This window comes from Microchirus variegatus (genome assembly GCF_963457635.1).
Source record: "Microchirus variegatus genome assembly, chromosome: 2".
Classification (NCBI taxonomy): Eukaryota; Metazoa; Chordata; class Actinopteri; order Pleuronectiformes; family Soleidae; genus Microchirus; species Microchirus variegatus.
Window position 1 is genome coordinate 21,857,290 of NC_139803.1, and position 119,853 is coordinate 21,977,142.

A 119,853-nucleotide genomic window follows, 5' to 3' on the forward strand; every position below is an offset into this window, starting at 1 on the left:
ACCACTAACCCTACCTACATTCGGCCGTGCGACACCTGTTGGTGAAGGCAGTGTTCTCGCTCCCTCTCCCAGCATCTGTTGCTTCTCCCACTCTACAGCCGCCGACTGTCACCATGCTTGGGGACCACTCCTGTGTGACCTGTATGGCCTCCCTGCAGCCGGAGGACGGTCATGATAGGTGCCCTCCGTGCCTTGGCCTCGGACACCTGAGGGAGGGGCTGTCGGAGGATCCGTGCATGAACTGCAGCTTCATGCCCAGGGCAGTGCGGGTTGCCAGACTGGCTGAGGTTGAACACCTGCTGGGTCATGCTCCGGAACCGGACCAGCTGACCCCAGCCCAGCGACTGCCACCAGCACAGCCTAACCGACCTAAGCGTCGGGCTGCAGAGGCTGTGGGCGCCTCCTCTGGGAAGAGGGCTAAGGAGTCTAGGCTGGCCTCCAAGGTGGACCAGTTGACAGAGGAGTTAAACCAGATGAAGACCCTCTTCCTAGCCATCCAGTCTGGGACCAGTGCAGCGGACGCGGATGTTCCCGCTCCCCACACAATGTTCGAACCAGATGAGGACGTGCTCTCTGTGGCAGCTTCAGCCACCGAGTTCACAGACTATGGGGCAGACCTGGTTCCCCAGGATGCTGCCTCTCATGCCTCTGGGGGGAGCTCCTGTTCCTCAGCTCGCAGTCGCGGTGCTGGGTCAGGGGATGACTCCATGGGTGCCATCATTCGCATGGCCCTTGCCCGCCTGCAGGTGGATATCCCGCAGGCTCAACCGGCTCCCGCCAGTGCCTTTTTCAGGCGTGAACCAGCCCCTACCACCTTTACTGTGCCTCCGTCGGATGAATACCTGAGGGAGCTGCATGCATGCTGGAGAGATACCAGAGCGCACTCCCATGCAACAGCCGATGCCCGGGCCCTGGCAGCCATGCAGGACGCAGCCAAGTTCGGCTTGGCCCACATGCCTGCGGTCGAGCCAGCTATAGCGGCTCTCATCGTTTCACCCGATGAGGCTCTGAGACCGGACGCCAGATGCCCACGTCCCCAGTGTCGGGCTACAGATGACCTGCTCTCTAGGGCCTACGAAGCAGCAGCACGCATGGGACGCATTAGCAATTCCCTGTCCCATCTGATGCTGGCTCTCTCAGCATCCCTCCAGGAGGCTACGCTGGACTCTTCCATCCACAGCCTTAGCGATGCTTCTCTACAGGCGTTTGCCCTGGTGTCCAGAGAGCTGGGGCGCCTAATGTCCACACTAGTTCAGGCTCGCCGCCAGGTGTGGCTGGCACAGTCACCTCTCACTGAGGCGTGCCGGAGAACCCTCCGCAGCATCCCGGTGGAACCTGGTGAGGTCTTTGGGTCAGCTGCCGTACAGGCGCTCGAGCGTACAGTTCAGGCCAGGCAGACTCGACAGCAGCTCTCTGGGCTTCACAGAAGTATGCCTCCTCCAGACAGGCCTAGGGTCTCTCCAGCTCCCCCCAGGCGCCACTCCCATCCACAGACTCTACCCAGTGGCTACCCCAGGTCTCGGCGACCGGTTCAACAGCCAGCTCAACGAGGGCCTCAGGCATTTCGAGCCCCCGAACGATTGCCCTCTAGATATCCGCAGACCTTCGACGCTGCCCGTCGTCCCCCCAGGGCCCCTAGAGGCCGGGGGACCAGGCGCTGAGAGTCTGGGGCCGGTCGTCGGCAGTTTTTTCCAGCAGCAGCTCAGCTACTGGGCTGCTTCCACCTCGGACCCCTGGGTGATTTCTACCCTAACCTACGGGTACAAACTTCAGTTCCGACGCCGGCCCCCAAACCATGGCCGGGTCAAGATGACAATCATAGGCGACCCGGCAAAAGCCCGTGCCCTCAAACAGGAGTTGTCCGCCCTCCTGAACAAGGGTGCCATCGAACCAGTAGACCCCCTGTCATCGGGGGGTTTCTACTCGACCTACTTTCTAGTGGAGAAGAAAGATGGTGGACTCCGCCCTGTCCTCGACCTAAGGGGACTCAACAGGTTTCTGAAGGTCCTGAGGTTCCATATGCTCAGTACCGCAGAGGTTCTGCGTACTGTGGCCAGAGGGGAATGGTTTACCTCAATAGACCTGAAGGATGCATACTTTCATGTCCCCATAGCACCACATCACAGGCAATTCCTGCGGTTTGCTTTTCAGGGTTGCCATTATCAGTTCAAGGTGCTCCCGTTCGGCCTCTCCCTTTCGCCACGGGTGTTCACCAGATGTGTGGCAGCAGCCCTCTCAGCCCTGCAGTCGCAGGGCATGAAGATCCTGCCATATCTGGACGACTGGCTGGTCTGTGCACCATCCCGGTCTCAGGTGACCAGAGACACGGCGACTCTCCTCTCACATGTGGCCCAGCTCGGGCTCAGAGTGAACTTCACGAAGAGCTGCCTGGTTCCCTCACAGAGAACACTTTTCCTGGGGATGACCCTGGATGCCGTTGCCATGAGGGCCTATCCATCACCTCGGCGTGTAGACGATGTCCTCCGCCTCCTTCTCCTCTTTCAGAAGGGCCGCTGCTTGCGCTACGTCCAATATATGCGCCTCTTAGGCATGCTGACCGCTGCTGCCACTGTGGTTCCCCTAGGGTTGCTGTCACTACGCCCCCTTCAGAGGTGGCTGAACAGTTTCCATTTAGACGCCAAGCGACACCGACACAGGATACTCAGGCCGTCACGGCGCTTTCTCATCGCTCTGGCCCCATGGAGGGAAAGATCATTTCTCCTCCAGGGCATGCCCATGGGCTCCATCGCATCCCGTCGAGAGACTGTCACAACAGATGCCTCCCTCACAGGGTGGGGCGCTGTGTGGCAGAACAGGACAGCTCGAGGCCTGTGGAACGCACAGGACCGCTTGGAACATATCAATGTCCTGGAGCTACGGGCAGTGCACATGGCGCTGCAGTTTTTTCTCCCATTCCTAGGAAGGAGGCATGTGCTGGTGCGGTCAGACAACGTCTCAACCGTCTCCCACATAAACCACCAGGGAGGAACCAGGTCCGCACGGTTGCTGCAGGTGTCCCAGGACCTCCTGTCGTGGGCGGCCCCCCGCCTAGCCAGCGTAAGGGCAATGTATCTGCCGGGGGAACTGAACTGGGCCGCAGACTCCCTGTCACGCCGCAAGCCTCCACCAGGGGAGTGGCGGCTTCACCCAGAGGTGGTGCTCAATATATGGGACACGTTCGGCAGGGCAGAGGTGGATCTCTTTGCCACGGAAGAGTCGACCCACTGCCCCCTCTGGTTCTCACTGACGGAGGAAACCAGCCCTCTGGGTCAGGACGCTCTCGGCCACGATTGGCCAGAGAGTCTACTCTATGCTTTTCCACCAGTGCCTCTGATCCTTCAAATTTTGCAGAGGGTCCTCCAGCAGGGCCACAGGCTGCTACTGGTGGCCCCCTTCTGGCCAGGGAGGGCATGGTTTCCTCTGCTGCACAGGCTCTGCCACGGCTCACCGTGGCGTCTCCCCGACAGGTTGGATCTCCTGTCTCAGCTCGGGGGCCAGGTCTGGCATCCCGAACCTCATCGCCTCCAGCTCTGGGTTTGGCCACTGCAGGGCCCGACCCGCTGCTGGCAGAGTGTCCAGAAACCGTCCAACACACCATACTAAATGCGAGGGCGCCTTCTACCCGAGCACAGTACGAGAATAGGTGGAAACTGTTTTCTGCCTGGTGTTCAGACAGGGGTGAAGACCCTGTGCACTGTCCAATTACAAGAATTCTCGAGTTCCTACAGTCACTCCTGGACAGCGGACGGTCCCCTGCTACTCTGAGGGTCTACGTGGCGGCCATTTCCTCTAGACACACTCAAATCGGTGACAACACCGTGGGGTGCCACAGACCTGTGTCCCTCTTCCTAAAGGGAGCCCTGAGATTACAACCTCCAAGGGCAAAGAGAATCCCAGCCTGGGATCTGCCCCTGGTGCTGGATGCCCTGTGCCTGCCCCCCTTTGAGCCCCTGGCGCAGGCGGACTTGAAGTGGGTGTCTACTAAGACTGCCTTTCTCCTTGCTATCACTTCAGCAAAGCGTGTCGGGGAGCTACATGCTCTCTCTGTGAGCGACTTGTGTCTGAGGTGGAACCCAGATGGCTCAGGGGTCACTCTGTGGCCGAATACGGCTTTTCTTCCTAAGGTTCTGTCAGCGTCAAACCTTAACCGACCTATTCACCTGGCGCAGTTTATTCCCCCAGCAGGGGAGGAAAGGTCAGGACTTCTGTGTCCTGTCAGGGCCTTAAGAATCTATATAGATCTGACCACAGGCATAAGAAGTTCAGAACAGCTGTTCCTCTGTTACGGAGGCCCTAAGAAAGGCCATGCTCTTTCCAAACAGCGACTCTCGCATTGGATCGTGGATGTCATCACCCGGGCGTATAAAAACAGCGGTCGCCCCCTGCCAGCTGGGGTGAGGTGCCACTCTACGAGGGCCGTTGTTACATCATGGGCGGCGATGCGCAGCGTGCCCCTGGGAGACATCTGTGATGCGGCATCGTGGGCATCACCAACTACCTTCTCCAGATTCTATCGGGTGAATGTGGCCACCCCCCACCCACTGGGTGTGGCCCTGCTGCCCGCCTCTAACGTTCCCTCCCACTGAGGTACGTACTGGCATTCCTCGTGACTCTGTTGTTATGGTCATCCAGTGCTAAAGCACCGCCTCTGGCGGTCAGTAAGGATGAAATAGAACGAGAGTTACTTATGTAACTACGGTTCTATGAATCCTGGATGACCGCCAGAGCGTTCTGTCACTCAGAATCCTCGTGGTTTCGAGAGAAGATTCTACAGGAACAGATCCTCTGATGTCACCGGAAGATATAGGCTAGCCGGCGTCATCAGGGGTCATGGGTGACTTTGTTGGTATAAACACTCGACCTGCGCATGCGCAAGATGGATACATTCAGTGCTAAAGCACCGCCTCTGGCGGTCATCCAGGATTCATAGAACCGTAGTTACATACGTAACTCTCGATTTACTGTGAACCAAATGTGACACAAGTGCAATTAACAGTAAAAGAAGCAGTGTTTATATGTATTTGTAGCGTAACGTACTTTATTTCTACAGTATAGCCCTTTACAACTACCCACAAGTGCTTTACAAAATAAAAGCATAACAGACACACGGTGTTAAAAACAGAAGGTTAAAAAAAAAAAAAATTCACAAAACATTTTTAAAAAAAATAAAAGAATAAAAAGTGAACTAAAATAATAAATTCTGAATGTATGAGTGGCAGCCATCTTGTAATCCCATCAAATCCAACTTTACAATAGGACAACAGCAAAACAATACAATAAACAGTAACCGTATGAGTGGCAGCCATCTTGTAATGTCGGGGTTGATGGGTTAAGAAATTGGAAATCTAACTTGAGAGGTCATTCCTTCAACAGAGATGACCCTCAGCTTGTACATTATGACATCTGACCACAACTGGAACTCAGGGTTAGGGGTAGGGATGGGACGATAGCACTTTTTTTGTGTCAAATACCGATACCTAAAGCAAAACCTTGAGTATCTACCCATACGGATGTTATTCCGATACCGCCATTTTAGTCCATTTATGAACGCATTTTTAAAGACATAATTCTCCAACTGTGTAACAAATATTGCTGTCCCAAAAAGAAGAAATAAACAGCCCAAACATGACTCAGCTAAAAAAAAGTTTTTTTAGTTTACCTTTTTTTCTTCTTTTTTTTTTTTTTTTACAGTGTTTTGCATAGTGAAGCATGTGATATATAGGAATTTTGGATTGTACCAAATTGTTATGTACTGATACTGACTGATACCAATTCCCATCCTAAGTTTTTTGTGTTTTTCACTATAAAGTCACACTTTAATTCATCAAAAGAGTTGCAAAATGAATAGAAAATGTACCATTAGAACACCGGAAATGGGCCTCTATACACCTTTATACATATTCTATTAAAAAACAGACGTTTACAGCTAGAATAGTCGTTTACCACATTAACAATGTATAGAGAGTATTTCTAGTAGTTTTCCTTAAAAAATAAGGACATTTCTAAGTGAGCCCAAACGTTTGAAGGGTAGTGTAGATGTGACATAAACACAGCTTATTCTAAACTTTCCTATACTGTACATTCGCATAATAAAGTTTGGATATGCAGATATAAGAATCTGAAATTCCAAAAACGTGCCGTGGAAAACGTGCCAAGTTCACCCTGGGGAGAAGAGATTGAAGTCACCAGCATATTTTTATTTTTTTTTTACGACGGGAAGGCTTATTGAGACTATCAGTTGTGTGGCTGTTATCAGCCTCGTGGGATGTTACTCATTAACCCACCTGTCGGGACCGAAACTCCACCAGGGACATATCAGTGAAAACAGTCCTGTGGTGTGAAAGAGGTGATCGAGTGGGGAAACGCAAACATGGAAGCGGGTACAAGTCTCCCAAACGTGGATCTCTTGAGTGAAGACAATTTCCATGGTTTTCTTTTTTTAAACGCAGGCGTCTCTCCATTGTCAGGTGTTAACACCAGTGACTCATCAGTGTCATTTCAATCAGCTTCAGTGAGTTTCAGTCACAAGGGCCAACGTTCATTGACGGCCCACTTGTTTTAACACGACAGAGAGATATTAATGTGTAATCACCATAAACAAAGGGAACACACACACTCTCTGAACACTGTGTATTACATCCTGCATAAATGTCACTGTACTTTGAAGTTACTGGATAATCCAGTGGAACAGCACTTCATTGTGTGTCACAACACATCACAGGAGGCGGTAAATTTTCTCACACAATTAAAGTGGATTTAATGTGCACATAAGATTTCTGCCTAATGCTATGATTACGCCTCATTTTTATTTTGCGGGACCTGACGAGACAAAGAGAAAACCAAGATTCTGGACTTTTCATTCTCTGCAAAGAAAAACGTTAACATATGAAAAAAAAGGCGTTTGGTGACTACACTCTTAGAAATAAGGGTTCCAAAAGTGTTCTTCTACAAGAGCTGAGGTTCTACCTGGAACCATTTGCGTCTGGAAAAACCCTTTCCCGAAGAAAGGGGTTTTTCAAGGGTTCTTGGTAACACTAATGGTTCCAGTAAGAACCATTTTCTTCCAGAGAACCCTTTAAAACCCCTTTCCCGAATAAAGGGTTTTAAAAGGGTTCTTGGTGGAACCCTCCAAAAGGGTTCTAGGTAGAACCTTTATAAATAGGTTCTACCTGGAGCCAAAAAGGTTTCTCTATGAGGACAAGCCGAAGAACCTTATATGGTTCTACTTAGCACTTTTATTTCTAAGAGTGTACTCACAAATGTTTTAGTTTGTTTCCATGCTTTCGCTTGTACAAAATGTATTTAAAGTCCTAAAGTCCTTTATCTCTCATGCAACATTTTAAAAACCTTCACCTTCAATTAAAATATTCCCCAAAACTGCTATAGTATACATGCTAATGTCTTGTATGACAATGTTTACACTCGCCTTTCAACGTAAAAGTTGTAAATGACTTCACTGGGTAAACCTAAATGACTTACTTTTTTTTAGTTCAATTACTTTAAAATAGCTATAAATAAAGTGGTTTAATTCACACTAAATAAGCACGTCGTCTCAGCATTTCTTACTAACTTTAATTATTTTAAATTTAAATAACAAATTGTCACCCAACTCAAATTTTTTTTAAATTAGTTAATTTCATTCAAACTAAATGAAAATTTTGAAATACGTTGAATTAAAAATGGTGTACACTTTAAAATCTACTTCAGTCGGTAACACCTTAATTGAAGAGTAAATGCAAACTAAGTATAACTTACCTGCTTTAGTTTGCATTAACTTGGGTGTAATATTTCTGTTTGTCAACCATGTTGTTTTGTTGTTGACGACAAAGTTCTGTGTCATATTTTGTTGATCATGCGGATGCAGGAAACCACTTTAAATGGCTTTAAAAATTTAATTATTTGGTCAAAGTTGTGTTTTAAATTGTTTTATAAACTCAGGAACACGTGTCATACTATACATCGTGAAGTAAACAAGAAAAATAATCTTTTTTAATTAAAGTCCGGCACATATGATGGTCTTAAAGTCTTCCTTTTAATAACTCATCCAGCATAGACAGACTAACCTCTATTTTTTGTTATCTGTATCTTCCATGAAGTGCAGTAACAGAGTTTTTCCTTGAAAGCACATGAACACACACACGGTTGCAGTCGCCGCCTCCACAGATATCATAAAAATCTGATTTTGTCTATATAGACGAACCCAATTCATCAATCATCTCATCTGAAAACACACAAACTCATCAGTTTGTTCAGTGAGCTGTAAAAACAAACGTTGCAAACAGCGCAGCCGTAAAAGCGAGGGCTTTATGGATGAGAGATGGAGCTTTGCTTTAATGAAGAGATGGAACAATTACGGTTTCTACCAGTATTTGGAATTAAAAAAGGGTGATAAAGTATTGTATTGACACAAAGACTTAAAAATCCCATTCAAAACCATGAGAAAGTGCACATAGAACCCTAGGAACGTTTTATTTGTTCCTATCAGGATGTTTCAGTCTTCTCTGGTCTTCCCTTGGAAACAAAAAACAACTCTTTTCATAACAGTACGTGAGCTTCTGTCATTTCTTATCGCGGTTGATAAGATTTCTTAGCACTGTTGTGTGATTCTAATTATCTCGTGATAGCTTTCATTCGCAGTGCACTCTCATTTCCTGACGTCATTTTTCTTGCGCCTATGAAAATGACATTTTAATACCAGCTGTTCAAGAATATAACCATTATTTATTTATTTAATTGTGTTTATGTGTTTCACAACTTTTTCTGGAGTCGTCACCGTTGATTTCCTGTGAACAGTCAGTTCAGCTCTGTTGCCATCGATGTCTGGAAAGCTTATTCTTGACCTTTACGGGTTTATTGGTGCACTGACCTCTTCACCTCTGCAGAGAGAGTCGATGGCTTTTGTCTGTGAAATGTGGGTGAGGTGAGATTTTGTCTGATTATTATTATTATTATTATTGTTATCATCATTATCAGTGAGGTGAACTCAGTCTGGCCTGGATTTGGCAACATTGACCCCAGCAGCTATCAGCAGGATTTTTCATGGAGACACAAACAAAGACACTTCAACCTGGAGCTGCAGGCAACACAGTGATTATAATAACTAGGACTGCACGCTAGAGCTGCAGCTAACCATTATTTACGTAAGGGATTAATCTGTCGATTACTTTCTCGATTAATCATTTGGTCCAGAAAATGTCAGAAAATGTAAAAGAAAAAAAAAACTTCTACTGGAAATTACGATTTTGTTTTGTCTACAAACCAAAATGATTCAGTTTGACTGATTTCTTTGTTATGTGGAGCAAAGAAACAAAGAAAATATTCACATTTAAGAAGCTGAAAGTTTTAATAATGAAATAAGCTTCAAACCGATTAATCGATTATCAAAATAGTTGACGATTAATTTAGCAATCGATTAATAATTGATTGTTTCAGCTATCACACTAGTGTCCCTACAAAAGTGTCCCCCACTTTTGTTGTTAGATCAGGGTTTTTTTTAAATGCCAGTGTGACAAAAAGTGCTTGGACGAGTTCGCTCATTTACCTCGGGTGCAAATCACAAAGTGGATGTCAAAATAGCCGACTTCCTGTTGAGTTGAGACCATGATTACGGTCGACTTTTTTGTTTGTCTTGTTCTATAACAGAGATGCAAGCACTGCGTATGCCACTTTGCCCATGTGCACTGTGAGAAATGCAGAGTGCATCTTTGTCTGAACAACTGTTTTCAAGTCTACCATCACTCAAAATAAAAAGGTTGTGAACCGCAAAATTAGTAAAAAAAATAACTGAAATGTTATGTCTCTCAGACTTCCACCCTGCCACTTCCATTGCTGCATTGTTTTTTGTTGGATTTATTGAATTTGTTGATTTGTTTGTGTATTTTCTTTTTAAAGGGCCCATATTGTGCAAAATCAACTTTTTAATCATTTTAGTACTGATATTTGGGACTCAGGGGGCCATACCAGTCCCCAAAATGTGAAAAAACAAGACTCAGTCATGTTTTAGTGGTTCCACTTAGTGTAAGTTTAGGCGATAAAACACGTTATGTTTAAACCTCCCGCGGAGTTACGACATAGCGAGCATTTCACCGTGAATGTTGGCCAAAAAAGTATATTTGAGCATTGTGACCCGCTGTATCAAATATGATACATTAAAACTCCTATGTGGAAATTGATATTTTAAAAAATAAATAATAATAATAACAATAATGTTTGTTCAGAAGGACCAATAAAGGCTCCAGTTTCAAAGAATTTGAATTTTCTGTCAATTATTTAATGGTTTGGGCTGCACAGGGTTAAATTAAAAAACAGTCAAGTGCTGACAACTTTCCAAATATTATAAAGTGGCAGGTGTGGCGCTGACCTTGTTTCTGATTCATTTAATGTTATATTCATTGGCAAAAAGTGCTTTTCCTTCAAAATGAAGGACATTTCTAAGTGACCCCAAACTTTTGAACGGTAGTGTATGAAAAAAAAAGGAAATACTCCAACGTAAGAATCACATAAGAAAGACCAACAATGGACTCAGTGTAAAAATGATATTTATATGAACAGGTTAAGGCCGATTAATGTGATATTTTGTGGTATTTTGAATTGGGAAATGATTTGAATAAAACCGTGTGTAATAAACACACACACAGTCGCAGTGTCATCAAGAGCAACACGCGAGCGACCATTGGACCCTGAACCGATAAACACCTGTTCAGTTTCAGGGGTGTAAAATGCAAAAAAAAAAAAAAAAAAAAAAAATGTGTGTGTTTATCTGTTTTCTGGCGTAAACACTGACCTTGTCAGGACCATGGAGACCAAACCCTGGTCCTAATGAGGCAGGACCTCATTTCAGAGGAACTGATCAAGTTTAGGGTTAAGATTCCATTTGTGGTCGGGTTAAAGGTTAGTGTTTGGCTTTAACTAAGTATTGTTTCAGGTTAGAGATAATGCTTTGTGTTGGCCGTCCTGTTGACTGGAAATCAATCCAGTGTCCTAAGACGGATAGCTGTGCACTCGTGTGTGTGTGTGTGTGGGTGTGTGTGTGTGTGTGTGTGTGTGTGTGTGTGTGTGTGTGTGTGTGTGTGTGTGTGTGTGTGTGTGTGTGTGTTTGGGGGTGGAGAGAAAGCCAAAGTCATATAAATGATTATACATATCTACAGAGCTGCACACATCTCACAGACGTCTCATACACACTCTCACTCTCTCTCACTGTCTCTGTCTCTGTCTCACACACACACACACACACACACACACACACACTCTGACAATTTTGACTTTCATCTTCATCCATCAAGTTGTTGTTGTTGACTTCTCCAACTTGAGAAGAAGAACAAATCTGGATACACTTTTGCTCCACTGCTGGACCAAGGAGAGTGAATGGATCCGATCGTGGAAGTGGTGGCTTTGGTCTTGGGCTTCATCGGGTGGGTGTTGGTGGGGGTGACGCTGCCCAACCGTTACTGGAGAACCTCCACGGTGGACGGGAATGTCATCACCACCTCCACCATCTATGAGAACCTGTGGATGTCATGTGCGACGGATTCCACGGGCGTTCATAACTGCAGGGAGTTCCCTTCGCTGCTCGCTTTAAATGGTACGATGACAGAGAACGCCGTTATTTCATTTCAAATTTTAATATTAATATATATTTTTATTAGAGATGAAATGAACTGGGAAAGGTGGTCTGACTCTGAGTTTATTTCCACACCATCTCCAGGTTACATCCAGGCGTCTCGTGCCTTGATGATCACAGCAGTAGTGTTGGGCACCTTTGGACTGGTGGCAGCCCTGATAGGAATTCAGTGTTCCAAGGCAGCAGGAGAAAATCCAGTTCTCAAAGGGAGGATCGCTGGCACTGCTGGAGTCTTATTCATACTGCAAGGTCATTATTTATCAATCAAATACAAAGGAGAGAAGAAAAGAGGACAGTTTAGTTCACAAAGGGTGAACTCTGGCCCTCTAGTGGGATGTGAGGTTACTGCAGGGGGGTTATATATCTTTTAAATTTATAACAACAACAATTAAATTTCTTATTTTCAGTTTCTTAATTAGTCTTGAAATAACTCTTAAAAGTATAATTAAACATTTTATTTGCAAGGTGCACATTTATCTATACTTTATTACCCTTTTTTAAAAACGATTTAAAACTAGTTTCCCCAGTGTTTTGGTCCCACTGTTCAGTTCAAACGCATGCTATGTTTCCATTTAAACTTTAAGATATAAAAAAGTATAAATAGCAGGGGTTGATGAAGCGTATGTCCTAAATAAGCGGCACATTTTTGAAATTTGCCTCAAAAACATGGAGCTGTGAGGTGACGACGTAACAGGAAATACTGAGTCAGCATTCCCGACAGCAAAGTAAATCCAACGGAATACTGACTAAAGTCAACAAGCGGATTACAAAGTAACCAAAACTTAACACTAATACTTATATTAACTTACCTGTTCCATGGGAATCGTTGCCTATTTATATATTTCTGACGTAAAATGAACATATTTTACAGTATATGTATGTGCAGTTTAAGGCCATGACAACGGGCACTGACATTTTTAAGTGTAGGAATGGCTGCAGACAATAAATAATGAGCAATTTTTGCTGCATATTTATGTGTAAAACTCCATTAAACACTGTTAAGGCATACATGTTTTTCTGTCGACAGGGTTGTGCACTATGGTGTCAGTGTCCTGGTACGCCTTCAATATCACTCAGGAATTCTTTGACCCATATTATCCTGGGACAAGGTAAAAGACATGAGCTGCAGCTGATTAATGACATCTGACATGAGTGTTGACTGACTGACTGATTGACTGTGTGTGGTTGTGTTATTACAGGTATGAACTGGGAGAAGCTCTTTACATCGGCTGGTGCTCTGCTGTGCTCGCCATTGCAGGAGGAGCCTGCCTCACCTGCTCCTGCAAAGTGGGAACACAGGAAAAATAGTAAGTTCTGTTTAAAGATTGTTCAAAATAGAAAAACAGAGTTCGGTTTTATAACTCGTTCTTCAGTATATATCCCTGACCAAGTATAAGGATGGCTCTATGTCATGTTTTTGTGACCGATACCAAAACACCAATACCGATATCACACAGTTAAATTTCTACTGATACCAATATCAGTCTGATTTTTCTCCTTTAAACAATTCGGCTGTTAACGAGACATTTGTGCAGATGCATTTATCCATTTCTTTTTAAAGTTTATTTAGTAAAGCATTCCCATATTATTTAAAGTTTCACACTGGATTTTTACTTTTTCTGATATCTAGTCCAGTATCAGACTAATACTATGTCTATTTTTAATACTAATACATAAAATTCATTATTATTATTTATTTATCATGAAAAACATGTTTTTTTTGTTATTGTTTTGTTTTAAATTTAATTTGGTCAGTTTTTATGTACCTGACCTTTGAACCCCAATAATTATCAATTGATATAATTATATATAGTCGCGCTAAAATAGCTAATAGTGCTAATAGCTGATATGCAGGCCTGTTGGACAGAGGTGTACACATGTATTTCAGGGGCAAAAGGAGCACCCTCTTACACTTTTTATGATGACAAAAGTTACAATTTATATTTATTTCCATAACCTTACACTCAACATGTTACTTGGATGCTATTTTGTGTGGCATTATGACACACATTATTTGGAATTGATCCTGTTGGCCACTTAAAATGAACGTAAAAAGACAAAAAAAGGTTAATTTGACCTCACAAAACATTCATGCAGGTGCAAATTGTTGCTGCCGTGTTCATTTGTTTTTGTTTTGCAACATCTAATGAGCAGTGAATCTCGCACGTGACCTTTAAAGGCGCCGTAAGAATCTGTCCAAAAACGTTTACTAATGCGCATTTAAACCGTAAATGTCCAAGGGGACAAAATAAGACTCAGAAACCCTGTAATAAATGGGTTTGGCACCCCCTATTGGTATGATTAATAAAAGACAATCTGCTGTGCAAAGGGCCCATGTTATATCTCCTCTGTGTCAGTCGCTGCCCTTTTGGTTTAACCTCTCCTTTTCCTCTCTGCAGCCCTTTGCCTTATCAAACCAGAGGAACCATATATTCTGGAGCTGCTCCGAGCAGAAGCGTGGCTGCCAGCACGTACGGCAGAAATGCGTACGTTTGAGCAAACGCGTGGAGAAGCTGAGCGCGACACAGCACCGCTGAACTGTATATATATATAACCATGTTATTAAGTGTGTAAAAGTTGTACAAAGTCGAGCCACGTGTCCCTGTTTGAATGCACAACCACACTCGATGCTTCTGGCCATTTTTATTTATGCTCCTGTGGTGATGATGATGATGATGATGCTTCCATATTGTCCCTAGTTTGTTGAATCACTTTAAATTTGTAAGGGCAAAGCGTGTGATGATTCCAATATTTACATGTGTAGTTTTATACCGTTTTATATAGAGAGCACCTGTGTTAGATGGTTGATGTGAGTGTGTTGTTGTTTTGATTGTGTTTTTGTCCTATTTTTTTATTCACGATTGTGCACAATAAAATGTGTCCTGCTGAACATTTCTGTGTGTGTGTGTTTTACAAACTGTAGCCAAGTAAATTACTATATATGACTTTTTGTTATTGTATGATTCACAGAAATTGCAGAATTGAAATAACAGACAAAATTGCACTTATTTTGACTCCAAAATACCAACACAACTGAAATGAAGTCTTGCTTTAACATTGATAATGATGATCTCTCATTTATTAAGAGCACTGACACTTCAGCTCTTTGTGGCTTTGTCATCTCTAAAGTCTTATCTGATGCAGTAAAGATACAGGGAGATAAAGGTTAAAGAGTATCATAATGTGAGTGCGATAACCCCGGCTTAAAAGGGCATAGATTGTGTTTTATTATAACATAAATAGGCCACGCATCAAAGCCACAGCAATAAAGACCTGCTCTGTTTAAAGAAAAGTGTGCTGTTTTTGTTTTTGTCCTGCTCTTCTCTGAGGAATGGTACATTTGCACCATGACTTTACACGTTAATCTACATAAGAGGAAACTGTGTCTTTGACCACAATAGAAAAAGAGACGTCTGTAAAAGTGTCATATTTTTCTGGAATTTTTATGGCATTTAGGAAGGTTTTAAAAACATGAAACGCCATAAATTAAAAAAATATAGAATATAAAGATCTATAAAAGCCCAATGGGCCAATTGGGCCCAATTAGTATTTTTTGTTTCAGTACCCAGAGTGGCCACCATGACAACATTGTCTTCAATGCAGAGGGGGCGTGGCTCCATCTAGTTCTTATAATAAATCCGTGGAGTACAGTCACAGTTAAAATAATCCGACCAGTGAGAGAAGCCCACGTTTGCTGATCAACCCGGAAGTGCGCTGTGCGGACCAATCACTGGAATGTTAGTGAGGGGGGGGAGGTTTTATTTTACAAAGTGTACAGGTCACCATCTGTTCATCTTATCCATCGTGTCGTTACGTAAATGTATTTTACGTCAACGTAAATCCCAGATATCGCGGCTCCTGTTTTTAAGGCGCTGAACTGTTATTTTATTTTTTTCATGGGGAGGTGAGGGGGGGGGGGGAACCTTTCAGCGGCGTGTCATATTTCCACACGGAGCGCTGTGACAGAGGGATCGTAAATACACAGTTGTTGCTGTCCGTTTTGGTTTGACTGAGAGGAAACGATGAGTATTTAATACAAAAAAAATTATCGTTTTCAATGAAACGAATCGACACTTTCGCTGGACGTGAAAGCAGAAGGGATAAGTTCGCTGGTTCCGGTGTCACAGAGTGAGCGGGTTCGATCATGGAGTCTTGTCGGCGGACGGGACTCAGTGGGGTCCTGTGTTCCCTGTCACTGCTGTGTGTCATCCTGGACATCCAGCTAGACGGTAAGACTGCACTTAAGACTCAAATCGTCCTTTAATAAGGACGTCTGCGGATGTTCTCTGCTTGTTTGTTGTCTGTAGCTGTCAACGTTTCCCTAACTGTGACAGAATGTTAGCTTAACAAGGTTAAATGATAACCCCGGCCTTCCAAAATAAAAGCCCCTGCTGTCTCATCTCTGTTTTAGTGTATAACTAAAATAACTTCATGATGTGTTTGCCTATCAAGCAACGTTAAGAAAATACGTAACAAACAGATATGCAGCATAATATGACCCCAAAGGCTATACTACTACTGTATGTTATAAGAAAAATAGAAGACCATTCAATATAAATACTAGGGATGGGGATAGGTATCGTATCGTTCAGTATCAATCAGTGTTTTTCAGATACTGGTCAAAATCACTGGATCGGATATTGGACAGATAATAATGCAAAATATGATACAGTCCAAAAATCCTGTATATCATAGTATGCTTCATCATGCACACACTCTAAAATGTAAATAAAAATCAGCAAAAGCATTTTAGCTGAGGCATGTTTTACTTCTTTTTGGGAGAACAATATTTGTTACACATTTGGAGGACTGTGTCTTTGCAATGACTCTGCACAAATGTTTTGTTGACGGCTTCATCGTGCATAAATGGTCTAAAATTACTGTATCGGTAGATACTCCAGTTTGAGATATTGGTATTGGACACAAAGAAGTGGTATTGTCCCATTTCTAATAAATAAATGTGTTATTTATTGTTTCTTTGCTGGATTGAAAATATCACGTCTGGATGAGTGCTGGTGATGAGGTTGAGAACTTAAAGATATAAATACATTCCAACATGCATGTATGCATCTTAATAATTTGCATTGCACTGTTTCAAAATGTGATTTTGTTTTCAAATGATTATTTAGCCCTAATTAAAAAAAATACAAACGACACAGAAAGAAATAAAGATAATAAAGTAATGATATGATTAACTAATAATTCAGTTTAGCTAAATATGTATGAATAATTCAATCACAATGGATATATACAGTATATATATACTCTTATTGTCAGTGATGTATTCCCAGTGAGGCTCAAGCAGTTTTATGTTACAGGTGTCTTAGGGGCGACACATGTGGAGATCGAGCACCACTTGGAAATGGGCCGCAAACTTCTGGCAGCCGGTCAGCTGGCTGAAGCCTTGTCCCACTATCACTCCGCTGTGGGTAAGGTTACACATGCTGTCCTGTCCTGCAGAGACACACACACATCTTTATTTTCACCATCTGCCTGACATTTTCAATCAGTATCTGTGCTCTCCTTCCCACGCACTCTGCTCTTTGGTTTTCTTAAATGTGTTCTTGTTATTTTCCAGAGGGAGACTCAAAGAATTATTTAACCTATTACAAGCGAGCTGCGGTCCTCCTCGCCATGGGAAAATCCAAATCTGCCCTTCCAGACCTGACCAAAGCTATCCAGCTCAAGCCTGACTTTCTGGCTGTAAGCTCACCTGTTTACTCTCTCCTACTATTCCAAATGTCTTTATGTATGTATATCATGTTTCACACCTCCTTTATTTGTCTTCCTATTTGTTCACAATCCTCCATTTTCAGGCCAGACTACAGAGAGGCAATATCCTGCTGAAGCAGGGCAACACGCAGGAGGCAAGGGAGGACTTTGAAGCAGTGGTCAGTTCAGTGATTTGCTACCACTTTTGCTGTCCAACATCACTGCGTCTATCTTTTTTTTTAGTGTCAAAATCACGTTGTCAAAGGAGAAACTGACCTGTGTTTCAGCTTCAACGTTCTCCAGATCACGAAGAAGCTCTCAACCAGCTAATGAAAGCGAACGAGCTGGAGGAGATGCAGGAGGAGGCCCATGCTGCGCACCACCAAGGAGACTACAGCACCACCATCGCTTTGCTGGAGAGAGTTATAGAGGTGCGTGTGACAGCTGCAGCTGTATTCTATTGTGTAGTTTTAAATGATATTTCAGTGGGACAAGAATAAAAAGGGACAAAATGACAATGACAGTAATAATTGCAAAAAGAAGACAGGCAAGCAAATGGGACAACAAATACAATTTAAATAACAAAATCACAAATTCTGTAGTCAAACACAAAAGTAGGTGTAATATTTATTCTTACACATCAAATGTGAAGTTGATGCTGCTGGCATTCATTTGTATTGAAAAACAATAATCTAATAACCGGATTTCCCGTTAATTTGTGACTTTAGATTGTTATAGATCATGGGTGTCAAACTTTGGCCCGCCGTGTAATTTCATTTGGCCCTTGAGGCAATATCAAATTAACATTCGAGCTGGCCCGCCGGTATTATACAGCGGCACCGCTGCTGTAACACCGCATTCACCGCTAATACTACAAATCCCATAATGCTCTGCTGTTGTTTTGTATTCATTGTTATTTTATTTTCAATATATTAGCTTGTGGAAAAAGTTAATGTTGATATTTACCTCAGAAGGCTGCAAATAGAAAAGAGGCATTCAATTTTTGATTTAAATTTTATTTAATATGCCATTGATGTTTTTTCGTTAGTTTTTTGAAAGTTGATTTTGCACTATTAAGTTATAAGCGTTGCTTGTTCCATATTCAGTGTTAAAGCAAATCAGTGTAGCAAACTGAGCAATAATTAACGTTTTATTCATGCACTTTCTCTTGCTACTTCAAGGCTTGAATGTTTGATTCATTCATTATTGTTATTTTATTTTCAAATGTATTATTAGCCTGTGGAAAAAGTTTATTTTGATATTTACCTCAGAAGGCTGCAAATAGAAAAGAGGCATTCAATTTTTATCCATCCAATATCTACCGCTTATCCTGTATTTAAGGTGCATTCAATTTTTATTTAAATTTTATTTGATATGCCATTGATATTTTTTAATTATTATTATTATTATTTGAAACTCGATTTTGCATGTCACTATAAAGTTATATAAGCCTTGCTTGTTCAATATTCAATGCAAAACTTGTTTGGGTCCCTATTAAAAGATTAATTTGTTCAACCTTGGCCCACGGCTTTGTTCAGTTTTAAATTTTGGCCCACTCTGTATTTGAGTTTGACACCCCTGTTATAGATAGATGGATGGATGGATAACAATTGTTTTAGCCAACTTAAGCTAACTTTAAGCTAACTTTAAGCTAATAGATAGATGGATAACAATTGTTTTAACCAACTTAAGCTATCTTTAAGCTCATTGATAGATAGATAGATAGATAGATAGATAGATAGATAGATAGATAGATAGATAGATAGATAGATAGATAGATAGATAGATAGATAGATAGATAGATAACAATTGTTTTAGCCAACTTAAGCTAACTTTAAGCTAATAGATAGATAGATAGATAGATAGATAGATAGATAGATAGATAGATAGATAGATAGATAGATAGATAGATAGATAGATAGATAGATAACAATTGTTTTAGCCAACTTTAAGCTAATAGATAGACAGAGAGATGATAGATAAATGTCAGAAGAAGATTATAATGTAGAATTTAAAAAAATAGGAAGAAATAAAGTGCAAGACAAAAACAATTGCTGTTACATCCAAACCACTGTTAAAATGAGTTCACATAAACGACTCTGTGTTTCAGTATAGAAGAGTTTTGTGAGAAAGAACAGTTGGACCTCGAGACGTTCCATTTAGAGCGCTCTGCAGGCTCGTCTGAGGATTTGGTGACAGGTGTTACACACTGGAGCTTTAACAGCTGAGGAAAATGCTGTTTTTCCCTCTTCTCAAAGTTGATTACATTTCCATTACGTTCTTCAGATCGCTCCCTGGGATCCTGAGTCGCGGGAGCTTCGTGCAGAATGCTACATCCGTATGGGCGATCCACAGAAAGCCATCCAGGATCTGACGCCGACGACGAGGCTGCGCAACGACAACCGCGCGGCCTTCCTGAAACTCAGCATGCTGCACTACAGCCTCGGAGAACACCACGAGTCGCTCAAGTAAGAGCATCGTTGAAGAAATATACAAACTCATTCAAAGTAGCTCATTTTCTCAGTGCTCAGCAGGTGTTGTTGTTTTTTTTTCTCTCTGTGCAGTCACATCCGGGAGTGTCTCAAGCTCGACCAGGACGATAAAGAGTGTTTCGGTCACTACAAGCAGGTGAAAAAGCTCAGCAAGCAGCTGGACTCAGCAGAAGAGCTCATTCAGGTGGACAGGTCAGTGCGGCTACCGAAAATTAAGCATTTGTGTTGTTATTAAAGACTTGTTTCGTGTATTTAATATTTAGTTTTTACGTTCTTTTAATTGAAAATACTGTATGAAATTGCACTGTAGTGCAGCCATAAAATGTAGGTTGGAGAGACGGAACATTAGTGCTGTTTAATAACTGAAAGTAAGCATTTCTTGTGTCATTTGTGATCATTAAACTGTGATATTGTATCAGGTTTTATCTATAAATAAATGCGCCCTTCTCTCTCCTAAACTATGATAACATAACTGAGAATTACGATTGAATTATTGTTGCTTTTCACTCAGGTTTCAGGAGGCCATTGATAAGTATGAGTCGATCATGAAAACAGAACCCAACGTTGTTTACTACACAAACCTGGCGAAAGAGAGGATCTGCTTCTGCTTCGTCAGGGTGAGTGAGAGAACGAGAACGTTTGTTTACTTTAAAGGAGATGTAAAATATGTACAACAATAGCCGTATGTGTACAAACACGTGACTGTGATCTCAATTCAGAACACAAAATGAACATGGATCTAGTAGGTTTCCAGATTTGACAGTGACCCTTGTGTAGAAGATGGTTGAATGAATGAATAATCCTGTCCTTGCCATTATTAGCTCAAGTTGGCCCAGGAGGCGATAGATGTGTGTTCAGAGGCTCATCAACGTACCCCCCGCAACACGAACGTCCTCCGAGACCGAGCTGAGGCGTATATCCTCAATCAGGAATACGAGAAAGGTAATGACACCAAGCAGAGATTTAATACACACTAAGTTTTGTATTTTAGCACGTGTTCCATAGTTTAACATTGGACATTAAAGATAATGACAAAATGTAAACAGTAACTGAGAAGAGAATGGACATTCCTTATTTTCTTGTTGAGTTGGAAATCTACGTTCATGGGTTCAAGTTCAGGTTACACTTCTAATTTTATGTTTAAAAAAGGGGGAAACAAGCCTGTAATTGTAATTGTAATATAAAAAAATCAGCTCTTTTTTCTGTGTTTCAGCGGTGGAGGACTACCAGGAGGCGAGAGAGTTTGATAGTGAAAATGGCGATATCAGAGATGGACTAGAACGAGCACAGAAACTGCTCAAAATCTCCCGTAAGAGAGACTACTACAAGATCCTTGGCGTCGGCAGGTAAAAGAGCGACTGTTTGCTTCTTTAAGACTGTTGTAAACCTCAACACATCCATGTACTTCACCTCTTAGACCTTAACACATCGACTTATTCTCCCTGATGGTGTTTTTCTTAGGAATGCCAACAAGCAGGAGATCATAAAGGCGTACAGGAAGCTAGCACAGCAGTGGCATCCAGACAACTTCCAGTCCGAGACAGAAAAGAAGGAAGCGGAGAAGCGATTTATCGATATTGCTTCGGCAAAAGAAGTCTTAACCGACCCAGGTCAGGAGCTGAATGAGTCACACACTTCATAAGATTCAATTAAAACAAAGTACAGAGTGTATCATTAAGTATGTTATATAAGGATTGATATTGTGTTTGAATTGACTGAAATAACTCTTCATTCCTTGATTTTTACTATAGTACTATTGCTATAAAGAAGCAAAATGAGAAGAGATAGATAAGACCTTGGCAATGTCAGTGGACACATCTGTGAACAACAGAACTAATGGCAGAATCCAGTATAAACCTCACATTAAACAGTGATTTAACTTTCACCATCTTTTTTGTGCCTCTCTAACTCCTTCCTTTTTGTTTTGCCAGAAATGAGGCAGAAGTTCGACGCTGGCGAGGATCCTCTGGACCCAGAGAACCAGCAGGGTGGAGGTGGAGGACAGCAGGGCTGGCCTTTCAACTTCAATCCCTTTGAGTCTGGTGGCAGCTTCCACTTCAAGTTCCAGTACAACTAGACAAACTAGGATAAACTCAAAGGGAGGGAGGGAGGGGGGGCGGGTGATGAGAGGTGGGGGACGATTTTGGATCAGATGGGACATTGGGAGAAAGATCTGTGGTGGATTTATGGAAAAGTCTTCCTCCAGAACTTCAGACTGGACACAGTTTTGTGGGGAAATTGAACCTTTGATTATGATTTTTTTTCTCCGTGCTGTGTCTGGACAGCAGAAGCTGAAGCTATTTTAAAGAAAGAACTGTGACTTTTTACCACACAACAAAGCACCTAATGACTATTGGCTCCTGTCGAATTTACCGGAAAAAGAAAAATGAAACTTTGTGTCAACATTTGAGATCATAGGAATAGAAAGCTGATTGGTTAAAACGTCATTGGATGTCTCCTCTTAATAACCTGCTGGGACATTTCATGGACGTTTTCATCACGGTATCCTGTTGAATGATTTTGGTTTATTCCACCATGTCAAAGCATTTCTCCTATAGAAAACCAAAACTGACATTAGGAACCTCTATGTTCATTTGAAATGGACGCGACTTTAGCACCATTACATGAAATCTGTGGGCTTAAATGTTTGGAAACCCCTTGGATCTTAAGTCCTTACAGTATCTCCGTGATTGTTTTTTGTTACTTACTTGGAATATAGTGTGTTTTAAATATATGATCCAGCTGCAAACATTGTTTTTTTTAAGCTGTTTGAAAACACAATTTGACTATTTATTGCACAAATGTGGCAACTGACGTGATGAGTTTACTGACGAGTTTACGACTGTGCTTTTTGTCCCTCTCCACCTTTTAACTAATTTCAAAGCATCTCTTTGAAAACTTGCACTTTCCCCCCCCCCCCCCCCCCCCCATTTCCAATATCACTCCACATGTTCTCTACTCCTGAAATGTTACTGTGGGCTTGAAAAATGCATTTTAAAGGCTCTACAACCCAAGTGGTTTTACCAATGGCCTTGGTAAAAAAAAAAACTGAAACCTGCTGTGTGTGGTTCTTAAACTGTGGAGTTGCACTGAGGCACATATCTGAGTCAAAAGTGTAATCAAGTACAATTTTGCAAATGAGGCAAATAGTTTAACTATACTTTGACATACTTCGTAAGATTTTCCTTTTTTTATGAGGACAATTTAGGTTATTTTTCTCAATATCTTAAGGAATTGAAAAACTGCTTAAAATCCCATCTATGTCTTGATTGTATGAACCAATGTGACAGGATGTTGGCATTTAAAACTAAGTGGGACTGTTTCTGGTGCTTTCAAGGTTTTGTGCTGTTAGCGGCATCAATTTTTTCTGTTGCCAAACTGAATCAGCTGACATCCTCATCTGTAATAAAATATTGAAACAAGGCTTTTTCTGATATTCTGAGGCATGATAAAGTGAGTGTGGCACTGATGGCAGCTTAAAGTCACAAATACAGCAATTTATTTTGTAACATAAACACATTTACTGTACACGAAGCACCATATCTGCATAGCTGCTGATTTCTTAAAGCTGCAGTGCAAAACTTAAGGTGATTGTTTTTGTTGTTATTATTCTGCCTGTTTGATCTTCATTAACAGAAATGATGCAACATTATTTGAATGCCGCTTCCTTCATTTCAGTCTAGAATCCTGACACAGGAGTTCTACATCTCAAAAGGCTGAGCAACTTGATAAAATCCACCATGAAGATGTCCATCTTTCCCACAGTTTAGGCTCAGTTGGAGTCAGTCACACCATAGCTGATTGCTTAGCTTCATCAGTGATTCACTTCAAATCCTTGTGTGTCCTCCAGACTGTCCTCCTCCACCTCAATGGACACCACATGGTGACCAGGGATCATGGCCAGGCCCAGGACTCTTGGTTCACCCTGAGAGAATGTGTCTGCAGACAAAGTATTGGTACAGTATATAAACATGCCTTCACATTCTCACAAATCTCACTGCATGGTCCCATTTGACATAAATCAAGTACGACTGTGTTACATTTTAGCTTCAAAACAAGCCCATTCACCTGTAGATTTGAGGAATTCCTGAGCTGACCCGAGGATGACATTACAGTCCCGGTCGGTGCAGAGGAAGAGTCCCACCAGAGTTCGTCCATCTGTCATGCGAATCCTCATGTTCTTGTTCAAGAGTCCCTCTAGTTTCTGTCTGGCCAGGGAGGAGGACACATCAGTCTGCTCCTGGACATCAACAGACAGGTAACAGACTAATATAACACTGCTGCACTTAATCTAGAAACGTTCACTTGTCTGACAAGCTCCATAACATATTCATCTGATGAAGACGCCTTTTACTTTCAGACACATTATCTGAGCTAACTGTCGGGTCTTGTAAATCCAGGCTAATGCTACACATGTTTAACGTGTGTTTTTAGCAGTGGCACAAGCTAGCTACTGGCTAGTGTTACATTGCGACTTAAGCCTTCACAATGACGAGATGGAATTCAAGCAAATCGTTTCTCATTTCTCAATCGTCAAATGTTCATGTTTAAATGATTTTTAAAAAACAAAGTAATTATAATAATACATACGAGACTCGAAGGACCATTCTCCTCAATCGTTGTCGCCATAGCTGCTGCTACTTACATTTGCTTACGGAAGACTTTCACCGACGGACCGGCCAAACCGGAAACCGCTTTAACTGGCTATTAAAGCATCATGTCATAAATATACATTTAAATGTAATTTATTGTGGACGTTTACACCATGTTTGAGGCGAAAGAAGAGTGTTATAAGTAAAAAAGGACACGTTCAAACGTGAGTATTAACTGCTATATCAGGTACTTCTTTCTAAACTACTTTTAGCATTTTGCTAAACAGCGGCCACAGGTGGTAGGAACATGATAATTAGTTTCCAAAGAGCTACTTTCACGCTGTCAACAAACTGACTTTCATTAGATGTTCATGTATTGTTTAGCGGGTGGTGTGTAAAATGTGTTGAATTGGTAAACACTTAAAAACGTATGTTATTTATTTTCCTATTTTATATCGTTTTTTCTTACTTAAACCTAGGATAAGTTCATATAAGTTAATAAGTTAAAACAACAAATTGTTCTATTTGTCTTGTACATACTTTCCCAGTTATGTGGAGGCTTCAATCGTTTTTTGTTTGTGAGATATGTATTTAAACTTGATCATGATCGGAATGAAGTGTGAATATGACGTTTTTTGAAATACACCAATCATTGGTACCTAGAACAGAAAGATAGTATGAATTTATGTGCACATTTAGCATGTTTAAGTGATAAAATAAATCATAATTTAGCTGGCCCTATATGGCCCTGTTAGTGTGACTAGTTCACAAATATTTTTGAAGGCCATGGGACAGTAAATTATCCAGTATTTGTGTATGCACTGAGGTTTACAAATTAGTATTCAGTCGTGTGACAAGATGACCCAAAATTATGATTATTGTTCATGTGATCAGGTTTCCCCCTAGACCTGGTCGTAACACAGAACTAAAAGAATGACTGTAATTACTTTATGCGACTTTGACTTGAGGAGGATTTTTTGTGGCGAAGATGAATGAGTATAAACTGAGACTTAACACAAGTACATCAGTCTAAGAAACAGTAGAAAGTTAAAGCTGCAGTGCATAACATTTGGCGATTTTATTATTCTGCCCCTGTTTGTCTCTGTGGAGAGAAATACTGTCACATTATGTGTTTGCTGCGTCCTTCATCTGAAAACAGGCTCTGTTAAGCGGAACTGCCCTGACAAAGGTGGCAAAGGGAGCATTGTTGTGTATACAGCAGCCATGCAGAGTGATGGGATGGGTTCCAGAAGCATTTATTAACATCAATCTTTTTGAGCAGTAGAATTAACTTCTGAAACTTTTCATGTAGGCTTATTTTTGTTTTTACTTGTGTTTTCAGTCATGCTCCAACCTGTTGGCAGTCGTCTAACTGTGCTATAGCAGCGTTGCTGTATCTGTGTCTTGTCATAAAATTAGTCACTTCCTGTGTGCAACTCAGGGCGACACAAGACCTAAACTCTGAGAAACACAGAGTAGTGTGGTGTGATAAACAGTATTGCGTGAACTCGTAAGATATTGGTTTGAATCTAATGGACATTTGTTTGTTTACTAAATGCCTACACTACAGCTTTTAGATGTCTTTTTTCTCTATTATTTCCTCTGCATGGATATGATTTAATCCTCATCTGCTCTCTAGGTTTCCTTAGTTAAAAGCAGCTTGGCTATGAATGGAGCACAGACGCTGGTGTCTTTTCTCTGTGTGTGTCCCGCTGCATAAAATCTGGGTTAGCTATAAGTGCATTACCCAAGGGAGGCACTTTTCCCCTCTCATCTTCGACATACATCCCCTGCCAAATGGACAAGGGTGGGTGGGAGGACAGGGGGCTGTGAAGTCACAGCAACAGCACAGTAGAGCAGTGTGTCAGGGTCGGCAGTATGTCTCGTATACCCGCAGCACAGACTCATAGTCAGACACGTGCACTGTGCACGGTCACAGCTATAAAACCTTTGACACACAAACACACACATTCTGTGGGTGAGGATATATCAACTGCACACTCACACGTCCAATGTGCCTGTGTTGCCAGCCACCTAATCTGGCAGTGACAGACACCCCAGTGGCCAGAGGCTTCACTTTCACTGCACAGATCTTACACACATACACACATATATTTCCTGCCTTCTGTGTGTCTGGTGTCACACTCTCTCTCTCCCTCTGTCTGTCTTGGCAGATGTGTCCCCTGGCTCAGACATTAACAAATTCCTTTCTTCTCATTTGTGGGTGCGTGGAAGCTGAGCAGCAGCAGCAGCAGCGGCGACGGCAGCAGCTCCGGCACCTGTTGCAGCAGAGACGGCAGCGAGTGCACAGCAGCACATCACGAAGCGTAATTGAAAGTCTTGTTTACACGAGAGCCAGTGATTGGAATGAATGAACACCGCAGCTGAGCTACACCGATTGTGCGAGACAAGAATGTAGGAGAGCTTTACACAAGGATGTGGTGGTATGTTGTGGTAGGCTGAGGTTCAATCCAGGTTCTCGTCTCGTGTGCTGCTGTTGTCAATTCTCTATTCTATTATATATATATATAGAAATAGTGCATAACTTTAAGATACAAACTCTCTGTGATTTTGTTACATTGCGCTAGTAAAGCAAGAGATAGAGGAAGATTATTTATTAATCCCGAAGGAAATTCAAAGTATCCAGTAGCTTATCAAGGAGTACACAGTCACACACCACCCACATATAGACATCAGATACATATCCCACAAGGATGCACCCAGAATGAATTATCCTGCTAAAAACAAACACTGTCATACAGCAGATGAACAGTATAAATGCTTCCTGCTCTGCTGCTGTATCACCCAAACGCTCCCTCTGTCAGGTCTGTTAGTTTTGCTCGACAGAGCCTGTTTTCACATGAAGGACACAGCAAACAAATAATATTCCATCATTTCCGTTAATGAGGACTAAAGAGAGACAGAATAATAACACCAGCAACAAAAGTCACCAAGAGTTACACAGTGCAACTTTAGGTTCATAACAAAATGTAATTTGTTTATTTATTACACTAACAGTTATGTAACATGTTAATGCAGTTGACATGATATACACTTATCATATTTGCTGCTTTGATTTTTTTTGCAGTGAATTCAATTAGTTCATGTTGTTGTTGCTCAGCTGCCCGTTGCGTTGACCTTATTTTATCCGGCAGAGTTGTGCACTGTGAATTCAGTTAGTTGAATGTCATGAAAAAAATAAACCCTCCCACATATTTTAAACATACAGTAAATGGTATTATTTCTGTATGAAATATACCATTAACTCATCGGGATGTGGCTCAGTTGTCGCCACGCTTCCCTCCCGCCTGACCCTCTCATCTTTCAGTGTGCGGTTTTGAATGTGAACACAGCAAATCAAAATTCCCTTTTGTCAAAACAAAAATGCCCTGAGCAGCAGGCACCAGGGGTTGGCTGGGGTTGAAGGGATTCCCATGGCCTTACTGCCATCCAGTTGACTCAGCCTCCTGCTTATGATGAGTGTCTGCTTTTTTTTTACTGAAGGCTCGGAGAAAGAACACCAAATATAAAAGGGCATCGTAGCAGCGATCGACTGCTCTCTCCGAGCTGTTTAATATGGTGCTTCATAAAGGGGGGGCTGCAGTTTTGCATATCATGAATCATTTTCATCCTCACCACAAGTAGTTAATTTTTAAGCAATACAATCTGATGTAAGTCTGGGCATGGCTGCGGCAGATTTCTCCCAACCCCCCTCTCTCAATCCCTCCCCAGCACACACACACACACACACACACAAATACACACTCATACTCACACACATCTCCAAAGTGTGTTTTTATAGCACGATGGGGGCTGCATGTGGAGAATTTGAGGTGGCCATGTTTGATAGATGTGCTCTGCAATGCAGAAAGCCAGAGTTTTGTTGTGTGTGTGATCTTGCAAGTGACAGTGACACCAGGCAAGTGTGTGTCGGAGTGTGTCGTGACTGATCTGGATCCGGGGCGGAGGGAATGTGTGTGTGTGTGTGCGCGTGCGAGAGAGAGTGAGAGTGTGTGTGTGTGTGTGTGTGTGTGTGAATAGAGAGGGAGGGGGTCAACAGACAGTACAGAAACAAACAAGTAACAATTTAACTTACATGTAGTTACACACGCACGCACGCACACACTTCTCTTGCAACAATGTGTACGTTTTAAGGAGGGAGGGGGCGCGCGCGGAGAGAAAGCGAGACGGAGAGAGATAGAGAAAGAAGGAGGGGGTGCGTTCTGAAATAATATAGTCAGCCATTTTTTATGTAAGGGGATTTTTTTTCTTATTGGGGGGGTTGTTAAAAAATAAATATAAGAGGGCGGCCATCTTTGTTGCTCTGCCTAGTGTAAAATATTCCAAAACGCCCCCCACTTTTCCCCCCGCGTGCCGATTTGAATATTAAATAAATATCATATAGAATTCGCTTCTCTCTTTTTTTTTTTGAATACGAGGACGGATCCAATGACAGGAGTATAATGTCCTCTCCTCTCCGCTCCTGTGAGGAAGACGAGGGCATGGTGGTTCATTCCGAGGGAGGAGATTTTGATGAAGAAGAAGACGACGACGACGGAGACCTAGGCGAGAACGCAAGCGACATAAACTCGCCGGCGGCGCCTCGGGAAACTGCAACAGCCGCCGCCGCCGCCGCTACTGCCGTTGCCGCTGCCGCTGCCGCGCCAGGTACAGTACAGAAAACTGGCGGACAAGTCGGGAGCGCGCACACGAAATAAAAACACTCTACTTTTTTTGAGCAAACACCCTGCAGAGAAAAGAGCCTGAAACATGTTAAAGGTAGAACACCCCGCAGTTTGTGTACCAGGTCGGTGCTGCTCCAGCTCCAGTGCACGGTACAGTAGTACGGAGCCCAGCGAGGAGTGAGTGCGCGCAAATCAAATGGAAACACACTTTAGTTCGAAGCCACTTTGTAAACACGTAAATCCCAAATTGTCTCTAGTTTATGCTCGTATGTGCAGCTGGAGAGGGGACCGCTGCTGCTGCAAGAGTGCTGTGCAAGTGACAAGAGAAAATAGAAACACTACAAACTGCCATAAAGCAGCTATTTAATCGAGATAAAACACAAACTGTAGCCTGTGTGCGTGTAGGTGAAGGTAGGACTCTTGTAGCTGCAAAACAGGCTTTGGTGAAAAGCAACAAGAATGTGCAAATAAAATAGGAACACACTTTAGTTTCAAGTTACTTTTTTGAGCCACAGCAATGTTAGTCTTTCCCTGCACTCAGAAGCCTCACATCTTATAAATGTACCTGTAAATAAAACTTTGCTCTTCTCGTTGCAAATATCATGATAGTTTGTTACAATAAAAAAAGTATGGGAAACGCTTCAGTTAATATACTGCTGAGGGGGAGACTTTTTCTAAGAAGGGGCGAGAGTGCAAATTTAAATAGAAAAACACTACTTTTTGTGATATATTTTAGGAAATAACTGAATACAAACAGTATTAGTAATTGTTTTTAAGAAACTACTTCTAAAACTACATACACTTGCTTTTGACACTAGTTGGTGCACACGTGTAGTTAAAGATGGGACAGGACTGTGGAAAAATAAACAAAGTTTGATTGCTAAACTTGCCCACAGCTGTTTATTATCCTCCATGAAAAAAGTTGGCCCCTTAATAATCCTCCTCATGACAGCTGCACGACATGCCACCCAAGCAAGTGTCACTGTGCTGCTGCTGCTGCTGCTGCTATTGCAGGGGCAGAAAGTCCGCCCTGAAGGATAACAAAGTTAAAGGCTGGCAAAAGCATGGACTCCTGGTGGCCTGAGGCTGTGTGTGTAGTAGGATTTCCAGGAGGAGATGATGCTATGATCTGATGTGCACATACAAAAAGCCTGATGATATTCTTTAATCACTACCCCTACTCCACTGCTCCTGTGGCTGTGGCAGGACAAAACAGGACACTGCTGCTCTTTTTGCAGGACATCATGGAGGTGTGACTGTTGAGCTGGTAGTATTTCTGCTCACTATAACGGCACATTTCCACTACAGGAACTAGGGACTTTCCCGGCAACTTAAGTGCATTTCCACTGCAGGAACGAGGAGCTAAAGGAAATACTGGGTAGTTTTTTTGGCCCCAAAAAGGGCCCTGCTCAGGGGGGGTAGTACTTTGAGTTGGTTCAGGCACCGTGGTGGAAACAATAGTCTGTAGGAACTATTTAGCTCCTCGAAAATGGTTCCTGGTGTCCTATTTAAAGTTACCAGAACTATGCACTGGCATGTGTTATATATAAATGTCCAGTGTGGACGAATTAGTGTCATCTAATGGTGCAGCTGCTGACTGTACAAGATGCAGGACCGTTTGCTTTTCCAAAAACTACAGTGGCACTCTCCAAGAACCAGAAAGGATGTCGTTCTTCTTCATTTGTGTAGTAAGCTTCCACTTGCTGTAAGTAAGGCCCTTGCCTCAAGTACATACTAAAGGCTTTTTGTTAAGGGCCCGTAAACTTTTGTATCATATTAGCTTTTTATCCGCCCTAAAATGCTATTTCCATGTATACAACCAATACGCAACTTTGGGAAAACTATAACGTCGTAGTGTTACCTCTGAACACGGCACACAAGCTTTATGCGAATGCTACATGACTTCTTCTCTGTTTTTGGTGTACGTTGGTAGCAGCATTACAGCGCCACACACAGGCCTGGCATATATAGTACAGCGTGTAAAGTTGTGGTGTTTCGTTTGTTGAAACAATGGCGTGTTTATGGGAAACCTTTTAATATTAAACAAGAAAAAGATAGTATTGTAAAAGTTTGTGTTGAAAAGGCTTAAGGCTACGGACGTAATGTTGTGGTTGCTCAACTCTTGTCAGATTTTGTCCAAAGAATAGAATGTAAACACTCAGGTATCAAACCCCCTGTTTAACAAACACGTAGATGAGTGTTATTTGCCATTAGTCAATATACATATTATAATAATAATAATATTTTATATAGATTTTTAGATTTAAAAAATATGATTGGTTTCTGGAAGTTTCTGTGACAGTTAACATGGGGTTGTTTGTTTATGTTTATGGAAATGTCGTGGAAACACAAACTAACGGTTCAGATGCGATAACAGGGAGGAAATGCACTGACAAAAGGAGGAGAAGTGTTGTTTGCCTTCACATGAATCATGCATCGCTTTGTGTTTGGACTTCATTAGCTCAGATCCGGACCCGCCGCCATGTCATTCCCGTGCCAGACGCATAGATTAGTGTCATGCTTCCCGTCAGTGCGAACCGTAACCTCCGCGTGACCTCTAGCAGCGGTCACGGAGGTGGTCACGGTCTCGCTGTGGGAGCAGCAGAGCGCGGGGGTAAAGGATAACACTCGTTGCAGTTGACCGCGCCGTCTTGCCGGAGGGCCCCCCGCATCACCGAGCCCTGCGTGCCTGCTGCTGCCGCCCTCGGCTGCGTCTTCGTCGGGCACACGCTTCTCAGAAAGCGGGGTCGGTGAACGGAGTGTGGTGCTACTGTGCTGTTGTTGTTTTTGGTGGTGGTCGTGGGAGCGCGCACTCCTAAAAGCAGACAGGCAATAAAATCCACCCCCAAAAGCTGATATTGTGGTGAGGCTTTAATGGTGCAACATCTCCCTCTATTTAATCCATTCCAGGCTGTAGGTTAAACTGCTTACCCAGGTACCATGGGGAATAACTGGCCTCATTATTTTTAAGTGAGGAGAACAGTTCTTTAATGTAAACACAGGTTGGATCTATTTGAATAAAAAGGTTTTTAAAAATACGTACAATATTTCTCCCCAGCTACATTACTTTCTCAGCAGATTATTATGCTAATTGCCTGTAAGTTCTGTGTCCCAGATACTGTTTTTTTTACAGTGGGTTTCTCTATTAATTAGCAGTATTTACCTATAGAAATATGCTTTTTTACAAAAACTTCATAGTAGATATGTTTTTCAGAATGTATGAAAATATTGACACACTAATAGGATTTTTTAAGGGAAAAAATATATCATCTTGTCCGATATATCCCAGTATATCATATCGTCATCCCTGTATTGGGATATGTGTCTTTTCACCAGATCTTTGCCAATACACAGCCCTATTATACACAATGTTAACTAGGATTTTCTCCCTGCTCCTTCACACTTACGCCATGTTATTGGTATTTAGCACCATTTTCCTTTATACATACAGTGTATACAGTCAATTCACAATATTTTTTCTGTATTAAACTGTAAAAATCAAACATTAAAAAAAATGGCTGTTGAGAATTGTCCGGTTACGTCAAATGATGATGACATAGTGTGAAATTAATCTACATTTAATGCCTCTGGTATTCTGGAAATGATTTGCTGTGTATACTTTAAATGCCTTAAATATAATAACTTCAAACCATAGTGAGATCTATTTGAAATTTTGATATGAAACTGTCCTTTAAATCTCAAATGTACCCTTCAGATGCCCCAAATAACACATCTAGAAACTGAGTCAAGAAGTTAAATAAAGACCAGACTCTTTTATAAAGTCCAATAGACATAAATTGGAGCACAGACTATCTACAAAAGAACATAAATAGAGCAGAGTATTTATGAATGACTTTTCTATGTCAAAATCAGCAGCGGGAGGCATGTAGACTGAGGATTTCTTGCATAACGCCAGTCCATCTGTTTGCGACTCCTAACCTATTTCCTGAGTAGTTCTGCAGTCGTACACATCTCTAATTATTTTGTTGTCCTCAATAGTTTTCTATAGATGTATAAACCTGAAACAGAGGGGACGGAAAATACTGTTGTGAGGGGGCTAAGCCCCTTTATGACCCCTCGTGGCGCCAGACTTCCTATCTTGTTTGCAGTTCCCTACACTTGCATCGTCATAAACCAATTATCTCTAATCTATAGCGACACCAACTGTCAAACCCACTGGCACCTCTTTTAATTGCTGTGTCAAGTTTAGCATGTGGCATCATTCAGATCAGGTCAAAGGTTGTCGTAGCCTCAGTGGCTATCATGCGGCTTTTGTTGTGCGCAATTATGTTCAGTGGGGATTATCAAGCTCACTGGGAAGTGGTTTGAAAAGATTATTGTTCATCTGATTGTGATAGCTGTCTTTCTTTAATGCTTTCTTAAACCCCTTGGTGCCCTTTCCCTAGAAGAGGCGGCAGAGAAATCAGACAGAGGGGTCCCGTGCAAGAAGAAAGGAAGGCCGAAGAAAAAGAAGGACACAAAGAAGAAGGAGAAAGAGGGGAAACCTGCCAAAGTGAAAAAACGCAAGAAGATTGTACGTTTGTTAAAGCTTGTGTATGACTTTTGGTGATTTTTGTTGCAAGCAATACTATCAGACCTGACTGAGGTACAAGAATCATTATCCCATCAAACTGCTGAACGGCTGTGTTTTGAGCAGTCAAATTCACTTTGTGGAGGCTTCTTTGTTTTTTTTGTCTCCGTCTAAAACATTTCACTTCCTGTGTGCAGAGAGTTGAGGGTGGCTGATAGACTTAATCAGGATTTGACAGTGGTTTGAATGTAACTGCCATTGGTTTATTGTTAATTGTAACACACTGCATTTATAATTATTCCCTGGATTTTCTTTTATGGCGTTTTTCCCCCCTTTTTCATCCCCTCCTCAGGACAGTGATGTAGAGAGAGACTCCGACAGAGAAAGAGACTACGGTGGGAACTCAGACAGTGTAGCCAGCGACTATGGATCTGGTGAGAAAAAGAAAAAGAAAAAACATAAAGAAAGGAAAGAAAAGAAAACCAAGAAGAAGAAAAAAGATGAAGGGGACCGTGACAGTAGTCAAGAGGAATCAACGAAGGTAAAGCCTTTTCTACGCGTGTCATTTTTGGCAAGTCCGTCTTTGTCAGACTCATGATTGTGCACATGTTGTTTGGTTTTTTTCAGCAACCAGTAGAACAGAAAAACTCAGCGCAGCTGGCAAAGGACTGGGGTTTGGAGGATGTTGATCATACCTTCACAGAGGAAGACTACAGGGAGCTCACAAACTACAAAGCCTTCAGCCAGTTCATGCGGTATTACAGTTGTTTTTACATTGTGATGATACACAGACACATGGATGAGTAGAGCATCTGAGCATCTAGGCCAATTTGGGACTAGTTTACATTCAATAGAAACCTCTCAAATTGTCCCTGAAGTCCTTCCTTCAACACTTCAACAGTCATGACACAGATACCATTTTTTAATGACGTCAATTATAATTTATTTAATAGAAGGATCATTTAAATCATTAATGACTGACAAAGAATACTGAGGTTTAGCCAGATATCTGTGCTTTTTCTGCTTCAACACCTAAAAATGATATCCAACTCTCTTACTCCCAGGCCGATGATTGCCAAGAAAAACCCGAAGATCCCCATGTCAAAGATGATGACCATCTTGGGGGCCAAATGGAGGGAGTTCAGCTCCAACAACCCCTTCAAAGGCAATGCTGCTGCTGTCGCGGCTGCTGCTGCGGCTGCCGCCATCGCCGTCGCAGAGCAGGTCTCAGCAGCGACCACCTCGCCCGAGCCGCCGCCACAGCCGCCGCCGGTCAGAAAGGCCAAGACGAAAGAAGGCAAAGGTTAGTGGTCGGAACTGCCCTTTTCAGACCTGGTATGAACAGAAGTGATCTCATCACATGATACGAACAGTCCTAATCTGAGTGGATCCTCAGATATGATCATAAAAAAACACATTAGGAGGCTACCAATATCAGCTTCAATATCAGTCCTCTGAACTGCTTGTATGTTTTACACTAATCAGTGTCCAGTATCCTGCGACTCTATAAATAAAAATAAATAAAAACTTATTTCATGTTATAGTAGTGTGAGTAGAGCTCGCAAAGGTTCTCCTAACACTCACTCTCTCACAAGCTCTCTCCTTATCTCGCTCTATCTTTCTCTCCATAGTTCCCTCTCTCGTAGATAAAAACAGAGACCGACACACACAAACATGCTTACGTCAGACAGATCTGTGCACTCAGACTCATTAAAATCATCATTTTATACTTTCCAACAGTGCATTAGCGTGTAGTTGAACGATAGAGCAGGTGAAACCAGATCCAATTTCAATGTGGTCACATGAGGTCGTACGCATCCAGGATGTGGAAAGTAGTAAAATATTAAAATGCCAGTCATGATACAAAACAAACACAGCTATTACACATTGTAAAAGAAATGGAACACAATATCCAGTCAAATATAAGAATAAAGCAAAAAAAAAAAATGACAATGAAACCCCAGCACAGTAAAAAAGTTTTCTTGTTATGATTCATGTTGTAAATCAGTGAAACATGGAACAAGTAGTTTCCAGTTAAGGTTGACCCAAGATCACATGACATTGTACAGATGCACAGGCACATGACACAGTAGAAGTCATCATGAACACATGCTGACATCTTTTCAACTGTTGATGTTGTGGTTTACGTGCTAATACCAGACAATAACGTGAGTGTACTTTGAATCACATTTCCACTCACACTTTTCTAATGCAACATGCACAATACTTGTTTCATGTCAAACACTGCATATGATACTCTTCTCTATGCAGGCCCTGGCTATAAGAAGCGCAGTAAAAGTCCTCGAGTCTCAGACAAGAAAAAGGCTCTTGCGAAGGCTAAAAAGATGGCACCTATTCGTATCAAACTGTCGCCCATAAGTGCAAAGAGGAAGAAGAGCTGCTCGGTGGGTATTACATTTATAGTGTCGTAGTTACATTGGACAGAGCTAAATAAAACAAACAATAATAAATACATTTCCTTTGTTTTTCACTCGCTCCCTGTTGTGTGTCAGAGTGAGGACGTGGACGAGGATGAGCAGTCTGAGCAGGAGGACTCCAGTGTCCACAGCTCCTCGGTTCGCTCCGACAGTTCAGGCCGCGTCAAGAAGAACAAGCGTGGACGGCCTGCAAAGAAGAAGAAGAAAGGTAAGGAAAATGGCTTTTTATATGTACAGCATGTATGTAGTTATAAATGATATACAGTCTAACATGTCCATGTCTGTCTGTCAAGACAGCTTTGATTAACTTCTTGTTAAGAAGTGTCTTTTGTTATTGTTTGGATTGAGAGGCAGATGTTTGAATTGAATTCATCATAAATGCAGGAAAATGTATGCAACTGTAGATTGAAATATATGCTGTGACATTACATCAGTTTATTAAAGCAATGCTACAGTGAATGCATGTCATAATCTAATCTGTAAGTTCTTTCTGTCGCACATCTTCATGTGTCATCTCCAGTCCAAGGTGAAGAGGAAGGTGAGGGCTATGAGACCGACCATCAGGACTACTGCGAGGTGTGTCAGCAGGGCGGGGAGATCATCCTATGTGACACTTGTCCCAGAGCTTACCACCTCGTCTGCCTCGAGCCTGAGCTGGACAAAGCCCCTGAGGGCAAATGGAGCTGCCCGCACTGTGTGAGTACAAAACCATGGAAAACACATCTGATCCTGTCTGGATGAAAGCCCTTATCCAAATGAAAGCAGAACTTTCTTAATACTTCTTAACACGTTTTCACCAAGCACGGCATCTTTTCAAGGAATGTCTTCAATAGTTGCCCATCCACGTTTCAGTATACAATCAGGCTGAAATCTGAAGGCAGGTTTACAAATCACAGAAACAGAATGAAACGAGCCAGGGCAGCTAAAGAAAGAAAATAAGAGTTAACAAAAGTGAATGGTGAGGCAAGTACAATTAATTTCAAAGCAAACAACAATGTCAGTGCTATAAATTTAAAAGCTTTTGAAATTCATTATCTCATGAGACTGATTTATTTTCATATTCTGCGATGTACTGTATGGCTGTGCTTTGTGTCCTTATTCATGTATCTGTCTGCAAGAGACTTTAATCACTACACCTCACTGTGAAAAAAAAGGTTGGAAGTGGTTTGTTTTTACTTGTTTGGAGATGAATAGATTCTTTGTAGTTGCATCACAGAATAGAGAGAGAGAGAGAGAGCGAGCTACCTCCATTCACACACACACTCGACACGCTCTTGCCCAGACAAAGACAGATACTTGAGGTGGTTCAATGGGTGTACATCTATTCAATTACTGTAACAGTAAGCTCAGTTGAAACATATATAAGTTCAAGAAGTTCTAGCGTGTACAAATTGCTGACATCTAATGGTTAGACTGAAGATTGCAACAAATGGAGAACTTCCTCACACCTCCCTCTCCCACTAGTGTCAGGGAACTATGGTGGCCTTTATATACCAGAAATGCTGTTCTTCTTTGTTTGTTTAGTCATTTTCCACTTCAGAACACAAAAAAATCACACTCTGTCTGGTTTGTCCACTCAGACTGCTGCAGGTCTCTCTAAAGCAAAGCTCTTGCCTAAAATCCACACAAAACACTTACTATTCAAACATACTCATGAGTAGTATATTCAATTTATGCCAATAAACCCACCTCAATGTTAAAATAAAATATTACCATTGTTCATCCTTTGACAGGAAAAAGAGGGAATCCAGTGGGAAGCAAAGGACGAGGACTTTGAGGACTTCGAGGAGGACAGCGAGGACAGAGTGATAGCAGACGTTGCGCTCGGGGTCCCGACTGGTGTGGAGGATGAAGACGACGACCACATGGAGTTCTGTCGAGTGTGTAAAGATGGAGGGGAACTGTTGTGCTGCGACACCTGCACCTCGTCCTACCACATCCACTGTCTAAACCCACCGCTGCCGGAGATTCCCAACGGAGAATGGTTGTGTCCACGATGCATGGTTAGTTACTCTGTTTTCTAGTTAATGCTATACTAACTCAATTACTCATTTACAAGCATACACAATGTGTAGGAATTGACAATTTATAAGGCAATCATGCATATATGACTGAAGTCAATTACATTAAGCTCTATTCTGCTACCTTCCTGTTATATAGGAAGACGATGGCAGAACTGGGTGATGTCACCTCTGAGTTGACATATCTAGCCGTTGTTCACTATAAGTGATAAAAATGCGTTGTTATTTAGCACACACGCACACAGCTAGCAACATTTTACCGATAAAAATTGAACAGTACTATTTGATCTATTTTATGACTGATTTACTCTGAAACAAATACAACACAAGTGAAGATAGCTGTAAAAATAGCGATGACGGCCACCTCGTAATCCCATGTCGGGGTGGGTGAGGTTGCTCTGAATTTCTATGTTGGAGATTCTGACTTCCAACTACTGGAACTCACCGTTATCATCATTATCATCATTATTTATTATCATCCAAGCTGCTCATTTCCTAATTATCTAGGAAAAATCGTCCCACATCAGCTACAAATCTGTGCTCTCCTCTTCATATAATCTATCAAATGTTGCCTTAGTGTCCACCAATCAAAGGCCGTGTCCAGAAGATCCTCCACTGGAGGTGGGGAGAACCTCCTCCTCCCATTCCTGTTCCTCCTGCTCCTGATGCACCACCTGATGCTCCACCACCACCTCCAATGAAGGGAAGAGCAGAGAGGGAGTTCTTTGTCAAGCTAGTGGGACAGTCTTACTGGCATTGTACATGGATCACTGAGCTCCAGGTTAGAAAAGACCAGACATATAAAACTTTAAAAAAGAACAAAATACATGTATTCTTGATCACTTGCTCATACTTGCTTCTCCTCCAGATGGAAATCTTCCATTCAGTGATGTACAGAAACTACCAGAGGAAGACGGACATGGATGAACCTCCCAGTCTTGATTACGGTTCAGGAGAGGACGAGAATGGAGTGGGAAAGAGCGAAAAGAGGAGAGCTAAGGATCCCCAGTACGCCATCATGGACGACCAGTACTACAAATATGGCATCAAACCAGAGTGGATGATGATCCACCGCATCATCAACCACAGGTAGGAGAATTTACTTTCAGTTTCCAGTATTTGTGTTAAAGTTTCACATCATAACTCATCACTCTCTCTTTATCAAATCTTCTTGTCGCAGAGTTGAAAAGTTGTCTGATTATTAAATTATGCATATCGACATATGCTGATGATAATACATTTTTTACAAGCTGTACATGGCACAAAAATGACAGATGAGCTCGGATTTTTGTGTTTTTGCCAGTGTGGACAAGAAGGGGATTTACCACTACCTGGTCAAGTGGAGAGACCTGACCTACGACCAGTGTACCTGGGAGAGAGACGACCTTCAAATCCCTGATTTTGCAATTTATAAGGCCAACTACTGGAGGCACAGGTAGGACTGACTCCCTTTCTGCCCATGTTCATGTTTATTTATTTGCTGATATCTAAATTGAATTATCTCTCGTTTATCAGGGATTTAATAATGAAAGAAGATCCAGACAAACCGAGGAAGATGAGGAGCAAAAACCAAGAGGGTGAAGAGGAATCTCCTGCTTCACCAGTCACTGATGTGAGTCAGCTTCTTTGAAGATTTTTAACAGCTTCCTGTTTTTACACAAATTCTCACCAAATCTTGCATTTTCCGAAGGAAAAAAAAGAAAACTATCCAAATATATCCTCTCTGTTCTTCCAGCCTACGATAAAATACGAAGAGCAGCCAGACTTTGTCACATCGACAGGCGGGACGCTGCATCTGTACCAGCTGGAGGGTCTGAACTGGCTGAGGTTTTCCTGGGCTCAGGGCACAGACACTATCCTAGCAGATGAGATGGGTCTGGGCAAAACTATCCAGACCATTGTCTTCCTCTATTCACTTTTCAAAGAGGTACCAGAGCTTTGTACTTTTGTTGTTGTCTCGTTCCTCCTCCCTGTCATGCTGATATTTTAGCACGGAGTGTATTCTTGCTCCTCCTCAGGGTCACACAAAAGGCCCGTTCCTGGTCAGCGCTCCACTCTCCACCATCATCAACTGGGAGAGGGAGTTTGAGATGTGGGCGCCCGACTTCTATGTGGTAACATACACCGGAGACAAGGACAGTCGAGCGATCATCAGAGAGAACGAGTTCTCCTTCGACGACACGGCTGTTAAAGGAGGAAAGAAGGCCTTCAAACTGAGGGTGAGAAAGAAAGTGAACATGACACAGTTCGATCTGAAAAGTATAGTTATGTGATATAAGACGGAAGAGAAAACTAATTGTATCCACTTCATAATACGTCACCTAATACTGTGCTTCCTTAAGGCTATGATGTATTTTTTTGGCTGGGAACTGAAGTTTGGAAACTACTCACTTTCCCTCATAGAGAAAATCAACAATTTTAGCTTGAAGGATAACTGGAGGTGCTGGTCTACTGCTGACTCGTTTGGTAATGTAATGTTACCCAGGTAAATCCGAACAAAGACTTTCAAAGTCATCGAAGTCACAAAATAACACATTTGAACTTACTAATGGAGGCATCAGCGGATTAACCACTCCTATGTGCCTTGATGTGAAATTGCTGATTTTCTCTATGGAGTTTGGTGTGGGGGATTGGTGAATTTGGGTTTTTAGCTGGAAAAGTTTGTCTAATGTCCCCACAAAATCAAAATGAATGGCTATAATTTCTTTCACATCTGCCATGTTATCAATGAGAATGATTGTTTAACAATTGTTTTTGTTTTCCAAAACTCTGCCACAAAACAGTACAAGAAGAAACATAGTTAATACACAAACATAACTTGGCCACGTTTCCCAGATTCGTTAAGAAGCTCTTAACGCTAAGATCTTCTTTGGAGCGCTCTTAAGAACGCTGTGAAAGAAGAACGTGTTTCCCAGAGTCGCTCTTAGCTTAAGAAGATCTTTCACTAAGAAGGAAACGTAATATCGAGCTGACCCACTCTTAACAGCCTTCTTAGCGATCAAATGTTCAGTGATCACAGCCGCTAGGGGCGTCTACATTTCTAGGTTACAGTGATCAAGCCGCATCAGGGAAATTTATATTCTCCACTTTTTGAAATAATAAAACAATGTTCAATGTTGAAATGCGCTCATAGCTGTGGACCACTGGCGCAAGAAACATAGGCTAATAGTGGAGAAGAAAAAACTGTTATTGAATTACACGTTTATGAGTTTATAGTACTACACATAAAATTATTATAATAATAATAATAATAAAATAATATAATTCCTCACTTTCTGAGAGGCCTCGTCCCCTCAACATCAATGCCCCCTGTCTGGCTTTGGAATTCCTGCCACTTCTTTCGCAGAGCACCCCAGTCACGCAGGCCACATGGGCTGGAGGGGGACATCTTCTCCGCTATAGCCTGCCATACACGGTTCTTCACCGTGATGTTTTTCTTTCCTTTAGTGCCACCAAATAAAACTTCACGGTGCTGCCACACCTCGTCCACCAACACGCCCATCTTCTCCGCGGTAAACGACGGTGCCCGCTTGGTTTTTTTGCTGCCGATTTCTTCCATTCTCACATGTGTGTGCCAATATTCACGGGGGGTATATATGCGCTAATGGGCTTGATTACTACTTGGATACACCTGATGGCACACACACACGTTATCAAAATGAACTTAATGCTTTATTCACATGCAAACACTTTGTTTGAGCGGGAGAGACGCGCATAGACGTGCAACTAGGCTACTTGTTGTTTTCTTTTTTTTTCTTTTTTCTTTTCTTTTCTTTTCTTTTTATTTTATAAATATATGGTTATCAGCACATGATGTGAAGCTAATCCACTAACTCAATACTCATCATGGATATCGCAAGTTCTTATAAACAACGACAATAGAAAGGATGGAGGATGGACGCAGTAAAGCTAGAGGAGTTATTCCAGATGGGCAATAACAAGGTAGACAACTGGTGTGCTTGTCAAAACGCCATACATTAACGGCACGCTAGAACAAATCTAAAGGTAACTTAGCCTTTATAGGGCTGTGTAACGTTGCTGGGCGTGCGTACCATAGCATTAATTCCTGCAGGTGCCCCTGAGCCTAATTGCACCTGTGTGGGGGGACCACGGGGCGTTTAGTGTGACTTATGCGCTGATAAAGCGGTGGGTGATCGGTTTGCCTGGCATCGATTGATTCAGTTTCAGCACCACCGTGGTGAACAGCTCTCGTTAAGAGCTTCTTAAGAAGCTTCTTTGGCTTGATCTTACGGTTCTCCTAAGAAGGCAGTTAAGAACGCGTCTGGGAAACACCCGTATCTTAGCGCTCCTTCTTAGCCATTCCTTCTTAAGAGCCTTCTTAAGTCCTTAAGAAAGATCGAATCTGGGAAACGCGGCCCTTGTCGTTTGATCTCCTCGTCCTCTTGTCCTTATCTCTATTCCTGCAGAGGGAAGCTCCTATTAAATTCCATGTTCTGCTGACGTCCTATGAGTTGGTGACAATTGACCAGACGGCACTCAAGTCCATCGACTGGGCGTGTCTGGTGGTAGACGAGGCTCACCGCCTTAAGAACAACCAGTCCAAGGTAACTCAGCTTGTTTGTCCAGAGGAAGACCAAACTAAAACTGACTCTAGTATGTATTGACAATACATAAAATTGTTTGTTTTCAGTTTCACTACCTTTTGCCATCCCTAATTTCAGTTTATTTCACCAAATCCAACCACTGCACATTATCAGAATGATTGAATGTACAAACCGTATGGGGAATGATGGCTACAGTTCTTACACATAAATAACACATACAAATTTAACAACAAATAAGTACTTATATAAGTATAATTGAAGTACAGAAATAATTACAGTGTCAGGATATGAATTGTGTCGGCTGGTTGTGCTGCGTACAGTGTCATATATCGCCCACCAGAGGGGAGTGTGCAGGGTGTTAGGGGTCTGCAGGGATGTTTCATACCTCTGGAAATGTCCTAAATGTGGGACAGGTTCTCACCAGTGATCCTCTCCACACACCTGACTCTCTGTCACATTCTGTTTAATTTAAACCAGGCAGTAAAAAAATTAAAAAAATGACCCATTACTGTTGTTAATTTTAGGATTTTCTGATGTACTTTCCCACAAGGTACCAAAATGCTGATATTGATCGAAGTATAAGAAGGAGTTTAACCTTTTCTTAACTTTGTTTGCAGTTTTTCAGGCGACTGAACGACTACAAGATCGACCACAAGCTGCTGCTGACAGGAACTCCACTACAGAACAACCTGGAGGAGTTGTTTCACCTGCTCAACTTCCTCACACCCAACCGCTTCAAGTAAGACTTCGCACACCACACGCAAAAAATATTATGTACAGGTAAAACTATTCTTTACAGCTACAGTCAGATATTTTATGATAATCATGACCAGTATGACTTTACATCACCCTGTACAGTAACCTTGAGGGATTCTTGGAGGAGTTTGCCGACATTTCAAAGGAGGACCAGATTAAGAAGCTCCACGATCTGCTGGGGCCTCACATGCTGCGCAGGCTGAAGGCCGACGTTTTCAAGAACATGCCCTCCAAGACCGAGCTGATTGTCCGAGTGGAGCTGAGCCCCATGCAGAAGTACGACACTGGGCAACGTTGAAAGGGGAAATATACTGTACATGTAGGCTGGTGATTGAAATAACCACATGGCCTGCCTCCTGGTTAAAATATTTTATTGAGGCCAGTTTGAATGAAAATTACAGTAAACCACAGGGTTAGATTTACTGTAATTCCACCAGTGGAAGAAAATAAATGTTTAATCATTAATGGTAAGAAACTGAAGGATTAAGGGTAAAGAGGAGACAAAAAAAGGAACTATGACGTTGATGCAATCAATACATCGTTCTGTGTTTGTGTTTTTGATTACAGGAAATACTACAAGTTGATATTGACCAAGAATTTTGAGGCTCTGAACTCAAAAGGTGGAGGAAACCAGGTGTCGCTGCTCAACATCATGATGGACCTAAAAAAGTGCTGCAACCATCCCTACCTCTTCCCTGTTGCCTCCATGGTACACACACACACAGTTTCACATAGCTATCCTTTTAATGATTCACATTGATTTACATTAATTTGGACAGCCTACTGAAAGCCTTATCCCTTACCTTTAACAACAGTCAGTTAATGTTAAACCCTAACCTTAATCTTACTACAATTCAAATTGTCAGGGTCAGTGTTCTTGTCAGAAAAGAGTGAACAAATACAGGTACACATACACAGATTTTTTCTTTTTTCTTTTCAACTCTCTTTATTGATTTTCCATCTAATACCTGTAATAATATGTGGAAATATTATTAACTTAAATAAACAGTACACACTCGGTTACACAAACCTATTTCAACACAAACCTCAAATTGTCATAAATTCTATATCTTTACAATTTACAATTTTTAAATCAAGAGGAGTATTGTAAAGGAGGATACTGTGAAAGATCATTTATATATTCACATTTGGATTTTTGACACTTTTATTTGATTCCTTTTTTTTGTTTTGTTTTTAGACTGCACAACAGTGACACCTTGTGGTGGTGTAAGGTTGTGCTTTTTCACTGTATTTTTTTCTACCATTGTTTTATACACGCACAAACTGGAACCTCATGCATCAACACCATGACTTTAGATGAAACTCTAAGTATTCAATGCCTTTGTTCTCAAACATCTTTCTAAATCATAGTTATACAAAATATCTGCACACAAACTGTTCATCTAGAAACACTAAAACACCCTAAATCCCAGTTAACCAGTTAATCTTGCTCGTGTTACGTCTGTGCAAATATTTCAATCAAGTATCTATGTACAAAAGAGGCCTTGTATGACTTATACCCAGTATGTAAATTGGTGTTGTTTATACATTTTATACTCCAAATGCAATTTCTGTGGGAAAAAAACCCTATATGTCACCAAAAGTGATAAAAGTAACCATGTTTCCGCACACTCTTGAAGGTGGTGTTTTGAATTTGATCTCATCGGTGTTAATTTGATACAATGTAAGATGTAAGCATGGAACATCTGTGTGTATTGTTTTGGTGGAAGGAATCATTTTTTAGAGGAGAGACCATGGTTTTGAGCCCTGTGTTTCATTTGGCAAGAGATTAATGGAGTTTTGACAAACTCTTTTCATTATGTGTTTATGAGTTTTTGGGAACCTAGAGCCTCAGTTTCTGGAAATGTGTTCAAACATTTGGCAAAAAAACATTCAAAGAAATGTGGTATATGATATTTTGAGATTTCGCAGTATCTTTTTTCCCCCACACTAAAGGTTTGTGTGATCTTTTTGTTGCTTAGGAAGCCCAAAAAACACCCAGTGGTGCGTACGAGGGCTCGGCCCTCACAAAGGCTTCTGGGAAACTGACGTTGTTGCAGAAGATGCTGAGGAAACTGAAAGAGCAGGGCCACCGAGTCCTGGTCTTCTCACAGGTACACATACACTATGCATTAGCAGAGGCACACACCAGATGGACACTTATGTCTTCACAGATGTTACATGACACAAGCAGAAGGCTCAGCTGCAGACCAACAGTTCCAGCTGTGCATGTGTGTGCCTGGGTTATCAAGTATAGAAGAACGCACACACACTCACTCTCTGCCTCCCCTCTTTGCAGATGACTAAGATGCTGGACTTATTAGAAGATTTCCTGGACTATGAAGGTTATAAGTATGAGAGAATTGATGGAGGCGTCACAGGAGCGCTGAGACAAGAGGCCATTGATCGCTTCAATGGTGAGATACTGGATAGTATTTAAAGGTGCAGTATGTAGTACATGATGTGACTGTCGAGTTAAAGCAGCAGTGTGTAACTTTTGTTGATTTTTGTTGTTATTCTGTCTTTGTTTGGTCCTTGTGAACAGAAGTAATATATCTGTAAATGCAGGGACAGCCTGTCTGTCAGTTACTTGCATAACTTGGTAGGTGACATAATAGATAAGAAATGCAAGAGATATTGCATATAATTTTTTTTTATTATTATTTTTTTTTTTATAAATGCCTTACCTTAATTTTAACCTAAACCTAATTCTAACCCTAATCCTAAAGCTTAAGTCTTAAAGGGGACATATTATGCAAAATCAACTTTTTAATTATTTAAATCCTTGTATTTGGGACTCTGGGGGCCCTATCAGTCAGCAAAGTGTGAAAAAAGATGACTCACTCATTTTTTTGTGGTCCTCCTCAGTCTTAGTACAGGAGATGAAACACGCGATGTTGACTTCCATGCTCATTGGGACTTCACAAAGGCGCTAAATTCCTGGAATTGTTGTCTCGGAGCTCTGCTTTGTCGCTTAAACATGTGAGAGTGCTGGTGAGGGCAACCGGAAGTCCGCGAAAAGTTTTATTCTTGGCTCCACAGTGCAGCACATAGTCCTACACAAACTTCCAGCCTCAGAGGATTTATCCGTCCAGTGGATACATGCTAACTGCTGTTAGCTCCCAGTAGCTTCTGTGGCTGATGTAATTTCCTGCCCCTTAAGTTTCGTTTTACTTAAAGGTGGACCTTTAAGGTCCTTCAGAGCGTTCTGAACAGGGCTGTTTCTACAGGGTGATTGAACTGCTGTGGTGCTTCACCCATATGGTATTTTGAACAAAACATGTCACAGACATGTTCATTATGACTCCAGGGAACAAGGTTAACTTGGAGAAATAGGGTATAATATGTTCCCTTTAAACAAATAAATAGCTATAGCTATAATGTGTGACAGAACATGAGCCAAATTGTCCTCACTTTCACAAATTGTCTTTGCTTCTTATGGCTTATACGTTATAAAAGTGGCAAACATTAACACAGGACATGAGTGGTTACTGTGACGAAGCAAAAAGAAGAGATAAAACAAGGCGAAAAATTCATTCATCTTAAAAAAAGTTAGTTGTTTGCCTTTTAGTTAATGTTTTGATTAACATACGTCTATGGCAATTTCAACAAACTGTTTCTTTAACACACTTTCTGTCTCTTTTTTCCAGCTCCTGGTGCTTGTCAGTTTTGTTTCTTGCTTTCCACCAGAGCAGGAGGTTTGGGCATCAACTTGGCCACAGCAGACACCGTCGTCATCTTCGACTCTGACTGGAACCCTCACAACGATATTCAGGTGCTACAGCCTGGCTATTTCATTCACTCGGCAGCTTCCCTGCCTTGTTTCAACATTTAAATCGTTCACTTGTCTTCACTCTTTTGCTCTTGCCTTTCTCTACACAGGCCTTCAGTCGAGCTCACCGAATCGGTCAGGCCAACAAGGTGATGATCTACCGCTTTGTGACAAGAGCCAGTGTGGAGGAGCGGATCACTCAAGTGGCCAAGAGGAAAATGATGCTGACCCACCTGGTGGTCCGGCCTGGCCTGGGATCCAAGGCTGGCTCCATGAGCAAACAGGAACTGGACGACATCCTGAAGTTTGGAACAGAAGAGCTCTTCAAGGATGAGGGAGAAGGTCAGATATATATTTAAATTTTAAATTAGAAAGTCGAGAAGCAGTACTGAATATTGTTGTCAAATGAGATCAGGCTTTTTATTTCAAATAAGTAATAATACTGTGATTTTGGGTCAAAGTTGGAATGGCGTTGATTCTAATGGGGGAGATTTGGCAGGCTTCCTCTGCTGAATAAACTTGTTTTGTCACAACACACTCACTTCAATGTCATTTTCTCTGGATACATTTGGCCAGAGGAGAACCCCCAGTGTCGTTCTGACAAGAACATTTGAACATGTGACATTGGTTTTGGAAGAAAAAGACTAATCAATTCCACTTTTTTACCCCCCTCACACATGCGACAGGTATGAAAAACAACACAGGGGATAAAGTTGAGGACGAGGGCAGCGTGATTCACTACGACAGCACGGCCATTGAGAGGCTGCTGGACCGAAGCCAGGACGCCACAGACGACTCAGACGTCCAGAACATGAACGAGTACCTCAGCTCCTTTAAAGTGGCCCAGTACATGGTCCGAGAGGAGGATAAGGTGAGAGGGAAATTACCAGCTTTCTTACCAGAAATTTGGATTGATTGATTGAGTAGTCGTTGCCTTTGACGTTTAAAGTATAAAAAGTTTGAAATGTTAATAATGGTAATAATAAAAAAATAAAAGGATGACTTTAGTGTTTCCAATAAAGAAATCAGCAAAACAATACTTTAACACATTCACATTCACGAACACAGGTAGCAAACATATAGACATTAAACTTAAACTGTCATCATCAGTGCATCATAGCATTTATAGATATTTGAAAATACTTTTCATTCAGTTTAAGGAGGTGACATCCTAATGAGGACAACAGAGAATACTGAGTGTCTCACTTTCACTGAACACTTAGAAATCTGCCAACTTCCAGGGTGAGGGGGAAGGACTTACACAGTGTTACATATTAAGCATTCACAGTCGTATCAATTCACACCCTGACACGCTGAATGAAAAGGTATAAAAGGCGTTTATACACTAAAGCCATGCAGGATGGACATATAACAGGGTTGTGAATGAAGGAAGGAGTGGGAGGAAGGTTGCAGGAAGGTTGCAGGAAGGGAGGATTTTGTGTTGAGACCAAAGTGTTGTGGACTGGCCATCAGGTCAGGGTGGACAGGAAGTGGGAGGTTATTGCTAAGTGTAATTGTTATTTACACATTACACACACACACACACACACAATATTAAAGTAGACAGAGGGTCTCCCAGATTGGTTATGGGTTCATGTGCATGTCCATAAATCATGTTTGTTTCAGTCCAGGCATGATGTCTTTGTGTTTTATAATTCTATATTATTATTATTATTATTGTTATTATTATTGTTATATATCTCCCTGCAGACCCCAAGTAATGTCCTCACACACATACAGTACACAAAAGTGCAGACAACTATGGACAAAAAAAAGAATACTTTTTTTTTTTTTTTTTTCTGAGACGGTCTTCTGCATAACTTGGTTGTAACAATTGCCTTTATCTCATCTTGAACCAGTTTGGTAATCCTAATTCTGAATTCTGGCATCAACAAGGCATTTCCTCCCAGAGGACTCCTGTTTACTGGATGTTTTCTCCTTTTTTCCAGACTACTCTCTGTAAACCCCAGAGATGGTCGTGCTTGAAAATCTCCATTTCCCCGAAATACTCAGATGTTCCAAGTTACTTAAATCACCTTTCTTGCTCATTATGATGCTCAGTTTTAACTTCATCAGCTCGTCTTGTCATGTGATTGACTGATTAGATATTTGTGTTCACAAGAAGTTAAACAGGTGAACCTACAAAGTGGCCATTTATTTTTATGTTTGCCTATACACTACCGTTGAAAAGTTTGGGGTCACATATACAATTGTTTTGTGTGTTCCATTAAAACTCACACTTTTATTCATCAAAAAGATGTTGCAAAATAAATTGAAAATATATTTAAAGGTGCCATATGTAAGAATTTGGCAAAAAACGGTTACTACACTCAAATTTAATTACCAAGGTCTTTCAGGTTTGATTTTCAGACGTAACTGGCAACCTGTGGTTGCTCGGCAGCCGAGACTCTACTGACTGCAATGATTGGTAGACGGCAGTAGATGGCGCCACATGCCAAAACATGATTTCAAAACATAAACATGATTTGCAGTCTGCAAAAGATTTTTTAATGCAAATATTTTGTCTGTACTGTTGTTGTTGGTGAGTTCAGTTTGTTATATGAACATTATTCATGTCTCTGTGACATATTAGGAGGATTGTATGGCCAGTTGCTTTAGATTTATTACATAATGCACCTTTAAGACATTGACAAGATTAGAAATAAGGATTTTTATTAAAAATAATAATTTTGCCCTTTCGTCAAAGAACCAGCAAAACATAATTTCACAAGGGTTTTCAAGGGTTTTCTCATCATCCAATAGCCTTCTAACGTGATCAGCAAACACATTGTACCATTAGAACACTGGAGAGATGGGCCTCTATACACCTATGTATATATTCCAGACATTTGGGCCCATGGTTGGTGTAGTGATTAGCACTCTCGCCTTTGCAGCAAGAAGTTCCTGTGTTCAAACTCCGGTTGGAACAACTTCGAGCCCCAGTTGGAACAAGAGCCTTTCTGCAAGGAGTTTGCATGTTATCCCCGTGTGTGTGTGGGTTTTCTCCGGGTTTCTCCAGCTTCCTCCCACAGTTCGAAAAAACATGCAATGAATGTATGTATGAATGATAGTGGTGGTTGGAGGGGCCGTTTGGCGCACATTGGCAGCCACGCTTCCGTCAGTCTGTTCCAGAGCAGCTGTGGCTACACGTAGCTTACCACCACCAGTGAGAATGTGTTAATTAATAATGGCCAATTTGTAAAGCGCTTTGGGTGTCTAGAAAAGTGCTCTGTAATGAATAATAAAAAATAATATTAATTTGCAGCTAGAATAGTCGTTTACCACATTAACAATGTATAGAGTGTATTTCTGATTAATTTAATTATATATTAATTGAAAAAAAAAGTGCTTTTCCTTCAAAAATAAGGACATTTCTAAGTGACCCCAAACTTTTGAACAGTCGTGTATGTATAACATAATTTTACCTGAATATTGAGTGCCTTCAATTTATTATTTTTTGTCCACGGTTGTCTTCGTTATTCAACATCAAGCAGGACACATGGCATTTGGCTTTTACCAAAAAAAAAAGTTTTTGTAACCATTTAATTGCAAAAAAAAAAGGTTTTCTCTAGTTTTTGCTGCTTTCTCTTGTGTGACACTGACCTTTATGTTTTTGAAACCGAATGATGTATTGGTTAATCAAGAAAATAATTAGCAGATTATCCAAGAATGAAAATAATCGTTAGATGCCTGATGTGTATAGTTGATAGGGGAGTGAGGATTGGAGCTGAGTAACAAATGTTTTGAGGATTCAAGTTCAGAATATGTGAGTCGACGGTGCCAACATTTCACGGTTCAGTGGAAATGATGTTCGTTTCCATTCCAGAGAAAATGTCCATGTGCACCATTAACTCTAACACCAAATGAAAGGTTGTTTAATCTTGTGCTTTCAAGCTCTGGAGAATGTCTAAGTCAACTTCACGAAATCTTTCTTGTGCGTTTCCAGGCCAAGTGCACAATCTTTGCAAGTACCTGTGAGCAAACGCTAACAACATTGTTTCTTTTCCTTCTCCCTTTGGAAGTTCAAGGGTTTAGGGGCGTTCACGTAGTATGGCATTTAAAAACATGTGAAAAATGTGTGGAAGAATCCAGAGGTGTTTTTAGGAGCATCGTCTCCTTCACCAGCTGTTGTCCAATAATTTTTAAAGCACTTTAAAAACAACAACAGCAGAAACAAAGTGCTGTACATCCAGCGATAAATGATTAAATAAAACATACGTGTGACCTAATAGACCTAAGATAAAACAATAAAAAATACTGTAGAAAATATAAAAACAACACAAATAAACAGGTCATACAATAAAACTAGAATAAAGATAAAAACAAACGTTTCATACTGGGTCAAAAGCCAAAGAGTAAAAATGGGGTTTAAGATGCGTTTTGTGGACAGTTAAGTTGTGGAAGCTTTATTTGAATAAAGGAAGTTCAACAAATAATTCACATAAGCGAAAAGTTGAAAAAAAAAAAAACACTAAGACGACTTTTTTGTCCGGTGTAATCAATAGATACACCGGAAGCGCTCGCTGCATTCCAAACAATTAAGTGTAACGCAGACATGCCCAGGGAAAAAAAAAACAGATATGCTGAGAAATGTTTTGAGGATCAGTAAAAGCCCACGGGTTAAGAATATCTGTGTTACTGTTGACGGTGCCAGAAGGTTTCAGTGTAAATGATGTTCCTTTCCATTCCAGACAGCATGTTCATGTGCACCATTAACTCTAACACCAAATGAAAGGCTGTGTAATCTTGTTTTAAGCTCTGCAGTATGTCTTAGTCAACTGCATGAAGTCTTTCATCTGCGTTTCAAGGCTAAGTGCATTTTCCCCCAAATTCTGTGAGCAAAATGTTCACTGCACATCCTTTTCAGTAGTCGTACAGAATATGAATGCGTCTTATCTCACCTGCGTGTTCTTAATCTCACGCTCCAGATCGAGGAGATCGAACGGGAGATCATCAAACAGGAGGAGAACGTGGATCCAGATTATTGGGAGAAATTGTTGCGGCACCACTATGAGCAGCAGCAAGAAGACCTCGCCAGCAAACTGGGTAAAGGCAAGAGGAACCGCAAGCCTGTCAACTACAATGACGCGGCGCAGGAAGACCAAGGTAGGGGTCGTATTTGGACCGCATTTTCTTGCCAATTAAACTCCCATAATCCTGTATCTACTGGAACATAACTCGAAAAGCCACAGATTGATTTGGATGAAATTTTCAGGAAATGTCCGTAATGGGACCAGGAACAAGTGATTACATTTAGGTCCTGATCCATAGACGCTATCGATATTTTTATCGCTATTTTGTAGGCACTGAGCTGCCTTGGCGGAGGTCTGCGCTCTCCGAGTGCTTTTATAGTTTTAATAATTGATGTAAAATAAAAATCTATTATGTTAAAATAGGACACTACATTAACACTATGTAGTATGTAACACTACATTAGCAGTCCTCCACCGTCTCTCTCTGACTTTTCCTCTTTATCAGCAGCACCTGCAGCTTCACAACAGGAGTCTGCTCCTATTTCTGTTCTTCTTCTTCTCTACTTCAGTTCTTCATCGTTAGGAATTTTAAGTTTCAAGAGCTGCGTCATGACAGATGCGAGTAGCTCTTGTTTTTGTGCGTCATATAAGCAGCAGAAAATAGCTTACAAACACCTCTCTTACATGATCCCAGGAGTTTTTTCTGTAGTCGTACAAAGATTTGTTCTATTACTTGTTTGATCCTTGCAAAAGTTGTAGGATTTAAGATGATTTGTCGTCTGTTTGAGTAACTGTATGTACAGTGGACGTGAATGGGCCTGGCCTATTGACAGACCACCGTGTGCTGTTTCAGAGTGGCATGCTGACATTTCAGATAACCAGTCCGAGTATTCGGTGGGTTCTGAGGAGGAGGACGACGACTTTGACGATCGGCCAGAAGGTAAAAAAGAGATTCGGGAGAGGGAGACATCAAGCAGAGTTGCTCGTGAACAATAAAATATGTCTGTTGTAAGACTCACAGTATCAGGTCTGTGTTAAATTATGCTTTGAAATTGATTTAGTTGTTACAGTTGCCTGCCAGAGTCAAACAAATCCGGCTGCCAAAAATGCAGACCACCATCCACCTTCTACTTCAGACAGTTAGACGCTCCAAGTGTTTCAGGAGTTTTTTGATTTAACGTTGTTGTGTATCTTTTTAACTTTACATTTAAATCAAGTCCTGCAAAATGTGCTAAAACCTACAACACACAAAGACACTGATCAAACGTTTACTCTAATCTGCAGGACGAAGGCAGTCAAGGCGCCAGTTGAGGAATGACAAGGACAAACCTCTGCCTCCACTTCTGGCCAGAGTTGGCGGTAACCTTGAGGTCTGTACATCGCTCCGAAAACCAGTCCTGCTTTCATTTGAGCCATTTTTCAAAACTGCGACATTACTGGAATCAGTCGGTTCTCATTTAAACTGATTTAGTGTGATTTGAAGTGCACGTTTAGATATTTTTCAAGCAATCTAACATCCTTAAATTGGAGATGGCAGCAAAGCTGTTTCATTGCCAACAACACTGAACCTTCCAAGCTCATTCATCATCCAGATAGTGGTGGTGGACATGATTATAATGACCCACACATGTTTATTTTGCTATTATTAGGCAGTCAGGACTATTGAGACAAGCTCTGGAGAAATGTAAGAAATACATGGATATTTGCTTAGTTTACTTTCGCTCCTTGGTTTTATTTTTGCTGTGCAGACAGTAATATTTTTTTTTTTATTATCAAGGATATCCATAATATATATAATTTCCACCAATAGGTGCTGGGCTTTAACACACGCCAGCGAAAGGCTTTCCTGAACGCAGTGATGCGCTGGGGGATGCCATCTCAGGACGCTTTCTCCTCTCAGTGGCTGGTGAGAGACCTCAGGGGCAAGTCTGAAAAAGAATTCAAGTAAGTCAAAATACTGATTTAAACTGTTTACACACACTTAAGTTACATCATAACTCATTTAAAAATCAATGATATCAGTTGGTATCAGCACTGATACGGTTGCATTACTGTATTACAATTATATTACTGTATTGCCTTTGTAAATACAATCACAACAAGTTTGTTTTGGAACTGAATCCACTTAATTGTGAAGGAAAATTATCAATCGAACCTTAATTAATGGTTTTTTTTTGCATATTTCTTATGGCAAAAGTGAGTAATAATATTGAACCTACAAAACTAGCTACATGCATTTTAACATCTTCAACAGGCAAATGTCTGAATAGCTATACGTGCAGGACATTGTCAAGATGCCAATGAGTTTATTACTCAAAATCATCAATCATCCACTTTCTACTACTACTAGAGACCTGTGTACAGAGTCATTAAGTTAAACTGTTGAATTTTTCTTCAGATGAATGCAGGGTTATTTACCTAAAGAACATGGCAAAAACAGACCAAATTGATCATTTTATGTATTTTATGTAAAGTCGGACTCAAACTAGCAGTTGAAAAACGTCAATCAATTTGTTTTTATTCACAAAACTTCTTAGTATCCGTTTACTTGGCATCATTTCTACAGTGTTTAGACCTTCATGTAACTTTCATGCCAAAACAAAAACAGTTTTCCCCATTTAGGTGAAACACCTTACCAGGGAAGAAAGGTTCCTACCTATAATTACTCATGGCACCAACACCATATAAAAAAATACTTTGATTGATTGACATTGAAGCCTTTTCCACTTATCTCTTGTCTTCTTCATCTTTTGACAGAGCTTATGTGTCGCTCTTTATGCGTCACTTGTGTGAGCCAGTGGCCGACGGCGCGGAGACGTTCGCAGACGGCGTCCCAAGGGAGGGTTTGTGTCGCCAGCCGGTCCTCACTCGAATCGGCGTCATGTCCCTCGTCAAGAAGAAGGTCAGGAACAAAGTTGTTCACCCTCTTAGTTGTGAATGAATGAATAACTACATTTATTTTGCATGAATGAAAAGTCACAGAAAAAGTTTAAAAAGTCAAGAATAAAATATGAGCTACTAAACAAATAAGGAAAGATTCAAAGTGAGGAGATTGAAACACCATGTTCCATCATATACTGTTTCAGTTTGTTGTTTCTGAACATCCAGTTTAACAATAAGTGTATGTTTTTGTTCAATATTGAGATTTTTTACATCATTTTGACTTCTGTGAGCCTAAGGGCTTAAAACTCTACTTTAGCAAGTTACAAGTGGAATTCTGTAACTGCTAGACTCATCATAGTGATCATTTTGATCATTCATACTTTAAATATATAGACATTATTTTAATAACCAATATACATGGCTTTTTTCTAATCTGGAATTTTAATAAGAGAACATTGTTAGATTAAAACTTATACATATTGAGGGAAAGTCAAGTCCCATAGTTCCATGGGCTGTTTTTCAACACAGTAATAAACTTTCATAAATGGTGTAAATATATCACTTGACATTCTTTGTACAGCAGAATTGTGTTGCTTATTGACATTATAGTGGTGCGTTTTGTTTGTTGTGCTCTGTGTCGGACGTGATTAATACGACGTTTTATTCGGCTTTTTCTGCGACCGCTTTGCAACAAAAGCTGCGTTTTGCTTGGTTGACTTTTGCTCACGGCGAGCAGCAGCTGCTGGAAAATGTTTGGTTTACATTAGCAGTAACTTAATGCAGCTCTGATGTTGTTGTAGCAGAGTAAACAATTAGACAGATAAAACAAATTGCCAGCTGTAAATAATTTAGAAAACAAATATGACTTGGCTCCTTGCATTTGTTAAGGATTATAATCAAGTGTGATTAAGTGTAAGTGTAGAAATAAGTGTGATTCCACATAAATAGTACATCTGTTGTTTTCATACTGAAGAAGTAGTGTTTTTGTTGTTTAATTGTTTAAACGTGCTGACATCCTGATCTACTATCTAAGCCACAGGGATTGAAATATATACTTTCAGACTAACGGCATGTGGGTGGCGGGCTTATGATGTTAGGTAGAGCGAGTATGTGTGTTTTCTTTTATTATTTTTTGCTTAGCTTTCTGAGTTCTTGGGTTCAGATTCAGGAGTTTGAGCACATCAACGGACGCTGGAGTCTCCCAGAGCTCAAGCCTGAGGTCAGCGTCGACAAGGCGTCCTCCAGGGCCTCCTCTCCTATAGTGAAGACGGCCACGCCCACGCCGGACGCAAGCTATAACAACACGCCGTGCACCTCCAAGCCAGGTAATGGAACATGCTCGCAAACAGATGCAGCAGGGGGCGCTCCGTGTCGCGTGATAAAGCTGAATATATAACCTGCAGTAACAGCGATGTGTATTTGTGTGAACACGTGCAGCGACTCCTGCTCCAGCAGACAAGCTAGAAAAGAACGGGAAAGAGGGAGAGAAGGTGGAGGACAAAGAGGAAGGTGAGACCCCGTCGGAGAAAGAGAAAGTGAAGGAAAAGGATGAGGGAAAAGAGGTGGACAGCAGCAAGACTGGAGACCCTGAAGAGGTGGGACACTGTCTTCAAAACACGACAACAGCTATAACATCTCTGATTTGTAGATTTGTGTGACCAGTGAACATACTGTGTTTTATTTATACATTGATAAGGGTTTATTGGTAGAAACTGAATGCTTTAAAAATAAAACTGTAAGCCTTTTACATAAAGCAAGGGCCTTGAAAGTCTTGTTATGTCCACGAACCTAAATGATTCAATTTGAATGATTTCCAGTTATCTGGAGCAAAGAAACACAAAAATATTCACCTTTTAGAAGCTGAACAATCAGAGAAACATGTTTTAATTATTAAAAAAACAAAACAATTCTTGCTCCCTGTAAAGAAAATACAGCGTTTCTTGTCAAAGCACATGATATATGTTAGAAAATAAATAAGAAGAAAGTAAAATTCCAACATTGGAGTAAAAAATTATGCAGTAGAAGACTCAAAACAGTTTCTCTCCTGTCTTTTGTTCAGGGCTTTTGTTAGGAGTGTCAAAAAATATGGCCTGACGACATACTGGAGACATAGTTAGCAAAACTCCTCTAGCTGAAAATGTGTCTTTCCTTGAAAAGCACACAGAAAAACTCTTTACTTTACCACTTTATCCACTAATCGAGAAAGAAACAGAGCGAGACTGTATCTAAACCAGCGTTTGTGTACAGTATGCTGTTGAACTGTGACCAAAATGGTGAAAATATCACTCCTCTACATGTTAAACTCCAGTTTACATTAAATATTCTGTACAAACACCGATGAATGGCATCGTTTGCGTACTTTGGCCCCTGCTAAAGCATGGAGGTCAGTGTGTGTGTGTGTGTGTGTGTGTGTGTGTATATTTTCATCACTTTGCAGGGACTTAAAGTGTTAATGTAGTGTAATTTTATTATTTGACACCACGTTGCGCTACTGCCCATAGATTTCCTCTGTGGCTAAAGAGCGACCGCAAAGTGTGTCTCCTGGTCAAGCTGAAGGCAAAGAGGAGAGCAAAGTGAAGGAGGTGGAGAAGAGAGAATCGTCTGACGGCTCACCTGCCACAGTGGAGGAGAAGAAAGAGCAGGAGGAGAGTAAAGAAGAGGCCAAACAAACATCAACGCAAGACACCGAGTGTAAAGAAGAGAAATCAGGTAGCAAAAAAAAACAGAAATATGATGTGTAAAAGCAAATTAAGCGGTTTTGTGTGGAGCAGTGCATCAACTCCCTGAGTCTTATTTTCTGTAGAAGGAGAGAAGGCGGCAGAGGAGCAGGAGAAAGACAAAGAAAAACGTGAAGATGCATCGACGGAAGCCACAGATGCCAAGGAGAAGTCTGAGGTGACTGAGGTGAAGAAAGGTGCGTCGGTGTTTGTCCACGTTCGCTGCCAGAAACGCAATAACGACAAGTTTGTGCTAAATTGTACCCTCACTGTCATTTGCAGCAGCAGAGGACGTCAAAGGTGAAAAGGATGCCGGGAAAGACGTCAAAGCAGCTAAGGAGGAGACGCCCAAGGGTAACAACGGGAGGCCTCCGACTGAGCGACCGCGCTTCATGTTCAACATCGCAGATGGTGGCTTCACTGGTAAGTACTGATTTACCTGCGGTGGATTTAGAAAAGCTGTTGCATTTCTGACCCCATTCAGACCTAATATGAGAATCCGTTGTCAAATCTGATCACAAAAACCACGTTCAGAAAAGGTTTCAGGACTCCAGAGTCCACATTTCTGAGCTGCATGAACGCAATCCATCCTCAGGACACATCAGAGACCACTCAGCCGACATCCTCTGACCCACTGCAGTTTCAGTCTTTCTCTTTTTACATGAATCAGTACAGAACATTCATTTATTTGTAGCCACTGATCATCACATGATTTATTTTTCTTCCGTTTGATTTCATGTTACAGCAGCATATGCAGAGCTTTGATTCACTAAAGCTTCTCTTATCTCTTTTTCTCTCTCTTTCTGTCTCTCCTGCTCACACACACACACACACACACACGCACCAAACACTTTGACTTCAGGCACATTTGTAAAGTCAGACTCATTAAAAGCATAATTTTGTTCTTGCAAGTGGCCACAGGAGACGCATCCAGGATGCCTTTGAATCTGTGATTTCCCTTTAATCAAGTTTTGTTCTGGAGTTTTTTTGACCAGTCAAAAAGAGTTTATTAATAAAAGTTGCAGACAATGGTGCTTTCATGTTTCATGAATAGATGAACTGTTACATGTAAAACCTGACAAGAAGACACATTTTGGCTTCCCTGGAAAGGTGAAAAGGTGAAAATAACTTATAAGTTTGAGCAAAGGCGTAACTAAGCAGTCTAAACACCATGGAAAAAAAAATTGCTTCTCAGAACTTCACTACAAAGGCAACAATGAGCCAAAATGATCTCCACCTTGATCACAAACCCTGAAAAGCTGTGGAAACACCTGAAGCCAGGTTTCAGCTCACTAAGCACTTTGAGATGAACCTCATTTTTACCTTATGCTGGCTTCATCCCGCAGAGCTGCACACTCTTTGGCAGAATGAGGAGCGGGCTGCCGTCTCCTCGGGGAAGATGAACGAGATCTGGCACCGCCGACATGACTTCTGGCTGCTGGCAGGAATAGTGATGTATCCTTGACAGCAGTTGCCCGAGCGATGACCCTGTGTGTTTATGTTTCTATCAGCCCGGCAGAATCCTGGTGTAATAAGTCAACAAACCAGCTAGAACTCTGTAAACACTAAACCGTGTCTGCTGGAAGCCGATCCAGTAGGTCATTTAGTTCATGTTGTTCTCTCTATTATGGTAATTATGGCCATACAGCATTCACATGAAACTGTTGTGTTGTGCAAGTTAATGCTGAGGCCTCTGGTTAACTGTAATGAGAGAAACTGCCTGAAAACCTAATTTAGCTCAAATGACTGCAATTTAGCAGTGAAGCATTCTTAAATTGAATTGTTCAGCTTTGATGAACAAGTCAACATTTTGGTCAACGATATTTTACTGTCTGATGACACTCTAAGAAGCTAAGAAGAGGGCTATTTAACAGGATGTACACATAGCAACCACTTAATTAGGTGCAGCCAATCACATGGCAGCATCTCTGTGCATTTGGTCATGTTGATGTGGTAAAGACGAGTTCAGAATGAGGAAGAAAGGCCATTTAAGTCTGAACTCTAATCATCTCCTGGGTTTACAGAATGGAATGGAAAATACCCAGGGCCTTGTTTAGGGCTGAGGAGAATGACCAGTACATGTAAAAGGCTTATTCTGAGGCTACAAAGACCATGAATGTTTATTTTGAAGTATTTTAATCAAACATTCCCATGGATAGTATATTCTTTTTCTGCCAATAATTTGGCACTGCACACACTGGTGCCCTGAGTAAGTCACCTGCCAAGATTGAAGCCTGTCAAGCGAAATGTTCGACAGATTTGTAATTAATACGTAGATGAACAACATATCTGTCGCATTTTTACCAATACCTCTGACAATTCTTACCAAAGTAGTAAAATTTGAAGCCTTGTCAAGCAACCCAGTGGACAGTTATCGTGATACTAACAGTTCTTCTGCGCACAGTCTCTTAACTTCCCTTGACCTTTGCACCAGTCACGGCTACGCTCGGTGGCAGGACATCCAGAACGACCCTCAGTTCGCCATCGTCAACGAGCCTTTCAAGTCGCAGGCGAATAAAGGCAACTTCCTGGAGATGAAGAACAAGTTTCTGGCTCGACGCTTTAAGGTAGGACGAGACTCGGCTACAGGTTCACCTTGACAGGTAGCAATAATGTGTCTGTCCACCCAAAACATTGTCATGAAACTTTGCAATTACACTACGGTTCAAAGGTTTGGGGTCACTTAGAAATGTCCTTATTTTTGAAGGAAGAGCACTTTTTTCAATGAATATAACATTAAACGAATCAGAACGTCTGGTTTTTAATGGAATATGTACATAGGTGTATAGAGGCCCATTTCCAGTGTTCTAATGGTACATTGGGTTTGCTAATCGCATTAGAAGGCTATTGGATGATTAGAAAACCCTTGTGCAATGATGTTAGCACAGCTGAAAACAGTTTTGCTGGTTGTTTGACGAAAGCAAAGTTTGAAGGGCAAAATTATTATTTTGAATAAAAAATAATCTTGTCAATGTCTTGACTATGTTTTCTATTCATTTTGCAACTCTTTTGACGAATTACAGTGTGACTTTTAATGGAAAACACAAAAAAATTGTACAGGTGACCCCAAACTTTTGAACGGTAGTGTAGGTGAATCAGGTGATTGTAATAATTTGACTTCATGACAGTGTTGTTTTTTGTTTGTAGCAGGACTCTATTTTCTTGAGAGTTTGTTGAAGGGTGATACCTGATATTTTGGCGCAGATCCAATAAAAACATTTTCATGAATTTAACCTAACATAATGCAGAGGTTATGATGAAAAATGTGACATATATAAGATATAAAATTGGGTACATTTTCTGGATTATTGTCTTAGCAGTTATGTTCTCTCTGAGCTCTTTGTACTTGTTTTTTTCTGTATTTTCATGCCAACAAGTTTGACTTCGGTCAATTGTAAGTAGGTTTTTATGGTTCCTGGAATAATATCTCAACCCTCCGTGATTCTGTTTTCATTTTACAGACAATGCAGAGGCTTAAATCAGAGGATTTAATAACCAAGCATTCAAATCACTCAATGACACTTCTTGGTTTTCTGTCAAAAAAAAGGCTTGCGGTTTAATGCTGAGGCCAACTATGCCGACAGACTATTTTAGTACCGTTTCTCATCAGCGTCTTCAGTCACCTGACTTGTTTGATGGTCGTATGACAGATGCCCCTAGACCCACATGTTGGTCGGATGGTGTTGCTGACCGCTGCATTTCTGGAAGAGCTCTCATCCTGTTTTTGACCGGCTCACATGTTTCAGATCCTGCCCTCAACATCCTCATTTAATCTCTTTCACTGTCTCACTCTCTCCGTTTCTTGTAATCATTCTCTCTCTCTCTCTCTCGCAAAATTATTCTCGAAAAACTGAGCTTGAGCATGCACTGACGAGTCAGCGAAAAAGTTCAAATGATTTCACACCACTTTCCCCTTCATAATTTCTTAGTTTGTCACATGATTGAATTACCGAATGAGATGTTTTGCTGTTGCTCTGCCAACCGAGACTTTAGAACATCTCTGATAAACAACACAGATTATAGATTACATTATTACTTCATTCCTTTGCTTCTAGGTGCTGATGATTTTGTACAAGCCATGTTCTTTTATTAAAAGCCTTGCAAGTCATTTCATTAATGATGAGTTAAAAATTAGTTCCCTGTGTTACTGTTCTATCATCATAAATATAAATTGCTCTTCTGTGTTGTATTGGCTCTTATTTATTGGCTTTATTGAGTTGCCAATGTTAGGGTTTTTATTATGAGTGGATTTGATTTTTTATTGGACGAATGAATTCTTATAATGTCCTCTGTTTTCATTTAGGTCATGAATTGCCTCGAACTATTGTCAGTGCAAGCAGCGGCCGCAGCTGTGATGCTTATTTCAGTGAATTCAGCTGTGCAGAGCAGCCTCAGTCTTTGACAGAGGAGGATGTTTGTCTAATGTCGTGATTAAGTGAACGTAGGCTGCAGGTGCACCCGCATGCAAGCACTCAAAACAACCATTTCCACTCTGATTTATTTTCCTTTTTCTTTCAATTAAAACAATTGTTATAGGAATGAAGTGACAGTTGAGGCTCTGTCAACCCTCCTTCATCTGATGTTTTCCCAAATACTTTGACATAGACGTCTCAGTTTAAAGAAAACCCGAAGGTTCCCATAATTCTATGTGCTGTGCTAATGTTAAGCAGACATTATTGGACCAACATCGCAAAGTGACTCACTGTCAGTGTGACTGCAAAATATGTGTTTGGAGCGCAAGTGTTAACAGATACTGTTGTCCCACAACACATCAAAAAAAAGTGAAATTGACAGTTTTATTTCGGTGTCTTCTGCGAGTTGAAGCTCTTTTCCAGATTTGTCCATCAAAACAATACTTTTTGTTACAGTAGTGCTAAACGGCACATGGAGGGTGCACTATTATCCCTCCAGGTGTTTGTCCATCCATTTATCAAAGCAGCTTAATCTGTATAAAGTCATTATATATCTATATATGTGTATATAACACACATATTAGGAGTGCACTGATGCAAAGTTGATTGTAAATGAGTTTGAGAATTTTTTTAATAAGGAATTACGTAATTATGTTGGGCTAGACTGTAAAGTTAAGTTTGGTTTTCATAACTGTCATTCTGTCTCCCACTTTGCAGCAATAAAAAATGACATTTAATAACTTCTGTCTTATTAGATAAAACAGTTGTTGGCAAACTCTTCCTTTCTGAATATAAGTTGCAGCTGGGAGTTTCTTTTAATCCTGCGTTATTGTTGTTATCGTAGCGTGGCACGTGTCAATGCTGTTTTGTGAAGTCTCTGGCGTTTCCCACCACTAATATTGACGTACATTATGCTTTTTTAATCTCCATTTTACTGTATATTTTCCTATAGAAATAAATGTATATAAATACATCTCCATGGCGACAAGTTTGACAAAGCCATCCACAGGTTTCATTAAGAATATTGTGATGTCTTAACGTGTGAATTGAAAAAGTATTGCAGCAGAGACCAGCTGTGAATCCTGTCCTGCTCCAGGTGTGAGCTGATTGAGTTCATTGGGTTCAAATGAGGCCGATTACAGAGAAGCGATTCCATCTTGGTGGTAGGAGTTGTTTTTATCAGTATAAAAACAATAAAAACAATCTAATCACTTCCCTCAAACAGAATCTGGCCACCTCACACATCTTTTCTTGATCTAAGTAATGGGAGAAAATGTGCTCGGAATATCACTTAAATGATCTGCTGGGGTTTTTCTATAAAAAAATTGTTTTTAGACACATTGTTTTTATTTATTTAGCATTAGCATGAATGTGGTTTATAACCCACTGAATCATGCTCAGTAATACATTATGAACACAACAATTTCGGACTGTGCTTATGCTATAAATCATTGAAATATGAAATATGTCAAACAGACAAAAAACATTTTTTTTGTCTGTTTAGTGTATTGTTTGGAATTGGTACACAGCAGCGTATGACCTAAATGGATCGTACAGGTTGTTTGAAGTGTGGTTGTGTAAAGAATTGGCACTGACTTGAGTTTCTGTGACCCAGCCTGAGACCCAGACACTGGCTCTCACTTTAAACACGGTTGCCAGCAGAGACAGAAGGAAAAATAGGTTGAAACCACTTCATAAAATGTTCAGTATCATCTCGGCCTGCAGAAATCTACGATATCTCATGGGTATGTTTGCACATTTTTTTGTTTCTTGCCATTAGACGGCCTTTTCCAGCTCGAGTTTCTCACTCAAAATCAGTTATTTTAGTTGTTAAGCCACTGCTGCCTCCATCACTTAGTTATGATATTGTGTGACAGGTTTTTGAAATCACACATTTATAAAAAGAAGCAGCAGTACACCAGTAGCTCCTGTGTTTCCATGATCTAAAAACACCAGTTTTCTCAATGGCCTTTGGTGTGGGATAGTGAGTGATTTCCAAACTTCGGTCTCCAGGTGGAAATGCTGTCTTGTGGCAAGATAAAACAGCGCACAAAATTGTTGCGATAGCACAGACTCAGGCAGGCATAGATCTTAATAAATGAGCCTTTTGTTAAAAACCTGTTTTTCCCTTCTGCCCTTGCTGGCAGCCATGTTTCCAGTGAGATCAAATGACTGGGTCTCAGAAACGGCTCTTTAAGCAGCTTGATAATACAAGTCGATACTGCGTATACTGCCATGCTGGAGGCGAGAGTATGTATAAGTACTATAACATTGTATTTGAAGACATTTTGTTTTCTTGATCCCGTTTCTGCTCCAGCTGTTGGAGCAGGCGCTAGTGATAGAGGAGCAGCTGCGGCGGGCGGCCTACCTGAACATGACCCAGGACCCAAGCCACCCAGCTATGGCGCTCAATGCACGCTTTGCAGAGGTGGAGTGCCTGGCAGAGTCGCACCAGCATCTCAGCAAGGAGTCGCTGGCGGGCAACAAGCCAGCTAATGCTGTCCTCCACAAAGGTCAGACATGATGCGACAAGGCCAGTGATTACAAGCTAAAGATCTCCGATTCTCCAATTTCTCTGCTCGGTTAATATAAACTGAGAGAGGCAAACAAAGAGAAGCTTAAGAGAAAGTGGAAAGAGATCGACAGACTGATAACCACAAACAAACACAATGAAAGAGAGATACTCATCATCCACACATCTCGCCAGCTCTGTTGTGCAATCACCGCGTTTCCTGCACCGGCAACCATAGCGCTCTGCCTGGAGCGGACTTCAGTTAAGCCAAGGAGATAAGCTTACACGATGTTAAGTGATAGCTCCAAACATTTCCTCACTGCCTGTCTGGCAAGTCTGTCCATGTTTAAATTGTTCTGTCGAAAAAAAGATAACATGTTCAGCACACTACTGTTCTTGTTCTCGTCTTGTATTTCTTGCACGTAACTGCGCTGAACTCTGCAAATGTCCGTGTGAGGGATGTGACAGTCGAGTTCCAGTGAAAAAAAAAAAAATATAAACAGAGAAACCTTTAAAACTCTGTCAAGTTGAGACAGTGTTAGAAGTGTTGAGTAAATAGTATTTAACCACATAATTGTCACCAAAATTACCTCTAAAGAACAAGGAAGAACTTCTAAGTTGCATTGACTGTGACAAATAAATGAAATAAAAACATTTTCCCTGCATTTATTTTCCAGTCAAGCCACTACATACGCATCAGCTCTTGTGCTGGGTAATCAATGCAAGATCAAAACAGTATCAATGATCAATAATGCCCGAATAAGCAGGGAGTCAAAACTGAAATGTGAAAAAATTGTTGAGAAAGAGCACGGCAGCCATTTTGACAGGTCACAGTGGGGAAAAACACAGCTGTAAATTATCAAATTAATGATGGCTGAGTTCCAATCGGCTTCTTCGGTTTCATGGTGCATGTTGGTTCAATGGCACACAGTAAATTCTGCAGCTAAAGTAAATCTTTCACTCTCAGTGTTTAAGTCGCAATAAAATAATGCAATGTTATAAAATAAAAGAAATCTGGATCTTAAAGTCACACGAACAGTATTTCTCCTATTCAGTGTTCAACTAACACTGAAATAGAAAATTTGACACCATTTCAGAGTATATTTAACTCTTTTAATGTTAAAGTAACACTAAAGCAGTCAAATTTAACACAATTTTGAGTGTATGTTTGAACAGTGTTGTTTGAACGGAAAAGGAGTTAACTCCTTTTCTGTTCAAACAACACTTAAAGACTTACATTTAACAGTGTTTCAGAGTGTATTTACCTATGTTGTTGTTTAAGCAACACTGAAAGAGTGACATTTAACATTGTTACAGAGTGTATTTACCTCTTTTAGCCTTCATGTAAGACAGAAAAAGTTAAAAGTTAACACAATAGTGTTCAATTGTTGTTAAAGGTGCATTATGTAATAAATCTAACTGGCAACTGGCCATAAAATCCTCCTAATATGTCACAGAGACTCAGGAATAATGTTCAACAAACTGAACTCACCAACAACAACAGTACAGACAAAATATTTGCATTAAAAAAGATTTGGTAGACTGCAAATCATGTTTTGGCTGTTTGGTTGCCAGTTATGTCAGAAAACGAAACCTAAAAGACCTTGGCATTTTGAATTTGAATGTGGTAACCGTTTTTGGCCACATTCTTACATATGGCACCTTTAAATATAAAGTGTATTTGGTCCTAATTTGAAGTGATGTTAAATTGAACATTGTTTTAGTGTTACTTTAACTTACCTGAACTGAACAGGAACATGTCAAAATGGCCTGTTGTCTTTTCCTCATATTAGTCAATATTCTAATGTTTATTGCATATATTGCTGTCATCGCAGTGTTGAACCAATTGGAGGAGCTGCTGAGCGACATGAAGGCCGACGTTACGCGACTGCCGGCCACGCTGTCCAGAGTCCCGCCCATCGCCGCCCGTCTGCAAATGTCCGAGAGGAGCATCCTCAGCCGCCTGGCGAGCAAGGGCACGGAGACGCACACCCCCCCGGTCAGCGGCTCGCTCTTCAACGCATGACACATACAGACATATTTTTTAAACAGCCGCGCTCACATGTTCAAACCTGCTCCAGCTGCTTGCGCTCAGTGGAAAAATAATCGGTGGAGGGCGGCCAATGAAAACACAGAGCCCATTATCTTGTCACCCACCCACCTGTGGTTTCTCACTCCACAGTTGCTTAGTCAGCAGATTTCTTGTGTCACCTTACATAACTCAAACATGGTTTGTCTTCTTTTTTTCCCTTTATTGTTATATCTTCTGTTCTTACACATGACAAATAAAAGCTTCTTTTTGCTTTAACAGCCCATACCTCCAGGACCCTACGCCACCCCTCAGAACTACGGGGCCCCCTTCACCCCTGCACCGCCAAGCGCCCTGCTCATGGGAGGGGCCAACTACAGTCAGATGGCACCCGGATCCTTCATATCAGGTCAGTGTTTGGAGCTTAATATCAAATATGTGAGGATGAACCACAGAGAAACGCCACACAAAGGCATTTTTACATTGAACAGCTACCACAAGCGACATTTTATTTGACTTTACATTCACCACTTTATAAGGTACACCTGTTCAGCTGCTTGTATCGCAAATATCTAACAGATAAGACGACTGCATTGCCAACAAACTGGTTCGCCGTAATGTGCACTGAAACCTCAGAATCCCCAGAGGCCCACAGTATTATAAAGAAAGTGCCTCTACTGTTAAATACTGTATAGGCTTTGCTTTGTATCAGGGCATTGTTTGTGTCTAAAAGTTAAATCTGACACTAATGCATTGTTTGGCACCACTGGCATCAACAATATCAGCAGGACCATTAAAATGTACTATGTAAAATACATTAAGTTTCATCTTTTTACTCAGGAAGATATTTTTATATATTACACACATATATTACCTGTTCAACTTCTTTTAAACGCAACTATCGAATCAGCCAATCACATGGCAGCAACTCAGTGCATTTAGTCATAAAGACATGTTCACTGTTCAGGTTCAAATGGAGCGTTAGAATGAAGGGGAAAAAGGTGATTTAAGTGACTTTAAATGTGGTATTGGTGTTGGTTCCAGGTGGTCTGGACTGAGTATTTCAGAAACTGCTGATCTACTGGGATTTTTTTTTTGACACAGTGTTTACAGAGAATGGTCCAAAAAAGAGAAAATATCCAAGGAGCAGCAGTTCTCTGGGAGAAAATATCATTGTTGATGCCAGAGGTCAAAGGAGAATGACCGGACTGGTTTGAAATGATAGAACATTAACTCCAATAACTTCTCGTTACAGCTAAGGTGAAGACCGTCTCTCTGAACAAACAACATGTTGAACTTTAAAGCTACAGCAGCAGAAAGGCCCCACTGGCTGTCACGTGTACCTAATAAAGTGGCTGATTTGAGTATTATTTATGGAGAATCATTGGGAACATGAATTTTCATGTCGGAAGAAATCCTACATACAAGTGTGTCTCTCTGTGAACCTGTGGGTGTGTGAAAAGCATTATTACTTATCAATAATAAAGCTCATAAAATATTAGGGCAATCATAATTATAGCATTCACGGTGATTTACAGAAGAGTGCATCTTTGTTTGATCTGTTGACACTTGGCAAGGCGGCGATTTTAGCCTGATTTATGCTTCTTGTGCTGAGGTGTTGCAGTCTCAAAGAATCTGCCTCGGGCAGAGGAAGTGATTTATAGCTGAGCAGAGTTTAACCTGTTGACTGTCATATCAGCACAGCAGAGGCAGATTAAGTGCATGACAAAGGCCTGCTGTTGTTTCTGTGAATGGAGAGAGATGTGTAGTCTCTTTTGTTTGTAGGTAAAAGAGTCTGGTGATAAGATTCGAGCCATTAAAAACTTTGCTACCTTAAGCATTAAATACAACGTGTGTGTCATTTTAAAGGAGCAGCATTACGTTTTTATGCATGAAGTTCAAAAGGAACACCCCTTAATCTGTTTAAACGCCATTGAAGCCATATCTTTAAAGGTTCACTGTGTAATAATTATTGACATCTAACGGTTAGCCTAGAAAGTGCAACAAAGATAAAGTCCCCTGGTATACTTCCATGCCGAAGAGTGCGTCACATTGCGTGTCGCATATCGTGGACGCCGGTATGCACCGTGCGTCTGGGTCCTGTAGTATTCCTTTTCACCATCGGGTGGCGGTATAAGTCTGGACGCAGGGAATGGGACGCATTCCTACCAAAGAAGAGAAGGATGCTACAGCTCCCTCGTACATGTCTGGTTCGAGCGGCTCGCAGCTGAAAGGTCGGGCAGGTGTCGAGGCTCGGACGACTGTTTTTGGCGACTGATTCTTCTGTTGTTGAAATGTTTGTTTCTGCTTGGTGAGCGAGGCTTAAAAGTTCAGTTCCCGCATGTGCCATCCACGCGCACCCAACAAGCTCTTTGCGCGCGGTTCCAAAAACTGGAATCTGCAGCCTGCATATTGTGCGTTGGAAGTTTACCAGGGCCTTAAGAGTCCTCTACTCACCACTCTCTCTTTCCCAGGCATGTCATTGAACTATAGTAGCCTTAATTTACCAGAAAGGAAGTCATTTTCTTCTCCTTCTTCATTGGTTCAGGCATGGGATTTATGTGTGTAGCTTCCACTTTAAAACACAAAATGCATTCTCTGACTGGTTTGTTCTTTCCGGCTGCCATAGAAGCAAAATGGCAGCTTCCATAAAGCCAGGTCCTGGCCTACAGTACATATTCTAAAGGCTATGGATTTGAAACACTCTTTCACAACTCTCTTCACTCTTCCTCTTTCCTGTTCTGTCCTTCTCCTTTGTGCTTCAGGTCTATGTGGGCAGAGCTGTTTCTTTTTCATTTGTATTGTAAGCAAGTGGGTAACCAATCTTGATGTCACCCATAATGAATCATAAGAAACTCCTGTTTTGAAGCCTCCACACCATCACCATGTTTACCATGTCGACATTTTGCAACTGGAAAATCACAGCTGACACCTTTATTATAGTCCATTCTCCTCAAACACACACTCAACCAACATTAAGATGACTTGTAGAAACTATAATTACAGGAATATAAAAGTCAACAAACTGGTGACAAAACTTAGTCACACAAATCCTTATTTACAACATTGAAAGAAGGTTCTCTGGTTCCTTCATGAGGTCTTATGTTGTAACTAAGTCTTTTACATTGTCCTAGGGGTTTTTTATGATTGTGATTGATGATGTTCTATTGATATTATAGTTGTCTTAAGACCGTTCTGGTGGTCTGGACGATGTTCTAGTGGTCCTTAAGGTTGACCATAACCAGAGGTTATGGTTATTCATCTTCCAGTACATTCTTAGAAATAAAAGAGCTTAGTAGTACAAAGGTACAACCTTTTTATAAAGGTTCCACCTGGAACCCTTTTGGAGGGTTCTACCAAGAACCTCTTCAGAAAGGGGTTTTAAAGGGTTCTCTGGATCAAAATGGTTCTTACTGGAATCATTAGTGTTACCAAGAACCCTCTTCGGGAAAGGGCAAAGCAAATGGTTCCAGGTAGAACCTCAGCCCTTGTAGAAGGACCATTTTTGAACCCACATATCGATGTGGAGAGAGTGAAAAATGTTGTTCCTTTCTTCAGCGGAGGTTAATACACTGAGGAAATGTTATGACCCCATTCAGACTGGGATTAACCTGAATGCGCCCTCAGATCCGATCACAAAAAAAACACTTTTAAGAGGTAGTTTGAGGACACACATGTCCACATTCCTGAGCTGCATATATGCAATTAATCCTCGGGACCCTAGAGACTCGTGTCTCCTCAGACCCACGGCTGTTTTACAGTCTTTTTTGCACTTATTTTTGCACTCGTACAAGGATTTACTTGGAGCCACCACCACTATATTAACCCTGATCCCTTTTTTTGAATGTTACAGCAGCACAAGTAGAGCTTTGACTTACTCAGCGTCTTTCAACCTTTCACTCAATTTACACAGACCAAAGAGATGTATATATATATATATACATGGTCATAGTCTTCTGGTTTGAAAAGTAAAACCCAGGAAGTTTGACGTAAATAGCCGTAGTCATACGTAGGTGCTAACCACCACCGCAATAGGTTCAGTGAGTACAGATGTTACCAGGTCTGAACAGGGCCTAAGACGATGAGAGCTGAAAATGTTCTTGAGGCCTGAGGCAGAACATTGCACAGATAAAACACTTGGGTTTCTCTTCTGCTCATCTGCAGCTGAGCAATGTCACTTTTGCCGTATCAGAATGAAATATTGTGCACCACATCGCTGAGCCCTCCTTCGACTTCCATAAACATCCACAATCTTTACTGGCATCATAAAGTTGCATGAGAAAACAGAAGCAGCCCAATTACAGTGCCTGTGGTTTGTCTGCAGCTATATCACAGTTAAACGTTTGAGATGGAGCACATGAGCTCCACAGGCTCCACGACACGTCACGATTTTGGCTCCAGTGAGTATTTGGCAGCTTCCACTGATGATGGGCAAAACCAGTCCAAAGGATTTCTTTTATTTACAGATATCATCTGAAGAATTCCATCTTTATATGGTTATGTTGTTGTGGAAAAACATTTAGCAAGAGAAAAGAAAGTGGGGGCGGGGAAAAACAATGAGGCTTCATCAGAATGACTGATTGTGGGAATTGGCTATTTCAGTAAAAAAAAAAAAATGTCAATGCACTGCAGTTAGTGTTGTGCTAATCTTTTTTTAAATAGGTGGAGTAAAGAACAACCTGATTGAGGCACCTTGAAGAGACACTTTATCTTTCCGAGCAGTTTAACTTGTGAAAATGTTGAAAGTCCAGAAAGGAGTCAATATCGGGGAAAAAAAAAGCCCATCTGTAGCAGAGTTTCTGATGTGGCTGCCAGATAAACACCTGAAATAGACATTACCCAAAATCAAACACAAACGTGCTGCTCTGCTATATTAAGGCATTTTCATCTCTCAACATGTCCAACCACAAAACCTCAAAACTTTGCTCCGAAGTAATGACGCATTGTGCAACAAAAAAAACAAAAAACAACCCAAGTCTGTGCCATCAAACCTGCCTCAAGAGCATTTTTCGTTTCATGTGTGTATATTTTCTCCCTCATCACTTATTGAGTGAAAGGCTTTGGAATTTAAATCATAAAAACAGAAAAAGCAAAGATGTAGATTCGGTTTGTTTTTGGCCACATGGCCCGATCCCTGCTCCCGCGGTCTGTCAGTACACACAGGCAGTTTGTGAATTTATTTTCTCATAATTAGTTTGGTAACAACATATGCTCACCAGACGCACACTCTCTGCTCTGCATGTGCATTCGTGTTCAGAGATGTTTAGATAGCTGAGATGTGGCAGAGATAACTGGCAAAACCTGATATTCCCCAATAGCTTTGCCCTTAAAACCACAACAGCCAGCTCCCTCGGTGCAGTGCCTGCCTCTCATTCTGAGTATCTTGATTTATGTAATTGTAGACTGAGACATCTGTCAAAAGCATTGCATTTTAGAGAGCCAGAGCCTATCTCTGAAAATGTCATTATGCTCAGCCTGTCTGAGTCTGCTCATGCCAAGAAAACATTCGGACTTTGTACTAAGGTATTTTGAGAGGGACAGAAACCACAGAAGGAGTTTAGTTGTGTAAATGTTGTGTTGCGACTTGTGAACCGGCAGAGGGCTGAGCCGAGCGTCGGGACTGTTCAGAAATAGTCACGCGCGAGTTGTTTTGCTGCGTGGGTTTTTTTCGCTCGCGGGGGCCCTCGTGGCAAGCAAGCTGAGTGAAGTGTGGGGCCGAGCTGCGCCGAGTCGACTCCGAAACACCCTGAACTCCTGGCATGGCGCAGGCACGCTGCAAATGAGGCCGCGTTTGTGGTCTTGATTGGGGTTCTGCTGCTTCCTGACCTATTTTAGACTCAGCCAGAGAAGGGGGCAAAAAGGGAGTTAAAACAACACAATCCTCTGATTCCACGACCTCCTAGTTTCCCTCCATTAACAGCACTCTCCTGAGAGAAGTTCCCTCGCTTGAGTACACAAAACATGTCCAAAAATATGCATGTCTGCCATGGCACTTTAACTACACATCTACTGCTTTAGCTGCACTCTGTGAACTCTGCTCCACATTGTAATGATAAAGCCACTGCTCCAATGAAGGACTCTGCTCTGTGTTGTCTCACTTGTGGCATTATCTCAGCATTTGCTCACTGTGCTGAATCACATTTTTGGAAAACCTGTCTCAGCCGTCAGCACAGCCGAGAGGAATCCACTCATGGAGTCCCACATTCTGGACTCGACTTCTTCTTGTAGGGTCTTAGAAATTAGAGCCATGGAGTCGAGCGTTTGGGGTTTTGGGCCTCATGACTGCGAGCACCTGCCCTGCTGAAGGGTTCTTGAGCAGGACACTGAACTCCCACCAGCTCCTGTAACAACCTCTGGCAAACTAAGAGAATTCCCTACGGGGACCAGTAAAGTGTCACATTATCCTGCTCCCCCCCTCTCTCCAAGTCTCCACTACAGTCTGCCGCTTGTCTGCCCCCACAGAAGCCGCTGCCGCTGCTGGGGCCACCGGGGGAGCTGCTGGGGGCGCCGCTGGAGGGCCAACCGCCGCCAGCGTTTGCCAGAAGACCAAGGAGCACGATGTGGTGCAGCGGCAACGAGTAGTGGACCTGTGGAAGGATGGCAAATCAGAAGGGGCTATTGGGCAGGAGCTGAGGATGCCCAAGTCCACTGTGCACAGCATAATAGTCAAGTACCGGCTCAGCAACACAGTGGAGAACCTGCCTCGCAATGGCCGACCAAAAAAACCCTGAGCTCAAAGGAGGACTTTTTTTCACCGAGTGGAATGTAGCAAAAGAGCAGACTCAAACAGAGACGGTGGACGCTAAAAAAGGAAGAGATGAAAACCTGAATGCAAAAGGAGGACAAGTACAAGGCACCTTAACACTGCTGGAATGTGAGGAACATAAAGGGAGAAGTAAAGCTCACTGGGGGGATTGAATAAATACAGCAGACAAGAAGAGAGAGAGAGAGAAGAAAAAAGGACAGGACATGAAAAGTGAAAAGAAGTACTGGCAGTGTGATCCGCAAAATAAAACAAGCAATCAGCCACAAAGGGAAGAGAGGGAAGAGCGCTCCAAAATACCAAGGGAGAGGTGAAAAGCTGGGCCCCCGAGATCAAGCACTAATGATGTGTGGGGGGGAATGAGGCAAGGGAGAGGAGACCTGTGTGGAACAAACAAATCGTGAAGCGTGAGGAAAACTTGCCACTGAAAAAAAGAAAAAAAAGAAAGCCTTTTAGAGGAAATATGTCTGGACTGAAGAGGGAATGGGAAAAAAAAGACAGTATGTTAATGCAATCACATTTTGCAAAAATTCAGATATGGAGGCCGATTGAATTGAAAGAAAATGCAACAAAGGAGTGTTGTTGTTGTTTTAATTCTCCCTCAGACAGATTTCTCAAGACATCTTCTTCTTCTGCCCCCCTTCCCTTTCCCTCTGCGCCGAAAAAAAAGATTTCCCCCTGGATCAATTCTTCATCCATGGGTTGACTGAACAAGCCTGCCCCCTCGCTCTGACCCTGCACTCCCTCATTCTTCCACAGTCCTCCACTCCTCTCTCACACGTATACACATACATATACGTACGCTCCAGAGCCCACACACACAAACCTGAAGACCTGCAGAGAAGTTGAAACGTCTGCCGAGTTCGAGCAGATGAGATCCAGACTCAAAATAGAAAGGGACAAAGTGGACTCAGACTTTCTTGCTGAAAAAAAAAAAAAAGGGAAAGAAAAACAGTTATAGTCTTAAATATAAAACACTATTTCCCATGGACTCTTTTGCCCTGACATTCCTCAGTGCAACTATAAATGTAAAAAAATACGGAAACATTGCCTTTGACCAGCGATCAGTAGCCGTGTTGCTCTGATTGAACCATGTACTGTATCACATATTGCACCTTTTTTGTGGGGTCATGTAAAGGGGAATATCACTCAAGTGAAGTATTTACATTTCCTGTTTTAAACCTCATCACAGGAAAAAACAAAAAGAAAACTGTATTTATGAGCAGCTCTTCCCCGAAGCCTGAGACTGTAATCTGTCTCCGAAAGAAAAAGGGGAGACTCGCTTTGAAGCCGGGAGAGACGTTTCTTTCTTTTTCCTTTTTTTTTCTTCTTTTTTTTGTTCTTCGAGCGTCTTTTATTGTGACAGTGTGATGGATTCCACGCTGGAAAATGTCCCCTGATCCCAGGGAAAATAAAACACTCTGGACTCTGTCATCGTTTTTCCAGCTGAGCGTGTGTGTGTGTGTGTATGTGTGTGTGCAGTAGAGCTGTACATCAGTGTGACATCCCAAAGTGGGGAGCAGCAGGACAAACTCTTTTTGCCTCGCTTTTTTGGACAGAGGAGACGTGAACAATCGGTTACACAGTCCAGACTTTTCCTGGACGTACAGTACGAGTATTTTAAGTTTAAATTGAGTGGTATTTCCCTTTTCAGCACGAAGGACGTTAAGACCAGACAAGTGTGGCATTGGTGCGGCCCACAATCAGGACACACGGTGTGAATGTCTGTGTATGTGCATTTTTCACAGAAATAGCTAAATGTCATTTGAACTGTTCCATATTGGCACCAATATATATGTTTATTTATGAATTCCAAGTACTGTTTTAAGAAATATAAACCTGTTTTTTATACAAATGTGTTCTTCCGTTTCATCTACATCTAAAAAAAATAATAACTTGAATCTGCACTGATCAATATTTTTATATCAATCAATCAAATGTGTAATGTGAAAGTGGTCACTAATAAAACATACAGACTCTACAGATTATCGACCAACAGCTTTGCAGCTGTTTTCATTAAACACATTACGCACAGATGGTGGAGAACAAAATGGAGCTAAAAGGCGAGGACACTGACTTAAAAATTATTTTCTATTTTAATTAAAGTTATTGAAATACTTTGAATACATTTAAAAACCTATAAATTCTGCTCTGACTGTCCCTGCCATCTACATTAGGTTGGAGTTTTAGAGCCTGGAAATTGAAACGTTTTGGGTGAAAACTCGGATAGGCAAAGATGGAGACCATCAAAAAATGATGATGCGTCTATCCACGTTCACTTCCTGGTTGGTTCTCATCAGTTACAGCTCCATAAGACACTTAACTTTCAGTTTCACTTTCACCTTGTCGTCGGTCAAATAAAAGTAATCCTTGCCCTGATTCCTTCTGAAAGTAAACTGTTTAATCCCTGAACGTGAATGTGATGAACATTTTTAGGTGAGTTACTATGGACACATATGGAATTAATCTGAAAATGGTGTTTTCAAAGTAAAGTGGTGATTGTATCGATGTAGATTTATGGTGCATTACAGTTCTAGCATGACTCAGCTCGACTATACAGAGTTTTTTTGTTGTTGTTTTTTGCTTTCCATTAGGGACTGTACCTGATGCTTCATTTGGAACCTGCTCTGTCAAGGTTCCAAGCGAGCTAAGTCTGTACTAAACTAACCTTTTAACGAGCTTTTTCTAATGATTCAGTACACCGAAAACAACTGCTTTGCTCGTCACTAGTTTGTGTCGTATATAAAACGACATCAGAGCAGTTTTGTGCAGTTTTGTTTCCCCGTACCATATTGAGGAGGTTCTATAGTAATGGAAAACAAAGTGCCTGATCCCAAACCAAGTAAAGTCGAGTTGAGCCGAGGGGGATCGTGCCAGAACTGTATCGTGGAAAAGCTTTATTAGGGTACATTCATACCGGCCCTGCTTAATCGAATCATAGTTCATTTTGCTCTTACGTGTTAGGAAACAGAAGTTGTCCTGCAATCAACCAACAGATGAGCGAGTTTTCTTATTCATTGTTTGTCTTGTCTTCCCCTTCAGTATTTGTTGATGCAGCGCCACCTCAGGCGAGGAGGGGAATACGTTATTCAAAAAAGACTTCAGTGTGAAAGTCTGAAGCAAACTCGGACCGGCTGAATGTTGCAACCATGTGCTGTTCGTTTTTGTCTGTATTCAATGGAGAATATGTATCTCATCAAGCATTTTAACACAACTTTGAATGCTTGGCAGTTTCAAAATACTTAAAAACCCACCTTAGAAAACCACTGAACACTTGCAGACTTGCATGTAAGTTGTGTCTCTAAGAGTGAAATCCTTGCCTGGTGATTTCACCTCCATCTGAAACACGGGCCCTCTTTCATAAACGATCAGGGGGAAACTCTTGCAAAGTCTCGTGTGGATTTATGAAACTCTCTCTGTTGGACGCAGAGTCCTGATTTCCTAAAATCAAGCCTGACTGTGCTTTTTGTAGCTAACAAGAAACATGGACGGATCAGAGACACGAGGGTTGTCCCTGATGAATGCTTTTGGCTTTGAAACGCTCACGCAAAAGATGTTTTTCAGCAAAACAGACAAAAATGGAGCGCTCGATGCCAAGGTGGCAGCTTTCACGTCTATCAGAGAGTGGGCGGGGCTTACAGGGCAGAGACGCAGGTCTGCATGTTGGCCAGGAATGTTTTCATTGCTTTTCTGGACTTTAAATGCTAACCCTGTGCCATTTAAGAGCTTTTGTAGCAGCGGAGGAATAAAATTGGTTAGTTTTAAGAAACCGTTTGAGATACGTTCATGTGTACAGTTGGATTTTGTTCTATTTTTACTGTAATATGAAATAAAGTCTCTGCCAAGCTAAGTAAAATATGTTAATCAGGAGTCTTGAAAGTGCTCTGTATTCAGGAGGAGTTTGGCAAAAAGTCAAGTTGTTTCAGGGAGAATCTCTTATCTGGTGCAATATTGAATTCCTTCTCCTGTTTTATCTTCACTCTCCTTTTACCTTATATGACTTTTTGGTTGAGTCACTGCGACTGATACCAATACCAAACGCCGATATTCAAATCTCCTTTCCTCAAAAGTCCTCTTCTTATTTGTGGCTCCTTCACAATAAAACCCATCTTGTATTTCACGAGTCGAATGCTTTTACTGTGAAGCAGCAGCAGGTCATGTCAGGTCACAGACATACGGTCAAGTGCATCAAATTACTATAAAAAGCAACTTTAAGTCCATTTTAGAGTCTTTTATCAAAACATTGTATTTAAAAAGTCTAATGTGAAAGCTAGGCCATTTTATTAGGTACACAGGAGTGGTAGATGATCTTATAACTACGGTTGTTTAACTTACTGTTCCTTCCTTATTAGATTGTGGAAAGATGCAACTTCATGCAATTTTACATTGTGAATTTCACTGGTGCTGATGAGACTGTTGGCGCCAAACAATGCATTTAAAGGAGCCATATGTAAGAATGTGGCCAAAAACAGTTACTACATTCCAATTCAAAATACAGAGGTCTTTTAGGTTTCGTTTCCGGCGTAACTGGCAACCCATGGTTGCTCTGCAGCTGAGACTCTACTGACTGCAATGATTGGTAGACGGCGGTAGGTGGCGCCACATGCCAAAACATGATTTCAAAACATAAACTTGATTTGCAGTCTGCAATTATTTTTTTTTTTAATGCAAATATTTTGTCTGTACTGTTGTTGTTGGTGAGTTCAGTTTGTTATATGAACATTATTCCTGAGTCTCTGTGACATATTAGGAGGATTTCATGGCCAGTTGCTTTAGATTTATTACATAATTCACCTTTAACTTTTAGATGTGAATAATTCCCTGAAAATATGTGAGCATACAGTTTGAAGAAGTAGTTGATTGGTTTGTGTAAACAAACCACGTGTGCCTAATAAAGTGGCCGATAAATGGTTATTGGTGATTAAAAAGTTCAAAAAATTGACATATATTGACTTATTTTTGGGTTTTATTAAATGAACATGACAAACTTTTTGATAATAATCCTCCCCCCCCCTCTATCTCTGGTGGACAAATAAAATCATAGCGACGATGTTTAAACACTTAAAGAAGAATCTGTGGTTTGATTGTGTCGTCTTGGCCACATCTGCCTTCTTTTTCCCTGTGTTTATCGTCTGCGTCTGTGCAACCACACACACTCATTTCTCTCACTCTTTCACCGAGTCTTCACCTTGATTTTGTTTTGCTTCTAATCAGATCTGGATCGTCGCACCCCCCACCACACACACACACACACTCCTTTCCAAAATACAGACACAGACACACACTTCCTCTCTCTCTATCCCCTCTGTTGGCCTCCACTGGCAGAATGCCACACATTTTCCCATAAATGGTCCCCCTGCTGGTTCTACACACACACACACAGTCAAAAAAAAGAAAAAGTCCTGAGCAGAGTCCGCTCTTATCACTTCTTTGATCTGCACGGGGGTGTTATGACAGTTTATCTTTCCCTGTGGCGCGACTGAGAGAAGAGCGCTGTCGGTCTATTCCTGGCTTTGTTTTGAAAGGAACGCTAAACTGGCCCATTTAAACTTCCCGAGTAGATTTATGATCGAGGCTCAAATGTGGGCAGCTCACGACGTCTCTGTCTGCGCTGGCCTCGCCAACCTGTGCAGTCACCCTCCGTGTGTGTGTGTGTGTGTGTGTGTGTGGTTAACTATTATACATTCTGTGCATAGTTGTTTTTTTGTCATTTCCATCAATTCATATTTATATAAACTAAGCCTTTTTATTTTATTTTCCAATTATGAATTCACTTCCTGCGCAAGCCTATTTATGGCAACACTTTGGCCACTTCCTGTTTGGTCTCTTCCTGCAAGCAAAGCAGCCATGAGACATGCTTTCCAGAAATGTTTGTTCTGATGAAACGTCATAGACGCAGTTGCTGTAAGTCGATGATTTCAATGTAAAAGTGACATATTAATTCCTCCTTATTTGAAATACTGTTAAATAAGTGTATTTAAAAATGATTTATTTTACAATAAAAGTGCAGTTTAGGTTAAAAACAATGATCATACTTACAGCTAATTTTAAGCAATACACATTGATTATTATTCATGAATTGCTTAATTATTATAATAAGTTGCATTTAAGGAATCTTATGTCAAAACTAATCACTAAAATCCTGGGCGCATATAAAGTGATGTGACATCAATGAATCATGAGCACCACAGATTATTTTCAGTGCTTCTCAAAAACGTTGGCCACATTTCCCACGAAACAATATTTGTTCTTAGTAAAGAGGATGTTCCACTGGACGAAGACTTTATTGTCCTATTGTCCTAAAGGTGTGTGTGTGTAATGTCGTCAAATGTGTAATGTGTTGTTTTTCCGTTTCAATGCTAAAACACGCGCTACAACACAATTAGGATGTGTCACTAGTTTGTTCAAAATCAGCTGTAGCAGCATCTTACGTGATATTTGTATTCTTGTAGCAGTTTAAGTACAAACTTAAGTACATTTTATATCAGAAAATGACTTTTGATTCGTGCTGGGCACGTTGGCGCGTTAACGGTGTTAATGGCATCAATGTTAACGCACGTTAACGCATGACGCGCTTCCATGACGACTGACCCGGAAAAAGACATGCATGACGTCATGTTTATGTGACTCCCCGATTGTTAAAATGAGTCTCCAAAGTAACGCTAAACTTTAAAAACAGATGCACACATACGCAGTACACTGGTTATTTGTAGCGCTGCTCTTTCCGTTTAATAAATAGACCACTCTAGTTCGACTGTAGGCGCACTAACGGTGTTAAAAGGAGCTAATGGAGCTAACTGATAAACGGTACCAGGACTCCGGTGCCGCAGCACGTAAACATGAGGCCACGCGCGTCTTTTTCCGGTCAGTTGTCATGGAAACGCGTCATGCGTTAACGTGCGCTAACGTTGATGCTGCTAACCGCCGTTAACATGGCCAGCACTACTTTTGATACTTATGTAGAGTAAATGTCATATACTTTAAGACTTTTGCTTAAGTAATTTAAAAAAAAGTGACTTCAACTTCAGCCAAAGTCATTTTCTGGTAAGATACTTGTACTTTTACTCAAGTATCCCTTTAAGGTACTTCAACAAAGACTGTCTGCACGAGTAAAGCAGGGAACTTTCTGGAACATAGTGACGTGACGTTCATTTTGAACTTTAGGTTAAGGATTTAACCCCATTTCCGTGGAAAATAAGTGAAATAACAAAATGAATATTTGTAATATGGAGCTAGAGACGTGGGCTAAGTCTCGGGGGGGGGGGGGGCGACAGAAGTTACACACTGGAGCTTTAAATTTTGAGAAAACTCCTATTTCTTCTCGTTTTATGTCCCTCAGAACCTTATAATGTTTATTCTGGGTCACTGCGACCACTCAGAGAGAAAAAAAAAAACAGAATTGTGAGTGCGAGTCGTCAAAACGTTTGTGTTGTGTCGAGCTCCACGTGATGAACCGACTGAACTGAACTCTCTCTTTCTCCCCCCTGCAGTGTTGAATGGGCCTCCCATGTCTGTGAAGAAGGAGCGCGAGGCAGAGCTGCTAGTCAACCGGCGGGAGCAGCGCAGCGGAGAGGTCATCTGCATTGACGACTAGACTAGACTACACACACACACATGCAGACACACACACACACACGAGCGCGTACATACATACTCATGCACGCACACACGCACACTAAAACCCATCTGCTGCAAATGAATCTTCAGTTTCTCTCCAAGAAAGTTGAGTCCCGGCTGTAAATGCTCTTCACAAATCCAGTATTAAAACAAACTGACTGACTGAGGGCGAACTTACTGACCCGCGAGTGATTGTAGTCGCTTCATTTGACGTGTAAACACACACTTTTTCACACACAACTACTCTTCTTGAACCTTACTCTTACTGTCTGGTCTGTATCCCCCAGGAAAAACTACACTCTCAGTAATGAATCATAGAGAAGTGGATGTAGTCTTCTGGTTTGCAGGGTGAGTCTAACCAGGAAATAACAGTTTATTGCATCGGCACCAGGGGGCGACTTCACTGGTTGCAAAAAGGGGAAACGACATGAATGAGCATTTTCCTGAGAGGTTAATGGTCTCAATCACTAGTTTCCGCTCTTCTTTAATAGACCATGGTGTCATTTTTTATAAATAATAATCCCATTTAGAGGAAAAAGTATGACACATGAGTGTACACCAGTGTGATTGACGAAAAACGTGACATGGCATCGGTCGAAACACGAATCTGGAGCCTTGCGACCTGCAGATTACGTCCATTTAGCCGTCCCACGTCGCATAACATAAAATATTTGTCGCAATTTCAACTTGTGCACAGTTTACACACGGTTTACAAAACCTAACATGGCTCTGGTCAACGCTTTGCAACAGGAGTTTGTTTTGGAACAAGAAGACTATGTCCACTTTTTTAATAATAATACACATGCACACGTGCACTTACTGTTCATGCACACACACACACATCTGCAGTACATGCTGTCCATATTGTCTCATAACTTCTTATGACCTTTTTCGTCTGCCTCAAACCATTATACTCCTCATAAACGGCCTCACACAGGCCTCCTCTACGCTTCCTCTTGGGATGCTTCTAACCTCTGTCTCACACACACACACAAACGCACAGAACTCACCTCACTCCTGAACCCTTTCAAACCCTCAGTAGACCATGTAACCTTCCTCCCGCTCCTCAAACTCTCGACAGGAAGCTGCATGTGAAACTAAAAACATTTCGAGCCGCCACACTCCATCCCCTGAAGCATGCTCTAATCACAATAACGCCGTTTCGTGGAAAAAGTAAAAGAAAAAGACCAAAAAAAAAAGGCAGTATCAAGCTGTGCCTACAGTCGTTTCAATACTGTTTCTAATTCTCCGAGCAAAGCTGAGCTCCAGCCTTTTTTTTAGCCTTTGTTTTGCTTTTTTTTCCCCCTTTCTTTTTCTTTCAATGGTACATTTTTTTAAATAAAACACACACATATACACACTAACACACACATAGTGAGGTATAATAAAGATGGCTGCATTCAGGGCTTAAAGTATGTCCCGTTTGCTGCGTCCATAGTTCCAGTTTATGTACAGAGCTTTGAGGTTTTTTTGCGGGGGTTTGTTCCAGAAAAGTTGTCGCAACAACGCTATTATCCAGACCCCCCCCCCATATGAATGTTTATTACCTTTCATAAACAAGTCAGTGTTATTAAAAGCTATCGATCGGTTGCGCTCAACACGCCCTCTCCTTCCTTTTCTCCCCGCGCTCGATCAATCACTTTCTTTCTTTCTTTGAAACCCCGTGATATACTTTGCGTATTTAAACCGCTCATTCGTGTTCTCTTGTGTTTATACCCTTGAGTATTGTTGACGTCGCCGTTGTATCTCACCGGGAAAGAGCTTCTTACCAAAAGACTAGACTTAGACTTCTACCAATTCTTTTTTTTTGTTACAAATCATTGGAAAAAAAAAATACAACAACAATAACCGCACTTCTCTGGAAACGAAGAAGTTAGGCTAACTTCAGACGTAGATACATGTGTTCCAAGAAAACTTACATTTTAGATTTGGGGCTTGCAAATGACATACACATACAGTATATATATATATATATATATATATAGATAAAATAGGCCATATGTAACCCTAAATGCTTCTGTGGGCGAAAAACGGAGAAATGTATCTAACCCCAGTAAATATACCTGGTTATTATCTTGAAAATCAGACGCTGGAAATTCATTTTCTACACTGCATCATTAAAAAAAAGCGCCTTAATTAACATAGCTGAACAATTGTAAAGTGGTTAAAATGAATGAAGAACCTGATGTCAACCTGTAAATCCTACTCAACGTCTACTTTACATTAGGAATAACACAAAACATCGTCACTAGGAGTGATTCATCCCATAAGACCAGGACATTTTACACTGATCTTTCCAGGAAATAGTCAAGAGTCTGTTTCCACTTTTATGTTTTTTTGTTGTTTTTTGTTGTTTTCTTTCACGCAAAGGTTTTTGCAACCCATGAACTAAAATGTTGCGTCAAAAAATCAGAGCACTTAGTTCTTTTATTTTCCACGTTTACTTTGTCCTCTTTACAGATTTTTGTGTTAATTTCTGGGTATTTTTGTGTATCTGTGTATGTAGTGATGCCGATCAGATGATGATGAGTGGCAATGAAAACATGTTAGTGACGATGGATCCTCCTTGTTTTCTCTCTTCTTCTTCTTCCTTTTTTTGTTTTTAATAAAACTGAATGAAATTATTAAAAAACAAGTTCACATTCGTGGTGTGTTTCGTCGTAAAGCTCCCGTATTCCAAGAAACTTGAAAACCTGTCCTGTGAGTTGGTTCTTTTGACCATTTTTCCAATAACTTTCCATATCTGGCAGTTATTTACAATTTACTGCATGTGAAAATTTCTGGCGACAAATACGATGCTGATTCACCTGCAACAAATTACCGTAATAACCACACGTTGGCTTTGACCGTGGGAATTTATCGTACTCCAAAATTACCAAAATGACGGTTAAACTCAGCTCTATTGTAGTTTGTCTTAGTGGAATTGCCGTACCGCCAAAACAGCCGTGCTAGCTGCTCTCTGACGCTAATGCTGTGCTAAGTTAGCGTGCTTCCAAATGAAGCATAATTTAGCAGAAAAAATAAAGACAGGACAAATGTAATTTTGAAAAATGTAAGTATAAATTAATAAAATGTGAGAGTAAGATAATGAATTCACTTAAACTTGTTGTAACTGTTGCAGACATTCACTTTTTTGTGAAGACATTTTGACCAATATAGACAGTTCTCATACTCCAAAATTACCAGTTAAACTGCTCTAATGTAGTTTGTCTTGCTAACTGCTCTCTGATGCTAATGCTGTGCTAAGTTAGCGTGCTGCCACGATGTCAGTCACAGTGTTTAGAATGTTTAACGCCTGCTAACGTTTTCTATTAGCACCAAAAGTGCAGCTAACGTTGCAACAGACCAGCTGGGATTTGAATTATGTAAGGACTGGCTACATATTTTTAATAATAACAAACGCATTAATGTTTATGAAATTGTCCCTTTGCTGTGTGACACTGGATAGCAAAACAATGCAAATTGCTAGATTAGTCAAGTTCACGCACTTAGTAACAGTGATGCTAATTGCTAACATTAGCTATAAATAATTTGCATAATTACGCTAATACAATATATATAAGTGCGCTTGCTACTTACTTTTTTTATGACATCATATCATGAACTTAAGTCATGTAAATGTGTAATAAGTGACATCAAGGACTGAAATTAGCCAGTAATGATGAAATGTACCATTTCTGACTCACGTCAGCTTTATATGAATGATTTCCCTTTTTTAATTTTTTTAAATTATTTTCAATACAGCTTTTCATGTCGTAATTGGAGTTATTCTGAGCAACAGTGTGAACAAATACCCGTAAAAACTAAAGATAAACGTTAACGTCTGCGGGAAACTGCAGCATTTCTGTGACTGTAACGTAGAAGCAGGGAGGTGTGGATGTGGGAGGCTGTGAGAATGACACCGTGTGATTCACTGGGTCTTCATTTCATCTCCCACACACACACACACATGAACATACACACTAAAGCTTTGAGGAACAGATGGGTAATGATTCACGATAACTGAAGGCTAAGAGTCATGTTGCTCCGTTACAGGACTGATCGATGACACTCGACAGTTTACTGTTATCTCCGCGTTGTGATCCAAACTGCAGATTATGTCAACTCCCATTAAGTGCTCACTGACGACCCGATTGTGAGTGAAATATAAAGTGATTTGGCGAAATGCTCCTTCACTGCATATTCAACACGTGCATGATGTGAAGGAATTCATCAAACTTAAAATGACAAAGCGTAGGAAAATGTGAGCAACATTGTTAAAATAAAGTGTGTGCGTGGGTTTTCTGTGGGTTCTCTGGTTTCCTGCCTCAGTCCAAAAACATGTGATTTTGGGATTAGGCAAATTGGTCACTCTAAATTGACCGTAGGTGTGCGTGTGAGAGTGGATGGTTGTTTGTCTCTAATGTGTCCCTGTGATGGACTGGTGACATGTCCAGTGCGTACCCCACCTTTAGCCCGATGTTGACCCTCATGTGCAGGACGAAGTGGTTGTAGATGAATGGGTGGATGAGAGTTAATTAAGCGTATAAAAAACCTTAAACCAGTTCTTTTCAGGTGAAAAAAAGTCTGAACTCTGAGATTAAAATCAGGCAGGAAAAGTATTTGCACTTTCAAAGCACTTTTTATTGGAAAGAACACTCCCTCACCCCCTCCATCTCCACCTCTCACTCGCAGCTCTCTGCCCATTTCTTGGCATTTTATTTCAAAGTCAGGCATTGGGGCAAAATTAGCGTCAAATCAGGGGGTTAAATTACACACTGGCCCTTTAAAAACAAAAATCTGTGTAGCAAAACATTAAAAAGCAAAACAGAAATTCTGAAATAAAAGCTCATTATTCATATGATGTCTTGGGGTTTTGTTTTGCTCAGGCCCCTGAATGCAATCAACAAATCACATGGCAGCAACTCTACCCCGATAGTAATGTAGACGTGGTGAAGATGAGCTGCTGAAGTTCAAACCGAGCATTGGAATGAGGTATAAAGGCGATTTAATTGATTTTGAACTTTTACGATTAAAGGTGCATTATGTAATAAATCTAAAGCAACTGGCCATAAAATCCTCCTAAAATGTCACAGAGACTCAGGAATAATGTTCATATAACAAACTGAACTCACCAACAACAACAGTACAGCCAAAATATTTGCATTAAAAAATATATTTTGCAGACTGCAAATCATGTTTATGTTTTGAAATCATGTTTTGGCATGTGGCGCCACCTACCGCCGTCTACCAATCATTGCAGTCAGTAGAGTCTCAGCTGCCGAGCAACCACGGGTTGCCAGTTACGTCAGAAATCGAAACCTAAAAGACGTTGGTTTTGAATTTGAATGTAGTAACCGTTTTTGGCCACATTCTTACATATGGCACCTTTAAATAAACTGCTGATCTACTGGGAATCGGCCACCAGGAGTAGCCCCAGGTGTGGTCAAACTCATCTTTTTAAAAAAATGTTTTGAATCACTCTGGCCTCTTACCTCTGCTGCCCACTGGATACCTTCTCTTTTTTCCTGTAAACCCTAAGAGATAATTATGTGTGAAAAACCCGTAGATCAGCAGTTTCTGAAATAGTCCGACCGACGACCGCAATGACACATTCCAAATCACTACGCTCACCTTTCTTGGTCAGTCATAGGCTTTGTTTAAACGTCAGCACGTCAGCAATCGTCGCTGATTAGATGTTTTTGCATAAACAAGGAATCAATTCGGCGTTCCTAATAAAGTGCTTTTAACGCAATGCAGGTAACCTATTCATCGTCTGCTTCAGACGAGCTGCCTGCAAAGTGCTCTGCACAGCACTGCTGAGAACAGTGCGGGACAACCAAATAAATAAAGTTGCTGGCAGTGAAACCCACATAGGTTTGCTGGAAGACATAAAAAAAAGGCTCTGTAGAGCGAAGGAGAACTGCAGCGTGATAATTACCTGTGGAGTCATTACTATTAACATTTGGTTATTTTTGATTCAGACACTTAAGAAAATCAAAAGTACAACTTTTCCAAAAACAACGAAAAAGGTTTATTTAAACATTAATGATGAGGGAAGTTGAAAAGGAATAGTAAGAAATAAATGTCCAGAGCAGGCATGGCATACATCATCATCGTCTTTTTTTTTTTTTTTTTTACAGAAAACCTCTTCACGCGACTTCACAAGATTTTCCGAGGTGGTAATAAACTTTGACATTTAAATTAAAAAAAGGAATCAGCACAGCGAAGTGTGTGGGGGTGATGGAGGAGGACGGACTATGCATGTTTTTCCTCCGAGCCTTTGAGCAATGTGGTTCAGGTTCAGATTTAGGAAGTGAAAATTTAGATGTCTGCTGGTGTGTGTGTGTGTGTGTGTGTGTGTGTGTGTGTGTGTGTGTGTGTGTGTGTGTGTGTGTGTGTGTGTGTGTGTGTGTGTGTGTGTGTGTGTGTGTGTGTGTGTGTGTGTGCGCGCGTGTGCGTGTGTGTGTGTGCATAAAAGGGAAGAGGAAAACGATGAGGAAATCAAACAGGATGTGTGTCCACTGTCTCTACACTTTAAAAAAAACACACACACAAACTGGTTGGCACTAATTAAAAAAGACCATGTTCTCTGCAGTAAAGTGCTGAGGAGAAACCAATGTGGCCCCGTCCACAAAAAAACTACTTATAAACAAGGAGTAGGAGTGCTGAAACCCACTTCTAGAAATACACACTGTTTGTATTGTGTCAGGAAATGTTACAAAGAGCAGCAGCAGCAGAAGAAGAAGAAGACGGAAAACAGGGTTAACAAATGAAGACGGGTCCGTTTTGCCTTGTTTCGTGCGACTAAGAAACAAAACGTTGACCAAACGATTGTGACACGGCTTTGGATTTTAAGTATATTTTCGACTGAAGTCTTAGGTTTTTCCATGTCGCGCTGTTTCCCATCGTTGCCTACAGTTGTGCTTCGGTCATGTCACCAAGCCCTTCATTTCTGACGTTAAGGCACAGTCGGGCCTGTCACTATCCAATTTGTGGCTCGGGCCCGGTTTGCGCTGAACCGTCATCTCGGACAGCTAAGTATGGTCCACCACTTTGACAAACCACATTAGTGTTTTTGTTTTTGCCCTCTTTGCACAATTGCCTTGGCGAAATGGATCGCTCACGCCAATAAAGCCACTTTAAATGAAAACGAGGATCGCACAGATTGATTGTTGCAAGAGCGATGATGAGCGAACTCCGCTGTAATGTTGTTTGTCCCAGTGGTGTTGCCATACTCGGCATACACTGTCTTTTTTCCCCCCCTAAAGAATAACGTCAACATCCTCTGTACTGACAACAGAAACATGCAGTCACTGATGTGATGTATCACACAAACAAACTCAGAAAGCAGAATTTAACAGAAAAAAATAAAGACAGGACAAACGTAAGTAGTACGTTTGAAGTATAAATTAATAAAATGTGAGAGTAAGATAACAAATTCACTTAAACACGCTGTAACTGTTGCATACATTCACTCTTTGATTACTATTTTGACGTATATATGCAGTTGCAACTCATACTCCAAAATGACGCTTAAACTCAGCTTTAATGTAGTTTGTCTTGCTAGCCTCTCTCTGACGCTAATGCTGTGCTAAGTAAGCGTGCTGCCACGATGTCAGTCACAGTGTTTACAATGTGCTCACGTTTGCTATTAGCACCAAAAGTGCAGCTAACGTTGCGACAGACCACTGGAGATTAGAATTATGTAAGGACTTGCTACATATTTTTAATAATAATAAAGGCATTAATGTTTATGAAATTGTCCCTTTGCTGTGTGACACTGGATAGCAAAACAATGCTAATCACTACTCAGTACACACACCCAGTCACAGTGATGCTAATTGCTAACATTAGCTTTAGTTATAAGGCTAAAATGGTGATGTTTGGCATGTTAGAATTTTTTGAACCCTCGCTAATTAGCCCCACAATGTCCTTTTATACACAACACGCACAAACTAGTGATGAGTAAAGCAGTTCTTAATGGCACTGTCACTAAATACACCAGACGTATTTTTAATAATAATAAAGGCATTAATGTTTATGAAATTGTCCCTTTGCTGTGTGACACTGGATAGCAAAACAACTCTAATCGCTACTCAGTACACGCACTCAGTCACAGTGATGCTAATTGCTAACATTAGCTTTAGTTATAAGGCTAAAATGGTGATGTTTGGCATGTTAGCATTTTTTTCGAACCCTTGCTAATTAGCCCCAACATGTCCTTTTATACACATCACGCACAAACTAGTGACGGGCAAAGCAGTTCTTAGCGCTAAATCATCAGACTCCTCTGTTAAATATTGAGATTTTAAGAAATGTCCTCGCTAAATGTTGGAGATTAACGCACGTTTTCGGGATTTTTAAGTCTTTTTAAACTGATCTACAGTTGTTCGGTTTGTCGCACGTCGCGCTCATGACTCCAGTGACGACACTCTCTGACCAATCAGTTTGTTGACGTCACATTTTAGCAAAAAAAAAAGCAAGTAGTGTCAAGCCGAGCCGTGCTAGAACTGTTCAGTGGCCTACATCTGTAACTTATTTCATTAGTCTTGTAAATATATGCTTATAAATCAAAGTATTGGGCAATTTGGACCATAAATGTGAGTGACAAGTGTTGATTTCTGTAAATGTACTACTTTTTTTCCCCCTCCACTTCGACGTTAAAGAGCTATTTTAATCATAATCATAAAAATCCCCACACTCTTCATTTGTTTTAATACAAAGTCTGTAATGTTCAATATCAGTTTTCACTTTGTAGCCACGAATATATTCGGGCTTTCCAAAAATAATATGACAAAATCATAACGTAACGTTATGATTTTCCCATGGGCATGCACGCGGTGGTGGTGGTTGCAACATTAAATAGATAAAGTCAGAAAAAAAAGAAAGACAAGGCTATATTTAGGGCTTTAGACGTCAATTACTCGTACACATACTTTTCAAAAGTAAAGCCAAGTATACAAATGTGTAAAAAAATACAATCAGATTTGACCGTAGAAAAGAGCACAAATTCACATCCTTTTTTTGAAAAAAAAGTTCCACTTTCTTTGCCAACATACAACGTAGTTGAAATGCACACATGTAAAAAATGTGTGCGACGTATATTATAATAAAAGGTATCTAATAAAAAAATGTGCACTCAAACAGCACATGGGCATAAAATCAGTATAAACATGAACAGTTTGATTCATTATATTTCACATACACCCACTCAAAGACACTGTGTTGTGTGATGTAGGCTTTAATAGTGTCGAGATCTGACGCTTGCAGATGTGCTCTCAGCTTCTTGAGGCAACCGGTGATATAAAAGTGAAAGGTGCATGCACAGCTTTACTGTCAGTCTTATAAAGACAGTGTAAGCACAATTTGTTACATGATACGAAGGCTAAGATGAACATCCTTTCTTTTTTTTTCTTTTTTTTTCTTTTGTTGGTGAAGCCCTTTATGTTCAGAACGGCTTCCATCTCGTGTGTTCTCCTGGCAGACATTCATGGAGGCCTTTATGTCCACTTTGGGTCTTGGTTTTAATCCAAAAGTCTTGTGCTATGCGTTCCAAAAACGGCACCAGCGTCCAGAGAAAATCTCCACAACAACTTCCACAAAATGTCAAATGACTCGTCTTTCAAATGAACGTCTGCGAGGAAGCAGCTGATGCCCTCGACTGCTTATCACTGTTTTTTTTACCACAGGAGGGGGATTAACAAAAAAAAAATCTCATCCGCACAAGAACACAGTTCTGTCGCACTCCCGGACCAGGTCTCAGTTGACTTTGAAGATGCTGAAGACGTGAGGTGAGGCGGAGGGACTGCCTACAGTGTGGAGTCTGAAGGATGAGCCTGTGATGGCCTGCAGCTCCGTGCCTTTGTCCAGCCTCAGAAGGCCGGACACCTGGCAGGACTTCACGAAGTGGAAGGCGTGCGGCCCTGCAGACGGGGTCGTCGCGTAGCCCTCTATGCACTGCAGCTTCTGAGGCCTCTGACCTGTGGTCACCACATCCAGCTTCACATACGGAGTCTGCTGCTCGTTGAACAACACCTGGTGGAAAGAGAGCAAAGACAAATGAACATCTAAAATTCAGATTTCATTTTCAAAGTTCTGCTATCTGCTGATTTGCTTTTTGGCTGCATTTTCTCCGGCTACGTGACCCCAACAGAACCCAATAATGTGAACGTTTTTTTTTAAAAACAGTTACACTTGACCTGCTTTACCACAAGAATTCAGTCGCTTGAGCTTCAAATATGACTCTGTTTTTTGCATCACTTCACCTCAGGGAATATGGAAAACAGATTAACGAGCAAAACATTTTTGTCGTTCTCCAAAAATTTTAATCTTTTTTTTTTTATTCCACTGAAAGTCCACATAACTTTTGAAAGAAATTTCTCTTACAAAGAATTATATATGTAAATCTATCATTTAATTTGGAGTAATTGTTTTATGACCACATGGGGGCAGCACTACAAGTCCTGAATCTTCAAGTAATAACTGTAGTTTAATATCCACTTTGCCATGAGCCCTTTTTTTTCGTCTCTCTGTCAAAATCCCCACCTTTTAAGGCGCTAAAAGCTCCACAGTGTTCAATACTTAGTTAAGCTAAGTTTGTCTATTCGCCATTTGCTGCTGGGCAGATCGTGCACAGTGGTTTAATTGTGATGCGTTTCGCTGAAAAACAGCTGAACATGAGTCATGACGCTGATGAGAACAGCGTGAGCCAAACTTTGAAAGCTGCAGGGTGGATTACCAAAACAATGAGCTTAAAGATACTTAAAAAAGGTGACTCATCTGATGTGGTTTTATCCCAACAAGGTGACCTTTACACCTTTTTGCTGCTTCTCCTCATTTGATGATGATGTTTTTGTATTGTTCTCACCTTTTAGTGCATGCACTGTACTTGAAGATGATTAATACGCAATGTCCCTACTCCAATACATAAATTACACGTACAAAAAAATATACATATGCAGCTTTAATGGTCCAGTGTGTGACAATTAGAAGGGTTTATTGGCTGAAAGTCAACCTAGAATCCAAACGAGCGGTATGTTTATATGGCTATCACTTTGAAATCACCATTTTTGTCGCCTTAAAATAATTTAGTATTATTTTCTGGAAGGCCCTTGCTTTACGGAGGCCGCCATGTTTCTACTGCGGTCCAAACTTACAAACCAGACAAAGCTTGCGTTTCAATTTGAAGCAGAAGCTTACTTGGCAAACAAAGGTGGATTAAATCTTTGGTGATATGTGAGGGCCACTGTAGTTCAAGAGAAAGGAAGGAGGGGTCTACGCTTACGTGAACACTGGTGTTAAAATAGGAATTCTCCAAGGACACAGAACGCAGTAGGTCTGACCCCGATCACTTTAGTGCATGTTTGTGCATTTGTGTCACCAATGACGCAAATTTCCAGACTTCAGCGTATTTTGGCCGTGAGAGAAGACAGAAGTAACGGGCATTTCTTTTGTTTTAGACATCAACCATGGCTAATATCAGACACATTGTTGCGCTCTATCTCTTGAGGATGCAGAGATGAAACCGTGTGTGGTTTTTCACCACGCCATCCGGAGCCGGACACAATTTGGCTAGTTTCACCATGACAAAACGCCTGTAGTTGGGGAACGCCTGTAGTTTGACGGAATGTCTGTTGTTGGAAGAAACGGCTGTCGTTGGACCGAATGGCTGTAGTTGTATACTGGGCTGACCAATCTGAACTGGATTTCAGATCACTTTTTGCACTTACGCCTGTAGTAGGACGAAACGCCTGCAGTTGGACAAAACACCTGTAATTGGGGAACGCCTGTAGTTGGACGAAACGCCTGTAGTAGGATGAAATACCTGTAGTTGGACGAAAAAGCCTGCAGTTGGACGGAACGCCAGTAGTTGGATGAAAAGCCTGTAGTTGGACAAACCAACTGTAGTAGGAAGAAACGCCTGCAGTTGAATGAAACGCCTGCAGTAGGACGGAACGCCTGCAATTGGACAAAGCGCCTGTAGTTGGACTGAAGGCCTGTAGTTGGACAAAGCGCCTGTAGTTGGACGGAAGGCCTGTAGTTGGACGGTATGCCTGTAGTTGGACAAGACGCCTGTATTTGGACGATACGCCTGCAGTTGAACATCTGCAGATGTTTCTACAAGAGATGTGTGTCCCCGAGTCCCCACACACACAAATGATATGTGTGTTTCTCCTCCATTACGATCATCGCCACGAAATCTGCGTCTTCTCACGCATGTACATTTGTATGAAAACTGGAACACAGCATTCGATGTCACTCCGTCTTACATACTGGACCTTTAAGTGAAAATCGGGCCTTGAAGAAGCTCTCACTCACCTGGCAAAACAGGAAGTAGACGCCCGCTTTCTCCACCGTGAAGGTACCGAGATCCTTGTTATACCTCACCGCTTTACTCATATTCAATGTCCTCTCTTCCCAGCCCTTTATCACACCACCTTCTCCCACTGACACACACACACACACACACACACGGTTATTCATCTCACACATGACAGTTTCACAGATTACCCTCCATCCTTCATTTTTACGACCCTTACCTTGCTGAGAGGAGACTTTGGTTACTGGTGGAAAGTGAAAGAGACATTGAAAGAGAAAGAGAAGGGGAAAGTCAATTAAGATTTTATGGGTGCAATCGTATAGGGCTATAGGATTGAAACCACTTCAGCAGATGCCACATGAGACGGCTATAAGGGATCTGCCAAGCTACTTACTCTCAAAATGAGACGCTGCTTTCTTTCCATTCCCATTCCTGCCTCGAAATGTCCCCCCTTCAGAAGGCAAAGAGAGACAGAATATGAGATTGACCGGCAAAGAAAATAACGTCTGTGGCTTTTTTTTTTTTTTTTTGATAAAACAATCATTACCATCTGTATCTGTCTAATAACAGTGTGTTAATTTGCAGCCATTCAGGCTCAACCTGCCTCTTTTTTTTAACACAGCTACCAGATGGGCAAAGGATTTCCTTTCACGTGCTTCAATATATTTCCTCAAACTGTTATTTTCAGAAAGTGTGCGCCTCTGACTTTTTTTCTTTTTTCTTTTTTCCCCTATCAAGACTAATCTCAGTGCCAGCTGGTCTAAGTCATCTAAGAAGATGCAAAGTAATGTTGGGGCAGAAAAAGACGAGACGGACGCGAGGAAAGTGGATCCAGAGGGACAAAAAAAATCCCTGAATAAAGAGAAATGAAGTGCTGGGTTGAAAAGGTCTTTGGCTGCTCTCTGACCTATTTTAGGTTGATTAAGAGTGAAGCGGTGGCCCCTGCTCAAAAACATACAATAAATAAAAGACAACACTTAAAAAGGACAGAGCTGAAGAGAACGCCTGCTCTTGTTACTCGCTAAAAGTTTATTTTAGCCTTTTTAGCCAATCTGGCCTACGGAGAGTTTTAATTTTTTTATTTCTCTTTTTCAAACACAGATATACTGTAACTCTAATACAGTATGAACTGTGAAATACATACTTTATGGTTCCACCGCTGCCATCGTCCAGGAATATTAAGTCCCTGCTAAAATAACTCACAGGTGGGTGACCCTGTGGACGAGTGAGCGCGAAGCCCTCAGGCTGGACACGTTTTCCTTGCTGTCAGTCTTTGGGAGAGAACATAACAACAGTGTCCTGCTGCTGAAACGCTGCACCACCACCACGGCGGTCACTTTTCCACAAACTGAAAAAAGCTGTTTCTGAACACTGTTTAATGCATTTTGGAGGACAAATCCAGATATCAGTTACACAAAAAAAAAAAGTCAGTACGTGCAGGAAGCTTTGGCGCGACAGGCTAGTCCTCTAAACGAATCCTTTTGTCAAAATTTGGATGTTCAACCCCCCCCCCCATGTCTAAAACTGAGCAGACTTCAAGGTTCACTGTTGGACAAGATGTGAACGACCGAGTAATCCCGTGATGGTGACGCAAGCAGAGGCTATAAATACAGCAATGATAGGTCATCAAATATCACCGCTTTCACAACAAATCATAGCCGTGTCAGTCGTGTGCTCAAGGAAAAAAAAGAAAAAAAAAAAAAGAATCTATTTCATTGCCCAAAAGCGTGCAACAAGGCCTCGCTCTCGCGCCAGCTGGTTTTCTGGGCTCGGAGGCTGTTCTGGTCAGACCTGTAATTTCTGGAACAGTCATCCAGCTGCCTACTTTTTCCTGTGTCAACTTTTAGCAGTGGGTAGCGAACTGCGAACCCACGAGACCTGACCATAGTGGGCATGCGGGGCCAAGACTGGCGAGCGCTTTGTGTTAAATGTCCTTCCCAGAAAAACAACAGAGTGCAGTCGGTAAGTATATTGTGTCTGTGGTGATTTGGACGACTGAAACGGGCACAGAACGGCACACATATCGGCAGCAAAAAACAGACGTGTGATCTTGCAGTACCGTCTCTCTTCACTCTGTGCCCCACCAGCAGCTCTCTCTTCTCCAGAATGAGCTGAACAATAGCTTTCCTCTGTGTGTTCACCTGTCAAGAGAGGGAGAAAAAAAAAAAAAAACGCTCTGTTAAGAGGAGTCCAACAGGTTTGTTTTGACTTTGTTCTGGCTCAGATCCCGCGCGGCCTCTTCCAGCCATTCAGCCACATAAACAGGGCTCATCTTTTCCAGTCTCCTGGCTCCTGCTGCCTCAACTATAGCTTTAGAATAAGTCCACCACTTCCTCACCGACCCGCTGGTTGCGACACCTAATATTTTTAGTGCTTTGCATTCCTCGCATGTCTTTACTCCTCCTGTTTTCATTAAGAAATTAGTTTTCTCAAAGCAGCAACGTTTTAAATTCTTGGCCGGGGTTTTCTCCGCCTGAGTGACCCAGGGAGGCCGACTATATGGAGTAAGCGGAGAAGTGGCTCAGGGAAAAGTGTGTTTTAAATTTACTGCTACTGTGGAAATGTCGGCAGCGAGTTGCTCCTCGCTCTCCAGACATTTCACTCACTGGCTCTCATCAGGAGTTGGCCAACGGTCAAATGGACCGAACGGGGGGCCCCATGGGAAGGTCTCCAGCATCAACACTCCACGTGTCCAGTTTTGGGGTGTTTGTATATGTGTGCGTGAGAGAGAAGCTCTCAGTGTGTGTGTGTGTGTCTGTCAACATGATACACAGCCAATCCACTGTCGCCCTGATCTCAAATCCAGTGCAACCTGGTTTTGTAAAGCACAGACAACCAGAAGAATTTCCATCAGCTCCTTTTGGCTGCTTTAAGAAATCTTTTTTTTTTTTTTTTGTCTTGTGATGCAACCTCGTCCTGGAGTCTTCACATTCACGTTCGCTGCAAGTGCAAGACGCTTTTTTTATTTTTTTTAAAGTGCACTTTGCACAATAAGACCGCACAGGATTTAGGGCTGATGTCTGCAAAAAACAAAGGAGGGGCATGATGTAGACAGGGGCGTTGCAACAAGACTAGACAAAAGAGGCAATTCCCATGCCCCCCCCCCCGAGCTAAAATAAAATAAGGCCCCCCGAAGAACAGTCCAAAGCGACAATATCGCTTTATTGATGCAAAGTGAAGTGGTTTAAATTGTAGCAGCAGAAAAAATTGTTGGTTGTTAGCGGTAACGGAACACAAACTGCGCCGCCCTGTAGGTCTTTTGAGGTACTACATATGGTTAGAGTTATTGTCGGAGAATATGAGAATATATTTATCCTTTTGTTCCTGCACAGGTGCAACATGTGCAAAGTTTTGATACAAATGTCCACCTACGAGGACCAAAAAAATAATATAATATATTATATCTGTATATCTTTCACTTTTGCAGTGACCATAGCCAGGTTTCCGTTAAAATGTCATGCAAATAAAGAGTGGCTATAGCTGCTGATAGCTGCTTCAACTTATTATTACTTATCAAATAATGTTTGCCTCGTTTGTCATCCACACATTTCAGTTGATGCTGTACTCTAGTTTCAGTAAAAGGAGACAATAAAGAAGACAGTAACCATGGGAACCAGCTTGAGGTTGTACGACGATCCTGAAATCGCCGCTATGAAATGGAATGTGAGGTCGAGTACGAGGAACAACAAAAAAAAAGTATTAATGGATCCACGGGCAAATGGGATTTGACCCTAAGTGGAGGAATGTGGTGGTTTCTTATCACATCCTCCTACTGTATCCACCATTTTCAAGTACAGTTCTGACTAAACATCCTCTTTTATTCACATTAACTGCTTCCATTTCACCCATTTGCAACTTCTCCCGTGCTTCCATTTAGCAGATTTTAAGCACAAATGGCTCATAGAAGCGCACCGCATGACAGCCCGCGTTGGATGTAGCACCCCCGTATGGTCTTCCTTGCCCGTGGGCCCCCCCGGATTCCATTAAAACGGCCCTGTCCGCACTGTTTGCACTTGCCACACTTTTCATTATCCTCTTTCAGGCCTCAAGCCTCAGTGCAGCCAGTTAGGTCTTAAGTGCACACATGCCAAATAGCTGAGGCTTTCCAGTAAATTGAGATAAAAGTGGAGCACATCATGGCACCATGGGTAATTAAACTCTAGAGGGCACACACACACACACACACGCAAACACACTGAGTCCACACTTTGACTGTGATTATTGGTAAGCAATAAAAGTGCCGAGAAGAGAAATGGTGCAATACAATAGCAGGAGAGAAGGGGGTGAAGTGTGGACCTGCATATTTTTCCATTTACCCCCCACGAAGATTCCCGTAACCGCAGCCGCAGACGAAGTTACATAACAAACACTTGATGGTCTGTAAAAGTTGGGAGCGAGTAAATATTGTCAGGTCGAAATATGCGTGATGTCCACACACACACAGAGAGAGAGAGAGAGAGAGAGAGAGAGAGAGAGAGAAACGATGCGTGTGTGTTATTTTATACAAACCTGATCCAATCGGTCCTGCAGGATCTTAAAGGACTGGGACAAGTCCCGCGTCTGTCGCCAAGTCCACGCCGTGAACAGCGCGCTGCACGCGGCCAGAGACAGCGCCAGCAGCGCCAGTGAAGCCCACACGACGCGCAGCTTGCGCACTCTCCTCCTCTGCAGAATCCGATGCATGTTGGTGCAGACACACTGCGCTGCTACTCACCGCTGCAGACCACACACAATAACCCCGCACCTTAACTCCATTCCAGCAGCGGAGCGTCAAGTCCCTGCGAATGCATTTGTGTCCCGGTGTCCATTGTTTTAGGCGAGGAAAGACGCGCAAGTGTGGGCAGTGAATCTCAGACTGGGAGTGGGGGGGGGGGGGGGGGTGACAGATCTTTCTTTGATTTCCCGTTAATGTCACTGATGAAGTGGGTTTTTAACACGACAAAACATCCGCTCCGTCCTGCGCGCAGATCAAAGTCGCCACCATCCTCCTCCTCGCTCGCAATGTTCCGTCTCCAAAGACCAAAACTGCAGCGCAACTTGCGCACATCAACTGTTGCATCCTTCTGCTCGTGATTCGTTGACTCAGCTCTCTTGTCTTCCCTTTAACCAGCGTGCTGGGGGGTCACTCTATTAGACTGACTGCTGCTGCTGCTGCTGCTGCTGAGCGCACAGGAATTGCGTGGATGTGCACACGCACAGACAGAGTCACGCGCACAGCCTTGGAGATGAACTCTGATGTTGTGAGAGCAGCTGGTGTTAAAAAAAAAAACTACACAAGCAACGACGTGACGGGGAAAGAAAGACACGCAGGCTCCCTCTCCTCCTCTATTTACTTCCACCAACTTGCGTGCCGTCCAAGTATGTGCCATTCACGCGTGGGCAGTTGTGTTTGTAACCACGTGGTGGCGGTAGTGTATAGATAAATAGCAGCTTCATGAACTTTAAGAGCAGGACACTCGCACTTTGTTTGGTTGTTGAATATTCAGGTCAAATCAGATTATTTCACTGTAGTAATCAGATTAGAATAGAATAGAATATCACCCAAATGGTTGCGTACCAGCAGCAGGGATAATAAATACACAATAATATATGATAAATAAAAGATCATACAGTGCATACATAGAAATGCATGAATAAAAGAAAGTTGGGACACTTTCTCAAAAAATACAGTAAAAACTAAAATATGTCATTCTTGTAACTTTTATTTAACAGGTAATAGTACACAAACAAACAAACCTGATTGTATTTAGCAAGTATTTAAGATAAATAAATAGATTGTGGTGTTTGCAACACACTAAAAAAAAAAAGTTGGAAACATAGTTTAAGACTGAATTATACATTATACAAGTAACATGGTTCAGGAAGGTTCCACAATGACATTGTTCCATGTGAAATTAAAACAACATTAAGCCCATGATGATCTACACAGTGCGCATTATATGGCAGGGCTCTATTGTGGAGATGCCAAAATTGCCCTATTTGATATTTTATTGCTACAATGAATGTGGTGTGTATGAAATTCACCTCATTCAAGAGAAATGCTCCCAAATATAACAAGACCACCACCATTTTTATCCTAAATGCTTTACAAAATAAAATAAACAAGGGGTGCATTTTTTTGGCAGGAGTGGTTTTTACAGCTGCCGAGAACCAGGAAGCTCGTTAGACATGTGAAATCAACTCTGTATGTAGGAGTTGCATATTTCGGCAGAGCTGTCGTTTATTTTATTTAGTAGAGTGTTTTGGATGAAATAGTGTTGCTCGTGTTATATATGGATATCTTCCTGCGTACAGAGTTAATTCCACATGTCTAACAAGCTTCCTGGTTAAATAAAACTGGGCTGTAATGCTCAGCTGAAGTGCGCAAAACTCTGTACAAAAACATCGGCAGCCGTATTCCTGTACGTACTGTACGTACCGTGCGAACAAATCGCAGCAGCACCGAGATCCTCCCAGTGGCATTGGCAGGTAGTGGCACCTCACTGGCAGTCCGTGACGGCCTGTGACAACTTCTGGCCTTTCCGTGGCATTTACTGACACCCGCTCGGTGTTCAGAAACGCCTCCCTTGACTAGCTGCCAATAAAGGCGGGGCCACATTTGTTATTACGACAGTCACTTCCTCCATGGATCATGATGAATACAAAATAAAAGTATTAGGGAAAAATCAACTATTTGTTTACTTATTTTAGTGTACAAAGTTTTGCATGATTTCTCTATGTTTTGTACTTCTTAATATTATCTAAATATAATATATATATGTATAATAATAATATATGTTCCATAGCTTAAATGTGAATGTAAAATAGTGTACATATTGTACTATTCTTATATTTTATATTTCCCTGTGTTTCTATTACTTTTATCCTTTGTTACCTTAAGCAGTGACAGAGTGACAATGGACACTGACAGTGTTGGAAATATTACTAATACAAAATACAATTATGAAAATATTTTAACATAACATTTGCTCTTTAGTGACAAAGCCTGCCACAGAGTGCCAGAGCCTGTGCCAGTGAGGTGCCACTACCTGCCAATGCCACTGGGAGGATCTCGCTCTCTCTCACAAATCGTGAATGATTGTTGGTTTTCGTCTGTTCTGGCTGCGCCCACTCACTAACGTAATGACGCAATTTAATTTGAAGGCTGGTGATTGGCGGATACCTGGTTGACAGGCGGAGCATTGGATGTGACGTCATGACGTTGGCAATGGCAATGATTTAGCTAACTTACTCCGTGTGTTTATTATAGTATACAAGAAAGTTATGGACACGGGGAACACACGAAAACAAGCTAAATATTTTCCAGGCTTTTTAAACTAGAGAGCGAAATCCAAGCCGCAGAGGGTCTGTCGACTCCGAGAGCAGCACGAGAAGTGAATGCTAGTGCTAGTGCTAGTGCTAACGTTAGCGCAGCTGGCGTGAATGACGTATCTCTGGAATACGATGAATGACAAGTGACCGAATGATGGACATTCCATAACGATATTATTGGCCGTTCTGCAGGAGTTTGACGCAACGGGGAGACGCAGAATACACCTCAAAACAGGTAGGAATGCTATTTTATGTCCTCTTATCTTATGGTTTATATTTGCAGCTTGGTTTTGGTCTTGTAGCATGATGTTATTATATTTGTACGCAGTCGTACGTGCACTCCCTACGTGTGAAACTTATTTGGAAGATGGTGAATATGTGTCCTGATTCAGTTTGTTAAAAAGAGCTGTCCCTCCTGATATAACTGTTACTCTTATCTATATAGGAGCTGTTCACTGGACAGTATAAATAAATTCAAAATAAATTCCACTCCATTTCCCCTAACTATCTTTGGTACTTGTTACTATCAAATAAAATCAGAGAAGAAGAAGAGTTGGTAATTTACAGTTTATAGAGCTTTTCTAAGTCGATTCACGTCTTTCATAACCATTAACACGCTGCAACATGGCGTTAAGTGTCTTGCTCAAGGGGCACATATAGACTAGCAGGAATTGAACCCACAATCTCTCAGTTGAAATACAACTCAAAAATGACTTTTGATACTTACCTGTAAGTACAGTAATTGTCATATAAGAGTAAGTGACCTCAACTTTTACTCAAGTATCCCTTTAAGGAACTTTATATAAGACTGGGAAGTGACCCTTTTGGATAAGGAGAATCAGACTAATCAAACTATGACCACATACCTTCAGCAAGTCATTCCACTTGCAAAACTGCAACAGTTAGTATCTACAATTTCCAAATAATAATAATAAAAAAAGTGTAATCAAAAGAAAAGGTGGTTTGTCACTTTGTAAGAGGCATTGCTTTCCTTTTGTCTGTTAAATAATAGTTCAAGTGAGTCAAAAAACTAGATTTTAGTTGTTATTGCATTTTTAGACAGTGTCCCAATCTCAGCTTTTCTGGAAATGGGGTTTTATAGAAGATTGGATAGGACTGTCCAAAGACTACACTGGTGGTGTTGGTGGTGGTGGTGGTAGACTAAACCGCTCTTGACAGCACTGGAAATTAGAAGTGACAAAGAGGATTATGTGCAGGAAGAAATGTCAGAGATGAACTCGTATGGAAAGAAAGGCAAAAAAAAATGTGAAAGAAGAGATTTTTTTTGCCAAAGCCTCTTCCCTAATCTGACCTAAACCGTAAATCCATCCCTTATCCTGCACTTTACACAATATCCAGTGATGGTGAGGCACAAACTTGTTGATGCTATTTTTCTGCTTCCATTTGAATTTTGTGAACAGAATGCAGTGCAAAATTATTTGTGGAAATACTATCAGACCTGACTGTGGGAGCGTTTGTGTTTATACAGCAGCAGCGCAGTCATACTGTATCCTGTTTGCAGTCATCTCAATTGACACCAAGATAAAAAGAACAATTAGTGATAATAAAGTGCAGGATAAACTATATGTGTATCGAAAAAAAAAGAAACTAAAGGCCACATTATACTTCTCCGACTGCGTAATGCGTTGTCCGACTGCGTCACCACGGAGACGCCTCGAGCCTTTATACTTCTGCGTCGGTGACGGACACGCGCTGCAATTTCCCGCCCGATCAGTAGGGGTCGCTGCGCAAGGTTGTTGTGCTTCTGGCTACAGTGAGCAATGGCGTCCGAGAGAGAAAGAGAAAGAAAGACTGTTGTTGTTGAAACAGTTGCCGTTTCTCACTTTTCGGTGTGACGGAACGCAGTTTTGAGATAATTTGAGGCAAGAAATTGGCCATTTAGAGTCTAAACATGTGCTGTGTGTGTTAAGATATGACATATTTATAGTTTGGCAGCGGCGTTATCTGTGGACGCTCGGTGCTCACTGTGAGTCGGCACAGAGCAGCTTCGCTCGGCCTGTCCTGAGGACCAATCGTAGCTCTTGCCGTCTCTGTTGTCCCTTGACGGAGTGACGGACACTTAAAAAATATTTCATGCAGTCGGAGACGACGCAGAGGCTCTTCGACAGGCTCTGCGTCGACGCAGAGGACTCAGCGTAACCTACGCAGAGCACTTTACGCTGAAGTATAAATTGTAATAAATTGCTTAAAGCGGAACTAGACCGGAAGTTCCTATTATCGCTGTTTTTTTTGGTGTGTATCTGCGTCATTACCTTGTTTATGAAGCCTGACGGTTCGAAACAAACAGTTCAGCCATTGCTGAGAACGTTGTGTTTTATTGTAATCTCGGGGCTCAACGAGATCACTGACAATCCCGTAATAGTTACGTAAGCAGCGGTTCTCCTGAACAACCGATCGTCCTGCTCCGGGCACTAGTCCGGGCACATCCGGTTGCGTACATTGAACCGCAGAAGAAGAATAACGTTCGTTGTGGAGGTGTTTCACGAGCGACAGTGTCTTCTGACTCTGGGTCTGACTCCGGTTTAAAGTCATAAAAGGGACTGCGGCGGGGAGTCGTGACGAAGCTATTTTTAAACACTGTTAAAACAATGTTTTGATAATGAGTAGCAATGCATCCACCGCTCCAGAGAGGGAGCTGCGCTTCTGAGAGCTGACGTGATAGATTACATCACTTCCAGATACCTGGCCAATCACAACACAGGTGGGAAGGCTCCACGCTGGCTGGCCAATCACAACACACTCTGTCTTCTCGGGCGAAATTTATGGCTGAAATAGCGCGACTGACAAGCGCTTCGAAAAGGACAGATTTCAATCGGCTCGTTTACATCAACTAGGAGGATTTTGACCATAAAAACAACTTAATATATGTAAGTAGACCTCCATAACTCACATATATGTGCAACAGGACCACTCTATGTGACCTTTAAGTAAGACGGTGTGAATATTTTCCATTTTTTTGCACCCTGAAGAGTTAAAGTTTGTAGTACTGAACGTAATAAAGTGAGTGAAATGTTTTGGGAATGACTTTTTCCGTTCTTTACCCTTGAGACAGACTCGATTCAACAAGTAAATCCATGTTGGAGACCTGAACCATTGCTCTAAAGCACAGCTACTGCTCTGTCTCTAAGGATCTGTGCTGAACGCACTACAGTAATATTTACATACTATCCCTTAAAAAGAAGCAGCATATGGCAAATTCTTCTTCATGGGCTCCAGTGTGGGCTTTTACCAATAAAATGGGATAAACCTGACCTCAGCTACAGAGACATGTCTGTCTCCTCTGTTTTAATTTAATTGAGCAAAATACAAAATATGCAAAGTGTCCCCCGAGGCCTCAGAAAACATTTGCAAAACCAATTTTGTGGAAGAATCTGAAAGTCTGATTGGTCATATCCCTGTTTGCTTGCTGGCATGCTGCATCTTCTTTCTTGCCTTTCTTGGCTTATTTTACTGGCGTGTTACCACCATCTACTGTTGGTTGGTGAAATAGCCTGAAGCCATGAGCAGAAATGTGTTTTCCATCTCAGGCGTTTATAAAGTTCTCTGACTGGCTGCATAAGAACAGGGACTCACACCTTAAATCGCCAAAAGATGATGTTAAGATACAGGAGTCAAAAAGGAAATTTGCCAGTAAATGCGCCTGGCAAATCAATTTCTTTACTTGGAGCACTTTTAGCCATTTTTCTTTATTTTTGGGTTTATTTTGCTATGCATATATATTTTTTTGTAATGTGTGTATTACCTGTATCAAAGGTGATGTAGAAAGACAAAAACTGTTAACTTGATAGGCATCATTTTTATTTCCCCTTTTTCCAATTCATGTTCAGATTTTACAAACATTGATCATTTTATATTCTCAACTAACCAACTATGGATATTCATTTAGACAGCGACTTTATTAATCACAAATTACACACTTTATTCATCGGATCAGTATCAACTACTGAACAAAGCAGTTGGCTAAAGTGGATTCCAGGTAGATGCTTCTTAAATTCTACCATTGCAGAGACAGTAACTGGCACTTAAACAAAAAATAAATCTTAAAACATACAGTGCACAAGTTTCCCGCATGAGGAAAAAAAAACCCATCTGGATGTAGAATAAAAAAACAAACAATAAAACACTGTTGAAGTAGAATATAAACATGTATGACACACAGGAAACCAAACACCGAGGCTCGTCCTCACAAATAAACGGCACCACACTTGAGTAAAACCAGTCCGATGCATCATGGTTGTTTTGTCTACTGGTACTGGCTGTTCCTCTGTGTAATAAAAATCTAAAATTAACATTTCAAGCATTTAAAAGTCTTCTCTTGTCTTTGAAATTTACAGTTTGCTCATTAAAGTTGTTGGATTTATTACAGTAGAGTCAACTTTGATTTGATTTAGAAAGAGTTTGTGGACTCCACTTGAGAAGTAGAGCGACAAGTCTTATAATTTATAACTCTGGGTCTGCTATTCTGGTGGGAAGACGCAGACAAGGGAGGATATAAATATCTCTCCCTCTTCACTTAGAGTCAATATAGATTTTTTTGGGTCATGCACTCTGCAACAGCATGGATGACAAGATGTTAAATGTGCTTTGTCACATTGATTGATTTTGTAGATTTTGCACATAGAAGCAAACGGTTAAAAAAAAACAACAACAGCACATTCTTTACCGCAATGTTTTATAAAGAAAATATGGAAATTGCCAAAGCTACAATAGACGGTCAGCGGGTTTTTACTTGTTTAGATTGAGAGAAAACAAACTAAATATAACTCAAAACTCAGGGTGTTTTCATTAAATGGCTGGAAATTATATGAAAAGTTTTTTTTGTTTTTTTTTTAAAATTAAACTGGATATAAAACAGAAGTCCAGACCAGGACAAGTTTAAGATGCCGAGTCCAGTCCAAATTTTTTTTTTGGTTCAAATTCCACTGGTTGGTTCACTTTTGATTCTGCGCTTCATCCATTTATTTATAACCAGGCCTCAGTTTACTGTTTGGCAGATTTGATGGAGGTTTTAGGTTGAATTCCACAGATTCTTTCAGTGCACACTATGTACGGAGCTTAATGGGATGAAAACAACGGCTACATGCAAACACAAACTTCTAGTCAGAGGTAACTGGCTCTTCGGTTGCTATTGTCACATTTAATCATGAATTTGAAAGGGGAAAAGAGTTAGTCAGTGAAACCCCACACCCATGTTTGTGCAATGTGTGCAATCAAGTATTCTGGATCTTTGTGCATAAAATAATTGTACTTTTGAATGATGACGTTTAATCATTAATACTTCAGTGTAAGGATATAGTGGTGAGACTGCAGATTTTAGACTCCTTTGCTAATCACTCTCTTTACTGAGCATGTCAAGGAACTACGGTGGCCTTCACATACCAGAAAGGATGTAGTTCTATTTTGTTTGTGTCGTATGCTTCCGCTTCAAAATGCTTATGATCTGTTTGGGCTGCTGTATAAACATGGTGACCCCTTTAAAGTCAAAGCCCTTGCCTTACTTAGCTAGATACTGTAGTAAATATGGCTTTTTTCTGTGGTTTGTGTGCGTTAACGTTGAACGCATCACAGATAGCACAACAATGGCTGAATTTACTTTGATTGTATGTAGAGGCAGGTGTACAAGTTTCTATCGTGTTGTGTCATCATACTCCCCACTGTGAACACACAAATACTATTGCTGTATGACCTAGCAACAGTAATTAAGTAGAGGTGGAGCCTATGGACAGATAATTACCTAAATACACTGTAAATTTGTGCTTTATCACCATGAAGTCTCTGAGAGGTCGACCATATGGACACAAAGATGGGAAAAGTCAGGAGCCCAGCTGGTAGATTAGGGTTGGGCCAGTTTCTGCAGTGCCTCCTCCTCACAGCGCATACAGTGGTAGCCCATTTTGTCGGTGACATCGAAGCAGCCTTGGCTGATGTAGAAGTCCAGAGATGATTTGTTCCAGTCCAGAACGGTAAAATTTAGCTGTTTGCAGCCAGCGGCCAGACTCAGCTTTAAGATGGAAAAATGAAATGAAAAGAGATGTAAGTTTAGTACATTTTCGTTTTTTAGGGCTGGGTCATACTTTCTGCATTGCCCGTGATTCCGTTCACGCTAAAATGAGGGTCCATGTTATTTTATTTTAACCTAGAGTTTGTCTTCATTTATATGTTCTTTGAGTGCTGAGTCGTAAATGGACCTCCACTCATAATCTCGTGCAAGTTACCCTGGTTACCGTCATCTTTGTTGTCTCTTCAGAACAAAACAAGAGCATGCCATCAACTGAACTGGAGAGTGTTGTGCTACAGGGAGCAGGTGATGTCGTTAATGTCATTACAGACTCAAACGGTAGGTGTGCTGGATGGCAAAAATTGACATCAAGTAGATCTTAGCAAACCTATATGGACACGCAAATGATACAGCCCATGAACATTGCTAATAGAAATGGTATTTGTAGTTTTACTCACCTGTGCCACCTTGCTCATAAGCGCTTTGCCAATGCCCTTTCCTACAGGAGAAAACACATTGATTGTTACTAATCTCCTATGCATAGTTTATTGACATGTTTATTTGATAACATTTAACGATGCAATTCAGTAATAATTAACATGGTGATTGTAAAGTAATGGTTATGTAATGTTATGGTAATGTCATCTTATATAATGTCCGCTATGCCCAACCTTGGGAACATTGTGGTCCAATTTAAAATACTGAAAATGTGGGCCCAGCAAAACCTTAAATCACAAATCTAATCAACACACAGGTTTTAATTTTTCCTCCACTCCATCACACACCAACGTATAATGCAGTGTTTCATCAAATGCCATTCCTCACATTTACAAATAAATATGTGTATGTATGTGTGTGTGTGTGTGTGTGCAAGGAGCTCGACTGTTTGATAAATTAATGTCGACAGGGCTGTGCAGGAATCACAACCTGACCCACAGAGGATCGATTGTCTGCAAATTGAAATTCTCTCCGTGTGGCAAACGCAATTAAGAAGTTCTTGAAGAGGTCACAGGCTGACAAACACTTGATGGACTATCTGCAATCTACAAAACATAAACTGCTGCTGCAGGAGAGCCTGCAGAGGTCAGAGCCTGATGAAAACAGGATGCACTATCTGACGAATTTAATTAAGAAGCTCCAAGAGGCTCGGGAGAAATCACTCGATTGACTCTCTGTTACCTAGAAATGAACCTCTGCAGGAGTTAGTCTGTGCATGTTATTTAAAATATATACACATAAATCTTTACTAAAAAGGTTGATACAATTCTGGAAATTTGTTTACTACCTTTACCATTATTGTTATTATTGAATTATAACACTTTACCTCTAAACTCGGGCATCACGTACAAGTCCTCCATATAAGAAGCTCTGCCTGACCATGAGCTGTAGGCATAGAAGTAAAGTGCGTAGCCTATCTTCATGTGACCTGAAAGAAACAGTCAACAAAGAGAAATTAGTGCACTAAGAAGGTGGGATAAAGAAACCAGAACATTACTAAAACTCAGTTTTGCACAATTATCCAAATTTACAAAGTGTTATAATGGGGGTCATTTGAGAAAAGCAGTTTATAGAAACCTGTTGGTGGAAACAAAGAAAGAAAACTGAGTTGTTTTGAATCTTTTCAAGAACAGCAGCAGAAAAGGATTAACCGCAAATTCTTTCTTCCAGTCGACGCAGACAAGCAAATAAAAATATCAAATGTATGACGTGACCTAAGTGTTTAAGTGCCTGTGCTAAAGATTTGTGAAGAGAAAAAAAAAATATTGCCACGTGTTTTATTGCACATAGATTTGGAGAAATTTGGAATGAGTTGCACATTGCTCTTATTTTATTGCACATTTGATTTGCAAGGCATTGTAATAAAATGCACAAATGCCCTTTTGTATAAAGTCTGTAAAACAAGATCATAAGACTGAAATTATGAATAGTGGTGTGAACATACTGTACATACATTATGGCAACCGATAAGATATTCAAAATAAACTAGAAAAGCACTTGGAGAGTGCAGACTTCTGCCAAGGCAGCTCAGTACCTTCAAAATACACCCTGCCGGCGTACAGTCAGTAATCCCTTGTTCCAGACAGACAAACAGACAGACAGACAGACAAACAAACCCTGGGGAAAACATAACCTCCCTGGCAGAGGTAATGAATACATGGAAAGTAGATGGCTGGCAAAGATAAGGGTAAATGTTCTTTCATGAAGTGGTAGAGACCAAAACAGCATAAAAGACTTAAACATTGACCTTAAATGTATCATGTGCCCAGTAAAACAACTATATATATGTGTGTGTGTGTATATATACACATATGTGTGTATGTGTGTGTGTGTGTGTGTGTGTATATATATGTGTGTATGTAATATATATATATATATATATATATATATATAATATATATGTGTGTATGTAATATATATATATATATATATATATATAATATATATGTGTGTATGTAATATATATATATATATATATATAGTCAATGACTATTACTGTTTTGTGAGTCGACCCCAAGAATGGTACAGGTGTTGCTTATAACAAAGACTTTGCTCTCTTAAAGAGTGCCACTAATCGATTGTGTTATCTACAACTGTGCTTCTCCCTCAGGGACATGTCAAAATAAACAAACACGTCTCCTGGTGAGAGGCTGTCTGCTGCATTTTTATGGCCCTTATGTTTTTCTACCCTTTGTGGGTTTATCTCTCAAATGATTCCCAGTAAGTTTCCATTTAATGTTGTTTAGTCAGTGATGGACTTTTGTGCCAGAACACGATTTAGAAAAACATCACTTCTGGCCTGAAATATTTATAAATGTATGAGGTTATTTGATTAATTATAAAATTGTTGGCACAGAAATATATGAAACATATAAAGTTGTTGAGGGCCGGACCAATGGGCTGAATTAATTCCGCTCAATATTAATCTGGTCTAAATTGGTGTAATAAATATATAATAACTAACTACCCTGATTGAAAATATGGAGTTTACAGCTGGAGAGTTTTGGGTCAGGGAGATGAATGAACGAAACAAGATGTTAGGAGCATGTCGTACTCTAGAAACCGTATCATGCCACACTTTGGATTAAAGAGATCTGCTGAAACATCTATTTGCAATCTACATCAATATCTCCCATTTAAGGTTTTCGTATCAGAGTTTAAATTTGCCTAAGAACCTGATTTGAAATAAAAACTGAAAGTAGGGTTTGAGTTTATAATATTTAGGAGGATTTAGGGGGGGGGGGGCAGAAATTGAATATACTACCGATAAAATTGCTTGTATAGGTGTAAAATTGCTTTAAAATTAAAAACGTGTTTTCCAGATGATTCTTCACCTTCACAGCTTTTGTGTTGCTCTGGTACCTCAGCAATGATCCCATGGAAGAACGGGTTCTTGGAGAAACCGTCCTGCTCCAAGTCTGCGTTTCACAAAAAAGAGACACGTCATTAATAGGTAAGTTAAACTTTAGCTTCACGGTGTTTGCAGAAAGAGATGATGGCTTTCTGTGGAATTAGATTTGTGTCCATGTTATCAAACAACACTTTTCGCCAAGCAAATAACACTTTAGGAATTAAGCAAACAAAAATACCAGACCAAAAAAATCTAAATACACAAATTGCAAATTAAATTGCTAAATTAAATTGCAAAATTAAATCACATGAGTTTTAGGGAGCAGTAATTGACATTTTGTTTTATAATTTCCAGCATTGGGATCAAATAGCTAATTTGCTTTTCAAGAAAATACACAACAGATGACTTCAAATGACCTCATCTATCAGGCTGCTGGACTCTGATAGTTGTCCTTAGATAACCTAGACATGCACTTCAGACACACTTATTATTTATATATTGGGTGAGTAAAGATAATGTATTATTTGACCAAGGTGTCAATCACTTCATCGTTTGTCAATCTGTTGATAAGGCTGGCTGAATTTTGCATCCAAAACTCCCACTGACCGAGGAAGACAATTCTTACAGTGAAAAGATCCATAGAGTCAACAAAATACATTTGACTGTAAGGTCAAGGCATTGTGATGTGGACTAAACTCATACTGTACCTCTCTGCGTGACCTTCACGTGCTCCGTTACTTTCTCATATTCCGCTAATTCCTGCAGGAGGAAGAAAAATAAAAACAAACACCAGTCACAATTTATTCCTTATACAACAAGTGTGTTTTCTTCTATTGACACTTGCATATAATAATTAAATGCATGAATGAATTTCATTTAAGTTTTGTGTATAGGTCTTTTCTCATTTGTTTTTCTGATTTTATTAAATCTGGTGATCTATATCTGTATATGAGATATTGTCCGTTGACCTGGAAACTTTACAAACGCTGCTTTGTCACTGAAAAGACTTTGTGTAGTTTTAATCTCAGTGTTATTTAACTAAGTCTATGTATTTAATATTTAATTATACATGTTTTTTTCTGCTGCAGTCAGACAAAATGTAGATTGGCACAACAGGCCATATGTTGTCCAACCAGTTTATCAGCTGTCATCAGCTGCACCGGTTTCTCAAGATTCTACAGATCTAATCATGTAAACAACAGTCGTTGTTTACACATACACATCAATAGGAGAAGTGACGTCATGTGTCCTACTACAGGAAGACTCAAATAACGTGGATAATGAATGCATTCAACCCAGACTAAGTATAACATTATTTACATGTCTCGCCGTTGATAAAAACACATGTGCATGACGTGGACGGTGTCGTAGCCACTATACGTCATTTGCATATATAGTATAGCATGTAAATGCGCGTGCTCGCTGACCATGATCATCCGCGAGATGTCCTTGCAGTCTTCTACGTTGGCGGCGCGGATAGTAAAGTCCATGGTGTCCTTCGTGTCCTGCGTGGCTGGCGTGGCTGTGGAGAATCGATGTGAAAATAGTGGCGAGTACTATTTTGGTGATTTAATCGCAGCGCCCGCGAGGCGGGGTGACGTCACGAGCGTCACGCTGCCTCTCCAACCTCATTGGCCACCGCGTTAGGAAGTGACGACGATTGGCTGCTGAGTTAAAGGCATAGTTTGGGACTTTGCTCTGCACATACACTCACCTGCCACTTTATAAGGTACACGTGACAAAAAGGCTTCAAGCTTTGACTGGCTTTGTTATTGTTGATGTTAGGACGGTGTTGCTGTTATGTTTTGGTATGTGACATGATGGGATTAGAGAGGTATGAGTGGAGGTCTCACCATTAGATATATAATAATAATAATAATAATTCCTACATTTTAAAGCTGCAGTGCATACATTTTTTTTTGTGATTTTGGATGCTTTTTTTTGTTGTATTCAGCCTCTCTTTGGTCTTTGTGAACAGATGCAATGTTGCCTTCACCTGTAAATAGTCTTTGTCAAGCAAACTAGCAGAGCTGACTGTGTGTACATACAGCAGACATTTCATGGGCGCTTCTATGTCTTTTCATTCATTCGCCAACCTGTTTGCAGCCATCTCACATTACGAGATCAACGCTACTGTAAGACGTAAAACAAATACTGTGCAGCAAAGAAATGTCGCCACGTGGCATGAGATCTAATCCCTGCTATACTGAGAAACACAAAGTTGTGTGGAACTAGCTGACTTCATCAGCATTGCGAGAACTCATTTTCAGATTCAGATTAAGAACATTGAGGCATATACAATATAAGTGATAGCAATATAACGAGGGAAGAGTTCGGTGGAACAATATACAGTATTATCTCCTCTCCTGTGGCCACAGACACCACCCCCCCTCACGTCCCCCTCTCTGTGACAACTGAGCAGGTGAGGAGAGAACTGAGGCGACTGAAGATCAGGAAAGCTGCAGGACCTGATGGGATCAGCCCCAGACTGTTCAGGGACTGTGCTGACCAACTCTGTGAGGTGGTCACGCACATCTTCAACTTGAGCCTCAGACTGGAGAAGGTCCCGATCCTGTGGAAGACCTCCTGTGTGGTTCCGGTTCCTAAGACAACGCACGCAAAGGAGCCGAGCCACTTCAGACCCGTCGCCCTGACCTCTCATCTGATGAAGACCATGGAGAGGCTGGTCCTCAGTTATCTTCGCTCGGTGGTGAGCTCTGCGGTGGACCCGCTGCAGTTCCCCTACAGGCCAAAGATCGGGGTGGATGACACTGTCATCTACCTACAGCACCGGGCGCTGCTGCAGATGAAGATGGAGGACGCAGGAGTGGGGACACAGCTGGCTGCATGGACAGGCCGCAGTATGTGAGGCTGCGGGACTGCAGGTCTGAGGTGGCCATCTGCAGCACCGGGGCACCTCAGGAGACGGTGCTCTCACCGTTCCTCTTCTCCCTCTACACCTCGGACTACACCTACAACTCCAGCAGCTGTCACCTCCAGAAGTTCTCCGATGACTCAGCCGTTGTTGGCTGTGTGTCTGGGGGGAACGAGCTGGAGTACAGGTCGGTCATCAAGGACATTTACATACTTACCTCTGCTTATGGTGTAAAATTCTAATTCAGTTTCTTTATTCAGGATTTCTCTTCTGTACTGAGTGCACATCTCGGTTTAGTTCCTTTCTACACTGTGTGTTCTACTTGGATATTGTGCACTCTTGTCTTATTTTTATTCTTATCTCTACTGAATTACTTACCCTACATTAGAGTGTGTAATTTAATTTTTTTTTTTTTTTTTACCATATTGTATTTTATTTTTATTCTATTTTTTACTCTTATCTTACATTTTACTTCTTTTTACTTATATTAGAGCATATTGTATTTTATTTTATTCTATTTCTTACTCTATCTTACATTTTACTTCTTTTTACTTATATTAGAGCGTATTTTTACCTTATTGTATTTTATTTTATTAGAGTCTTACTTATATTTAGAGTGTGATTTGTTTACCATATTGTATTTTATTTTTTAACCTATTTTTACTTTTATCTTTACGTTGTCTTTCTTCTTACTTATTATGCCCTTGCACATTTCTGCACCTCTTGTCGCCTTAATTGAGCTGTTGTAAATGTGTGTTTCCCCCCCGGGGGAGGAATAAAGTCATTCAATTCAATTCAATTCAATATACTGCGCTACACTACATGGCGGGTTCTATGCAAAGTTCAACTTTGAGAGAGTTCAGTGAGTTCAGAGAGTTCAGTTCAATCAGACATTTGTTTATTTTTTAAAGTTTTGCACTGCAGTTTTAAATATGGCTTCTAACATCGGACATCAGCTGTTATTCGGCTTTGAATAACAGGTGAAACCTAATGGCCTGATGGTGTTTAATTGCCATTTGGCATGCAAATGATGTAATTTTAACAAAAAAGAACACCACACAAGGGTTAATCTGTCTTTATGCTTTGTGTGGACCTCAGTAGGATCATAAAACATCTTTAAAAAAAACAAAATACTAGGACTAGGTTATGTGCAGTCCCAGAACATCCAGGCCTATCCAGTAGTACATTTACAATAATATAAAAGTGCAACAATTAACATTTGTCACACAGTAAACCTGGGGTCAATACTGAGTCTGCAGAGCAAGACTCTCCAAGATGGCAGGAGCCAAAATTAATTTATCATCAAAAAGGAAAGTTCATTTTTGATAAATAAATCCTTAAAGAGATAGTTCAAATAGTTCAATATTAATGGTGCGTTTTTCTACTATACAGTTACGGCATGGCACGGCACAGTACGACGGGACTTGGTATCATTTTCCATTACTATAGAACCTCTGTGCTATTAGTCATCATAGCACACAACACACACACCGACTAGTGACTTGTAAAAGCAGTTGTGTTTGGTGTACTGAATCATTAGAATTAGTTAATTAAATAGGTTTGTTCAAAGAATTGTTCAGTACTTCCTGCACGACCCGAGCACAGACTCTGTCTCACGCAGTCACTGAAATGAAATGTGGCGGAACGGGTTGTGATGCGGTATGTTGCTTGTGATCGCTGGCTTTCAGCAGTGCTGTCGCTAAATCGCCAGACTCCTCTGTTAAATATTGAGATTTAAGAAATTTCCTTTCTATATATTGGAGATTAAAGCATGTTTTCTGGATTTTTGACTGTCCTATTCACTGATATACAGTTTGGAATTGTTGAGTAACAAAAAATATGAACACCACACAAGGGTTAATCTGTCGTTCTGCTTTGTGTGGACCTCAGTAGGATCATCATATAATGGGGCTCACATGTTAAGTCACCGTCAAACATTCATCTAAAAATACTAGAACATTTGAAGTCCTAGAACATCCGGGCCTATCCAGTAATACATTTACAATAACATCAAATTGCAACAGTTAACATTTGTCACACAGTAAACCTGGGGTCAAAAACTGGGTCTGCAGAGCAAGTGTCTCCTTACTCTCTGAGATGGCACCAGGAGCCAAAATCCATTTATCATGAAAAAGGAAAAAATACTTTTCCATTTTAACTGAAAGTTTTTTTGATTAAAAAAAAAAATCCTGAAAGGGATTGTTGAAATATATAATTTATGTATATATGTTCAATAGTAATGGTGCTTTTCCACTATACAGTTACGGCACGGCGCGGCTTGGTATCATTTTCCATTTTTGTGCTATGAGTCAGAGATTTAAGACTTAAGTCTTTTTCACTCATCTACAGCTCAGTGCGTCAGCAGTCTGCCAACATCACAAAAGTAAAAAAGTACCAGGTACTATCATCAATGGAAAAGCAATACAAAGGGTCTAGCTGTGCCGGAACTGTGTAGTGGAATAGTGCCATAACCCCACCCTGTGTGCTACTGTGGAGTTTCTACTGACCCCACCTATGGAGCAAGACACTCACTCTCACTCTTACACTCTCTCTTTTGTGGCTGGAAACTGAAGTTTGTAAACCACTCTCTCACCACACCAAAGCCCAATGAGCAAATCAGCTCATAGGAGTTGTTATTCCCCGCTGCCTCCATCAGTAAATTTACATGTGTTGTGTTTTGTGACTCAAGCTTTTAAAAATCCTTTATTTGTATTCACTTCTTTGACACAAACGTAGTAAAGGAAGCAGCTTTGAGACCAACAGCTCCTGTGTCCCTGTGAGCTAGAAATGCACAGTTGGATTTGGAACTGTAAGATACTGACTATATATTATTACCTACCTCATAGACTCACACTTAAAGTTGATCAACTCTTCAAAATACTATCAGACAGAGTACTAGGGAGTTGTTATAGATCCATTATCCACATCCAGAAGATGACACACTTGTCACCACTTGACATTATAAATTAAAACTGCTGTTATTCACTTTTTTTGTGAATGTTCATGATCCCAGAGGATCGATGCAGAATTTGTCAAACTCCTCAAAAATGTGTTTATATATTGACCCTCATTACCTTTAATCAAATTAGGTTTTCATTTTGAAATACCTTCTGTATGTTTTCTGCTCAGTCCATCTTTTTTGTTGGGTGTAATAACCATTTTGGCCTCTAGGGGGTGGCCTTAGCAAGAGTTTAGACTTCTCTGAGCTGCTTGAAGTCAAGCTCATCATCCTCATTCATGGAGATTTGTGGATGTGCGTAGGATCTGTAGTGGAAAATGTACGTCCGGTTGTTATTGGGGTAGTGAAATTTTCAGCTAATAACAAATGTAAATACCTTTCATGTCTCTGGGCTTTTTGACTAAACAAACATAATTTGTGTCCAATTTGCATGAAGACCGATTGGGTGTTGAGCTGTTTAACAATAAATCGGAGTTAAAAGTTCCAAACACAGGCTGATGATTGCTCTATACACTCACTATACACCACTTTATTAGGTACATAGAACATTTACAAGATGCAGGAGTGGCAGTCATCTGCATACCTCTGCTATAACGAGTGGTGATCAGTTTGGTCATTCACCTCTGACCTCTGTCATCAGCTGGGCATTTTCTCACTGCTCGCTCTATATTTTCTCTTTTTCAGAACATTCTCTGTAAACAGAAGATGGTTGTGTATGAAAATTCTAGTAGTTTAAAAAAAAGTTTGAACTGAAGTCATCTGGACCATGGCTACGCATCTAAATGTATGAGTTGCTGCTGAGGCTGGATTGTCTAGATATTTGTGTTAACAAGCAGTTGAACATGTACGGAGCCCCTAAAGGGACAAGAAAAAAAAACAAAAAAAAAACGTTTCAGGTGCTCACCTGATACGATCAGGTGCTCACCCGATACGATCAGGTGCTCACCCGATACTTTCAGGTGCTCACCCGATACGATCAGGTGCTCACCCGATACGATCAGGTGCTCACCCGATACAATCAGGTGCTCACCTGATACTGTTAGAGGCTAAGCTAAGCTAACTATGTGTGTACGTGTGTGACGTCAGTGAGTGAAACAGGAAGTGTGTGTGCGCCGTGTGGTCGTTTATGTTGGAGAGCCGCAGCGAGAGACTGTCACGCTTCATAATGTTGCTTTGTTATGTTCTCCCCTTTACGAGAGAGACTCATTTTACCCAGAGAGGCTGTGCATCACCCTGCTGTAATGAAATAAAGTGCTGTGTTCAACGCAGATGGAGTCCCGCAGTTGTTGTGTTGTTGCCGAACGAGCTAACCCAAGCTAAGGAGTTAGCGGTCCCTTTACTGCGGTTCAGGGAACTGCCGGATTGGCGTTGTTAACAATACTTTCTCGTGCTCATCAGAAAGTAGTTTCATGCGGACATGATGTCCGTGAGATCATCCACTGCATTCATTTCGGTTTGTGTTTCTGTGTGAAAATGACAGTGTTTCACTCACTGACGTCACACGCACGCACACACATAGTTGGTTAGCTTAGCTTAGCCTCTAACACTATCAGGTGAGCACCCGATCGTATCGGGTGAGCACCCGATCGTATCGGGTGAGCACCCGAAAGTATCGGGTGAGCACCCGAAAGTATCGGGTGAGCACCCGATCGTATCGGGTGAGCACCTGAAAGTATCGGGTGAGCACCCGAAAGTATCGGGTGAGCACCTGAAAGTATCGGGTGAGCACCTGATCGTATCGGGTGAGCACCTGAAAGTATCGGGTGAGCACCTGAAAGTATCGGGTGAGCACCTGATCGTATCGGGTGAGCACCTGAAAGTATCAGGTGAGCACCTGAAAGTATCAGGTGAGCACCTGAAAGTATCAGGTGAGCACCTGAAAGTATCAGGTGAGCACCTGATCGTATCGGGTGAGCACCTGAAAGTATCGGGTGAGCACCTGAAAGTATCGGGTGAGCACCTGATCGTATCGGGTGAGCACCTGAAAGTATCGGGTGAGCACCTGATCGTATCGGGTGAGCACCTGAAAGTATCGGGTGAGCACCTGAAAGTATCAGGTGAGCACCTGAAACGTTTTTTTTTTTTTTTTTTTTTTCTTGTCCCTTTAGGGGCTCCGTAAAACATGTGTGCCTTATTAAGTGAATTCTAGGTTATGAGGACAGAAAGAGGGCTAGCATTCTGGCCCACATCGCTTTCAGTTGTCCAAGGAGCCCTATTTTTTGCTCCATCTTATACTTATTATGTCTTTTCTGATTATTAAAACGTCTCCATGTCATTTGATCTTGCCATGTGCGGTGTTGTAGTCTCATGCAAGGCAAATTTGCCATATTCACCTTGCTTCTTAATAACAATGAGTCTGGTTACAATTGCTGTCGTCACACTGCATTCAATTTGAACAATGAAATAATTTAAAAAATACTTCCTGGATTCCTTCTTCTTATTTTGTGTCACGTTGCTATGTGTGGTTGCTGCTGAGGTCCCGTGCAAGCAAAATCGCCTAATGGAAAAATGATTTACTTAGTTTCTAATTATGATTAATCTAATTACACTGACCTGTTACGGATTAATGCAGTTGCACCTTTAGAAATGGTTAAAACTAAAAATGGCTGAACTTCACAGAAGGTGTCATTGAGCCATGAAGAGGTTATATTAAATTCAAACAGCTTGAATTGACGTACATTTGAGAAGTTCAGCACCAGAAATAAATATGACCTCATGAAGTTACAGTTTTACAGACATAACGGCGAATCCCTGACCACCAGATCACCAAGTTAGAGGAACTGAGAACCCGTGAGAGAAGTTGTGATCACACAGCAGTTCTACTAAGAAATTTGCATGGTTGATGCTACTGTTAACAAAGGAACTGTTGGAGGTATTAACTTGGGTAAACACTGCAGTCATGTTTGTAAAAGACTTCCTGCATTATTAGTGTCAATTGCTTGGAGGAAAAGTGCCCAGCTGTCACACAATGATGCCACACAAACGCACACCTCTATTTGTTGTTCATGTTTAAGTAGTTAATACAGTATGCTTTGCTTTTTCTAATACCTCCAGGGTAATACCTCCAACCATTTAATGGTTGGTGGTATTTTCCTTGTTAAGAGTATGTCAGTGAAGGTTTACTCATCCAGGTCACAGTCATCTTCAGGAGTTAGCTGTAGACAAATGTACATGCTTGAGTTGAGTTGAAGAGGGTTCATCCAAGAGGGTTCTGCAGTTCTAACTGATGGCTTTTTAACAGTAATGTGACAAACCTGTTGATTTTTAAGTACAACTCCTGTGTGTTCATTACTTCTCTCACTAGAGGTTCTCAGTTCCTCTAACTTGGTTCTCTGGTGGTCAGGCTTTCGCCATTATGTCTATGAAACTAAAATTTAATAAGGTCACTATTTCTGGTGCTGAACTTAGGGTGACCAGGTGTCCTGCATCCTGCGTATTGAGACGATGATAATCAACTCTTGACTGATGTTTTTCTCAGAGTAAATCTGATGAAATGGCTGTGGAAAAATGAGCTGCGAGACTGATCTGTCAACATCTAACCCTAACCCTAGACTGATCTGTCAACATCTAACCCTAACCCTAGACACACCTGTAAACATCTAGCCCTAACAATAGACTCATCTGTCAACATCTAACCCTAACCCTATCAACTTAAGGCCCTCTTGTTGTGGGAAAGATTAGTCAGTTGCAAATAATGTTGATTTTTCTAAGCGATTTTGAAAAAGATTATGTGAACCACAGCTAAGAAGATTCAGCTACAACAAAGAACAGGCAAACTACTAAACAATTAATTAGGAATGAAGGAATCCTTCTTTGCCCTCAGGCAAAATTTGCCTCGCACAAGACCTCGTAAACAACCGCGCATGGCAACGAGACACAAAAAGAAAACAAATAATCAAGGGAGTATTTTTTTAAGTAAGGTACAATTAATTAAATATGGAGCCAAAAG

At 41.2% G+C, this 119,853-nt stretch overlaps 6 protein-coding genes across 13 annotated transcripts; 3 read left to right on the forward strand and 3 right to left on the reverse strand.

Moving 5' to 3' along the window:
* Positions 1–11,364: 11,364 nt before the first annotated feature.
* On the forward strand, positions 11,365–14,116 carry cldn15a (claudin 15a; the record flags this gene model as incomplete). Its single annotated transcript, XM_083905126.1, has 5 exons — positions 11,365–11,581; positions 11,705–11,869; positions 12,648–12,729; positions 12,820–12,927; positions 14,020–14,116. 5 exons carry the CDS (start codon positions 11,365–11,367, stop codon positions 14,114–14,116), a joined length of 669 nt encoding a protein of 222 aa, XP_083761252.1.
* Positions 14,117–15,606: 1,490 nt separating this feature from the next.
* dnajc3b (DnaJ (Hsp40) homolog, subfamily C, member 3b) lies at positions 15,607–21,901 on the forward strand (the record flags this gene model as incomplete). Its single annotated transcript, XM_083904294.1, has 12 exons — positions 15,607–15,849; positions 16,939–17,049; positions 17,199–17,323; positions 17,437–17,511; positions 17,620–17,763; positions 19,619–19,800; positions 19,897–20,016; positions 20,336–20,441; positions 20,646–20,766; positions 21,038–21,170; positions 21,286–21,434; positions 21,756–21,901. Exons 1-12 carry the CDS (start codon positions 15,765–15,767, stop codon positions 21,899–21,901), a joined length of 1,497 nt encoding a protein of 498 aa, XP_083760420.1. The 5' UTR covers positions 15,607–15,764.
* A 1,399-nt stretch (positions 21,902–23,300) lies between these two features.
* naa38 (N-alpha-acetyltransferase 38, NatC auxiliary subunit) lies at positions 23,301–24,481 on the reverse strand. 3 transcript variants are annotated; one of them, XM_083910814.1, is made up of 3 exons: positions 24,415–24,481; positions 23,893–24,028; positions 23,301–23,763 (listed from the first exon to the last, which is right to left on the reverse strand). In XM_083910814.1, the coding sequence occupies exons 1-3, from the start codon at positions 24,451–24,453 to the stop codon at positions 23,639–23,641; spliced, it is 300 nt and encodes a 99-aa protein (XP_083766940.1). In that variant the 5' UTR covers positions 24,454–24,481; the 3' UTR covers positions 23,301–23,638. The 3 variants fall into 3 exon arrangements, with proteins under 3 accessions (XP_083766940.1, XP_083766939.1, XP_083766941.1); XM_083910813.1 differs by having other exon boundaries at positions 23,893–24,064; positions 24,415–24,476; XM_083910815.1 differs by having other exon boundaries at positions 23,893–24,032; positions 24,415–24,470.
* Positions 24,482–28,710: 4,229 nt separating this feature from the next.
* On the forward strand, positions 28,711–83,598 carry chd3 (chromodomain helicase DNA binding protein 3). Of its 5 annotated transcripts, none has more exons than XM_083909015.1 (40): positions 28,711–29,084; positions 33,508–33,635; positions 33,985–34,173; positions 34,260–34,387; positions 34,697–34,935; positions 35,904–36,037; positions 36,146–36,278; positions 36,591–36,766; positions 37,804–38,073; positions 38,669–38,872; positions 38,960–39,180; positions 39,395–39,526; positions 39,607–39,703; positions 39,827–40,018; positions 40,110–40,310; positions 42,519–42,656; positions 43,274–43,395; positions 43,515–43,688; positions 43,980–44,121; positions 45,395–45,526; positions 45,712–45,829; positions 47,063–47,187; positions 47,295–47,526; positions 47,871–48,055; positions 52,113–52,290; positions 53,011–53,097; positions 53,442–53,527; positions 53,968–54,101; positions 54,915–55,059; positions 56,203–56,365; positions 56,478–56,635; positions 57,542–57,749; positions 57,844–57,954; positions 58,040–58,180; positions 59,104–59,212; positions 60,192–60,324; positions 64,487–64,682; positions 66,517–66,680; positions 66,993–67,119; positions 80,964–83,598. In XM_083909015.1, the coding sequence occupies exons 1-40, from the start codon at positions 28,880–28,882 to the stop codon at positions 81,065–81,067; spliced, it is 6,261 nt and encodes a 2,086-aa protein (XP_083765141.1). In that variant the 5' UTR covers positions 28,711–28,879; the 3' UTR covers positions 81,068–83,598. The 5 variants fall into 5 exon arrangements, with proteins under 5 accessions (XP_083765141.1, XP_083765137.1, XP_083765138.1 ...); XM_083909011.1 differs by lacking the exon at positions 80,964–83,598 and adding an exon at positions 73,173–73,527; XM_083909012.1 differs by lacking the exon at positions 80,964–83,598 and adding an exon at positions 73,173–73,527 and having other exon boundaries at positions 58,043–58,180.
* Positions 83,599–89,534: 5,936 nt separating this feature from the next.
* Positions 89,535–98,146, reverse strand: tnfsf12 (TNF superfamily member 12). 2 transcript variants are annotated; one of them, XM_083902530.1, is made up of 6 exons: positions 97,901–98,146; positions 95,451–95,532; positions 93,786–93,842; positions 93,612–93,635; positions 93,391–93,518; positions 89,535–91,107 (listed from the first exon to the last, which is right to left on the reverse strand). In XM_083902530.1, exons 1-6 carry the CDS (start codon positions 98,072–98,074, stop codon positions 90,832–90,834), a joined length of 741 nt encoding a protein of 246 aa, XP_083758656.1. In that variant the 5' UTR covers positions 98,075–98,146; the 3' UTR covers positions 89,535–90,831. The 2 variants fall into 2 exon arrangements, with proteins under 2 accessions (XP_083758656.1, XP_083758655.1); XM_083902529.1 differs by having other exon boundaries at positions 93,391–93,635.
* A 6,472-nt stretch (positions 98,147–104,618) lies between these two features.
* On the reverse strand, positions 104,619–111,626 carry sat2a.1 (spermidine/spermine N1-acetyltransferase family member 2a, tandem duplicate 1). Its single transcript, XM_083910489.1, has 6 exons — positions 111,498–111,626; positions 110,778–110,829; positions 110,054–110,137; positions 108,046–108,147; positions 107,180–107,220; positions 104,619–106,724 (listed from the first exon to the last, which is right to left on the reverse strand). The coding sequence occupies exons 1-6, from the start codon at positions 111,558–111,560 to the stop codon at positions 106,557–106,559; spliced, it is 510 nt and encodes a 169-aa protein (XP_083766615.1). The 5' UTR covers positions 111,561–111,626; the 3' UTR covers positions 104,619–106,556.
* Positions 111,627–119,853: the final 8,227 nt, after the last annotated feature.

Bases quoted from the DNA above. Each gene is read 5' to 3' on its own strand.
- naa38 (XM_083910813.1), bottom strand. From the start codon at position 24,453: ATGGCGACAACGATTGAGGAGAATGGTCCTTCGAGTCTC. The intron at 24,065-24,414 runs GTATGTATTATT...GTTGATGTCCAG, and splicing joins AGAATGGTCCTTCGAGTCTC to GAGCAGACTGATGTGTCCTC. The intron at 23,764-23,892 runs GTGAATGGGCTT...CTTTGTCTGCAG, and splicing joins GGAATTCCTCAAATCTACAG to ACACATTCTCTCAGGGTGAA.
- chd3 (XM_083909011.1), top strand. From the start codon at position 28,880: ATGTCCTCTCCTCTCCGCTCCTGTGAGGAAGACGAGGGCATGGTGGTT. The intron at 38,074-38,668 runs GTTAGTTACTCT...ATGTTGCCTTAG, and splicing joins GGTTGTGTCCACGATGCATG to TGTCCACCAATCAAAGGCCG. The intron at 47,527-47,870 runs GTCAGATATATA...CACATGCGACAG, and splicing joins CTTCAAGGATGAGGGAGAAG to GTATGAAAAACAACACAGGG.
- tnfsf12 (XM_083902529.1), bottom strand. From the start codon at position 98,074: ATGCATCGGATTCTGCAGAGGAGGAGAGTGCGCAAGCTGCGCGTCGTG. The intron at 93,843-95,450 runs GTACTGCAAGAT...TGCCTTCTGAAG, and splicing joins GCACAGAGTGAAGAGAGACG to GGGGGACATTTCGAGGCAGG. The intron at 93,636-93,785 runs GTAAGTAGCTTG...ACTTTCCACCAG, and splicing joins AGCAGCGTCTCATTTTGAGA to TAACCAAAGTCTCCTCTCAG.
- sat2a.1 (XM_083910489.1), bottom strand. From the start codon at position 111,560: ATGGACTTTACTATCCGCGCCGCCAACGTAGAAGACTGCAAGGACATC. The intron at 110,138-110,777 runs GTACAGTATGAG...TGTGAAACGCAG, and splicing joins CGTGAAGGTCACGCAGAGAG to ACTTGGAGCAGGACGGTTTC. The intron at 108,148-110,053 runs GTGAAGAATCAT...TGTTTCTTTCAG, and splicing joins GCAACACAAAAGCTGTGAAG to GTCACATGAAGATAGGCTAC.